The sequence below is a fragment of the Solea senegalensis genome, linkage group LG1, assembly GCF_019176455.1.
Source record: "Solea senegalensis isolate Sse05_10M linkage group LG1, IFAPA_SoseM_1, whole genome shotgun sequence".
In the NCBI taxonomy this organism is placed as follows: Eukaryota; Metazoa; Chordata; class Actinopteri; order Pleuronectiformes; family Soleidae; genus Solea; species Solea senegalensis.
The window spans coordinates 52,164-196,342 of NC_058021.1; the positions used below are offsets into that span (position 1 = coordinate 52,164).

General features: G+C 42.3%; 7 protein-coding genes and 2 long non-coding RNA genes across 14 annotated transcripts in view; 4 read left to right on the forward strand and 5 right to left on the reverse strand.

Moving 5' to 3' along the window:
• The window catches only part of inhbaa (inhibin subunit beta Aa), a 15,644-nt gene extending 8,169 nt beyond the window's left edge, over positions 1 to 7,475 (reverse strand). The window contains exons 1-2 of one of the 2 annotated variants that reach the window (XM_044045067.1): positions 7,349 to 7,475; positions 98 to 846 (exon numbers count right to left, since the gene is read on the reverse strand). In XM_044045067.1, the coding sequence (XP_043901002.1) occupies positions 98 to 653 (556 nt within the window). In that variant the 5' untranslated portion in view covers positions 654 to 846; positions 7,349 to 7,475. Of the gene's footprint in view, positions 1 to 97; positions 1,097 to 7,348 lie in introns of those variants that run through there. The other variant, XM_044045059.1, reaches the window with a different exon arrangement.
• Positions 7,476 to 17,804: 10,329 nt separating this feature from the next.
• eci2 (enoyl-CoA delta isomerase 2) lies at positions 17,805 to 24,497 on the reverse strand. The gene is made up of 11 exons (XM_044036724.1): positions 24,439 to 24,497; positions 23,788 to 23,849; positions 23,592 to 23,695; positions 21,363 to 21,461; positions 21,105 to 21,290; positions 20,493 to 20,562; positions 20,327 to 20,426; positions 20,140 to 20,260; positions 19,957 to 20,046; positions 18,394 to 18,537; positions 17,805 to 18,296 (listed from the first exon to the last, which is right to left on the reverse strand). The coding sequence occupies exons 1-11, from the start codon at positions 24,495 to 24,497 to the stop codon at positions 18,141 to 18,143; spliced, it is 1,191 nt and encodes a 396-aa protein (XP_043892659.1). The 3' UTR covers positions 17,805 to 18,140.
• On the forward strand, positions 23,810 to 25,720 carry LOC122776292. Its single transcript, XR_006361193.1, has 3 exons — positions 23,810 to 23,873; positions 24,141 to 24,768; positions 25,704 to 25,720. It is a non-coding gene; the product is annotated as an uncharacterized LOC122776292 (long non-coding RNA).
• Positions 25,716 to 27,864, forward strand: LOC122776282 (gamma-crystallin N-B). Its single transcript, XM_044036736.1, has 5 exons — positions 25,716 to 25,798; positions 26,406 to 26,497; positions 26,858 to 27,014; positions 27,283 to 27,428; positions 27,609 to 27,864. The coding sequence occupies exons 1-5, from the start codon at positions 25,778 to 25,780 to the stop codon at positions 27,742 to 27,744; spliced, it is 552 nt and encodes a 183-aa protein (XP_043892671.1). The 5' UTR covers positions 25,716 to 25,777; the 3' UTR covers positions 27,745 to 27,864.
• Positions 27,865 to 31,238: 3,374 nt separating this feature from the next.
• LOC122769601 (extracellular calcium-sensing receptor-like) lies at positions 31,239 to 89,650 on the forward strand. The gene is made up of 11 exons (XM_044026263.1): positions 31,239 to 31,513; positions 41,032 to 41,040; positions 67,641 to 67,663; positions 76,288 to 76,320; positions 83,678 to 83,793; positions 83,946 to 84,234; positions 84,316 to 84,402; positions 84,836 to 85,027; positions 86,527 to 87,060; positions 87,468 to 87,687; positions 88,582 to 89,650. Exons 1-11 carry the CDS (start codon positions 31,276 to 31,278, stop codon positions 89,475 to 89,477), a joined length of 2,637 nt encoding a protein of 878 aa, XP_043882198.1. The 5' UTR covers positions 31,239 to 31,275; the 3' UTR covers positions 89,478 to 89,650.
• On the reverse strand, positions 33,363 to 51,150 carry LOC122769592 (melanoma receptor tyrosine-protein kinase-like). 2 transcript variants are annotated; one of them, XM_044026250.1, is made up of 27 exons: positions 50,909 to 51,150; positions 43,886 to 44,037; positions 43,602 to 43,809; positions 42,833 to 42,961; positions 42,690 to 42,758; positions 42,448 to 42,566; positions 42,206 to 42,347; positions 41,950 to 42,063; positions 41,390 to 41,516; positions 41,195 to 41,268; positions 40,936 to 41,026; positions 40,661 to 40,860; positions 40,452 to 40,584; positions 40,146 to 40,236; positions 38,701 to 38,858; positions 37,983 to 38,015; positions 37,752 to 37,896; positions 37,552 to 37,674; positions 37,377 to 37,475; positions 37,117 to 37,302; positions 36,557 to 36,712; positions 36,368 to 36,443; positions 35,653 to 35,799; positions 35,486 to 35,583; positions 35,181 to 35,324; positions 35,021 to 35,099; positions 33,363 to 34,942 (listed from the first exon to the last, which is right to left on the reverse strand). In XM_044026250.1, exons 1-27 carry the CDS (start codon positions 51,024 to 51,026, stop codon positions 34,614 to 34,616), a joined length of 3,540 nt encoding a protein of 1,179 aa, XP_043882185.1. In that variant the 5' UTR covers positions 51,027 to 51,150; the 3' UTR covers positions 33,363 to 34,613. The 2 variants fall into 2 exon arrangements, with proteins under 2 accessions (XP_043882185.1, XP_043882175.1); XM_044026240.1 differs by having other exon boundaries at positions 35,486 to 35,799.
• On the reverse strand, positions 58,924 to 65,691 carry LOC122769615. Its single transcript, XR_006360453.1, has 2 exons — positions 65,478 to 65,691; positions 58,924 to 61,601 (listed from the first exon to the last, which is right to left on the reverse strand). It is a non-coding gene; the product is annotated as an uncharacterized LOC122769615 (long non-coding RNA).
• LOC122769607 (extracellular calcium-sensing receptor-like) lies at positions 78,757 to 80,929 on the forward strand. Of its 2 annotated transcripts, none has more exons than XR_006360452.1 (2): positions 78,757 to 78,814; positions 80,644 to 80,929. XR_006360452.1 is itself a non-coding variant. In XM_044026276.1 (2 exons), exons 1-2 carry the CDS (start codon positions 78,809 to 78,811, stop codon positions 80,920 to 80,922), a joined length of 615 nt encoding a protein of 204 aa, XP_043882211.1. In that variant the 5' UTR covers positions 78,763 to 78,808; the 3' UTR covers positions 80,923 to 80,929. The 2 variants fall into 2 exon arrangements, 1 of the variants encoding a protein (XP_043882211.1); XM_044026276.1 differs by having other exon boundaries at positions 78,763 to 78,814; positions 80,314 to 80,929.
• Positions 89,651 to 99,231: 9,581 nt separating the features above from the next.
• Positions 99,232 to 144,179, reverse strand: part of LOC122774616 (phospholipid phosphatase-related protein type 5-like) — a 58,993-nt gene continuing 14,045 nt past the window's right edge. Inside the window, exons 4-9 of one of the 3 annotated variants that reach the window (XM_044034064.1) lie at positions 143,588 to 143,776; positions 130,630 to 130,762; positions 121,959 to 122,209; positions 112,412 to 112,588; positions 111,145 to 111,279; positions 99,232 to 101,077 (exon numbers count right to left, since the gene is read on the reverse strand). In XM_044034064.1, coding sequence (XP_043889999.1) covers positions 101,048 to 101,077; positions 111,145 to 111,279; positions 112,412 to 112,588; positions 121,959 to 122,209; positions 130,630 to 130,762; positions 143,588 to 143,776 — 915 coding nt within the window. In that variant the 3' untranslated portion in view covers positions 99,232 to 101,047. Of the gene's footprint in view, positions 101,078 to 109,491; positions 109,982 to 111,144; positions 111,280 to 112,411; positions 112,589 to 121,958; positions 122,210 to 130,629; positions 130,763 to 143,587; positions 143,991 to 144,179 lie in introns of those variants that run through there. The other 2 variants (XM_044034073.1, XM_044034083.1) reach the window with 2 other exon arrangements.

Consider the following 144,179-nt stretch of genomic DNA (forward strand, 5'->3'; position numbering starts at 1 on the left):
ATTCTTTTTCCACATCTCAATGTCTGAGACGTGGATGATGATGCTGCGCATACACACACACACACAATCACTCACTCACACACACACACCCACTCACCAGCCTCAGCAAAGGTGATAATCTCTGTTGTCTCCTGAGCGTCGCCATCGTCGTCTCCCGTCCGAGCTGCCGCCAGTGCAGCCGCCGCAGCTCCTCCCCCTCCCGCCCGACCTCCTCGCCCACGAGGCTCCTCCTCCCCCTCGATCTGCACGCTGCCGTCCTCTGCCACTCGCCCCACGTGGAGCTTGCGCAGGGCATTGAGGAGCGCGGCGCGTGGCACGGGTCGGGTGATGTTGGGTCTCGCCCGCAGGTGCAGCATGTTGAGGATGTGTCTCTTCACTGCCTCCACCACGTCCTGCTGCGCCGCTGCCTCCTCCTCGCGCTCCTCCACCGCCGCCACACCTCCCTCATTCCTCCTCATCCTGGCCAGAGCGCAGGATGGACAGTGGGATGAGGACGCGTCGTCCGGCGGCAGCTGCTGGAGGTGAGGATGTGCGGTCAGAGATTTGGACAGGGTGTCTGGGGACGAGCTGCAGCCGTGCAGCAGAACCACAACCAGGACCAGCACCGGGACATGGACCGGGACGGTCCAGCTGAGCAGAGGAGACATGACCATGCTGATCTGAGCTGCTGATGAAGACGAAGAGAGGGAAAAAAAAAGTCCTGGACAGAAGAAGTGGAAGTGTCCTTTTTGTTTTAAAGTCTCCGTCCTCCTCTCTCTCGCTCTCTCTCTCTGTGTCTTTGTCTCTCGCTCTGTGAAGTTTAGAAGTTCAGCTCTCAGTCCACCTGCGAAACGGAGGGAAAAAAATCTGCAAGAGAAGACGAGGAGGACGAAGAGAAAATGAGTAATCCTTATCGTTTATGTCAGGGACAGATGGCTGAGGACTGTGGAGGCGTCGCCACAAAACCAGCAAAGAAAAAACAAGAAGAAAAGTCTGAATGTGATGAATGAACGGAGGAAAAACTCTGTGTGTGTTTGACTAAGTTATCCCAGACGCAGGGAGTTCCTCTCTCTCTCTCTCTCTCTCTCTCTCTCTCTTTCCTTTACCTCTCTCGTGCTCTCTCTCTCTGTGGTGAATGCTCCCTCGCTCACCAGTTGAATGGTTTTAGCCGAGTGGGCTGGACTCTCTTTTCTTTCCCTCCCTCTCTCTCTCTCTCTCTTTCTTGCCCTGGCAGCCTCCTACCATAATTATACCTCCCTCCATCTCTCCCTCTTTCTCTCTCTAGCCTCCTCCCATCTCTCTCTCAGTAAAGCTGGGATCCCCTCGGTGAACGGGGGATGACTTTGTCTTGTCTCTGACTCTGCCGTGTGTGTGTTTAGTCTGCTGTCATCATAACATCATAACTTTGTGACCACACAGTTTAGCCTCGTCACGTTGGCGGGCGGCGGCGATGATGATGGTGAAGCAGGAGGAGGCGTTGCATGTTTCACATGTTTCCAGGAAACTGTGAAGAGTTTAAAGAGTGGTCAGGCTGCAAATATTAGTCTCTCCATGAATCAATGAAATGTTTATCAGAACCCTTTCTGTCGTTCTTTAGTAGTTAAAATGAATCAGCTTCTTCAACGTGAGTATTTCCTGTTTTCTTTGCTCCATGAAAACAAAGAAATCATTCAAACTCAATCAGTTTGTGTTTGTGGACAAAAATCAAGACGTTTGAGAAGGTCATAATTTCCAGGTGCGATAGTTCTCGCTCATCCTGGTCCTGAAAAGATGCAAGCTCAGACACATACATTTCAAACAGAACATCCAGAACTTTATTAAAATGAGCTCTATAAGGTTCTGCTGTTTTATCATGGTCAGGAGTCTGGAGATGTTTGGGTTTTTATTGGTTCAGTGTCACTGGCTGCTGTTTCTCAAGTTTTGGGCTGGTGTTCACTGGTTTTGTCTGTGAAGGTTCTCACTCATTGTGCTGTTTTGTTTCTGGAGTCATGAAACCTCCAGCAACTCCAGTTGCTCATGTCCACACTCTTGAAGATTTACGATGAAAGGTTCTGGTTCAGGACTGAAGACAAGTGGAGTTTGGATGCGACATCTGCATCACGATGCTGACACAGTTAAGCTAACGTGCCAGCTTCATCTGCGACTCAGAGAACGTTTATGTAACCGCGGAACTTCATCTGGAGAAAACCACTCTGGATCACACAAACAACGTACTGCAACTTTAATTCACCTCCGCTCCACAAAGTTCTGATGGTTTGTCATGGTCAGGCGTCTGTAGGTGGTTCCAGGGTTTCATCGGTTCTGTGTCACTCGTTCCTGTGTGTGTGTGTGTGTGTGTGTGTGTGTGTGTGTGTGTGTGTCCGCTGCTGATATGAGCAGAGTCACGTCTGAGTGAGGAGGAAGCAGAGAAGACGCAGAGTTACGCATGGATCAGACGTCTGGGATTCTCCCTCTGCTCTGATGACATCATCAGTGTGTGTGTGTGTGAGCTCAGTGTTGCCTTATAAAGGCGTTGCTGCGTGTTTGTGGAAATGAGCGAGTCTGCACCGGTCGCTTCTTTAAATAACTCCAACCTGTGAGTCATGAACGGGTCCAAACAACCACACCAGCAACAGGAGCACTGGTCCAAAACCAGACCAGACCAGCAACAGGAGCACGGGTCCATGGATCAGAATCATGACCAGAACACAGCTGTTTAGCCTGATTCATCTATATTTATCACAACTAATGTGTGTAAAGAGTTTTCACAAATGTCAGGTTCAAGTTCTCACACCTGTGGTTCCTCACACCAGAACCTCCAAACCGCCAACCACCACAACACCAGAACTTTAGATCACCAGAACACCACAACCTTAGAAAACCAGATCATCAGAACTTCTTCCACAGGAGATGTGTGGAACACGAACACACACACACACACACACACACACGCACACACAGCTTGTGTGTGTGTGTGTGTCCTGTTGTTTACCCACGCACACTCAGCTCAGGTGTTTGTTTTCCTGCTGATGTTTGAAGACCAGGTCACAGAATGCTTGAACTGCTCCATCTAGTGGACGAGAGTGGAAGCACCTGTGTGACCTCAGGATACCTTCTCTTCTCCTTCACTGACCCCTCCTCCTCCCCGTCCTCCTCATCTGTGTGGAGGTGCACACCAATTTACTTCTCTACTGAAACAGGTCACACACATGTACAGACTGAATGTGTGTGTGTTACACCTCAGCCTCTGATTGGCTGCTGCTCATAATATTTCTATATGTCAATCTGTGTTTACATTGAGTCTACATCCACTTGATATATTTATGTCTATGTGTTATATACAGTACATATGTACATATCTATGTATACACATATATACATACACTGCCTGGCCAAAGAAAAAGTTGCCACCTGGATTTAACTAAGCACATAGGTAAGGGGTTGCTGCAGTTGGTCAGGTCTAGGTTCAGCAACATTATGTACCCAAAGAATGAGGTCAGCTGACTACCTGAATATAATGAATGACCAGATTATTCCATCAATGCATTTTTTTCTTCCCTGATGACATGGGCATATTCCAAGATGACAATGCCAGGATTCATCAGCTCAAATTGTGAAAGAGTGCTTCAGGGAGCATGAGACATCATTTTCACACATGGATTGGCCACCACAGAGTCCAGACCTTAACCCCATTGAGAATCTTTGGGATGTGCTGGAGAAGGCTTTGCTCAGTGGCCCGACTCTCCCATCATCAATACAAGATCTTGGTGAAAAATCAATGCAACACTGGACGGAAATAAATCTTATGGAAACAATGCCACAGTGAATGAGTGCAGTAATCAAAGCTAAAGGCGGTCCAACGATGTGACCCTTTTTTTTTTAGGTGGCAACTTTTTTTTGGCCAGGCAGTGTATATGTGTCTTTTTACTGCGCTCACTCGCTCAGCTCCTGTTCCCTCCGCTCCATTCCTCTCCCAGGTCACACTAGTTCTCTGACAATATCAACATGGCAGCGTGCAGAGAAAACAGCGAGAGTGCTGTCACAGGAAGAGACGTCCTACGTAAGGACCGAGCCGAACACTGCCCAACTGTAAATCAGTTAAAAACACTTAGGGACAGCACCGCTGATCGCTGCATAAACTGCTGCTGTATGTGACTGTATCAGACTGAGTCTGTGCTCCGGAGCTGGCGATCAGCGCTGCTGTCCCTAAGCCACTGCTGATCACCAACTCCGGAGCACAGACTCAGTCTGATACAGTCACATACAGCAGCAGTTTAGGCAGCTCGCCACTCGCCGCTGGCGATCAGTGGTGCGTCCCTAGGTCTTGATCCTTGTGTCAGATGTCTCTTCCTCTGACAGCACTCTCTGTGAAAATCAGTTAAAAAGACTTAAGGATGTTTGTTTGTACGTCGGTGAAATACGGTTGCTGACTAAATACATCTGATGTGAAGTGGTGCGAACACGCGCTTGCTGACTTTATCCGGCACATTAGCTTCACATATAAAATCCTCTGAGGCTAGAAGTTTGTGTAAAACACTGTGCTCCACTGTGCAGCCACCAACAGCACACTTGTCCCTCCGCATTGACATCTCTCTAAGTAAACTTACTGGTGGGTGGTAACATTCGCGGTGAAATGCGCATGCTGCCGTCATAAGCGCAGGGAATTCAACATTGTGTGTTTTATCTCCTATACTTACACTAAGGGGGACCACGAAAAAAGGACTGAGTATTCTTTTTCCACACTTTGGCGACTGGTAGGGCCTCCAGAGTCTCAAATATAAGTATTGAAATGGTTAAAAAGTTGATTTTGCATAATATGTCCCCTTTAATCTAAATTTACACTAACTTTAAAGTCGGCTTAAATATGTAGAAGCCTGAGGTCAAAGGTCACAGGATTGTTTTAAAATGAAAGAAAGGGGTGTGTGTGTGTGTGCGAGTGTGTGTTTGTTTGAAGTGATCAGCAGCATAAACAGAGTAAATCATCATCATCGTCATATAAACACAGAGACTGAAACATTGTTCACAGTTTACTTTGTTTCCTGTAAAAACACACACACACACATATACAACCACACAATCAGTAACCAGCTAACATGAGTGAGTCTGTCTTCTTTGTCTGTCTGGCTCTGTGTCTAAGTAACTACACTACACTTAACTCAAACACAGCAGTTATAACACACTTTATACTTAAAGAGTAACTAAAACCCTGAACCACTTTTTTTCAGGTTAAAACTAGTGTATAAGGTTATCTAGTAATATTATTGACAGATCCAGGTCCAACTCTTGGTAGTTTTGTGTAAAGTATTTGAATGACGTATTTTGTTTGTATGTACAGCCTTCTCTGGATAAGCACCTCCCAATACATAAGAATTTTCTTATTAGCTGACTCTTCCCATGTTGTCGTCACTGTCCCGGTTCTCCGCCACTAACCGTCCTCCTCTAGCCACGCCCCCAGCAACACAGCAGTGGGGGGGGGACTCGGAGTGGATACGCAGCACTCGTATTTCTGGCGGATATCGCAGGGAGAGGAAGTAGGAAAATAAAACATCCGGTTTACTTTTCAGAATAAAAGTGATGACACCACATCATACTTTACTACATCACAGAAAGAGTCCTCACGAGCTCAGCATGCTCCTGTTTAAATCAGAAACACTGCTCTGTTTGTTGTGTTTACAACATTTACAGTGAATTTCATTGTGAGAACCCCAAAAAACCCTAGCCTCTGACTCCAGCTGTGCAGCTGTGTGGAAGCAGGCGGGTGTGAGAAGGGCATTGAAGTGTAACTTGCCTGAGCTAAGCGCGTCCATTCTGCCCAGCAACAGTGAATACTATTTTCTGATTGGTTGATAGGTCGCTAATTCAAGACAGCTGTATGAACTACGCAGAGCAATCTGGCTTCACATCATGGATTCATAGATTATTCATTTATTTGCGGTGACTTTTATCACTTATCAGCGTGAGAAATGTCATGTGTGGCTTGTGAGTGTGCAAACGTATTGAAATGTGTGTCTCACGCTAAATGCAGCTCTAAGCTGCCACCGGAAATACCACAGCAAGCTGCCGCTGATTTGCACTTGCAGTCACTTGATCATCACGCCCCCTGCAGTGCTCACTACACCCCACTCCCTGCCCACTTTGTTTGGCATTGGGCGAAGTCAGCTTCAGAACAGGGGTTTAGTTCCTCTTTAACTACACTACACTTAACTCAAACACGGCAGTTATAACACACTTTAACATAGCGACACGCTACTCAAAAGTTAGCTAGTATTATCATCATCATCATCAGTGATGACATGATATCAACAGTGATGTCATCATCAGTGATGACATCAACAGTGATGTCATCATCTGTGATGACATCAACAGTGATGACATCAACATCTGTGATGACATCAACTGTGAAATCATCATCAGTGATGACATCAGCTCTGAAACTTTGAGCTGAACTTTTATCTGCATAATTTTTTTGTATGAACTTTAAACCGTTTCCATGGAGACAAAGATCCTCAGCAGAGTGAACACACGCATGCAGAGCTATGACTCACTGCAGGTAGAATCCACCTGTCTCTCTCTCGCTCTCTCTGATGTATTGATTGCTCATTCTCTATCAGCTCACTCAGGTCTGCATTTTGTCCCCTGTCTCTGACCTCTGTCTTTCTCTCCCCCTTTCTCTCTTCTTTACTTTTCCTTTAAATGTCTTGGTTTTCTTCCTTTGTTTTCACCTTCACAGGTGTGACTTGTGTTCATCACGTAACAGTTCAAAGCTTCAGGTTTGAGTTGATCTGAGGGTGATGACATCACACACACACACACTCAGGTGTTAGTCTTAATGAGTTGGTGATGTGTTTTCCTCACATGAATTACTGCTGTGTAACATCTTCTCATGGTAATGAAGCTTATTCATCATTCATTCACTCATTGTTACTATTAAGATATTTAAAAAGAAACAAAAAGACAACACTTCTCCTTGTATGTGTCTGTCTGTCTGTCTGTCTGTCTATGTGTGTCTGTGTGTGTGTCTGTCTATGTGTGTGTGTTTCTGTCTATGTGTGTGTGTCTGTGTGTTTCAGATTGTAAACTCCAGGGGGCACTGTGACTCAAAGTCACAGTCAGAGATAAGTAAATAAATGATTTATAGTGTGAAGCATGTGACCACACAGTTTATAAATGTTAGCAATGTTTAGTCTAAAGTCAAAATAAAACAAATATTTACATGTTTGTGTTGGACTCACACACACGCACACACACTCTGCTTTTCCTGTAAGTGTGTGTGTGTGTGTGAATAATTCACACACACACACGATATATAGTTTTGATGACTTTCATCTTCACTGTGAAGAACATCAAGAAACTTTGTTACATAAACGCCCACACACATACAAACACTTACCTTAAAATCCTGAAGAAACCCTTTCATCTCATGGGGACATTTTTGTCTGGTCCTCAGAAGTTTAGAGTGTGTGTGTCTTTAATCTGCTCTTTCATGACTGTGTTCACATCAAACAGGCCACACTGTTACACTCACACAACATGGTCACACTTTTACTGATGAAGATGCAGCTGCTCACTCTCTCACCGTGAGTTATTCAGTCATAGATGAACACATGTGTAAAGGTAATGAGGTCACAGAGCTTTAATCAATAATCTGATTGAGTAACAGCCTGTGAAGTTTGTGAACACAGTAACAGTGTTAACAGACACTCATACACACACACACACACTCTTTTAAAGTGTCATCATGACACACACTAACATACATGTGCTCACACACACACACCTGCACTGACATAAGGCTGTGACCACGACCACCGACTCAGCAGAGATCAAACACAGACACATGCAGAGACCAGCTGATGTGATGCTTTGATGACTTGACACACACACACACACACATACACACAACTTAAACTAACGTAGATTTTATTCGCTTTTCCTTGTATAAACTGAAGTTAACCACTCGCTCTCCCACACCAAAGCCCATAGAGAAAATCAGTGATTTTAACAAAATGTCTTGTTTTGTAAATTCGTCATAACTTTTCATTCAGATTGACGTCAGTGACACAAAGTGACCACACGAGGCAGCAGAAGACCAGCAGCTCCTGTGTTCCGCAGCTAAAATCACTCTGGGCTTTGGTATGGGAGAGTGAGTGGTTTATAAACATCTAACAGTGAGATAAAGACATTGTCCGTCTTCTGTCCTCAGTGTCTCTCCTGCTGGACGGCTGACGGCACCACCTGCTGGTGTTCCCTCACCATGTGACGACGTCAGGTGGGGGGCAACGTAAAGGTAGGAGTCCATACCTCAGTGACATCACAGTGAGTAAACACATGAGCTGGTCATCTTCATCATCATCATGCTGTAAACGACCATACATGGAGCTACCACACATTCACGAAGTGTGTGTTTTTTTCCAACACCTGTAAAATCTTCCAGCAATGATAAGTCAGCTGTGTGTGTGTGTGTGTGTGTGTGTGTGTGGGGCAGATTTACAGGACATGACTCAGCAGATACTCCTGTTTGAGGTGGGCTGCATCACCACCACACACTCATTACTAACACAGCAACAGTCACGTCAACGTCACACACACACACACACAGGTCCTCTGAGGACCATGGACATGCACTTTGGTGTGGTCCAGGACTTGGACAAATATCTCTATCCACACGTGTGACGCTTTGACTCCTCACAGATTAAGTTTGTTTCACTTATTAAATATGTAATGTATAATAATTATAATCCTGAGGAAATATTCCCAGACCAGGTTCTGGGTCTACTCCAGCATCTTCTCTCCCAGTGGAACTTTCTCTGAAGACCTCCACAGTAGGGCTAAAAAGTCCCGATCAACTGGTCCATTTCTGAGTCGATACAATCTGGTTTGACTCAACTTCTGATAAATCGACTTTTTGCCATGTTAATTTCATACAATCTGTGGTTAATTTGATTTCATCTGGAGAAATGTACCAAGTGCTAATAGGGGTGTTTTACTCCTGTTCCACAGGTAACAGCGTGTCTTCAGAGAACACCCCCCTTGTTTTCAGTATTTTGGATTAGCCCAACCCACAGGAGACAGAAAGATAAAAGAACGTCCGCTGGTTTTATTTAATGTTGAGCTACAAAAATAGATGGTGATAAAAAAGTTAAATGTAAAGTTTGCCAGCAACAGTTTGCAAATCACAGCTCGACTACAAACATATCATATAGAAACGCTAAGCTAACTTGTCTGTGTTATGTTGCTCCGCCTGTTTTGAGTACATTATTAAATCAGAATTGGCATATTTCAATGTTTTAGTCTAATAATCATTGATGAGTTTTATAAGTGCATGCGCACTCGCCCGCAACAACGGCAGCAATTTGTGCCTCAGCTGCGAAGCTGAGCTCCAATTTTCAGTCTTGCTCTGTGTGAGCTAAATATTCCTCAACAGTTGATATCGCGCTGATATCAACGTAGTATAGTATATAGTATATTTTTATCATGCACTATGGTATTGCGCAGATGCATGTGATGCAAAACGCTTTCAGAGCAGTCAGGTCAGCCTAACCTCACCTGGACCTCATCAAACCTTACCTGATCCTGCTGGACCTCATCGAACCTCACTTGATCCACCTGGTCCTCATTAAACTTTACCTGATCGTGTTGGACCTCATCAAACCTCACCTGGACCTCAATCAAATCTCACTTCGACCTCATCGAACCTGACCTGGACTTCAATCAAACCTCACCTGGTCCTCATCCAACCTCATCCCCATCTTGGTTTATTGAGACACAGATAATGAATTAATCTTTTTCTTCTTCTTTTCCTTTCGGCTGCTCCCTTCAGGGGTCGCCACAGCGAATCAACCTCCTCCATCTCACCCTGTTCTCTGTATCCCCCTCTCTCACACCAACTAACTTCATGTCCTCTTTAAACCTTCTCTTTGGTCTTCCTCTAGACCTCCTGCCTGGCAGTTCCAACCCCAGCATCCTTCTACCAATATACTCACTATCCCTCCTCTGTACATGACCAAACCATCTCATTCTGGCCTCTCTGACCTTATCTCCAAAACATCTAACATGTGCTGTTCCTCTGATTGACTCATTCCTGATTTTCCTCATCTTCGTCACTCCCAAAGAGAACCTCAACATCTTCATCATCTGCTTCCTGTCTTTTCCTCAGTGCCACTGTCTCTAGACCATACAGCATTGCTGGTCTCACCACTGTCTTGTATATCTTTCCTTTCATTCTGGCTGATACTCTTTTATCACACATTACCCCTGACACTTTTCTCCACCCATTCCAACCAGCTTGAACATGTTTCTTCACCTCTTTTCCACAATCTCCACTGCTCTGGACTGTTGACCCTAAATACTTAACATCCTCCACCTTCTTTATCTCCACTCCCTGTAGCCTCATGGTTCCACTTGGGTTCCTCTCATTCACACACATATATTCTGTATTGCTGCGACTAACCTTCATTCCTCTCCTTTCTAGAGCATATCTCCACCTCTCGAGCTTTTCCTCTACCTGGTCTCTGCTCACACCACAGATCACAATGTCATCTGCAAACATCATAGTCCATGGAGATTCCTGTCTAACCTCATTTGTCAGTCTGTCCATCACAACCGCAAACAAGGAGGGACTCAGAGCCGAACCCTGATGTAGTCCCACCTCCACCTTGAACTTCTCTGTCACACTTACAGCACACCTCACCACTGTCTCACAGTTGGCATACATGTCCTGCACCAGTCTAACATACTTCTCTGCCACTCCAGACTTCCTCATGCAGTACCATAGTTCCTCTCTCTGCACCCTGTCATAGGCTTTTTCCAGATCTACAAAGGCACAATGCAGCTCCCTCTGAGAGATAATGAGTTAATACCTGTGGATAATCCAGATAATCTCATAATCTCATGTCACATCATCATAGACTGAAGTTAATCTGCTTCATCTTCATCACACTCTTCTTTTCATCTCGTCTTTGTATGTAGGTCGACTGTGTTTTTAATGTAAATGTGTGTGTGTGTGTGTGTGTGTGTGTGTGTGTGTGTGTGTGTGTGTGTGTGTGTGTCCTGGTGTGACCCCGCCTCCACACTGCCGTCCTCTGGAGTCTGTTGATGTGGAGCAGCATCTTTAATGAAGGAGTGTGGGGGCGGGAAGGTGGGAGAGAGAGACTTATGGATAGGACTGTTTAGTTAGTGCGCCCCCTGTAGTTGTTTTTCATATTTATCATGGTGAAAGGTGAACGAAAGGTCAGGAGGTCACCAGGTGTCATTCTTCTGTGTGTGTGTGTGTAAATGTTTGTTTTCCTTTTAAAAACTTATCAGATTGATTGATGATGCCTGGTTGGTGTTGGGGGCGTGGTGATGGCAGCAGGTTGCACACACACACACACACGGATCCTCCTCACATTTACATTCACAGCAGCAGCATGGCCCAGGACGCTGAATGTAAATTTACCCAGAGTTCAGCTGGGGACGAGGAGGAAGAGGAGGAGGAAGGTGAGCTCTCACACTCGTCCTCACATGACATTTCTAACTGTAACCACCAGAGTTTAATTAGAGATGAGTTCAGACACACACACGCACACTCTTCTTCCTCCTGCTCCTCTTGCTCCTCCTCCTCAGGTGAACCTCCCTCTTTGTTGTTCTCCTCCTGATGTTTCATCCTCTCCTCTCACTGAACTGAACTGATAAACTCGACCTACAAATGCAGTGATCTGATTGGCTGAGGCGTTTGTTATTGACTCGTCTCCTGGGACGCTCCCGTCTTTCTGATCAGAGACAGACAGTGAGCTGAGGACAGACGTCACCTCAACTCACCGCACACAAACCTGCTGAAAACACAGCGCCCCCTCATGGTCACACGGCCACAAACTCTCTTTACATCCTTTACTCTCCCACATGTGCTTTAAAGGAACAGTACACACTGTCACTGTAAGACCCTTGAACTTAGTGATGGAGGCAGCAGTGGATCAACAACTCCTGTGTGTGATGTTAAAATCACTGATTTTCTCTATGAGGTTTGGTGTGGGAGAGAGTGGTTTGCAAAAGTCTGTCTCACAGTGAGATAAAGATGTGATCATGTGACGTAGATATCGGAGACTTAAACTGACTTTGTTTCCTCCTTTAATCTCTCCTTGTCTCTCTCCCTACGTCTCATAATTTTCCTTTCTTTCATTCCTCCTCCTCTCATCTTCGTCCGTCTCTGTTTTCTCCTCTAAATCTTTCCATTCTTTCACAGGAAGAGTGGATGATAAACGACAGAGGAAGAGAAAGAAGTGCAGCTCCCTCGTTCCTGTCCTCACCTGCTCCTCTACCTCTAAATCATCCTGCACCTGCAGAGAGGAGGAGGAATGATTTTCCTCCGCAGCAGAATTCCTGCTTCCCGTTGAGAGTTGAGGTCAAAGGTCAGAGCAGGAAACTCATTCCCCCCCCCCACCCCAGGTCAGCTGAAAACAGATTATTTTGTTTATTTTCACAGGCAGTTGAGTAACGTTGTGATTTATTGTCAGGCGAATGCTGCCCTCTGCTGGAGCATCTCACAAACTACAGTAAGTAACAAACACTGTTTTTTAATTCAGTGTTTCATTAAAATGACCTTTGACCTTTAAACCTTTAGACCTTTGTGCAATAAACAATTTTCATTTAAAATAATGTTTTATCATTTCATGATTTGACTTCTTTAAAATCTGATATTTAAAAATGTGTTCACCGAAGCGCTTGGGTAGCCACGTTTTGTCGGAGCTCCGGCACATTATCCTATTTTAATTATTTCTTTTGGCGCTAAAACTCAAAACTAAGTGGATATTAATCTGGATGATGTCCCTGGATCTCTCAGAGTTTGAAAGAAGTTACCAAACAGGTCGGCGAAGCTGAGCAGAGGATCGTAGTGGTGGAAACCGCTTAGGCTGATACTGAGAAGCGTCTGCTAGCTCTGGAAAAGACGGCTAATGAATTGACGGAGACGTCCAGGTTTCTCCGAGCATAATAGCAAGGTTTCATAACTTCAGCGATCGCCAGCGAGTGATGGATGCAGCCAGACGACTGAAGGACATCCAAGTCGAGAGAATGAGCATACACATTTTCGTGTTTGCTGCTGCAACACAGAAGAAGTGACGCAAGTTCGACCAGGTGAGGAGAAAGAGGTTGAACTTACTCTCTGTTTACTCTTAATGGTATGTTTGCTGAAGGACCTAGTGTTGGTGTTTGTAAATAGTTTTATTTCAAGTTTGGCCACTGTTTTGTTACAAGTTTACAATGTGCTCAGTCTGATTGGCTTATTCTTTTGTATGACAGTGAGTATTTGCAACAACTTGAGTTATGCTACAGTGTATTTAATTTAGTTATGAGTATTTCTAGTATCATTACATTACATGTCATTTAGCAGACGCTTTTATCCAAAGCGACTTACAATTGAATGGAGTACTTGCATCGAACTTGCGACCATTGCGACTATGATGTCTTTCGCACACAGGGTACCGGTCTTAACCACTGAGCCACTCCACCTCCACCCAAACTTTGTATTTGGAATGTATGGGATATTCATCACCCAGTAAAGAGGAAAAAAATTCTTACTTCCCTTAAAAAGGAAGGTGTTGAGATTGCATTGCTGCAGGAAACCCACCTGGAGGATCAGGAACATCTCAAACTGAAACGAGATTGGGTTGGTGAGACTTTTTTTTCATCCTACACGAACTTATAGACCCGTTTCTGGAGATGCTAAATGATTTGTTGGTTAGAGGATAATTACCTAAGTCCCTCACTGAAGCTAATATCAGTCTCATACTTAAAAAGGTGAAACCAGCTGATGAATGCTCCTCGTATCGTCCCATAAGCGTGTTAAATGTTGATTTTAAGATACGTTCTAAAATACTAGCATGGCGCCTTGAGAAGGTGCTTCCTAACATTATTAATGTCGATCAGTCTGGATTTGTTGTTGGCAGGAACTCTTGTAATAATATGAGAAGGCTGTTAAATGTAATTCAACTGTCACATCAGCAGAAACTCCCCAGCATGGTGATAAGTCTAGACGCAGAAAAGGCCTTCCACAGAGTCGAATGGCCATTTCTTTTTTCTGCTCTTGACACCTTTGGGTTGGAAGGAACATTCTGCAGCTGGGTTAGACTCTTATATAACTGACCACTTGCAGCTGTTTGTATTAATGGGCAGACTTCTTCTTACTTTCCCCTGGGCAGGGGCAACAGACAGGGGTGTCCCCTGTCCCCACTGCTGTTCGCCATAGTTATAGAATCTCTCGCGGAAGCTATAAGGAATAGCCCAGATATTACGGGAATCTCTGCTGGTGAAAAAGATCATAAAATAGCCTTATATGCTGATGATATTTTACTTTTTGTAACTAACCCACAGACATCTGTACCAGCTGTTTTGGAAATAGTAAATCAATTTAGTGAGTTCTCAGGGTACAAAATTAATTTTTCTAAATCTGACGTTATGCTTCTAGGTAACCCTCGTTGCTCCACTCCATCTCCATTCAAATGGTCACCCGAAGGTTTCACTTATCTGGGGATTTCAATTACTCCATCACTTGAAGCACTGTACAAGGCCAATTTTGTGCCTCTTCTAAAACACATTAGGGATGATCTAGACAGGTGGATCGCTCTACCATTGTCTCTGTTGGGGAGGATTTCCTTGCTCAAAATGAATATCTTGCAGAGACTTCTGTATCATCTTCAAATGGTCCCTATTTTACTTAATAATAGAACTATTAAGAGGGTGAACAGCTGTTTTAGTACATTTATTTGGAACAGAAAGAAGCCACGATTAAAGATGGCTAAGCTACAGATGTCTGTGGAGAAAGGCGGCTTGGCGGTCCCTAATGTTAGACTTTATCAGCTTGCTGCACAGCTTCGCTACATAGCTGATTGGATTAATGATGACCCAGAATCAGTTTGGTTAGATCTGGAAACACTTAACGCAGGTAACCCTTTGCCAAGTCTGTTATTTGCCCTAGACTTAAAACAAATTAAGTGCTTCAGTTGATAATATTATAGTTAAAACGACTCTGCAAGCCTGGCAAAGAGTAAGGAAGCTGGAGGGCCGTGCAAATACATTGTCTTCTCTAGCTCTATACACCGTAACACTGATTTTGCCCAAGCCGGCACAGGTGGTGGATTTAACATTTGGAGAGATAGAGGGGTCTTAACCCTAGGGCATTTATTTCATAAAGGAGTGATGCTCCCATTTACAGAAATTAAAAAGAAATATAACCTACCCCCACATAATTGCTTCAGATTTTTCCAAGTCCGTAGCTTCATTCAGGAAAAAAGCAGCCATCTCTTTGACCATCAGACAAAATAGAGCGTCTGCTTCTCAACAGGGGAAAGAAATCAGTCCTTGGCCAGGGGTATATGTATATATATATATACTGTACATAGTCTTACCAGTAATATTAATACAGACTACCTGCGACAGGTGTGGAATAATGATCTTAACCTCAGAATGGATGAAACAACATGGGCAGAGATTTGGCAACTGCCAAAAAAGATTTCTATATGTAATAGAACCAGAGAGACCCAGTTTAGGATACTGCATCGCTTACAGATCACCCCCCAGCTGAGACATAGGATGAATCCGAGTTTGACAGAAATGTGCTCTAAGTGTCACGTGGAGATGGGGAGCTACAGGCATGGTGTCTGGTCATGTGTTCAGAGTACTGGCGTAAAATTACTGATAAACTCAATTTGATTTTTGATGTCCATCTTGACCCTGATCCTCATTCTCTGCTCCTTGGCTTACCTAGCCCTCATATCAAAGAAGGCTGTTTAATATTCTTACATTTGCAGCCCGGAAAAATATACTCCTTAAATGGATTGATAATACACCTCCTATGATTATAGGATGGCATAAACTGATATATCTAACAGAATGGAAATGGAATATCTGATATTCTAATGGAATATCTGAATACAGATTCAAATGTAAAACGCCAGTTTTCTTCAAGACCTGGACACCCTTTCTTAAATATGCTGGTAAAAGACTCACAAATATTGTTTTAAAGGGAATGGTCGACTGCAGCACTGATAGTTGGCAAAATGACATCTTTGGGCCGTGAGGCTAGATTTCCACTTACTTGGTGATTTATGGTTATTTATTTATTACTCATATCTTGTCTTGTGACATTTTGTTAAGATTTCAAATCTTTTGATTTAAAATTTGTAAAATTTGTATCCTTTTTCTACTTGTTTCTCTTGAAATGGTTAGTTGTTGCATCACTGTCAATTGTAATGGACTGAGCGCTCCTGTGTGCAAATATCTACTCGGATGCTATGACACCTCCCACAATGCACCTATATAATTGTATGCAATTATTCCCAGGGAGGTCGAGGGCTGGGAATTTCAGGAATCTCTACTACATGTGTGATTTTTGTGGCCTTTGTTTGTTTGTTTGTTTATAATATGTTCACTTTGTATGTTTATGGAAAAACCATAATTGACAAGCAGCTCACACTGTTTTATCTACTATCACCTCTACCTCCTCCTTCACCTCCTCCTCTACATTACATTACATGTCATTTAGCAGACACTTTTATCCAAAGCGACTTACAATAAGTGCATTTCAACATTCGGGTATAAACAAAAGCTAGAATTAAGTAAGTGTTTCAAGTACGTCAATTTAAAGTGCTCATAAGTGCGATGTACAAGTAAGAGTTTTTTTTGGTTTTTTTTGTCACAGTTATTGTCTTAGTCGAGGTAGAGTGGAAAGAGATGTGTTTTTAGTTGGCGGAGGAAGATGTGGAGGCTTTCTGCTGTTCGGATGTTGATGGGGAGCTCGTTCCACCATCGGGAACCTAGGACAGCGAGTGACTTTGCAATCCTCTCAGTGAGGAGGCAGCGAGCCGGTTTGCCAATGCAGAGCGGAGTGGGCGGGCTGGGGTGTAGCCTACATTTGTAGGTCCTGGATGTAGGCTGGACCGGATCCTTTTGTAGCATGGAACGCATGCACTAGAGCCTTGAAGCGGATGCGAGCAGTTACAAGAAGCCAGTGAAGGGAGCGGAGGAGTGGTGTAGTGTGAGAGAATTTTGGTAAGTTGAAGACCAGTCAAGCTGCTGCATTCTGGATGAGTTGCAGAGGTTCCTTGCAGTATGAGAAGGAGAAACCACAGAGTTGTCGTGGGTGATGGTCAGGTCTGTGGTGGGAGAAAAAGAAACTCGATCTTGTCGAGATTGTGTTTCAAGTGATGGTCAGACATCGACTGAGAGATGTTAGTCAGACAAGCAAAGATCCGGCTTCCAGTTTGGGACATGTAGGAACAAGACTTGCAAACGAGAGTCTCCTGAGAATTTGACCGTAACTACCTTAAAACTCCTATATATGAACTTGCGTAGAAGAAATCGTTTCATAAGTTTAATTTTTCATTTACTACCATTTTTTTGTTTGTTTTTTACCATTTGTCTCCCCAAGATTTTTGTTTCTCCTGTCTTTGCAAAATAATTAATCCTCTGGCTTAAGCTTTTCATGTTTCCCATAAGATTTAGGTATTGCTGGCCGATGAAGTGTTGATTTCCAGAAATGCTTTAAGTTCAGCAGAGAAGTTGGAAGTAAATTCCTCATCTTTAAGAATAATGGTATTAAGTCTCCAGTGACGAGACTGATGTAACGCTACTTAAACCGTGCCGTGACGAGACGAGGCGTGGCGAGTAGAGCCGGTGGAAATGCACCATAAGGTTCACTTGGCCGGTCATACAGACTGAAGTCATGTTGTCCCTCATTGAAATCCTATTCATTTATTTGTGTTTTAATTTTATTTAGGTGTACCTGGGTCTATGACACCTAAAACAAAGAGAGGCAGCCCCAGCTCGGTCGAGTGAGCTGCCTTAAAACCAGTGAGTCAGTAAACAAACAAACATCACAAACTGTTTGTTTTTATTTAAACAGAAAAACACTTAAAGGCACAGACGCTTCCTTCACGTGAAAATCTCAGCTCCTCCCTCTCCTCGTGTTGTTAGTATGCTAATGTTAGCACCGTGTCAATGTTAATCTAATCTTGCAACAACTGCTTTGGTAAAAACTGTTTTTCTACATGGGTTTGACAGCGGATGCTGTGATTGGCTGTCTTCTGTGATGTCACTGCCCGGGCATTTAGGCCACTCCCACCTGCAGTCGCAGCAGCTTCTCCTGAGGTGAAAACTTCCTGATGATGATAATGTTAAATGATCCTGTCACATGGCCCGCACCCATCCCCTCACAGCTTGGCCTTGGCCTGAAAGAAGGTCATGATGGCGTTGGCGCACTCGTCTGACGTCCAGCGCTCCATCAGTCGCTCCACCTCTGCGTCGTTGACAGCGTGGAGTCGCTGCTTCTCCTCTGAGCGGATCAGCTGTTTGGACAACGCTAAACTCTGACAGACAAGAGAGGGCGGGGCCAAATTCATTCACTAGGTCTTTCTTAAAAAAAGAAATTATTACAGCTGTGTGTGTGTGTGTGTGTGTGTTTACATTGCGCGGCAGCTTAGCGTATGACCTCAGGCGACCCCACACTTCCGTCTGGAAGCTGCTGTCGGGAAAAACCTCGGTGACGAGGCCGAGTTTGCAGGCTTGGACTGCCGACAGCTTCTTGTTGAACAGCAGCACCTCACTGGCCTGCAGGGGGCGACACAGATTGTTTTTAAACCAATGCACAGACGCAAGTTTAGCTTGTGTTGAGGGAACGAACGTAACAATAACGTTGTTAGATTAAGATAAAGATTCAGTAAAACTGATGAGACAAAATTAAAAAGATGTCATCGATAAGAAACTTCAATCACGTCCATTTAAATCATGACTGGAAAGATGCAGCTCCACCTGGTGGCACTTCAAAGTAAAACACCTGGATGTTTCCCAGACTTTGTACATGAGAGGGACGCAAAAAACAAGATGTATATTCAGTCTGTCAACGAGGGCAGTATAACAGGCAAATATAGAGCAAAATCTGAGCACAATGTTTCATGATTCATTTCCAGCCTGAACTTAATTTTTTTTAGAACTTTTTATTTATTTCACATAAGTAAAACACATGAAGATGTACACAAAAATCACACCAATGAAAATACATATAAACATAATAATAAATAAATAAATAAATAACCAAAAAACAACACACATATAAAATGAATACAAATTGAATACAAAAAGGAGGTATTTAGAGCTCTAGTAATGCTTGCAATATTGGTGTCCATTTTCTCTCAAATTTTTCTAATTTCAGTTGTAATCTAGCTGTAATTTTTTCCATAATAAAAATCTTTTTTATTCTGTCTGTCCACTGCATTATGGTGGGGGATGTGGCTCCAATCAATTAATTGTGATAATTTTCTTTGCTATCAAGAGCAGGACTCTCACTAAGTAGCTACATTGTCTACATCAGATCCTCAGGTAGTATCCCAAGTATGTAAAGGGTTGAGTCAAGATGTAGATCAATACCCAGAATTATTTTTACTTATTTTTTCACCCCTTTCCAAAAATATACGATCTTTGGGCAATCCCAAAATATATGAGTAAAGTTACTCACCATGCCACAGTTCCTCCAGCATAATTTTGACGTTTTACTATATTTTGCAGGGACAGATGGGGTATTAAAGTAGCGCATCTTGACTTTCCAGTCAAACTCCCTCCATGTTGGACTGTTAGTTAATTTATGACCTGCTCTGAATGTTTCCTCCCAATCATCATCCGTTATTATTATATTTGCTTCCAATTCCCATTTTTCTTTAACATCAATATTATTTTCCTTGGATTCATATTGTAGTGCTTTATACATTTTTGAAATCAACCCTTTTTTGACTCTTCCTCTGTAAATGACATGAGCAATTCTTCAACCTTTGTTGGTTCTTTGCTTATTATTTCCCATTCATTATGTTTCTGGAGATAGTGTCTCATCTGCAAATATTTATAAAAATCATTATATAAATTAAATTCCTCTTTGAGTTGTTCAAACGTTTTCAAAATTTGCCCTGTAAAAATGTGTGCAATGTACGCTAACCCTAAACTTTATTTTTTGAGAATAATATTTGTGTGTGTGTGTACCTTGGCAGAGCCCATGATCTTGGGGAAGATGTAGGAGGAGCAGCCTTCAGGACTCTGACCCAGCTGACTGAACGGAGTGTGGAACGTAGCCTGCACGTAAACACACACACATTTTAATTACAGGTTGTACAGAGTGAGTGAGTGAGTGTGAGTGTGTGTGTGCGTGCGTGCGTGCGTACACACCCTCTCAGTAGCGTACACCAGGTCAAACAGTCCCAACAATGTGACTGAGATTCCAACAGCCGGACCGTTCACCACGGCAATCAGAGGCTTTGGGAAGTCGATGTAGGCTTTGACGTACTTCCTGTTCACGGTTAGAAATGACCAGAGCTGAGAGTCATCAATTAATCAATCAATCAATGAAACTGACCTGAGCAACTCTGCTCCATCTCTGGCCATCTCCTCCACACCTTTATCTTTGAGCTGGAAGTTGTTCAGGTCATTTCCACTGCAGTAGAAATCACCTGCTCCTGAGAGAGAGCGCGTGAGTACATGTGTGAGAGTGTGTACATTCTCACACATGTGTGTGTGTGTACCTGTTAGAACAGTGATGACTGAGTCGTCTTTTGCTGCCTGCTCCAGAGCTGCGATGATCTCACTGTACATCTGAAGACAAACATGACACACTTTAAAGGGACAGTTCAAGGTGTCAGTCTGAGCTGACTATACCGTGAGCGCCCCCTGCTGCTGAGAGCCCAGTGTTTGTTAAACCGCTCACTCTTCCACACCAAAGCTCACAGAGAAAATCAGTGATTTTAGCTGGCGGGGACACAGGAGCTGCTGGTCCTCTGCTGCCTCGTGTGGTCACTTTGTGTCACTGAGGTCAATCTGAACAAAGGATTTCAAACACTGAAGTGACAAAATAAGACATTTGAACTTTGTGATGGAGGCAGCAGTGGATCTACAACTCCTGATAAAGACGCGATCATGTGACGCAAATAAAGACGCGATCATGTGAAGTAGATATCATCGACTTAAACTGACTTACATTTTTTGTTAAGTGAATCAAATCTGTTTTTTCCCTGTTTCTGCTGGCAGCCATTTTGTTTCCCTGTGTCTCAGCAGCATGAAAAACCTGAACTGTCTTGGACACTGAGTGGAGCTGGACTCCACATTGCCGTCCTGTAGTCGGACAGTTGCCTCCTCACCTGTGTGGTGATGGCGTTTTTCTTGCCTGGTCGGTTCAGTTTGATGGTGGTGATGTCATCTTCGGTCGTCACCAGCAGGGTGGCGTACGTTGTCCCAGCAGCCTTTGCAGCCGCCGGGGCGGAGCTCGGTCCTTCTGCCGCCACCAGGGAGCCAACTAGGTCGCAGTACTGCTGCCGGGCGTCATCCTGAGAGGATTGACATAATTAAAGGGTGATTCCACACGAACACAGAGCGTGTGAGTCCTGTCATGTTTGGACCTGTGAGACGGAGCCCAGAGAATTCCACGCATCCCACTTGGCCTTGTTGACAAAGTCCAGCATTCCAGGTTTGGGTGTGGTGCACGGACCCTGAGTGGCCTGAAACAAACACACACACACACACAGGTTAGTTTTACTCTCTTTCTCTTTAAAAACAGAAATTCAGCTCCAGAAAACACTTTCTTCTTCATCATTTAAGCAAAGAAACAACAGATGGAACTTTGTGAATGTAAAATAATAATTTAGTGAAAATGTTGTGTAGTGAAAAGATCCATTTGAAAGTGAGTCCAGAATATCTTCACACATTCACACATTTACACAGAAGAATAAATGAAAGCTGCAAATCTTAAGAATTTGGATGTTAACGTCAGCATTGTTATTCTGACGTGCTTTTATTGTGAAGTGTCAGCGTTCTCAGGGCTGAGGGAAAGTTTATCGTAATAATGCTGCAGTTTCAAACCACCAGAGGATCAGGCTCTGTGGATTTAGAGTGACAGTAAAACCTCCTGCCAACATGGCGGCATAAACAAACACGAGTCACATGACGTCCAGGGGGTATTGCACAAAACTAGAATAAAGAAATCCAGGATAATTGAGCAAGCGCGGCTTGAACTAGTCTGCTCGGCGCATCCTGGCTTGATTGGTTGCACGTTTGCCAAACCAGGATGAAAAGGCGCAGCTATGTTAAGCCAGGTGAAGATAGTTGGGATAAGTGAGTGTTCACGGCATACTTAAATAGACCTCGCGATCGCTCACAGAATCACAGATGAGAACATGGACAAAAGTCGCGCGTCATGCTTTTCGGCCACCGAACAACAGCTCCTGATGGAGTTCTATGAAGAGGTGAAAGACTCCATACGAAAAAAAGGCAATACTAATGCCATAATCAAAGAACGTGAGAAAGCCTGGCAGACAATAGCGGACTGGCTTAATGCGTAAGTAGTCCAAAACTGTCCAATTAATAAACAGTGCTCCACTGGAACTGTCATAATTAGGCTACAATTAAAGGACTAAAGGAGTTACTTTTCAAGTTACTCAGGAAATGTAGAGTATGATTAAGTGCAAACAATTATCCACAATGTGTGTCATTTAATCTATTTTTCTCATGTTACGTTTTTATCTATTTTATCTTTCTATCCTTCATAAAGAACAAACTTGTCTGGCCATAAAAGGACCTGGCAGCAAGTTAAAATTAAATATAAGAACATTTTGCAGGCTGGTAAGTGACTTTAAAGTAGATAACAGTGAACAAATGAGGTAAATAGTTTAGGTGTCTGCTGATATGTTGAATGTCTGTATGATTGTAGCAGTAAAAAAAAAAAGCCCATAGAACTGGCACAGGGGGCAGCCCACCAAGACAGGATATGACCCCAGCGGAGGAGCTGGCACCCCATTTAAATAAAGGGAGGCCAGTGATGGAGGGGATCCAGGGAGGGACAGTAACAGACTCTGTCCCAGCCACAGAAACTGTCTAAGAAATGGAGCTGGATCTTGAGATTAAATGCCAGACACTCAGGAAACTGGACCTGGAAATCCAGAAACTAGAAAGAGAAGTGAGTATTTCAGTGCACACAGTAACCATAACTGCAATACAGTGTCCAAAAAAGGGCAAGCCATTATGAAGAGGGAACAGGTGAATGAGAGTTGGACATATAATATATTGCCCTCGTCACAGATTTCATTGAAAACACAACTTCATCAGCTGTGTTTTGTAATCTCAATTACTGCAATAAAACACATATTTATGAAACCTTTGATGGCAATTTGACAAGCAGCCTTCATTAGCATAGCAATATAACACTTGGCCGGAGTAATAATACTACCACTTGAATCAATATAAAAAGACTGTTGCAATTACAAACAGCCAACAGATTTAAATGAAATGAGAAATGACTATATATGTTATATTTTAATACAAGATAATTAAAATGATGCAAAATACCTAGAGAGACCATGGACATGCTGTAAAACACATTAATTCCACACGGGATTGACGGTGGAAATACAAGTGAATCACTAGGATTAATCTTAGCCTGGCTGTTAGCTTGGTCTGGAGCAGGCTAGCTGCAGAGAATAAATCACCATAGTAATTTGGCCAGGTTAAGTTTGAGCTGCTTTCGTGCAACCGACTTGAGGCTGAATTCAGCCAGGATAACCAACATTTCCCGGCTTAATCCCTTATCTTGGTTTTGTGCAATACCCTTCTGGTGTTTCGACATGTTTGTTTACCTGTTTGAAGAGAGCGTAGATCTTCAGTTTCACCTGGTTTCCTGGATCTGTCTGCAGAGACGACAGCTTGTTCTTCGCCTGCTCAAACTGCTGCACACTCACACCTGCAACACACACACGCACACATCACAGTGGCCTCATCAATAAGAGAGTTATCAGTTTATAGTGATCAACAGAACAGATCAATGATTCTCACCCATTGTTGCAGAGGCTGTGGTGTGAAGCTGACGTGTGGACAGAGGACAGACACTGACCAAGCTGGAGACACACGGACATGTTTATGTTTGTTTAACTTTAATTAAAAAACATTACTATTATTAATTAACATTAACTAACTCAAAAAACTCAGAAATGATCTCCTGAAACAAAGTTGTGTATGAATTAAATAAATAATATATAGATTATACATTATATATTTATACACTGTCTTTTAATTATTTACTGTTCCAAATGTTTAAATCATCTAAACCTTATACATTTTATTTTACATCAGACGTTAAACTTTTAATTCTTTATTTAAAGATATTTATTTTGTCTGTTTACTTTCAGATTTGTCCGTTTTCTTAAGGCTCAAACTGAAGAAAAACAAACAAAAAAACACACCCGACAAGGAAAGAACTTAAGACGTAAGGAAAGAGGACGAGGAGGTGAGGACGACACCTCCGTGTGTGTGTGTGTCCTTTATCACTGAGCTAACTTGACTGACAAGTTAGCATGTTAGCCTGTGTCGTTTCTCACTGACACCGGAGCCTGACCTAAGCTAACAGGCTAACATTAGCGTCCTGTCGTTACCGCAGTGACCGCGAGGACATTAGCGGACACGTTAGCATTAACGGACATGGCTCACCTCCTCAGTTTGACTGAACTCCACATAACGGAGCAGCAGCGCAGAGTCACGGCGGTCATTTAAACGTGGAGCGGAAGAGTCCGCGGGAGAGTCCGAGGGTCAGAGAGGGCGGGCTCCGTGGAGGAAACTTAGCTTAGCTTAGCTTTAGTTTAGTTGCAAATTGCAGTAGAGCTGGTTACACCGCTGCCCCGCCTACTCCGACGTCTGCTGCTCTGATTGGCATCAGTTTTGACAGCAGTTTGTTTATTTTACAAACCAATGAAAGCACGCGCTTAAGGACGCAGTCCCGCCTCTGTGCTCTCTGGGCGGAAATCACTGTGCGGGGCATCAGTGAGCGACAATAAAGGCTGTTTTTGATGATAAACGTCTTATATTTTTTATCTGCAGTTTCAGCTGAATTCACGACAAAACCCTGAAGATCAACAAAAACACATCAAATCTTATTTTACTGAATCAATTTACTGACTTATTCTGAAGACAATGCTAAATACACAGAAGTTCCAATGAGGTTTGGTTTCAATGAGCTAAGTGATCAGCTGATCACTTCTCTGTATTTAGATGTAAATAAAATACCATTCTGTTCTACGATAACTTTAAGAACGTGTTCACATCTTTATCTCTAACTGTTAGACAGACTTTTCCAACAGGAAACTGAATAAACCACTCACCTTTCCCACACCAAAGTCCATAGAGAAAATCAGTGATTTTAACATCACAGCACACAGGAGTTGTTGATCTACTGCTGCCTCCATCACTAAGTTTATATGTATTATCTTGTCACTTCGGTGTTTGAAATCCTTTGTTCAGATTGACCTCAGTGACACAAAGTGACCACACAAGGTAGCAGAGGACCAGCAGCTCCTGTGTCCCTGTGAGCTAAAAATCACACATTTTCTCTCTGGGGTTTGGTGTGGGAGAGACTTCTGTTTGAAACACAATCCAAGTTAAACTAATGATACTTTCTACTCCAGTTACTGTGTCTTACTGTCGTACCAAATGAATGACTGTTGTTGTTATTATGTTCTTAACTTGAATGTTTGTGTGTGGATGTTTCCTGCCACCGTTTCCATAGAAACAGGGTATGTCCAATATCACTGACCCTGCAAAGCTATTGAGAACAGCACACACACACACAGAGCAGACTCAGCAGCAGATGAAGAGAAAGTGTGGAGTCGGCACAAACCTCTTCATCCTCCTCTTTTGTTATGGGCCTGGACCTCACCCTCGCTCGCCCCCGGCTAACCCCCCCTCTCATGTATATATAGGGGTGTCCAACTTTTCCTCTCTTACACTGCGTGTGTGGTTGAGTGACAGGTCGAACAACACCTATAGGACAAACATGTCGCAGTACTCTGGAAAGGTGAGTGCAGAACTAAAAACCACTGATGCTTGCCTGAGATTTGTTTTGATGACTGTATCAGCTTACACTTTATTTCTGCTTTTAATTGTCTTTTCTGTAATTTATACATAATTTAAAACGTTTTTATCAGGTTAAAACACTGAATTACACCTTTAGCAAAAGCCTTGTTGAATGAAATCTGCGTCAGTTTAAGTCTATTATGTTTATAGAACATGTTCACGTCTTTATCTCACTGTTAGACAGACTTTTGTAAAACACTCACTCTCCCACACCAAAGTCCATAGAGAAAATCAGTGATTTTAGCTGCAGGGACACTTAGTGTCACTGAGGTCAATCTAAATGAAGGGTTTTTAATGAATGAACAAAATAAGACATTTGAACTTAGTGATGGAGGCAGCAGTGGATCAACAACTCCTGTGTGTGTGATGTTAAAATCACTGATTTTCTCTATGGACTCTGGTGTGGGAGAGTGAGTGGTTTACAAACGTCAGTCACTTTAATGTTAAAATATTAATTCTCCTTTATTTTGCTGCTGTCTGATGTTTTCAGACAAATGTATGTCATTATTATTATTAATAACATATATATTGCTATTTAAACCCTGCAGATCACCTTCTATGAGGGGAAGTGCTTCACCGGCAGGAAGCTGGAGGTCAGAGGTGACTGTGATAACTTTCAGGACCGTGGCTTCATGAACAGGTAAGAAGAAACAAATGTGTTTCTCACTCATGTTGTCACCACTGAAGCTGAGTGAAGTGGGGACAATGCTGGATTTTCAAAATAAAAATGAGTGAATTTAAAAAAAGATAACTGGATAAAAGATTTTGGTTGAGGAATGTGGGTGGAGTTACTGACCAAAACAGATGGGTAGCTCCACCCAGGCTCTGCCCCCTGCCTGACTGGTAATATGCACTTTCACCACTAGATGTCACCAAGTCATTCTCACTGGTCCTTTCAGCAGGTGGAAGAAAAACGACTTCCCCTGTAAAGACCCTTATTGTGAAGGATGTAGCATCATGTTAGCTTAGCATATTTTGGACTTTTTGTTGTTGTTTTCAGGGTGAACTCCATCCGCGTGGAAAGCGGCGCCTGGATCTGCTACGATCATCCCGACTTTAAGGGTCAGCAGTACATCCTGGAGCACGGAGAATACCCAGAATTCCAGAGGTGGAACTCCCACAATGACCACATGGGCTCCTGCAAGCCTATCCGCATGGTGAGCACATGACATGTGACGCACGCCTGCTACGTGACATGTCTTTAACATGTTCTCAATCGTGTATAAATAACTTTAAAGTATGTGATCAATATTACTGAAGCTAAAGTCTTTTACTTTACTTAAGCGTCAAAAGTCATTTTTTGATTCTACTTCAGCTTTAGAAGGAAAAGTATTACGTTAGGATTGAGCCACGGTGGATCAGTGGTGGGGCTAGTTGTGGACACAGCGGTGTGGACAGAGTAGTAACTGTTGTTCTCCACGTTAGCACGGTGAACATTATCGCATCGAGCTGTTTGAGGGCGGTAACTTCTCGGGTCAGTGCGTGGAGATGTGCGACGACTGTCCTTTCCTGCAGAGCCGCGGCTTCTCCAAGAACTGCATCAACTCTGTCAAGGTGTACGGAGACGGAGCGTGAGTGTGACACACACACACACACACACACACACACGTATGTATGAACGTTTAATTTAATTTAATTTAATTTAATTTAATTTAATTTAATTTAATCTAAAACAAATAGTACGAGAAAATAAACTATCATTATAACATGGACAGTTTAACAGTAAATATTATCTGTGTGTGTGTGTGTAGCTGGGTGATGTACGAGGAGCCAAACTTCCGCGGCCGCATGTACGTGGTGGAGCGCGGTCACTACTGCAGCCACAACGAGTGGCAGGCCCAGAACCCCAACATCCAGTCCATCCGCAGAGTCGCCAACTACTTCTGAGGCCCCGCCTCTTAGACTCATCAGACCCCGCCCCCCTCTGCTCTGACCCCTCCCACCACTGTCATCATGTACCTTTAATGAACTCCAGGAGAATAAAAGAAAACAGGTTTTTTTACCAAACACTTTGTTTTTTGTTTTTCTGAATAGAACAACACATGGTCACATGGTCCCAACACAAAGGTGTAGTTTAATAAATAGTATATTATTATTACTATATTATTGTTACTGTAGTTACATAAATAACTGCAGGTTTTAATTCAATAATAAAGCTTTGTTTTTGTTAAGTTATTATAATCTGTAAATTGCAGAAAAGTCTGTGTGGGTGTGTGTGTGTCTGTCTACACAATTATGACTGTAAGGTCCCAAATTTAAACGAGTGATAATGGTCCTGAGTTTAAGGACATTTCAGAATCCCACACACAACAAACAGAATTCTAAAAAGCAACAATTACTAAACACACACACAGATTTTGCACTAGTGAACCTAAAATTCTTCCAATTTATAATGTTTTTTAACAGACTCAAACATTTATGTAGTGAAGTAAAACTTTCAATAATAAAGTGACTTTTCTAATGACGTAACTCATAAAAATGTTATAATAAGTGGAATTAAGCTTTTTTTATAAAAAAGTCACAGCATAGCGAATGTTGGTGCTTTTATTTTGAAGGAGAGGAAGTGGCGATTGGATGATTTGATTTGTTTCCGGCCAATACGGAAATTACTAAATCTTTACGTTAATGTGCGACGTTAACTTGACCGACAGCGGTTTAACGCTTTACTAAGTGCTTTTTTTTCACCGTTATTCCAAATAAGAGTTTTATGTGGTGAAAAGTTTCCAAGACAATAAAGCCTGTTGATGAAACTTTGAGAGTTTTAGTGGCAATTTAGAAACGGAGTAGTTACATCCCAATAGAAATTTTAAGCCACCTAAATTTTTTAAGATATTATATGGTATACAATTCCATAGCGATTCCGGACAATTCAATTCAAACTGATCAAATCTAAGACCCCCAATCCTCCTTCTGCTCTCTCTAAATTGAGAATTTCTTTTTTGAGGCAATGTCTCCTATTTTTCCACACAAATTTAATAAATGAATTATTGATTTCTTTGCAGAACATATCACTAACAAAAAATGACAAAGCAGGATAAACTAATCTTGATACACCTTCATCTTTTGACAATAACACTCTACCAAAAATTGAAAGGTCACATTGAAGCCATAAATTAAAAATTATCTTAGTTTTCTTAATTTTAGGAAGAATATTTAGCTGTTGTCTGAGAGTCATGTCCTTCGAAATATGAACACCAAGATATTTAACACACTGTTTCACAGGAATATCAAACATAAGTTTCTCTTCAGTCTCATATAAACATAACATTTCACTTCTGTTGATATTAAGTTTAAAAAATTCACCAGTTGTACGTAATGCACTTTGTATTTGCCCTTTATCCCTTAGAAACAAGACTGTATCATCGGCTAGCTGTGTCATTTTTATCTCTCTGATAAAGATGGTCAAACTATGAATATCGGGCCTATGTGAGATATTTAACAACAAAACAAAACAGCCACAATCAAAAAGAAAAAACAAGAAATAGGACATCCTTGGCGTACACCTCTTGAAATTGGAAACCTTTTGGAAATGCTGGGATATAAAATGACAGAGCTGTTTATATCTTTATAAAACATTATAATATTATTAATAAAATCATCCCCAAAACCAAAAATGTGCAGGGCCTGTATCATGAAAGAATGTTCAATTGAATCAAATGCCTTATAAAAGTTGAGGAATACAAGCAGTGCATCTGACTTTATGTGGTTCAAATAGTCAATTAAATCTAATACTAACCTGACATTAGAGCTAATGTGACGTTTGGCCATAAAACCATTTTGGTTTTCGTTTATTATCTCTTCTAGATCTTTCTTCAAACGTTTAGCATAAACCTGTGAGATAATTTTATAGTCTATATTTAAAAGAGAAATGGGCCTCCAATTTTCAATTATTAAACCATTTTTTTCTGGTTTAGAAATAAGGGTTATCAGACCTTGTGTTCATGGTTGTCGTCATCTCCTTTCTATCAGTACATTCTTTAAACATGAGCAGTAGATGGTCCTTAATTAAATCCCAAAAGCATAAATAAAATTCTACTGAGAGACCATCACTTCCGGGTGATTTTCTTAAATTCATTGAGTGTATCGCTTCAGTCATTTCTGAGGATCAGAGCTCTCTGTCACAGCTGTCTCAGAAAGTTCCAGAAATCAGATGAGTAAACTTTTTATATGCTCCATAAATGCACTGCCCTTTAAGTGATTCAATTCAGGTGTATATAATTTGCTATAAAAGGAGGTGACATAACTTGCAATATTATTGTGGTCTGTACTAATGATACCATTTACTGTATATTTAGGGATGTAATATTATTTATTTTCCTAATTCGCTTTTCTAAACCAAAACAATAACTAGTATTTCTTTCCCCTCCCTCTAACCACTTAGCCCTGGACCTTATGAAGGCACCTTTGGCCAAATTGATAAACATTCTGTCAAGCTCTTCACTAAGATTCTTAAGAAATTTTAATTCATCCTCAGATAAATCGCGCCTAGATATTAATTTGTGCAACTGGCTCATTAAAAGATCTTCTTTGCTAGTACGTATTTGTTTTATTTGCTTGCTACGCTGTATTGCAACTTCTCTAACTTTAAATTTAAATAATTCCCATTTTTGTATTGGACTCATATCTTTTTCACTAAAAATGTCTTTTGCAAGCAATTCTACACTTTTTAAAAAAAATGTTTGTCTTCCAATATATTATTATTTCATTTCCAGTAGCCTCCTCTCTTCTCAGTGGCAGACTGGGACAATAATTCAGGCCCTTCTCATGCAGACCACCATACCTCTAGTTGTGTATTCTAACCCTATTTGATAGTTAGAAAGTTAGAAATAAATTTGTGTAATTATTTGTCTCAATGGTCACCATAGATACACACACACTTCTCTGTGTATACATATATACAGTGGTATGCAAAAGTTTGGGCACCCCTGTAAAATTTCATGATTTTCCTTTATAAATCATTGGTTGTTTGGATAAGAAATGTCAGTTAAATATATCATATAGGAGACAAACACAGTGATATTTAAGAAGTGAAATGAAGTTTATATGATTTACAGAAAGTGTGCAAGAATTTAAACAAAATTAATGCATAAATCTAGGCACCCTTGTCATTTAATTGATTTCAATATCTTTAGCACTAATTATTGGAACTCAAAATTGGTTTGGTAACCTCAGTGAACCTTGACCTCCATACACAGGTGAATCCAATCATGAGAAAGGGTATTTAAGGAGTCCAATTGTAAGTGTTTCTCCTCTTTGCATCTTCTCTGAAGAGAGTGGCAACATATGAGCCTCAAAACAACTCTCAAATTACCTGAAAACAACAACATGGTTTCCAAGTTGGGTTGCGCAGTGTCCATCATGCTGTGGGGCTGTGTGGCCAGTGCAGGGACTGGGAATCTTGTTAAAGTTGAGGGTCACATGGATTCCCCTCAATATCACCAGATTCTGGAGAACAATGTCCAGGAATCAGTGACAAAGTTGAAGTTGCGCCGGGGCTGGATCTTTCAACAAGACAACGACCCTAAACACTGCTCAAAATCTACAAAGGCATTCATGCAGAGGAACAAATACAACGTTCTGGAATGGCCATCTCAGTCCCCAGACCTGAATATTATTGAAAATTTGTGGTGTGATTTAAAGCGGGCTGTCCATGCTCGTAAACCATCAAACCTGACTGAACTGAAGATGTTTTGTAAAGAAGAATGGTCCAAAATACCTTTCGCCAGAATCCAGACTCTAATTGGAAGCTTTAGGAAGCATTTAGTGGCTGTTATTTCTGCAAAAGGAGGGTGCACAAAATATTGAGTTAATTTTTCTTTTGTGGTGCCTAAATTTATGCACATGCCTAATTTTGTTTAAATAATTCTTGCACACTTTCTGTAAATCATATAAACTTTATTTCACTTCTCAAATATCACTGTTTGTCTCCTATATGATATATTTAACTAAAATTTCTTATCCAAACAACCAATGACTTATAAATGAAAATCATGAAAATTTACAGGGGTGCCCAAACTTTTGCTTTTAGTCCACTCAGTCTGGTGACTGTTCAAGTCAGGCCAGTCCGCCACTGACGGAGCACAAGAATGAGTAACATCTGAAACGAACTGTAGTCCATGTGATGACAGTTACCATACATCAATTCTAGACTGTAAGCTTCTGCTAGAATTGTATTGTAATTGGAGCCAGCTGATTTCACTTGATGGAACCACTTGGAGCTAGATTGGGAAGTGGAGCTTAGTCAAGCTTCAAGCTTACGGCTAAGTCTGGCAATTCATAGCTACGTTGATGGAATACCCCCCTGGTCCAAACCAGAATAAACAACAAGATCTGTTAATAGGACTGGTGTTTTTGTTGAGGTCATGTGACTCTACTTCCTGTTTGTTGTTCACGTTTCCTGCTGTTTGCTCGCGTTTGTGTGAAAGTAAATAAAGACAGATCATTGTCTCCCTGTCATCAATCAATAATCAATAAACAGGTTAGCTCACATTTAATAACATTTATAGTGAAAAAAAACATTCAGTGCGACGACATTTTATTTCAATACTTTCAAATTTATTTTCTCTAATAATTTCATCGCATTTCATTTACCTCACTGTGTTATTTTCATGTTATGTCAAACATTTTCCCTGAGATTTCTGAATTTCGGAGGTTAAGGACTGCGACTCCGACATAGGATTTCCAAGATGGCCGCCCTCGATACATACACTGCGACTTTCACCGATGATTTCACTTCTGTCTTGATTTCAATCTGTTGTACACGTCATACTTTTCCATTTTTATTTGTAGATGTAACCCACCCTTAGTGAGGATTACTGTATTTGTGTTGATGAAGTAGTTAATTAATTCAATTTAAACTGCTATCAGGCACCATTATATTATTTTTCACTGTCTTGTTATGATTTCCAACAATTACAGCAGTTTCGGGCAGTTTACGGTCAAGTCCACCAGGTGGTTTCTGGGATACGCTTGTTATATTTCTTTTTTCTTTCCGATCCGACTGTTGAAGGAGAAGGACGTCATAAGTCAGCTCCTTATGAGTGGAAATATTTCAGTGGACTTTTTATGGTGGTGTCTGACACTCATTGTATATTCACATTAGGAGAAGGACGTCACATAGCGCGGCTGGTGTGTGTGTGTGCGCGTCGAGAGAGAGCGAGCGAGCGAGCGAGGAAAAGCGCCGTACCTGAGCGAAGAGGGACGGAGTCACCCTGCAAGGAGGGGAAGAAGATTGTGGTCAAGCTACAGGCGGGAATCTGGACTTCAGGCCTGGGTTCTGGATGAACGTCGGTTGCTCAGCCAGTAAGATTTTTCCTACACCAAGGATTTCCACGGAGTTCAAAATATTTTTTTTTAACTCAACGTTAACTGCACTAATAAATTAGTGGGCAGAGTATTTTTTTTTATTACTATCATTTCTGTTGGGGAAGTTTTATACAAGTTGCCAACTGTGTTTTTTTTTCTCTTTATTTTTCTTTAATCTATGTATCTATATATATTTTTTACAAATAATAATTTTGATATCAAAAAGACAATACAATTGTGTGAGTTTCTTTGTGTGAAGTCAATCATTCTCCATAGTCAAAGAGATATCAGTTATGTAGTTCACTCAATTCATAACTGTGTCCTCTTTAAGAAAATCTTGAACCAGGACACACATAATTATTCTTTATTTCAAGTGGTGATCCCAGACCCTTAGTTTTTTGTTTTTTTTGTTTTAACATATTTACATGGAAGTATTACGGGTTAAAGTATAACCCGGTTACATAAACATGTTGCTACGATGATCTCGTGAGTGAAATATCACGTTATCGACTGCTATCACTAACAATGGCTCCTTTGATTTTTTTTCTGACTTCTTGACCGGAACGTGTGAACTCAGGATGACGTTGTTGACGTGACGTTGTTCCCATTTCTGACTTCCGATGTAAACTGAACGCAGCATAAATATCGCATTCAGTCGAATTCTTAAAAAAAAAAATAATAATAATTTGCTACAAACATAATAACGAGGTAACAATTTTTGCAACTTTATTTTGCAATTATTGATTTTAAATTGAATATGGAAAAACAAATGATCCTGGATTAATAATCCAAGGTTTGGCTCAAAATCCTGAAAAAACAAACAAATTATTTCAAGTCATGTGACGACAGTTTGTTCATTGCTCTTCCTGAAACTGTCCAGCAGGAGGCGCTGTATGTAAGTACTCCGTACAGTTTCCCAGAACTTGCAGTCAACATTGGAGTGAAACTTCTCCTACACATTGACCCAGGCTCCACCCCACCCCCCCGCTCTGGGTTTTCTGGACGATCTCCTTCTGCAATCTTTGTACATGAACAGAAAAGTCCAGAGAACGTTATCGAATGCAGTTTGTGACTAGCTAGTATCTTAAATTTATATCCCTACAGGAAAAAGCTAGCTTAGAGTCATCATAAACGTTAAATGTTTGTGTAACACTTTGCGTTAAATGTTAATTTTCTTGTTATAGATGCCAAACGGAAAATCAAAGAACTTTTTTATAGGACTGAGAAAGAACTGCAGAAGCTCACACCTCCAGCATGGGGCATCACTGTGCTCATAATACAAGGTTTCTTTGACATAATTATTAAATGCTACATTTACATTTTTAAATACTGTTCATTTCCATTGGTCTTTGGTTTTCGTACAAATACTGACGCGACTTGACAAACGCAGAGATCAAGTTCGTCTGCATCCTGATGCACAGGTGAGCTTCTCTGTCTGAATCTGCTGCCCTCTAGCAGACAGGAGTGTGCAGTGCAGCACCCTGAGCCAGATACTCCAGGTTTTCCGCTGCTGGAAGGAACTTGCCGTTACCAGTAAAGGAAGTGGTTGCCGTGGCGTTGCCCAGAGGCAGGAAGTCCGCCTGGTAGTCCGGGTTGTCCAGGCTGTCGCCGGCCACCATGGGCAGGAAGTTCTGCATGGTGTTCAGGTATTCTGGTCTGGGATCCCGCTGTGACAGAGGGAGCGAGGCAGCGCCCCAACCTGGGCTCAAGTCCTCATAGTTGAGGTTGTGGACCTCAGAAAGTCTGCTGTTGGTCTCACCCATGCTCTGGTTCATGTACTCTAAAGAAAGAAAGACGTGAGCTAATCATTGATTTTCTCTGAGCTTAGTGATGCTTTGTGATTAGTCTGCATTTGTACCGTGATCAGTGATGTCGTCTTTCTCCAGTGAGTTGTGAGTGGGATCGGTGATGTATCTCACAGCGACCACTCCACCGCTCTGATCCAAACACAGAAACACATCCATCATCTGCAAAAACACTCACTCAGCAACTCTTTAAGTGGATCTGTGGCTCTGTACCGTGGAGTCGCAGGGTTGGTCGTCATGGTTACCCATTCCTTTGTAAGGTAGCAGGTACTCTTCTGCGTCGACCATGTCCTCAGTGTCGTCGGCACTCAGCAGTCGAGAGTAAAACCTGCTGTCCGATGGACTGGGCAGGTCGCCCTGGGAAACCAGTCAGGAAGCGTCAGTAACGTGGTCTGAGACTAAAACCCTGACTCATGACTGACCCAGGATCCACGAATAAAAACCCTGACCCAGAACCAACGAGAAAAACCTGACCCAGAACCAACAAGGAAAAAACCCAGAGCCAGTGAGAACTTCACCTGTATGACCAGGTATCTGGACGGGTCTCTGGCCATTTTTGAAAACTCCACTGCCAGCTCTCTGAACCTTGGACGACTGGACGGTTCAATCATCCAACCTGAGAACGACAGAAGGTCAAAGTCTTCATCATCATCTTCATCATCATTGTCATCGTCAGGATACTCACACTTGACCATCATCATGTAGACGTCGATGGTGCAGATCGGTGGTTGAGGAAGTCGTTCTCCTCGTTCCAGCACCGACGAGATCTCACTGGCCGGAATCCCGTCGTACGGCTTTGAGCCAAAGGTCATGACCTCCCACACGGTCACACCTGCCGCAAACCCAGGAACATGGATTTCTTTTTCAGATTAAACCCAGGAACATGAATTTTTTTTCAGATTAAACCCAGGAACATGAATTTTCTTTCAGATTAAACCCAGGAACATGGATTTTTTCAGATTAAACCCAGGCACATGGATTTTTTTCAGATTAAACCCAGGCACATGGATTTTTTTTCAGATTAAACCCAGGAACATGGATTTTTTTCAGATTAAACCCAGGCACATGGATTTCTTTTCAGATTAAACCCTGAACATGGATTTTTCAGATTAAACCCAGGCACATGGATCTTTTTTTCAGATTAAACCCAGGCACATGGATTTTTTCAGATTAAACACATGGATTTTTTTTCAGATTAAACCCAGGCACATGGATTTTTTTTCAGATTAAACCCAGGCACATGGATTTTGTTTTTCTTTTTTCAGATTAAACCCAGGGACATTTATTTTTCCTCAATCAAATTTCATATTCCCACCTTAAATTCTGGACCACAGATTTTTAAATTCAGGATTAAACCTAGAGTAAAAACCTGGATTAATCCAAGGACATGTTTGACTGACCATAGCTCCACACGTCGCTCTGATGTGTGTATGTCCACTGCAGGATGGACTCTAACGCCATCCACTTGATAGGAACCTACAGGAAGCCCAGGGATTAAGAGATTACAGCGCTTGATTGGACGAAATCATGTGTCTTTAAAGTTCTTCTTCTGCTGAGATTTAACTGCTCTCACACACACACACACTCACCTTCCCTCCGTCAGCATGGTACTCCTTCTCGTCAGATGTCAGCAGTTTGGCGAGACCGAAGTCTGTGATCTTGACGTGATTTGGAGTTTTCACCAGGACGTTTCTCGCCGCCAGATCACGATGAACCAGGTGACGATCCTCCAGGTAACTCATCCCCTACACACACACACACACACTGCTGTGGTCAGGATAAGTTTCTATGAGCTGCAGACACAGATTAATCCTCAGGTGGAGACAGGGAGAGGTCATTAAATCATTTAGTTTAGTTTCTGAAGTCAGAGACAGTTGATCCACCGCTGCCTCCATCACCAAGTTCTAATTTTCTTAGTTTGTCACTTCAGTGTTAGAAATCCAACGTTCAGATTGAACTCAGTGACACAAAGTGACCACACGAGGCAACAGAGGACCAGCAGCTCCTGTGTCCCCGCCAGCTAAAATCACTCATTTTCTGTATGAGCTTTGCTGTGGGAGAGTGAGTGGTTTATAAACTTCAGTTTGAGATAAAGACGTGATCATGTGACGAAGATATCGTAGACTTAAACATGTTCACCTGGACTCACCTTGGCAATCTGGACGCACCAGTTGAGCAGCCACTGCGCTCCCACCTGCTCCCTGTGATATCGGACGTAGTCCAACAAGCAGCCGTACGGCATCAGCTGCGTCACCAGCTGCACCGACGACGTCAGGCAGATTCCCAGCAGACGACACACGTGAGGGTGATCTACGCTCGCCATGACTAATGCCTCCTGGACACACACACGGGTGTTAGCGTGGGGAGGAGGAGCTCAGAACTGAAACTGAAAACACCGAAAAGACTCACGTCCAGAATTTCTTGGTTGGCTTTAGGTGACGTGGCCTCTCTGAGAACTTTGATGGCGACTGGGATCTTCACGTTCTCACCTTCAGGAGTCCACAGACCCTGGAGAACAAACATCATCATCATCATCTTCATCATCATTAGCCCTCAGGAAGTGACATCATTTGTGTGTTGTTACCTTAAAAACGGTGCCGAAGGCTCCGGAGCCGAGGACGCGAACCTTCTTAAACTCGGTCTCCTTCAGGATCCTCAGCAGAGCCTGGTTTGGAGCTTCACCGCTGGGAGTCAACGGTTCGACCAGCTGTAACACAGGGTCACTGATGATGTCATCACACGTACAGGAGCGAGGGATGGACAGAAGATAGACGTTTGTCTTACCTCTCTCTCCTGAAGGAGGCGCCGCACCGTCCTCTTCCTCCGGATCCGTTTTCTCCGCAGCAGCAGAAAAACCACCAATGACACAATGACGAGGAGGAGGAGTCCGCCAACCACACCCACCGCCCACGTGGAGTGTGTGACAGCACTGTGATGTCACAGGTAATCGTTAAAGCAAACTGACTCAATCACTTACTGTCATCATGGAAACAGAACCCCGCCCCCAAGTTTTACCCTGTACATCCAGAGAGTCCAGGACCAGAACACCTGCAGACACACACACACACACGTGTTGTTAGCATGTTGTTAATGTGTTGTTGGGGTGTTAGTGTGTTGTTGGCATGCTGTTAATGTGTGGTTAGAGTGTTGTTAGCATGTTATTAATGTGTTGTTGGGGTGGTAGCGGGTTGTTGGCATGTTGTTAATGTGTTGTTGGCATGTTGTTAACGTGTTAATGTATTGTTAACGAGTGTGTTGTTGGCATGTTGTAAAGTAGTTGTTAGCGTGTTTTTGGGGTATTAGCACATTGTTAGCGTGTTGTGGGCGAGTTGTTAGCGTGTTGTTGGCATTTTGTTAACAAGGTGTTAGCGTGTTGTTGGCATGTTGTAAACGATTTGTTGGTGTGTTAGCATGTTGTTAACATGTTGTTGGAGTGTTCACACGTTAACATGTTTTTGGGGAGTTAGCGTGTTGTTGGGATGTTGTTAATATGTTGTTGGGGTGTTAACATGTTGTTGGGGTGTTAAGGTGTTGTTGGGATGTTGTTGGGGTGTTCGCGTGTTGTGGGCATGTTGTTAACGTGTTGTTAGCATGTTGTTGCTGTGTTGTTAACGAGTTGTTAGCGTGTTGTGGGCATGTTATTAACGAGTTGTTAGCGTGTTGTTGCTGTGTTGTTAAGGAGTTGTTAACGTGTTTAGGGCGTGTTGTGTGTTGCAGTGCACGTGTGTCTCACCCCTCAGTGCAGTTCTGATGACACGGCTGACACTGACCCCTGTTGTCTGGATATTTCCAGATCAGTGTGTGTTCATCTCCTGGGACGCCGCGTGGACAGTGAGGGACGCAGTGAGGGCCGTCCATGACGTGAGTGCACTGAGAACAGTGGTCTGGACCCTGAAGGTCAGAGACGGAAATGATTTTCATTATTTATAAATTATTCTTTCTTTTATTCCTTTGTTTATATTTAAAGGGGCCATAGCCCGGAGGTGCCCATTAACACTGAGTTTTTGTGTGTATCTGTGCCATCACCTCATCTATGAAGCCCTAAAAGTCCCTAACAATCAGTTCAGCCACTGCTGAGAGTGCAGGGTTTGATTGTTTTCCTGAGCTCTACGAAGTGGAAATGCACTTCCGTTGACAAATAACGTCACTGGCGAATTTCACCATTCCTCTAAACAGCAGCGCCTCCTAGTCCGGGCACTAGAGTCCAGGCACATCCAGTGACATACTTTTAACCATAGAAGAAGAAGAACTACTCTTGTTGTGGCTGCTGAGTGTATCGGTTATATGGAGCCCCGGACATGACATGGTAAAAAAAAAATTAAAATTGTGCCCCCACAATAGCTATAACATGCACACAAAATACTATTTCGTGGCCACGAAATAAGTATAACGTGCGCACGTTATACTTATTTAACGTGTGCGTGTGGTTGTATTCTGTTGGTGCTATGGACCGCTCACTTGGTGTGTCCTTAATAAAGTTTGAATTAAATTTAATTTAATTTAATTTAATTAATAAAGTTTGAATGGAATTGAATTGAATTGAATTGAATTGAATTGAATTGAATTGAATTGAATTGAATTGAATTGAAATGAACTGAACTGAACTGAACTGAATTGAATTGTTTCGTGGCCATGAAGTAGGTATAATGTGCGCATAAAATACTAATTAATAATATCATCATCCTAGACAGTTTGGTAAGCAAATCGAGCGCACCTCCTCTAAAATCAAAGGTAGAGGAAAAAGAAAAGCCGGTCATTGCTAGGAACCATTAGTACCGAGAGACATTTAAACAGAATATTGAGAGGCAGGTTTCTTTATCGGTGCAGGTACGACAATAACAACACAACACCGATCGATTTGCTTACCCAGGTGTCCAGGAATGATAATATTATTAATCAATATTTCGTGCCTACTTTATATATTATATATTATACACGAAATAAGTATAATGTGTGCACGTTATACTTATTTCGTGGCCACAAAGTAGTATTTTGTGCACACATTATAGCTATTTCATGGGCACAATTTATTTTTTGTAAGTACACCTCCATATCTCACATATAAGTGAGCTAGGACCATGCGATGGCCTCTTTAAATCTACTGTGGAAATGAATCAGAGAGCTGTGACGTTATCATCAGTGTGAGCATTAGCATAAGTAAATAGCGACAGCACTGACTGGACCGTGGCAGGTCGGTTCTCCCGTCTTCAGCAGACACTCTGGGTGACACTCAACACAGCTACGGTTCACCTCCACCTCTCTGGGGGCGCTGTAGAGCAGAGACAAGTTAGATCATATAGTACATATACTTATAAAACAAGTATTTATATGTGTAGTAGTACATATATAGAACAGTCATAAATCTGGTTATACGTCGATCAGCTCCCATGATTCCACACAACTGTTCTGAAGGAGACGCCCCCTGGTGGCAGCATGTTGCCTGTTAAGTATCTGAAAGTGTTTTTTCAGGTGTGCGTCTCTCACCCCTGCAGCAGGTTGCAGGAGGAGACACAGTGCCCCCTGCGGTCAAAGTGTTGACAGGACACACACATGTTTGGACCTGGACCCCAGCAGCCAGCGTGCGTGCACTCGTCGTCGCAGGTTTGATTTTGTTTTTCTGGAAACAGAGACAACTAATTTTCTAACGCGTCCTCTTACACCCGTTTCCATGGCGACAAACATCAGAGACTCACCACAGACGTCAGGAGGCGCATTGTTGCCCATGTTGGTGATTTGGTCAGTGGATCTGAAGAGAGGGGTCCACTGGTCTGCTCTGGTGTAGCAGAGACGGATGTTGTTCCGCAGCATCACTCTTCCAGCACTCACTTCCTTCAGTGAGTGAAGGCCGAGCCAACGCAGGCCGTGAGCTTGAACCACCGCCAGACTGTACTCACTGTAAGAGACCAACGCGACATCAGACAGTGACACCTGGTGGACGTCTAATGTCTGACAACTTCATGAGACTCACCGGCGTGTCGTTCTCCCTCTGATGATCTCCAGGTTCTCGAATACAGAAAGAGACGTCAGGTTCTCCGGCCACGCCTGGATCAGCAGGTAACCTGAGGTCACACAGGTCAGAGGTCAGGTTCGTACACTTGGTACATTTACATGTTTGCATGACGTTAAAAATCTAATTAAATGATAGTCGTGGTTCGTGTTAATTTGCAGAAAATGTTTGATGTTCAGTTAACCTTTGTAGAAGTGAAATATAGAGACCTTCGACCTACCAGTGATCTCCTTCACAGTTCTGAAATACTCCAGTTTAGCAGGGTCCATGGGTGGGATCTTATAGTGCCCGTCCCTGCAACAGCCAATCAGAACAAGCTTCAAAAATATCAGTTTCATTAGATCATTCTGATCACATTAGGTAAAACTGTCATGTGTCATGTTGTGTCATGTTCGTGTTTTGTTGTTATTCTGACCCGGAAAACGATGTTGGGATGATTGAAATGTCTCCGTTGATTTTCGTACAGTTCCTGAAGGACTCGATGTTGGAGGCGTTCACTGCCATGCTGTTAGTCAGAGTGCCGACTCCAATGCCGTCACAGGCTGGAAGAAGAACCACATTCCATCAGGACTCTCTCTCTCCAAATAATGTCCACAGAACTGGCTCAGAGTATGTTCATATATAAGAACACATTAGGAGACACGTTCACAACAGCAAGAGGGATCTTTGGAAAATCCAAGCAAGTGGATGGAACGTCCCTGCTTCTCCTACTGCCTTCTCACTATCTCCTGTCCGTACAATCTCCTGATGATCTCCTGAAAATCGCCTGACGATCTCCTGAAAATCGCCTGACGATCTCCTGACGATCACCTGGCGATCTACAGACAATCACCTGACAATCTCCTGACTATCGCCTGACAATCTCCTGGCAATCTACAGACAATCATCTGACGATCTCCTGACGATCTCTGGACAATGTTAAAGACAATTCTCTGGAGATTGTCCGGAGTTGAGTGCAGTCTGAAAGCCGTCTACCTTTGGGACATGGTCCGTCACACGTCTTACAGCGCTGGACTCCGTTCTCCTCAGCCTCGTACATTCCGGTACCACAGGTTCTTACACAGGAACCGTCCGTCACCACGTAGTTATCTGCACACAAAGAAAACAGGGATCTTCACAGAGAGGTTTAAGGTATGTGGCTGTAATGACCACAGCCTCCAGCAGGTGGAGCTGATGTGATGCTGATGCATTTTTTTTATTAATATGTTTGTAACTCATTTTGGAATCATACGTGGACAGGCAGCAACACAGGTCGCCCCAAACATGAACTTGGCGCTGGGGTTTTTCTCCACCTGGTGAGTTTTGTGGTTGTAGAAGGATGGAGGAGGACACTGGTTTGTACACGTTCCGTCATCATTAAACTCCCTGCAGGCCTGAAGAGGGCAACACCACACACAATTATTTATTTCACTAAAGATAGACCAGAGGATAGACCGCTAAGAACAGACCACTGATTATAATATGAGGAGATACCAGACAGTCGGTGGCTTGTGGTCCCGTGCAGCCGGCAGCACAGTGTTCGTTACAGCAGTCATTCGGTTTCGGACCTTGACACCTTCGGCTGCACTGTTTGGCACACAGTAGTTTAGTGACTGAGAGAGGGAGAGAGAGAGACAGACAGAGAGAGAGACAGGGAGAGAGAAAGTGAGAGAATTTTTAACTCTGTAGAATTCAAAATAAAAATGAGTAAAGAAAGAAAAAATAATGATGTTTACATCTCTGACAGTGTTCTGGACCAGCTGCCCAACATGAACCGTTAACACACCTGGGGTCACACTTCTCACCTACACACACACACACACACGTTTATTAAACATCATATCAATGTAAAGATCACAGTTGTTGTTATTCTTCATACATTTCTGGATGGACGTGTCCTTGAAAACCAGGCGGGGGTTGATGTCGTCCAGAATGTCCCACCATTGGATGGTGTCAGTGTTACACAGCAGGGGATTGTGGGTAATTTTCACACCTCCTTTCAGAATCTCTGCAAGGAGAAGATCAAGTCACATGATTTTGGATAAAAGCATCTGCTAAATGACATGTAATGTAATGATTCAAATAGTCATTAAAAAAAACGATTCTCCGGCAGCGATCATGATGACATTACAGGTCGCAGGTGGAGTTCGTGCACACTGTGATGTGTTCATGACATGTGTTTGGCGTGTTTTCCTTTCTTCTATACGCTGTTTGACCATGGTGTGTATTTGTACTTGTTTTGGAAGTGTGTTTTGGTGTCCGTGTGTTAGCATGTTTTGGTGTCTGTGTGTTAGCGTGTTTTGGTGTCTGTGTGTTGTTAGCGTGTGCTGGTTTCGTGTTTTGGTGTCTGTGTGTTGTTAGCGTGTGCTGGTAGTGTGTTTTGGTGCCTGTGTGTTGTTAACGTGTGCTGGTTGTGTGTTTTGGTGTCTGTGTGTTGTTAGCATGTTTTGGTGTCTGTGTGTTGTTAGTGTGTGCTGGTACCGTGTTTGTGTCTTCTTAGCGTGTTTTGGTGTGCATGTGTTGTTAGCATGTTTTGGTGTGCATGTGTTGTTAGCGTGTTTTGTGTGCGTGTGTTGTTAGCATGTATTGTTGTGCGTAAATTGTTAGTGTGTTTTGGTGTGCATGTGTTGTTAGTGTGTCCGTGGTACCGGTCAGGCTGCTGAGCTGCAGCTGCCTCAGGCCACTGGTGTAGTTGTTGGTGATAGACGAGTGGTTCTTCATGTAGTTGGACATCACCAGCAGAGAGAACTGACCCTCGTACAGGTTCTGACCTCGGATCAGCCTCAGATTGACCAGAGGGATGGTGGCCACCTCGTTCATGGCGATCAGGACGTAACCACTCACTTCCTGGATGGACTGAAGAGAGAAAAACCATCATGAACAGTTTCAATTAAAGACCAGTTCTGCTTGTGACTCCGGTTCAGAGACGGACCTGCAGGAATGTCAGGTCCATGTGCTCCTGCGTGTATGTAATCTCCAGGTTCTCCAGGACCATGGTGCAGTTACCATACACCTTCACCATGTTGCTATAGTGATTTTCACGAGTGCCCAACAGCGTCAGCTGGTTACTCATCCCCTGACACACTGAAACACAAGAGAAGAATAAGAATCTGTCAGGAGAAGTTCTCAGGTACTGAGGAGAACACACCTCCTGACCCTGAGGAGGAGCAGGTTGTCACGGTGACGTGAGGTCAGAAACAAGCAGGGAGGAAGTGGCGGCAACTGTGAAAATGCCTGCAGCTGTTTGTCACCTGTCCTGCAGGTTCTTCTCCTCAGCTGATGACGGCAACTATACTGTGTTTCATTCTTTTGAATTCCATTTTATTTATTGTTTATAGTTGTTTAGTATATACTGTATATATACATATATATATATACACATTATATATACACATATACACAGAGAGAGAGATTGTATCCGTAGATAAACATTGTTGTTTCAGCTGCTCTCTGCTCCGCTCTGATTGGCTGTTGCTTCACTCTGGAGGCAGCTCATTGGTTGGACCCTTGAGGAGACGCATCCACATGTGGACAAACACACACACACACATTTGGACCTGTCTCTCTTTAGTCTCCTCCCACTCACTCCTCCCTGTGGTCTCCTCCTACCTTCCTTCCTTCCTCTGTCCTTTTCTGTCAACACCATCATCATTCTGTTGTTTTCCTTCATTCCACACACACATACACACGCACACACACACACACACTCCTGTTTGTACAGAAACAGGTCTGATCTGTGTTTCTTGGACGTCGTGCTCTGTACGACACAGTGAACATGAAAAGATTTCCTGTGTGTGTGTGAAATCTCGGCGTGAGTGATGACAGTGAAGCGTTGGCTGAGTCGTGACAAAGGACGAGCACAGACACGTTTCTGCTTCAACACAAACTGATCAATAATTATCATTGATCCTACTGAGTCAGCACTTTTTATACCGAGTCATGAACTGAAGCCAGTGAGTGTTTATAAAAACATGTTTGAGTTTGAGACAATGTTTCTGTCTCTTATCTGTGACGACCTTTATTCAAGGTTACACGCACACACAAACACACACTCTCAAATATTGTTTTAACGACTAAGAGTCAAGTTCAAATGTTCAGATATTCAGACGTTTCAGTTGCAGCGCTCCCTGGAGTTCATTCAAAAATTAATATCATGAAATGTAATAAAATAGATGAGCTTGTTAGTTAACTAATTAACCAGTGAATAAAGTGCTGAGTCGCTCACTCATTTTAACTTTGACTGATGATTTTCAAGGTAAATGTAACGTATAGGTGTTAGCTTTTTTGTACCGCTAACTTGTTCTTATATGGTTCTAAAGTAAATATGCCAGCTAGCTAACAGCTAACTGTTTGTGTTTATTTCCTCAGGTTTGTAAATAAACTCATTGACGACACGTCGTACACATGAGGCAAATTCATCTACAACTAAGCTCTGTCCACAAACAAGTGAGCAACCAATCACAGTAAGTATACACTTCTGCCAGCTTGCTATTTACCTAAATGATGCTAATATTTCAAGCAACTTCTTAACATCGTTAGCGCAGGAGGTCATCACCTGACAGTGACTCACACTGGATCATGTGACCTGGTTCTGATGCTGAACAATCTGTTTTATCAACATGGACAAGCTAATGTTTGTTAGCATGTGAGGAAGCTTCGCTAAGTGTTCGTAAATACATGCTAGACCATGCTAATCACGTCAGCTTCATGCTAACAGCATTTACCAGCTACTCTCTCACACATTCACACACGTGCACACATGTGCTCACACACACACATGCACACACGCACCCATTCTCACACACACACACAAAATTTCACTAACTTGTTTTTACATCAACATCACGCAGCTTTTAAACTAAACCATAAACAATCACAAATATTGATTCATAAAAGCTGGAGTTTAAAAGTGTTTTACAATCAATAGTTTTAGAGTTTGACCTTCAGTGACCTTCAGTGACCCTTCCTCAGGCTCCATCACTGAAGCTGAGTTTAAGTGTTTTTATTGATGTTCAGAACAAAACCACTCAACTGACATTTAAACTGTTACAGAGACAAACACAGGACATGTGAACATGTGACGTGTCCATGTACAGGACATGTGGACATGTGACATGTTCATGTACGAGACATGTGGACATGTTCATGTACGAGACATGTGGACATGTGACGTGTTATTTCTATACTAACTTCAGTTATCACTACACTAAGTTCATTTTCAGCTAACTTTTTGTGATTTAGCTAACATTTTGTTTTTGTTTTTAGCTATCTTTAAACTATCCTTTAGCTATTTTTAAGCTTACTTTGAGCTGACTGTAAGCTAACTTGAAACTATATTTTATCTGACCTTTAGCTATTCTTTTATCTATTTTAAGCTAACTTTAGCCAACCTTTAGCTAACTTTAAGTTGTCATTTGACCAACTTTGAGCTATGTTCTTAGTTAACTTTTAGCTAATTTCCAGCTATCTTTTAAGGATCATGAGACATGTCCATGTAGAGGACACGTGTCCTTCACATGGACATGTCTTACATCACATCTAAATGAACTAAGGTGCTGCGTTCACTGACCTTTATATGTGTCGTTCATTTGAACAGTGCTGCGTTCACTATCACTGATGTGCAGATTCATGGTTTCATAGCTGCTCATTTACTTAACCTGACACTGAGCTGTCATAACAGGAAGACAACAGCCTTGATTCTCTGCAACTCACACACACACAGACACACACACGTACACACACACAGTTTCTCAGGAATGTGTTGGGTAGCTGAGAAGTCTCACTCACTCACTCACTCACTTACTCACTCAGCAGGTTTTAGTTTCACTGTGACTTTGATATTCTGGTTTAAATGTTGAGATTTTGTCACAATAAACAACATGAACACAAACATTAACAGTTTATGAACACACACACACACACAAACACACACACATTCATATCTTTAATATCAAAAATAAGATCTGAGATTCTATGAATTTACGACTTTATGCCGGAGGCTCTGCCCACTTCAGTCGTAATTAATGATAAATGAATGCATGAATGATTTGATCAGATGTTTGTTTTCATGTGTTGAGTTCACTGACACTGTTTGTGTGAGTGAGAGAGGTTTTCTATCTGAGACTATAAAGCTGAATGGAACACACCCCCAACAAACACTGTGTGTGTGTGTGGGTCCTGCCTGCAGCAGTGTGTGTGAGTTTGTGAGAGAGAGAGCAGGTCACAGCGAGACTCTGCTTGTCTCTCTCTCTCTGTCTCTGTCTCTGTCTCTGCCTCTGTCTCTCTCTCTCCCTCTCTGTCTCTCTGTCTCTCTCTGTCTCTCTCTCTCTCTCTCTCTCTTCCTAAATTCCAGAATTGCAGCATCTTGAGTCCAGGATTATCGTTAGCTTTAGCTTTAGCAGTGGGTTAAAAAAAGGAGTCACTTCTTCACTTGACTTGAACAGCTGATTTTTACTAATTTTAAATTATCTTTAACCAATCTTTAAGTTATCTTTAACCTAACTTTAAGTTACCTTTAACCTAACTTTAAGTTCTCTTTAACCTAACATTAAGTACTCGTCAGACCAGTGGCGAACCATGAGCGCTACAGCTGGGCCTTCATCTCAGCCATCATTGCAGAGAAAATAAATAATCACGGGAAAAAGGCAACAGTACGACTAATTGAAAGTGTTAAACAACTGCAATTCTTTAATTAACGATGACAACGATGTAAACAAATAGACCATAACATTAATAACATTCCCTGCAACAAGATACATTCTCAACATGAACTTCATAAAACTGGAGACCCTTTAGGCTACATAGTTGAAATTAAAATTTCCAAATCTGGAAATATAAAATGAGGTCACCCTGTGACACTGTTGACAACGAGGCTCATTTCATCACCATGGACAGCTTTATTAAATCACAACAGACCATACAGACATTGACAAATAAATTCATGAGCGTCCTCAAACTACAATACAATTTCAACTATTTTTAAAGATGAAGTTAGGTCTGATTGGATAACATGTTTCAGGACAGTAACCTATTCATTGCTGATGGGAACTTGACAGTAAACTTAACTTTAGTACATAGATGAGAGAAAATGTATATTGTATGTATTGCATTAAATTAAATACAATACATGTACAATAAAATAGAGATTTTTTAAATATATATACAACATATATATTATTTAATACTATTTTTTGGTCCAGAATTAATGTTGGGCCTTCTATGCTTTCAGAGAAGGTTCCCCACTTTAAGCTAACTTTAAGTTATCTTTAACTTAACTTTAAGTTCTTTTTAACCTAACTTTAAGTTCTCTTTAAGCTAACTTTAAGTTCTCTTTAGACTAGTTTTAAGTTCTCTTTAACCTAACTTTAGGTTCTCTTTAGACTAACCTTAAGTTATCTGTAACCTAACTTTAAGTTCTCTTTAACCTAACTTTAAGTTCTCTTTAGACTAACTTTAAGTTCTCTTTAACCTAACTTTAAGATATCTTTAACCTAACTTGAGGTTCTCTTTTGACTAACTTTAAGTTATTTTTAACCTAACTTTAAATTATCTTTAACCAAACTTTAAGTTTTCTTTACCTAACTTTAAGTTATCTTTAACCTAACTTTAAGTTGTCTTTAACCTAACTTTAAGTTATCTTTAACCTAACTTTTAAGTTCTCTTTAACCTAACTTTAAGTTCTCTTTAACCGAACTTTAAGTTCTCTTTAGACTCACTTTAAGTTCTCTTTAACCTAACTTTAAGTTCTCTTTAACCTAACTTGAAGTTCTATTTAACCTAACTTTAAGTTCACACAGGTCAAACACAGGTCAAACTCAAGTCAAACTCAAGTCAAACTCAGGTCACACACAGGTCAAAGGTGTTTCCTTTCGTTTGCATGTTACAGTGGACAGTGTGCAGGTAGTACGAGGTAGAGCGAGGTAGAGCGAGGTAGAGCCTGTATAATCCTGTCAACACTTTCTCAACTTCATTATTGACATTCTTTACATTCCGCCTCTGAAAATTTCCCATACTGCTACTGCTACTGTTACTGCTACTGCTACTGTTACTGCTACTGCTACTGTTACTGTTACTGCTACTGCTACTGTTGCTGCTACTGTTACTGTTACTGTTACTACTACTACTACTGTTACTGTTACTTTTACTGTTACTATTACTGCTACTGTTACTATTACTATTACTGTTACTGTTACTGTTACTGTTACGACTACAATGTTATGTGCGATGTGGACAATGGGCATGATGTCAGTTATATTGCTTTTTAGCTACCAATTAGCTTTCTTTTTGGCTGTTGATTAGCTAACATTTGGCTTTCTCTAGCTAACAATTAGCTACATTTTGATTACCTTTATATTTTTCTTATGTATTTGTTTCCTTATCTTGTCTTTTACTTATCTGTTGACTCCTCTAGATCAGGGATGGGCAATAATTAGTATTGAACTGAAATGCTTCAGTTCAATACCTCCAATGAAACATACACACACTGTTGTGTTTGCAGAGTGAAGGTCAAACCTCTGTGGAGTCACAACACTCACATTTCATCACATACAAAACCTTATCAAGGACCTGTGAAACCCCCTGAAGTTGCTGAAGAACATCTCTACAACCTCACAAAGATCCTCTGTGACATAAAGAGGAAACTGCAGAATCTCCTTGAGGAGCTTTTCAGCCTCTTCAGAGTCCATCAAAACCACATCAAGAGCCTCTTAAACTCAAGTGCACTAAACATTCTGAGCTCCTCAAAGCATCTGCAACGTCCTCCAGGACAAGACCGACACACTGAGGGATGAAGACCAAGTCAAGACCAAGACCAGAGCAGGGCAAACATATATAATGGACTTGGCCTACAATGCTATTGACAATCAGGAACCTTTTCAGAAAACGTTCTCCACTTCATTATAATTCTATCTTCAAGATCTGTAGACCCTCCCACAGCACACTTGGAACCTCCTCAAGAGCCTCCACAGCATCTGATAATATATTGTTAACCTCCACAAGGAGTTTTGGACCTCCTTCAGGACCAACACCACCATTCTGGGGACCCCTACAATAATGAAAAAGCTTTTTCTGGACATTAACACCTCCTGAATCTCCTCCATGACCCTGATGTCCTCCTGTAGGACATTGTGGACACAAAAAACAACAACAACAACAACATAAACAACAACAACACTGTTGTCTGTTCAAACCGAACAACAAAACAGTCACAAGAAATTCTGTCCATAATCAAATTGTTATCAAGACAAAGAGCGAGCGAGAGAGTGAGTAAGAGAGGTCAGCTGTTTTCTGTGATAACACACACAAACACAAACACGTACACACAATGTGTCATTCTTTCAGCAGAAAAACAACCTGAATCACAGGCGTTGTTTTTTTCCCATGATGCTCGGCGTCAACATCAACACTGACGTGAACAAGTAAAGGCAAAAATGCGACTTTGGACGTTTTAATATGAAGAATGAACAATTGTTTCTTTCTTTCTTTACTTTCTTTATATACAGTATATACATATGTGTGTGTTTATGTAACATATACACATATATGTGTATATATACATATATTTATATATACATATGTATTTATATATGTGTATGTATACACATATATAAATATATTTGTATATACATATATTTATTTATGTATACACATATATGTATGTATATACATATATACACTCATATACGAGTGTGTATATATAAACACACACACTCATATATATATATATAATTTCCCAGTCTCCCTCAAGCTGCATAAAGGTTAGTGTATCTAGAGTGTTTTTTATACGTTGTACTATACATGATATACATTTATATATCTCTGATACTGTTTTTGAACACTGTATAGTTTGTTTATTGTCCTTTATGTTTCTACAAATTTATTCTAAAATATATGTACATTTATTTTTACATATTTTTTTACATATAATCTTCCCCCTCTAACTCTGTCACCCTCTCACCTCTTCTGGTTGCTGGTGTAGAGGAGCAGCAGTAGTGGTGGCTGCTCAGCAGCAGCAGCAGCAGCAGCAGCAGCAGAGTGTTGGCTCCGCCTCCTCCTCGTCCAAACTCTGTCCTCATGTCTTCAACTTCTTCTTCACTTCAAATCCTGACTAATGATCCAGGTGTGGACACTTGGCTCCTCCATGAGACAATGAGAGACACTGAGAGTCACTGAGAGTCACTGAGAGACACTGAGAGTCACTGAGAGACACAGAGACGGAGAGAGAGAGAGAGAGACACACAGAGAGAGAGCGGGTGAGTGGAAGAGAACACACCTCTACTGTGTCCACACCTCTCTTTCTCTCTCACACACACACACACACACACTCACTCTCTCTCTCTCTCTCTCTTCCTCTCTCTCTCTCTCTCTCCCTCTCTCTCACACTCTCTCTCTCTCTCACACACACACACACACATGTTGGACATTCATGACTTGAGGGGACATTGCATTGACTTGCATTCATTTCCTGGAGACTTACTCTAACCTTAACCACAATTATACTGGCCTAATCCTAACCCTGACCTTCACCTTAAAATCTAGTTATTTACATTGTGGTGATTTTTGTCCCCACAAGAAAGACAATTCCCCATAATATGACCGTGTAAACAGTTTTAGGTCCCCATAACATTAGTAATACCTGCACATGCACACGTTTTAATTTATCATTATCATTTTAACACTTAAATCCACTTGTCTTTAACAAAGGGAGTGTGTGTATGTGTATGCGTGTGTGCGTGTGTGTGTGACAAAGTGCTGATGTGAGACTCAAACACTAAAGTAAATGTAACATTTAAAACTGAATTATTTACACATTTTTCTGTGTGTGTGTGTGTGAGAGAGAGAGAGATTATGTCATAACAAGAGGACACACACACACACAGACATAGACATTCTCTACATTCTTCATAACTTTATTTAAAACAGTGACCTGATGTTCAAACACAATCAAACATGTTGCTTTGTTCCTAACAGAAACTGACCTCTGACCTCTGCAGCACGACTGCTTCATCTTCATCATCATCATCATCAGGTTGGGTCTTGCAGTGTGTGTGTGTTTATGTAGCTTTGTTGACACACATTTAACACAACAAAAAAACTGATTTAATGAAAAACTTAATAAAATAAAATAAGTCTATGTTTGACCTGCGTCACATGACCGCGTCTTTATCTGCGTCACATGAACGCTTATTTATCTACGTCACATGATCGCGTCATTGTCTGCGTCACATGATCACATGTGTTTATCCTTCCCTTCTTCCTTCCTTCCTTCCTTCTTTTCTTCATTTCTTCCTTCCTTCCTTTCTTCCTTCCTTTCCTTCCTTCCTTTCTTCCTTTCCTTTCATTTTCTTCCCACCTTCCTTCCATCCTTCCATTCCTTCCTTTCCTTTCTTCCTTCCCGTCTTCCTTTCTTCCTTTCTTCCATCCTTCCTTCATTACTTTCTTCCATTTCTTCCTTCCTTTCCTTCCTTTCCTTCCTTCCCACCTTCCTTTCCTTCCCTCCTTCACTTTTTCTCGTGGTTGTTTTTTCACATCAGTGTTTATAGGGTGTGTGTGTGTGCACGGGCATGTATGCATGTGTGCATGTGTGTTTGTGTGAGAGAGAGTGTGTGTGAGTGTGTGAGTGTGTGTGTTTGTGTGTGTGTAAGTAATATATTGTGTGTTGCAGACGAGGCAGAAACAATAGAACTCTTTATTTTCATTTCATTGATTAAACTTTTATTTTTAAAACACTTACAGAGGAGGTGAAGGAAGACCTGGACAAGGACATCATGATGGAAGAACTTTTGCAGTCCATTAAATGTATCAACTCAGGCAAAGCTCCAGGGCCTGATGGCCTACCAATAGAGTTCTATAAAACTTTTCAGAAGCAGCTGTTGACCCCACTTTTAAATATGTTTAATGAATCATTTAATAATGGCATATTACCACCAACTTCAAGACTCGCTACAATAATTCTTATTTTGAAACCTGGGAAAATACCAACTAACTGCTCCTCCTACAAGCCTATTAGTCTTATGTGAGTAGACACACAACTATTGTGTAAAGTCCTTGCTAAAAGGCTAGATCCTTCTTTGGTACATTGTGATCAGAATGGGTTTGTACAGAATCGTCGTGGATTTCATAATATTAGAAGGGTCAGTCAGTCAGTCATCATCTAACCGCTTTATCCTCCACCAGAGGGTCGCGGGGGGTGCTGTGCCAATCTCAGCTACATCGGGCGATAGGCGGGGTACACCCTGGACAGTTCGCCAGTCCATCGCAGGGCCACACACACAACTAGAGACAAACAACCATTCACCCTCACACTCACTCCTACGGTCAATTTAGAGTGTCCAATTTACCTAATCCCCACATTGTATGTTTTTGGACTGTGGGAGGAAGCCGGAGAACCCGGAGAGAACCCACGCACACACGGGGAGAACATGCAAACTCCATGCAGAAAGGCCCTTGTTCAAACCGGGGCTCGAACCCGGGTCTTCTCGCTGCAAGGCGAGAGTGCTAACCACTACACCACCGTGTGACCCAATATTAGAAGGGTCCTCAATATAATTCACTCCAAAACTAATACCAGGGATACAGATTTGTTACCAAGATATGGATTTGGGGGAAAATTTCTGAAATGGATAAAGTTATTGTACACTAATCCTACTGCATGTGTAAGAACGAATAACATTTTATCAGGCCCGTTAAGATTAGAGAGGTCAACCTGTCAGGGCTGTCCCCTCTCCCCATTATTGTTTATTTTGGCCATTGAGCCTTTAGCCATGTCCATTAGAGCTGAAGCCAATCTATCAGGTATTACAATTGGAGGTCATGACCAGAGGATATCGCTGTATGCAGATGACGAGGTACAAGATTCACTTGAAAAATAGACGACAAAGCCAATACCAATGATTGGCCGGATCAACTTAATTAAGATGACTATCTTGGCAAAATTCTTATATTTGTTTCAGTCACTCCCATTACCATTGCCAAAAAAAGACATTAATAGTGCGTTTTGTTGATTTAGCTGGAATGGTAAAAAACCTAGATTAAGACTAAGATTACTATATTTGCCATATGATACGGGTGGATTACAGTTGCCCAATCTACAGTGGTATTATTGGGCTGCTCAGCTGCGCAGTGCTATGTTTTACTTTGTCACACACTCTCCTCCAGCATGGATTTCTATTGAACAAGCATCAGTATCTAAGTTGCCATTAAGCCTATACTTATATTCAGCAGATTTTAAAACTTCAAAGAAAAAAACAACAAATTAGGCTCATAGACATATTGGTGATACACCCCCCATCTCTCAATTTTCACCTATATGGGTTTTCGGGCTTGGGCTGACAGGGGGATGCGAAAAAGTGGAGACTTATATGTTCAGGGCAATTTATTAACATTTAACGACCTTTGTGTGAAATATTCAATCCCAAAAAACACTTTTTTAAATATTACTTCATTTTATCAAGGTGTCACCAGGCTATGCATGAGTCGCCGCTGTCCTGTCTTGAGGGTATTGTGTTAAAACACATGAATGGGAAACGACAAATTTCTACACTCTATACAGCACTTGTCTCGCATGATGAGGAATATAGTCATGATAGAAGGAGAGCATGGAGGAAGATATTGAAGAAGCTGAGTGGGTGAAAGCTTGTTTAAAAGCTCAATCTCAAACCATTAATACTCAAATGAAACTGTTACAACACAAATGGTTAATGAGGACATACATAACCCCTGAGAAACTCAATAAGTGGTCCCCGGGCATTCCAGATACATGTGTGAAATGTTTGACTGAGAAAGGTACTTTAATTCATTGTGTATGGGAATGCCCTAAATTGGTAGCTTTTTGGAAAATGGTTGCCTGTACTTTAAGTTTACTTACAGGTACTCAGGTACCCTGTGTAGCTAAACTTTGTATTTTGGGGATATACCCAGATTGCTTTTCTGTTAACTCTAAGTGTAAGACTTTGATCCTCCAACTTTGGCCTCCTGCAGGCCAGGAGAATGGTTCCATTATCTTGGAGAGAAACTGAAGTATCCTCTACACAATCTTGGACTAGGGAGATGGCAAGGTGTGTTTCATTAGAAAAGTTAACCTATGTAATTAGGGGTAAAGCACAAGAATTTGAAGAGGTGTGGACTTCCTTAATTAACTTTCTCAAGCAACAATAGATCATACTTGTTTGTAAGACTATAGAATGTGACAATTTTATTTAATATTTTAATGTATTTATTATTTACTTATTTTATTTTGGTGTATGTGTATACAGCAAGGTTTGCTTGTGTATTATTGTGTAACTGATTTGGTATGGGGCGATGTGTTTATATGTTCTTATTGAAAATCAATAAAACAGTGTTCAAGATTTTTTTATTTATTTGTTGTTTTTATTCTTTTGATAAAAATGAAGTGAAACGGTGAACCGTTTTTTCATGTCATATTCACAGACAGAAAGTAACTAAATATAAGAGAATGTTTTTATTATAAGAATGAAATATATTTACAAAATAAATGTATTGAATCTCTTCAACACAAGAGATTCAATACAAAATAATAAAATACAAAAACAAAGTCCAGAACTAAATACACTTAAGCATCAGAACAGTTTTACACGAATAACCATTAAAAAATTAAAATACAAAATGTTTCCACTTTGATTTATTTTGAAAAACAGTGTTATTGTGCCCTCTAGTGTCCAACCCCGACACTGGAGAATATTACACTAATAACACGCGTTCATTCAGCGCGCGAGTGTGTGTGTGTGAGAGTGACTGTATGTGGGTTTATCTGGACCGGGTTAGACTAAGTTAAACCCAGGTTAGTCCTGGTTCCGTGTGACTCAGATCCTCCACGCAGCTGAACTCGGGCCATGATTTTAATTGTGGGCGTGGCCTCTGTGGTCACGTGGCGCAGGCCTTTGTTGATGTAGAGACCAGGACAAAAAAAAAAAGCTCCAGGATTTTTGAACGACCGCGTCCGTGTTTCGTCCCCGGCTCACACTCACTGCTCTCCGGCCTGAGCGCTGCTGAAGCCCCCGCTGCTCCGACTCTGACCCGGTTCTCCTCCGTGGCTCTGCGGTTCTTCTCCCCGTGGTGTGAGAGCGAGGCGGCGGCGGTGTGATGGAGGCTGAGGCCGGGCTGCGGCTGTAGGGGGTCGGTGTGTGTGCGTGTGTGTGTGGAGACCCAGGCCCTCCTCCGCTTTGTTGTCCACCGCGCTGATTTCCGTCGTTTTTCCATCTCTTTGAGGACAAATGGACTCGAACCGGACTTGAGCCGTTTGTGTTCACATTTGTGTGTGTGTGTGATTTGAGGAGAAAAATCCCTCTTCACGTGTATCTGTTTCCTTTCATCACCTCCTTCTGCTGCTCCTCCTCCATCATGGTTCCTCCAGGAGGCCGCGGCTCCTCCAGCCTCTGCAGCCTGCTGCTCCTGCTGCTCCTCCCCGCCGCCCGGTGCTCCTTCCCCCGCGGCGGCGCCGCTCTGGATTGCGGCCCCGGGAAAAGCGACTGTCCAGGTGAGACACGCGACAGGTGGAGGTCAGAGGTCACAGACAGCTGCTGTCCTTTAGTCTCCGTTGTCATGACGATGGCACAGATTTTATGATGTGATCAGTTTTTATATCAGAGCGTCACCATGGCAACACGTGTGTGTGTGTGTGTGTGTGTGTGTGTGTGTGTGTGTGTGTGTGTGTGTGTGTGTGTGTATGTGTGTGTGTGTGTGTCAGGAACAGTAGTCATTACATTTAGTCCTCACAGAGACCAAAATCTGGTCCTAATGAGGCAGAACTAAGATTTAAAATTGTAGTTTTTGTTTAACTCTAGGCTAAGTTTAGGGTTAAGACTGCGTGTGTGTGTGTGTGTGTGTGTGTGTGTGTTAATGACAGGCTGCAGGAACAGGGTGAGGTCACATGAGGGCGTAGTCTCTTGTTCTGTGTGTCTCATTCATTCATTCATTCATCAACAGACTTCAGTAGTTACATGAGTCTGTCTTTGCTGTGAGCGCCCCCTGCTGCTGAGAATCACTCAGTGGAAACATGGCAGAAAACACTTAAAAAAAAAAAAGACTGTGAATAAAATCTGTGTCACATGATCATGTCTTTATCTCAAACTGAAGTTTGTAAACCACTCACTCTCCCACAGTGATTTTAGCTGGTGGGGACACAGGAGCTGCTGGTCCTCTGCTGCCTCGTGTGGTCACTTTGTGTCACTGAGTTAAGTCTAAATTAAATATTGCAAAAGTCAAATTCATTAAAATAACTCATTAGAACTTAGTGATGGAGGCAGCAGTGGATCAACAACTCCTGTGTGTCTGATTTTAAAATCACTGATTTTCTCTCTGGGGTTTGGTGTGGGAGAGTGAGTGGTTTACAAACTTCAGTTTGAGATAAAGACGTGATCAAGTTATGCCAATATCATCAATTGAACCCTCATTAAACTCCCAAAATTCCTTTATTACATTTCTTATGTACTCACAACATTCCTCACTATTTAGTAATAGATTATTCAAGCGCCACCTCATCGCAGATTTTGTATTTTCTGTAATAGCTAAAGCTATATCGACTGGGGCATGGTCCGATAAAACCATGTTGCCAATTGTGGCACTAATGGCGCATTTCCACCGGCTCTACTTGCACGGAACGGTACTATTTTTAGTTCCTGGTGCTTAAAAGCAGGTACTATGCGATGATTGGTCAGACTCCCGGCCGCTGAGTCCCGTCACAGGAAGAGACCTCCCACACACAAATCAAGCCAAACAGCGCCGAACTGTAGATCACTTAGAACTACTGAAAAATCCTAACAACGTGGGTTAATCTCCAACAACTACAGAAGTCTAGTGTAAAGTCACTAGTCACTCGTGTGTGTGTGTGTGTGTGTGTGTGTGCAGATAAATCAATTCTGGACTTTTTTTTTTGCAAAATAGCTTAGAACCATGGTTCTCAAACTGTGGTACGTGTACCACCAGTTACGCTAAAATAAAATCCTGGATAGAACCCGGGATTTGTATTATTAGTATTTCATGCCCCCATGTTATGTATTTATATTATTTGCATAAATGTCTGTGTATCGTGACATCACAAAAAAACCTCCACAGGGTAGAACAGTGGGAAAAGATAACTGTCAGTAGTTCCCTTACAATACTACAACACTACATTATGAACATGTTTAGTAAATAAAAGATACCACATGTTAGTCATGTTCACAACATCTATTTATTTCAATCTTTTGTCCATATTAATGCCCTGCCCTCTTACCAAATGACCAATTTAGTGTTGGATGCTATTCATTACACTCGTGTTTAAAGCGACTGAAAAAATATCACATTAATGCCAGTAAACAATATTCCCGTTTGTCAGTAAATACATAATGAATAAATAGACAGTCAGATGTCTTAAACAGCTTTGAATTCACATAAACTCTGACGCCCCCATCTTGTTTTCTTTGCTATTTAAAACTTACATCTTCAAAAGATGTAAGTTTTTTTTGTTTTTTCGAAAAAAGCTTCTTACACGTGAATATTTTCCGGTTTCTTTGCTCCATTTGACAAAAAAAAAAAATCATTAAAACTGAAAAGACATCATGAGCAAATCATGATTTCCAGGTTTGTTAAACACTGATCGACTTTTTTCAACATTTTAACTGCATTTAATTGACAAAAGAATAGTGAGTGAGAGTGGTTACATGGTTCTCCATGTAGGTTACTGTGCTTTATTTACATTTTTGGAAACAACACAATGTGCACATATATCCTCTGGTATGTCATGGTGGGCTGCCGTTTGTTTTAAACACTAAAGTTTAGTTGTGTTCAGCTAAGTAGCACCTTCACACCAGCACAAGAGGTTTAAAAGTAAAACCATAGTAAAATTCTCGTGTGGGTCTAATTTCTTGGGTTCACTATATAGGGTTGTTGTGTTTTTAGAGTGTTGTTGTACTATATTGTTGGTACCGATAAGTGAAAGAATCAGTATGTGAGAATAAAGTGACGACAGCAGCCTTCACAGACCAGAAAAAACTTCTTTATTTGTGTCGTAAACCACTTTTTGAAAATGTGAAATGCATGTTATAGCTCCCAGGACTCAGACCTATTATCATAAATCATTGAGAACTGCCAGATTTTAAAAGAGCATTTATGTTGTAACCTTTACAGCTCTTGAGGTGCAGGAAATACACACCAAGCTCTTTCAATGAAAGGGGCGACGTTCACAAACGCTCAAGGATTTCAAGAAGAGAATCACCTTACACCTCAGTTGTAACATCTATATTTGTCGTTATGTTACAAACTATAAACAACGTGCTCTTTCTGAATCCCATAAATATGAATGCAGGATTTAAAAGTGTTTTCTGGCATTTTCAAAGGAAAAAAAACGCTGTGTAAAAACATGAACTAAATGCGAGTGGTCTGACACAGTTGCCGGTGGAATCTGTAGATGAAAAACATCATAGGGGTTTTCATTTTTGGTAAAGCTAAAGTACAATAACAAGTGAAGTCACTTTTTTAAACCACAGCAGCTCCTCAAGAGAAAATGATTACTTTTAAAAGAAAACAAAAACAAAGGGATGACGGATGCACTTTAAAATTCAAACATCTTTTTTCCATTAAAATCCCATCAGCTCTTCGGAGAAACATTGAAGGAATACTTGATGAACAGCTGCTGTCGATCCTCTTTCTGCTCTTTACGCGCGAACTGAATTAACACGCGGCGGCATTCGCTTCATCCCGGCGACTTATCTTACATGTTTTCAATACACTTTACGTCTGCTCGACACTCTGCCTCTTGGATCATCTCCCAGTCTCGTTTTGATCACGTTGCTGCTTTCTACCGAGTCACAATCCACCTGTCAGACTGAGGTGGATTAGCATTTCAAAAGCACATTAACCATCTCTGCACGTCGTGATGGAGGTGACAGACAGACACCGAGTTACAGCAGCCTGAGCTGCTAAAAGCTTCAGGGACATTCAGGCTCGTTTATGCTAAGCAGGAATAAACCATGTGCAATTTTTTCGCGATCAGTAGCATTTAGTTCCATTTCTGTGATTGCGATAATTGTGAAGGGGGAAAATCATTAAAATTTCATGTGGCCTGAGTGGCTTTTAAGTGTTGCCTCACTCGCTTACATGAGTCCTAGTGATTTATTTTCAAGTTCCACAAAGGGGAGCCTGCATCTTTCTATCTAATATGCGTATTTGAAGAATCAAAGAATCCTTTTCTTCATGATTCAAATCCACCTATAGAAAGCTGGCAGGTTGTTTCCAGCAGTTGCACGCTTCAGGGACAAGAAAAGAAACTGGAGTTTGGAATTGAAAACTGGAGTGGATCTAACAAAGTTAAATGCTCATGGATGTTTTTTTTCCCCCCAATCTGCTTTTCTTGTGCTTTCCTATTACAAGAAAAAGAAAGAAGTGCAGTAAGAGGAGAGAAGAACAATGGAAATAAATTGGAAAAATCAATCAAAGCTATTGAAAAGTCTGGATAATACAATTCATAGTCCGATTACTCCTGCATGGTTACGCTTAGTTGGACTTGGTTCATCCTCACAGAAAAGTGCATCAGCAAAATGACTCCAGTGACGTTTCCGAGCACAATGATCAGGGACATTAGAAGCACGTCATGTCCTCGACGTGTTGTCACTTCCAAGGTACAGTTCCTGGAACAAACTACAAGAGTGTCTGAAACTGAAAAATCTGGTCTGATTGGACATTTTTTAAATATTTTTTAAATGAATTGGAGGCAGAATCAAATGGCTGCAGACGTTTTGCCTAAATGCAGTTTGATTTCATTGAATCATTTCCTGATTGTGAGTTTAAATCACACACCCTGTGTATTTTAAGTATTTTTTTTTATGAATATTTATTTTGTTTGTGTATGTTTGAGTGGTTGTATATGTACTGCTGCCTGTCTTGACCAAGACACTCTTATAAAAGAGATTCAATGAGTTTTTTTATTCCTGGTTAAATAAAGGTTATTATAATAATAAAAGAGACTGTAGGGGGCTCCCGGCAAAAAGGGAACCCGAGGGATCCCTTTAAACCAAAATGAAGCAAGCTCGTGGCATTGGGTGGAGAGAACAGGTGTCCAACCATGACCCTTGTGTCAGGGCTGCAGTAAAATGACTCGCTTTGCCCCCCATGTCACCGGAAACAGGACACAAAGTTGTGCTTGGAATAATGTACAAAACCAAACGAGTTTTCCAGTAAATTTGACAGTGACGTGGACGAGACGCCAGCTGGTTTTTCATATTTACAGTTCATATTTACAAGGACTATCAAGACCTCATGAGTCCAGTTTTGTTGCCTGTTTGTATCAATATATACACAATATACAGAAAAAGACCCATTTTCTTTCTATTTTCTCTCCTATTTTAAAGCTCTCAGTGAAGTATCCAGCGTCTCTCTCAGTGCAGTGTGACGTGGACAAACCCCGTCTGAATCCTCTGCTTCAGGTTCATCAGGTTGCCGGGTCCTCGCCCCCTGCACTTAGATGAAATACTCCTTCTGGTTTTCACAGGACACTCTCTGGGAGTCAGTCTGGTTGTTGAAAGGAAAATCTGGACTGTCCTCCTGTTTGACTCCCTTCACTTCCCGATTCCGATACGTCCCTTTTCGCCGGTACAAGAATCTGGCGGTGATCGCCAGGCCGGTCGCAACCACGAAGATCACCACGGCTATCACACCTGCAAGGAAAAGCATCTATGGGCGAAACCAGCCATTGATTTACACTATGGTCAAAAATGATTGAAAATAACTTAAATAACTAAAAATCTCCAACACTGAAGAAGAAAATGCGACAGTTTCTGAAAGCTGAGAAGTTGCACGTCAAAGCATAAATATGTGGTTATTATAGTCATTTCACTCGCGCTGTTTCTGGAAGCCTGAGAATCAGCGTCTTTGTTGCCAGAGAGGAGCGAGTGGGAAGAACATTATTATTGTAAATATGTTTCAAACTGTTCAAACGCAAAATCTGTTGTTCGTTGTACAACTGCAGTGTTTTTTTCTCCTTCATTTTAAATAGTTAAAACAGTAAACGCTGTAAGGAACTCTGGAAAAATGGGCAAAAGCACAGTCGCAAAAAAAGTCCAGACGGACATTTTGAGGGTTAGGTGTTAAAGGGTTAAACTAAATGACCTAATAGGTGAATGTTTTTAAGTTTGTCAACAGATCAGTGAATGTGTCAGAATGATTTGGCCTCATTGATCAATAATTCCATAATGTGCATCTCCTCTGATCTCTGTTTACAGTCTGTTGCATATGAAACATGGTGAGTGCAGATCATTCTCAAACATTTTCCACTCATTAGTTTTATTTTTGTGAAGAAACGGAGGCTATATTAATAAACTTTTATAAAAATGTCATTAATATTTAGCATTTTAGAGCTGCAGGACGCAGCATTGCTGTAAAAAGTGTTATTTGTTGAGTTTGCATGTGACTAAAATATGAATGTTTCTGGCAAAGTTAGGTGAGAAAAGTCAAACTCTAACCTCTAATGTATAGGAATGATTGACCTTAAGTCTTGTGTGTTTGGACCTCAGATTTAAAATCCTCAGTTTGGGAATGGCCGCTTTAGGCGACAGGAATAGAATCACGCAGAAAACTCTCAAAGCTGCGACAGCGTGCTGTGTCTTCACACCGCCGAGTCGTGACTGGCTTCGTTTGCTCACTGTCACAAAAGACTCGGCTCAGTAAATGGGCCACAGAGGACTCGGCTCCACAGAGTTCTGTGAGACTGGTCCGTGAAGTCGTCTCCCTCCTCCTTCTCGCTGCCATCTGGACATTTAAGTAATTGAAGACACACGTTTCATTATGTAGGGGTGGTGGTGGGGGCAAAAGAGTTTGGTTTAATTGGAATTCCAGACTACGGCTGAAATTAAATTCGCGGGATATTACTCTGGTTTTAAAATGTCCACACGTTTGAAGATAAACATGCGGAAGTCATTTCAGGAGAGGTTTAATTAGTTTGGCTGTGCTTTGTGCACAGAGACACAGAGTCACACGGATTGAATCGACAGTTTTAAATGACTTTTGAGTCACATGTTCCCCCCCGAGTGACACCGTTATACTGTTCAGTCTGATTTCATCGGCCTGGTCAGAAAACTATTCATTTCTTTTTTTTTTCCACATTAAGTGAAATATTCAGTCTCACGTATGTGAAGGGAGATACAAGATGACACAGGTTTTTAATACAGTGAAACGGTTTCAGTACCTCCGATCAGAGCTGAGTCAGTCCTCATGGCATTGACTAAAGGTTGACCTGAACCCACTGAACCAGACTGGTCTACAGCCGAGAGAGAGAGACAGAGAGAGAGACAGAGAGAGAGAGAGAGAGAGAGAGAGAGAGAGGGAGAGAAGGTAGAAGAGAAAAAAGAGGAAGATAGAAGATTAAAATTGGGAAATAGAAGCAATCATAGAACAGCCCAAACAATTATAAGAGGCAGTGATGTGGAGAAACACAGAAATGAATACATGAGGCAGAAAAGTGGGAAAAGGAACGGGTCAGAAACAAGAAGGACTTTCAGAAACAAATTGAAAAAAGGTTTCCAGACCGTCACCCAGAAAAAAATGACAAGAGCAGAGAATCAAAACAATAATCCTAAATTACAGTAAAGGGATAGTTTAGGGGCTTTTTTTTAGGGGCGTTACCTGGGCCAAAGACATTTTTTTACGTCGTGGACATTCTATTCTCGGGGCTGTGTCCACTTGCTGTTGCTCCACTGCTGCTGCAAGACAAACCCATGTCTAATATGGACTTTGGTGAAGGGCAGTGAACAAAGGCTCTTTAACACAAACATAAAGCATTTATAGTTTAGAATCACCTCAGGGATCATGTGGGAAAGAAATTCAAAATGAACCATCTTTTGTAATAGTATATTATGACTAAAACGTTCTTTCTAACTAAATAAATAGGAGTCTAAACACCTAGTTCATGAACCATGAGATGCACATCACACAAGGACAGTAAGGAGTTTGTCATCAGTTAACATTTGTTCCTAAATGACACTGACAACACGGCCTGAAAACCGAACACTTTGTAAAATGCTCGCTCTCTCGTTTGCCGCTTGAGTTTGTGTCACTGAAGTTATTTCACGCGGAGGATTTCGATCTGATTCTGGAGCATAAACAGCACCTTTGATGTGAGTAATGGCGGAGAGTGGTGCACGACCTTAAACGCCCCTGCCTGACCAGTTCAATACCCATCAATATGGATGAGTACGGATCTGGATTCAGATGAAGATTGAATGCTGATGTGCAGGGACGCTAAATCGATGCACACACACAAACACACACACATACACAACACGGTGGCGGTGATAGTTATGATTTCAAATCTCATAATATGTAGAATCATGAGATGTGACGTGTGGGTGGGTGAAATGATGACTGATGTGATGGTTTTTAGACACCTTCACGTTGCCTGTTACATGGCGAAATAATGATTTTGACCCTCACATGATGTGGGTGGTGATAATCAGGATGCAGGAGCCAAAGCAAAGGCTTCCATTAAAGTGATAATTCAGGGTTTTTTTGTGTCACTGACTCATATTCAGCATTGCCAGGACATGGATTTTTGCCCCTCAACCAAAGTCTCACCTAATAAATTCTATTTAACCAACATTATTTTATGAAAATCTTGCAGTTACGCAGCCTTTCATGACTGGAAACAGAAGTTTGTAAGTTGTTTACTCTCTCACACCAATTTCCATGAAAAGTAATCTGAATGTTTAGCTCTAGGGGGACATAGGAGCTTCTTCCCTGTTGGGTATGTTTGTGTCACTGAGCTATATAAATCCAAACAAAGGATTTCAAACACCAAATTCACAAATAGAACACATATGGATGCAGACAGCAGTGGATCAACAACTCCCGATTGTGGTTTACAAAGGGACATAAACTTCAGTTTGCAGCAGGAACAGGCAGAAGTTTTCTTTTTCTCAAGGTGGCAAGAACAAGAACAAAGTTAGCTCTGGCCAGGACATTTCATACTTCATGAGAAATTCAAGTGCAGAACTTGAGAATCCTGGGAATGGCAACACTTCTGCATTAGCCACGCCCACTTCAAATTTCTGGCCAATCTTCTGACCAGGTCTTATTTGTGAGTACTATCCCTTCAATAGGTTCTCTTTATTTAACCAATATGTTTAACATGAGCATGCATGAGTCAAATAACCTTATGGATAAAGCTCTAAAAAAAATGTTTCAGTTCACTCTTTTTTTAAAAAAAAAAAAAAAAAGCCGTTCATCCTGAAACTTTACTGTTATGGCTCCATCTCAGCACTTTGATAGCGCTGTTTTCGGTCCCACCAGGCAGCTGTTAGCAGCAAAGAAGCTCTAAAACCCTCTATACACCACCTGCTCAGCATCAGACGGCAGACAGACACAGTCAGAGAGTGGCTGCGGAACACAGCGGAGCATTTAGCAGCCAAAGAGACACACGACTCCGTCAGGAGCATCTAAGGTTTATCATTGCACTTAGATTGTACACGGATTATTTAAATACATAGTCTAAGTAAGTTCTGGATATAATCAAAAACTACCATTGTCAAACGTTCCCTTACCTGACAGGTGGCGTTTGTTCTCGGCTGCGTATGGATCGGCTGAAGTCGAGGAACCACAGGTGGACTGGACCAAAGGTCCGCTGATGACAACCGGGCTGGTGTCCGGGTGGAGCAGAGCAGCTTTCAGAGGGCTGATGGAGTTGAAACGGACGACTGAGAGACAGCCGGTGAATCCAAGAGATCCCAGCTGTGCCAAATCTGAGTCCAACTCATCATAGTCTGAGGACATAAGAAGAAAAAGAAATTGTTGTAATTGTGTCGTAACGTTTTATTTTAAATTATTTCTTAAAATGAACCAAACCAAAATATAACGTTTAGAGAACGTTCCCTCAGAGTTACCCAGGAGCCTAACGTTCCCTTAAATTTGAGGGAAACAAAAAGTGAAACATTCTCCTGAGGTCGCACCATGGTCGCTGAACTCTGGAGAACGTTGTGTCCAGAGGTTTGAATACTTCGGCCCGGATTGAGTCGCGAACACCATGAATGCATTGCTTTAACATCTAGTATTTACAAAATTTGTCAGAAATACTAAACAGAGACCCAAACACCTTAATATGAAATGGAAAAAACATGCAATATTGGATGTCATTTAAGACGAGGAGAAAAGTTCCTGGGGTCATGACAAAATCAGCTCTAAAGGAAAAGTACAGTAGTTAAGTCTTTACTTTCATCTTTATGTCAGTGACCAAACAGAAATCCAAAAAGACACAAATGTATGTTGCCTCTTTACATCAAAAAAAAATAATAACAGGTACATTATCATATGAGACTGTATATGTTTGTGTATTTGTATTTGTTTAGGTCCTCAGCTTTTTCCCCACAGTTTGCATTAACCCACTTTAAGTCCTGATTGTGGATGACTGTCCAATCCAAAGCCACTCTGTCATCAATAAGATGCAAGACTGAGAATGTGATACTGTAACCTTTATAAAGTGCTTTATCTTTTGCTCTGTCTCATTCTCTTCTCAGCCCAGTGAAAGATTATGACTTCACTTGCTTTATTTTGTTTGCTTTACTTTGCTGTCAGTGTCCTCACTTTAACTGATAGCTTACTTTACAGCATCAGCACTGCAACTGCACCAGCAGCCTCAAAGTGCACTCTTCTAAACAGCTTCCAGCCCGGCTTTGTGATCCAGGGTGACTATGTCATCGGTGGGATTTTCCCCATTCATTTTAATCTGAAAATACCAGACCTTAACGGCACCTACAGACCACCACCAATAAATTGCAATGGGTGAGTTTCATAGATGATAGTGGGAGCATTTGATTTACTTTTTCCTGTGAATTATGTCTAATTTTGCACTCTTAATATAAAATGGACTGAATGTGTTTATAGTCATTAGAGTTTTTAAATGAACAGACAACATTCATCTGTATCAGCCACAGAATTGATCCCAAGGCTTTCCGGTGGGCTCAGACTATGAGACTGGCAGTGGAGGAGATAAACCAGAATCCAGTGCTGTTGCAGAATCACACTCTGGGCTACAAAATCTTTGATTCATGTGGATATCCACTGACAGCACAGAGAGCTGTTTTATTGAATTGAATTGAATTGACTTTATTCCTCCCCCAGGGGGGAAACACACATTCACCACAGCTCAGTTGTGAAAAAAACAAAGTGAATAGAAAAAAATAAGAATAAGAATAAAAAAGAAATAAAAAATATATAATACAATAAGATTAAAAAAGAGCAATACAGTGCAATAGTGAGAAAAATAAAAAGTTACTAGGTAAGGAAATACACTCTAATATAGAGTAGTTATCCGGGTTAAGTACAGCAGTGAATGGACATTTAAGAGGAGTTAAATATCCTAACAGCAGTGGGGATGAAGGACTTCCGGTAGCGCTCCGTCCTACACTGTGGGTGCCGGAGCCTGCCGCTGAAGGAGCTGCCAAGCCCCTCCACAGTCAGGTGCAGTGGATGGAGTGTGTTTTCCATGATGGAGGACAGTCTGGATAACGTCCTCCTCTGTCCCACCACCTCCACCGATTCTAGCGAGCAGCCCAGGACAGAGCCGGCCCTCCTGACCAGCCTGTTCAGTTTCTTTCTGTCCCGGTCCGTGCTGCTCGCTCCCCAGCAAACCACCGCATAGTGCATGGCGCATGGCAGAGGCCACCACAGAGTCGTAGAAAGTCCGGAGTAGAGGTCTGCACACTCCGAAGGACCTCAGTCTCCTCAGGAGGTGGTGGCGACTTTGACCCTTTCTGTAGAGGGCGTCGATGTGAGTGGTCCAGTTTAGTTTATTATTTAGGTGAACACCCAGGTACTTAAAGTTATCCACCAGCTCAATGTCCGAGCCCTGGATGCTCACCGGTGGGTGTGGTGGGGTCTTTTTCCGGAAGTCGATCACCATCTCCCTCGTCTTTCCGGTGTTCAAGCGCAGGAAGTTGCTCTCACACCAGTCCACGAAGTCCATGATGACCGACCTGTACTCCAGCTCGTCCCCCTCAGACACGCAGCCAACAATGGCTGAGTCATCAGAGAACTTCTGGAGGTGACAGCTGCTTGAGTTGTAGGTGTAGTCTGAGGTGTAGAGGGAGAAGAGGAACGGTGAGAGCACCGTCCCCTGAGGAGCCCCGATGCTGCAGATGGCCACCTCAGAATTGCAGTCCTGCAGCCTCACATACTGCGGCCTGTTTGTGAGGTAGTCGGTGGTCCATGCGGCCAGCTGCGTCCCCACTCCTACGTCCTCCATCTTCCTCTGCAGCAGCGCCGGTCGGATAGTGTTGAAAGCGCTGGAGAAGTCAAAGAACATGACTCTCACAGCGCTCCCGGCGACCTCCAGGTGAGTCAGCACCCGGTGCTGCAGGTAGATAACGGCGTCGTCAACCCCGTTCATCGGCCTGTAGGCGAACTGCAGCGGGTCCATCACGGAGCTCACCACCATGCGCAGATGTCTGAGGACCAGCCTCTCCATGGTCTTCATCAGATGAGAGGTCAGGGCGACGGGTCTGAAGTGGCTCGGCTCCTTTGCGTGCGCTGTCTTAGGAACTGGAACCACACAGGAGGTCTTCCACAGGACCGGGACCTTCTCCAGTCTGAGGCTCAGGTTGAAGATGTGCGCGACCACCTCACAGAGTTGGTCAGCACAGTCCCTGAGCAGTCTGGGGCTGATCCCATCTGGTCCCACAGCTTTCCTGATCTTCAGTCGCCTCAGTTCTCTCCTCACCTGCTCAGTTGTCACAGAGAGGGGGGAGTGAGGGGGGGTGGGTAGCTGGGGCTGAGGGGGGTGGGGTGTTGGAATGAGGTGATTTGGAGGTGAGGACGGTTGGTGGGTGTTGGCTGTAGGGCAGGCGTGTGAGGAGGGGGGGTGGGCAGAGGTGGAGAGGGGAGGGGGGCCCTGATCGAATCGGTTGAAGTATTGATTCAGTTCAGTGGCCCATCGCTGGTCCCCCCCTGCTGTGACTCTGGCTCCACTCTGTCCGTGACCTGTGATGTTCTTCAGGCCTCTCCACACATCCCTCGTCCTGCTCTGCCCCATCTGCTCCTCCAGTTTCCTCTTGTAGACGTCCTTAGCCTTTCTGATCGCCTGCTTGAGCTCCCGCTGAACTTCTTTCAGCTCCTCTCTGGTCCCTGAAGCAAACACCCTCTTCTTCTTGTTCAGCAGGACTTGGAGTTGAGGGGCCACCCATGGCTTGGTGTTGGCAAAGCATCGCACCCTGCGGGTTGGTGCAACGTTCTCCTCACAGAATTTTATGTAATCTGTGAAACAGTCATTGAAGCCGTCGATGTTATCTCCATCAGAGAAAGTCTCCCAGATTGTTGTCTCGAAACAGTCTCTCAACCTCTCCTTGGCTTCTTCATTCCACATCATTACAGTTCTTTTCTGTGCGGGCTGCCTCCTCACCATGGGTGTGTATTCAGGTCGCAGACGTATCAGGTTGTGATCAGAGCGGCCGAGTGGGGGGAGGGGGGCGGAGGTGTACGCATCTTTTATATTTGCATATAAGAGGTCCAGCGTCTTGTTTTCCCGGGTGTGGCACTTCACGTACTGTGTGAACGTGGGTAAAAAGGGGGAAAACGAGGCATGGTTGAAATCACCATTTATGAGCAGGAGAGAGTTTGGGTGTTTAGTTTGCAGTGCTGACACTGAGCTGTGCAGCCTCTCACATGCTGCGGCTGCATCGGCTGAGGGAGGGATGTAGACTGTATACACAATCACATGTGAGAACTCCCTCGGGATGTAATACGGGCGGATGCCCACCGCAACAAACTCAATGTCCTTTGTGCAAACTTGTTCTTTGATGGAGACGTGCGCGGGGTCACACCATCTCTCGTTAATAAACACCGCCACTCCTCCGCCTCTCCTCTTCCCAGCCACATTCCGGTCCGCACGTACCGTCTTAAACCCCTCCAGGGAAACGACCGAGTCCGGTGTCATCTCCGTCAGCCAGGTCTCCGTGAAGCACAGCAGGCTGCTCTCCCTGAAGTCTCTCTGGTGCCGGGTCAGCGCCGCGAGCTCGTCCGTTTTGTTCACGAGGGAGCGGACGTTTCCCATGATGATAGATGGGATAAAAGGACGGAACCTACGTTTCCTCTCCTGTTTCCTCCTACCCGCTCTGCAGCCCCTTCTCTTCCTCTTTAAAACCGTTGGAATCATCCATTCCGCGTTGAGAGAGAGAGCGGTGTTGCGCAACACCAACAGCTGATCCCTGGTGTAAACAATGGATCCGCTGAGCGTGTCTGCCGACGGAGTTCCCAAAAGTGCCGAAAAGAGCATTAAACAGAATGCAAAAGTAATAACAGTGGTCTCATTGTGCGCGTGATGGCAGCAGGATTCGACCATTTTAAGAAAAAGGCGTGAAACACGCCAGAAAGAAGGAGAAAAAACGAGAAAAAGTAAGAAAGAAGGGAGAGCCGTTGTAAGCAGCAGCTGCTTGGGCAGCGCCATCTTGAAGATTATCCATGCTGAACGGAGTGAGTGAGGAAAACTCTTCTATGTGTACAAATGCCTCATCACTCCTCGCTGTGATTGGGGCTTTTGGATCTTCTCAGTCTATTGTTTTGTCAAGAATCCTGCAAACATTCAGGATCCCCATGGTAACAGTGATGTACGGTAGACTATAGGGATCTTAGGTGGCAGCAATCACTACAGGGTGTCGGGTCAGGACACTTTTGTACAGTTCTTCTGAGTGCATGAAAAAGAGGCGGAGTCCTTTAATAAGGTTCAAGCTGTTTATCAACTTTTGCGTGAGGGTGTGTGGTTGCTGCAATACAAGCACAACACAATACTGTCTGATTAGAAAATAACAAAACTAACATATAGAAATACACTGAGCTATCCAAAGGTAACAAAGGAAAATACAGCTTCAGATAATTAGTGAATGTAGCGTCAACATTACTCAAATAAACTAAATGAACTGTCATCGATTGGTTTCTATGCAACATAAAAACATAAGATGGATGGACAGACAGTCATTAATCAATCATCAACTCACAAGCAACAGGGACCAGCAATGCAGATGATCAATACCGCAACATAAACTTCTCTGATCACCAGTTAGCAGCTAGCTTCACGTCACTAATTAGGGACTAATTAGTCATTACATCACATAACTGATGGAAAAAACACAACTTTCAGGTCATCAAAAGACACATGAATAAACACAAACACCAACAAAGTGCAATACACAAGCAAAACATTGCAACTCACGGCTTCATAGACGCACACACCACAGATCGTTTAGACGACGATCGCTCTCAGACGAGCAGCACTGACGGTGCGTTCAAAGACATCAGCAGGGTGGGAATTTCCACGCACGGTGATTAACAAAGCATGCTGACATGTATGATCTTTTGTACAGCCGCCCCCAAATTTGGTGTGCAAATTTGACGCTCCTAGAACTCTTCACTACGTCTTGGTAACATCATGGGGTAGAGCAGGTAGCTTGATGAGTCGCACCACTGGGCGAGTATACGTGCGGTCCTTGACTTGGACGACTGCAGTCCTAACCCGCCCGTCAGCCCCAGGTATGACAGTTTTCACTGTTCCTACCTGCCAGAGGGCTCTTGGGGTTTGCTGGTCGACAATGAGAACCACAGTTCCAACGGTCATGTCGTCCTTCTCGGTGCGCCATTTCTGCCATACTTGTAAGGTGGGCAGGAAGTGCTTTATGAAGTGCCTCCAGAAATGGTCGGCTAGAACTTGAGTGTGTCTCCACCTCTTGCGGCTGAGCAGCTCTGATTCTGGGTAGACCACTTGTGGCAGAGAGCGATCTGGCCGCCCCATCAACAAGGAGTTGGGTGTGACAGGATCTGGGTCTGCGATGTCTGTGGAGACGTAACCTAAAGGTCTGGAATTGAGGATACACTCCACCTCAAGCATGACGGTCCTCAACACCTCCTCCGTTACGGTTTGAGCTCCCAGTGTGGTGCGCAGGGCTGCTTTCACAGACCGCACCTCCCTTTCCCAAGACCCACCGAAGTGGGGAGCATTAGGTGGATTGAAGCGGAATCGAATCTGTTCTGCCGCCAGTTGTTCTCGGAGGGCTGGCTCCATAGCTTTGAATGCTTCATGCAGTTCTTTACTTCCACCCTTAAAGTTGGTGCCTTGATCCGAAAGTAGCTCAAAGGGTTTCCCTCGACGAGCTATAAACCGTTGGAGCGACATCAGGAAGGAATCAGCATCCATGTTCACCAACAGATCTAGGTGGACTGCTCGAGTCGTAAGACACTTGAAAAGGATGCCCCATCTCTTCTCATTGCGTCTTCCAACTTTTATGAGCATGGGGCCAAAACAGTCCATCCCGGTTGAGTAGAAGGCAGGCCGGAAGATCCTCAAACTTGAGGGGGGCAAATCTGCCATTCGTGGAACTCCTGGTTGGCCTCTCCACTTCTTACACTCATGGCAGTGGTGTTGATATCTCCTCACTGCTTCTCTACCCCTCAGTATCCAGTACTTCCTGCGGAGCTCTGCAAAAACACGTTCAGCTCCAGGATGATGCAGCTGGGCGTCACAGTGCTGAATGAGGAGCTTCGTAACTGGATGAGAGGCGTCCAGAGGTATTGGATGCAGAACTTCAGGGCCCAGGCTGTCGCACCTGCGGAGTCTACCTCCCACTCTGATCAGGTCACAAGATGCATCATATTCAGGTGCAAGGGTAAGTAGCCTGCTACTGGATGGGATGGCCTTTCCTGCTTTCAGTTGCGCAAACTCTCCTGGAAAGCTCTCCGTCTGGGCATGTCTCAGCAGGGCCAGCTCTGCCCTTTGGAAGTCATCAGCAGCAGTGGGGTCAGTGATGGTAGCCGCCCCATGCAGCGACTGCGTGGTAGCTTTCAGGAGTTCCTGGTAAGTTCTGAACTGTTGGATGTCCGGTATTGCTGAACTGGTGGACCCCGCCAACAGCCCGCAGAATACGGTCTTCCTCAGCTCCTCTACTCCCTCTGTAGGTTCTCCTACTGGTGCCTTTGGCCACTGGTTAGCATGCAGTTGAAGAAACGGTGGCCCTCGGCTCCAGCGATTCTCCCCAGCAAGCTGAGCCAGTGTTTTCCCTCTCGTGAGGTCGTCAGCAGGATTGGTCCCTGAGTCAATATAACGCCAGGATGCTGGGTCCGAGAGGTCTTGTATCTCTGCGATTCTGGTTCCCACGAACACTTTGTACCTGCATGAGTCTGAATGGAGCCAGTTGAGCACTGTAGTCGAGTCTGTCCAGTACACCACCTTCTTGATGTCGAGAGTGAGCTCCTTCTTCAAGACCGAAGCTAACTGTGCTCCTGTTAAAGCACCACACAGTTCCAGTCTGGGAATTGAGAGTTGCTTCTTGGGCGCCACTCTTGATCGTGCAGCCAAGAATGCCACATAAACTTGTCCTTCGCCTCTGTCGGTGCGCAGATATGCCACGGACCCGTATGCACGTTCCGAAGCATCACAAAACACATGAATACTGCGGACGCTGTTGCTGCAATCCAAGCTTGGGTCGGTGTAGCATCTCGGCAGCATTATTTGTGACAGCTGGGACAGTTCACTCTCCCACAGACGCCAGGCTTGGAGCAGATCGTCTGGTAAGTGCGGATCATCCCATCCCCTTTTCTTGTCCCAGAGGTGTTGCACGATGACCTTGGCTCTAGTGGTGTACAGGATGAGGAATCCTAGAGGGTCGTACTGTTGGGCAAGCAGTCGATAAATGTTGCGCATGGTCGGCTCTTGGCTTTCGCTCTGGCGATGCTTGTATCGAAGTGCATCAGACTTGCACTGCCATACGAGTCCTAGAGTGCGCTCTTGAGGATCGTCCGACTCTTGGGAGAACCAGAGTACACTGCTCTCTGACCGGGACTCTATTGGTAGGTGGCCGATTACTACAGGAACATTACTAGTCCATTGCCGCAGTTCAAATCCACCTTCTAGGAGCAGAGACTGCAGGCGGTCCACTAACTTCTTAGCTTGCACTTCCGAAGGTAGACTCTGCAGACAGTTGTCAACGTAGAAATTACGTTCTACGGACAGACGAGCGTCCTCTTCTGGCTTGGTGTGCTTCTGGACATGGGATTGAAGAGCAAAGGTGGCGCAGCACGGGCTGCATGTAGTCCCGAAAGGGAGCACCTGCCATCTGTAGACAGTAGGTTTCTGATCTACCTTCATGTCCCGCCAAAGAAAGCAGAGGAATGGTTTGTCTTCTTCCAACAATCGGACCTGGTGAAACATTCCTTTCACATCGCTGCTAATAGCAACTGGGTGTTCCCTGAACCTAAGGAGAACTCCCAACAGGCTGGCTCCCAGTATGGGCCCTGGCAGGAGATGATCATTCAGGCTCTGGCCCTTGAAGGTGAAGGAGCAATTGAAGACTATCCTATCTTTGCCATTGTGCTGCACCATGTGATGTGGAATGAACCACAAATGGTTGCTCTTTGCAGCCTCTGCAGGTGACATGGGTGTAACATAGCCAGCATCGAGAAGTTTGTGGATCTCCTTTGAGTAAGCCGCCGCCCTTTCTGGTTCCCTGGCTAGTCGCCTCTCTGTCCCACGTAGTTGAGCCAAGACAGCTTCCTGTGTAGCATGGAGTGGCGGAAGATTCTCCTTCCATAGTAACGGGGTGGCGTAACGTCTCACTCCATCCACTGTCACCCTGGTTGTCTTCTCCTCAAGCCTTCGGATGGCCTCAGCGTCTTGTCTGGACCGGGTAATTAGCCGCTCACTCCGATACGGTAAGGTATCCATTTGCCACAGTCTCTCCACGTGGCTGAAGAGCTCGGCTTCTGGTGAGGCACAGGAAGTGAAAAGACACTGCTGTGGCGTTAACCGGTGACACAGAAATTTTGAGGGACCTTGTAGAGTCCATCAGAGTCTGGTGCGGACAGCGGCGGGTCCACCAGGGGGACCCAGGCGTACTGGTTCCACTGGGGTGATGAGATGTGGATTATCCGACCCAATAAGCAGCAGTGGCTGTGCCTCCCTTACGTCTGGCAGTGGGAGGTTCTTGAGATGATTGTACCTCTCCTGTAGGGCTTCTATCGGATAGGTATGGCGAGCTAGGCCAAGTTCCTTGGCAGTGAAGGCTCTGTGGAGCTGGAAGGACTTGCCAGGGTGTGCTGCAGGAGCCACAGAGAATGACACAGTGGCACCATGGATGGTGCAAACTTCTTGCCGGACAGTGCGGAGTTTTAGGTCTTCAGGTTCCCCTTGAAGCCCCAAGCGATCTGCCGCCGCACATAGGAGTATGGTACGCTCTGATCCGTCGTCCAGTATAGCATAGGTCTCGATGGCTTTGGTACCACTCGTAAGGATGACGCGACTCAACTTGAGTAGAACTTGGCTGCTGCTGGTTGGTCGATCTATATAAAGCGTCTCGGAGATGGAACTTACTAAGCAGGTGCTTTCTTCGGTAGTGCTGGACTTATCAGACGCTGGTGCATTTTGGCTGATATTGACTTTGTGAAGAACATCAAGGTGCCGTCGTTCACACTGTTTGCACTTGGCTTTGAGGTTACACTTAGCTGCTTGATGCTCACGACCGCATCTCCAACACCTCCTGTTTGCCTTGATCCACTCTGTCTTCCGTTCTCTTGACAGCAGTTTGAAGTTACTGCACTGATTCAAGTAGTGCTGCACAGTGTCACAGAAGGGACAGTACTTCTTCGGTTTCTCCTGTGTGACAGTAGTCTCTTTCTCTGACCTTCTATTCTGTTCACTTCCATGGAGAATAGTGGTCGTCTTATGAGACTTGTACTCAAAACGCTTTTCCTTCCATGGGGCAGGTTTCTCCTTGTCTGAGTGGTCACAGTACTGGTCTCCAATCACCTGGACACGCATTTCATACTCAAGCCACTCAGCTAGGTCGAGCAACGTTGGTATGGGAGTGTGGATGGGGTTCACAAATCTCTGGAAGTTGGCTCTTAGGTCATATGGCAACTTAGCTAAGAGGCGAGATACATGTGAGCCGCACCTCAACTCCGTCCGACCCTGTTCTCCCAACTGGTGCAACATGCCCACTAGTGCTCTGACTTGGAGTGCGAATGACTTGAAAGCTCTGATGTCACTACACCGAATGTTAGGTCCATCCATCAGTTTTGTGATCCGCTTCAGGGCCAGATGTTGGGGTTGGCCATACATCTCAGTGAGAGCTCCCATGGTGTCACTAAATGGAAATGGACTGTTGCTGTACGAATCAGCGATGAGCAGTGCTTCTTCACACTTCAGGTGATCTGTCAATATCTGGAACTTGAAGTGTTCTGGAGCGTAACACGGGAGTATGTTGTCCAACGCCAACTTTAATCTTGCAAACTCACGTGGGTCCTCATGCACGAGATCAGGGATTGTTGGTTGAGGTCCACGATAAGTCTGTGCTGGTGGGGCTCTGCTGAGAGGGGCTGGAGTCTGAGGCCAGTCATCTGGGTGCAGGCGACCTGGTGGATACCTATAAGTATCAGGGTAGTGGTTATCCCAGTGCCTGTACTGATCAGTAGGACGAGAAGGCTTGTGATCTTGCCTGTAGTAGTCATCATAGGCTCTCCGACTAGGCAGTCTATGAGATCTGGCAGGCTGACTGTAATTGCTGTCCATGCGATCATAAACCTCATCAAACTGGGGAGGGTACCGGCTATCAGGCGGTTTGATCGTAGCACTATTATGAGAGCGATGACTGTCCATAAACTGACCGGAAGCAGCACCAGGTGTAGGGCACAGAGAGCGTTGTTCCTGACAGAGCTGCTGGGACCATCCCCCAGTGGTTGACTGCTGAGTTGGAGAGAGCTTCCCATCCTTCATTGTGGTTGGAGGGAAGTCTTGAGATCGAGGGGATGTCTCACCAGAAGATGATGGTGACTGTGCTGCGCCCTGACTGTGCAACCCAGCTCCCCTTAGACTGTGTGTGAGCTCCTCAATCATGTCGCGCGGACTGTCCTTCAGGTGTGGTGACTTATCACTGACTGGCACCTGTGAGGCACTTTCATGCTGATGTGGGTCTTCCTGACCTCTACATGGCACCAGCTTACTTGCGTGCGCAGTTGGGGGTAACCTCCCTTCTTCGCCCAGTCTGGACCGCGACCTGGTGTTCTGTGGAGTGAGTGCAGGAGAGGTAGAGATGACCTCCGTAAGGCGTTGCACATCTCGTCGCAGTTGGTCATGTTCGTCCCTCATATTACGAATGTATTGGAGGACCTCAGGGGAAGCAGTCTGTCTGACCTGCTCATCATATGGGAGGCGGGGCTTAGCAGGGTAACCCACCTCATAGTCCTGAAGATATGGTGGCCGTTGGCTGTGTCGGCGTGGGCGATCAGACTCTCCGTATAAGCGTCCCTCTTCTATGCTGAACATGTAAGGCTGAAGTGGTTGCTCTGATCCGGCTCGAAGGACCAAAAATTGTACGGTAGACTATAGGGATCTTAGGTGGCAGCAATCACTACAGGGTGTCGGGTCAGGACACTTTTGTACAGTTCTTCTGAGTGCATGAAAAAGAGGCGGAGTCCTTTAATAAGGTTCAAGCTGTTTATCAACTTTTGCGTGAGGGTGTGTGGTTGCTGCAATACAAGCACAACACAATACTGTCTGATTAGAAAATAACAAAACTAACATATAGAAATACACTGAGCTATCCAAAGGTAACAAAGGAAAATACAGCTTCAGATAAGTAGTGAATGTAGCGTCAACATTACTCAAATAAACTAAATGAACTGTCATCGATTGGTTTCTATGCAACATAAAAACATAAGATGGATGGACAGACAGTCATTAATCAATCATCAACTCACAAGCAACAGGGACCAGCAATGCAGATGATCAATACCGCAACATAAACTTCTCTGATCACCAGTTAGCAGCTAGCTTCACGTCACTAATTAGGGACTAATTAGTCATTACATCACATAACTGATGGAAAAAACACAACTTTCAGGTCATCAAAAGACACATGAATAAACACAAACACCAACAAAGTGCAATACACAAGCAAAACATTGCAACTCACGGCTTCATAGACGCACACACCACAGATCGTTTAGACGACGATCGCTCTCAGACGAGCAGCACTGACGGTGCGTTCAAAGACATCAGCAGGGTGGGAATTTCCACGCACGGTGATTAACAAAGCATGCTGACATGTATGATCTTTTGTACAAGTGACTTGTATTTATGTCAATCATCACAAAAATGTTCTTCTTTTATCCGTAACACTGCACTCTGTTTTTACACAGATCAGTTATGCTTCTACATGTGCATGTTTGTCAGACAGACAGAAATATCCAACCTTCTTCAGAGTAGTTCCTAGTGATGACTACCAGGTAAAATGTAAAACATGTGGTCAATTATTGTTTTGAGTCAAAGCTCAACACATTTACTACTCTGTCAGCAGAAATAAGTATTACAACTGCCTTTAAAGCTTTAAACTGTCAAATTAAAACTATTAATAAAAAAGAGGCAAATCTTCACTAAACACTAAGAAATTGATTTGAATATATAGATTTTCCTCTTTCTTATATTATGTTGTGTTCTTTTCAGGTTTGGTCATTATAATAATCACGGTTGATAATAATTTATTGTTATAATCCTTATCATATATTTCTTTGTTGTGCCAAACTTTACAGAATACATACATGTTATAACAGGGCACAACACCAAATAATTTATGAAGATATTGCTTTTCATTTATGAAAGTTTTTTAACGTCTGTGAAATGAAACTGAGTGAGTTGATTGTCTTTTTCTGTTGGGCCCAGGTGAAAGCCTTTGCACAGCTGCTGGTGCACTTTAACTGGACTTGGGTGGGGCTGCTGCGAGGAGACCATAATTATGGCCACTTTGCTGCAAAAGGTCTACTGAGAGAATTACAGGACACCAAAGTATGTGTAGTGTACCAAGAAATTATTCCTCTGCTCTACACTCGCCAGGCGGGACTAAGGATCATGAAGGTATGAAAACACTATGAGTTCTATCTTTAAATGTTAAGTGGTCTGTACTTATATAGAGCTTTTCTAGTGTTGATGACCACTCAAGGCCGCTTTGCACAACATTTTTTGTCATTCAACCATTCACATGAATTCAAACATCTACATATTGCATCTATGTGGAGCACTTTTTTTTTTTTATAACACATCTTTCATACTCATTCACACACTGCTGGCACAGTAATGTGAGGTTCAGTGTCTTGCCCAAAGAAAGATCAGCATGTAGACTCATGGAGCCAGGAATCAACCCCCTCAACCTTTCAGTTGAAAGACAGTACACTCTACCACTGATTACATTACATTACATTACATGTCATTTCGCAGACATTTTTATCCAAAGCGACTTACAAGGGAATTGAGTACAACCTGCCATGGGTGGAGTTTAAATTGTGACCACGATGTCTCTGCAACCCTCCTTTAATGGGTTCTTACCACAGGATAAAATAATAACAGCCTCTCGGGACTGGGTAGAGTGGTGATTTGATGCTATAAAAAATTAACTGAAGTTGTTTTATAGTGTAAATGATTTTCTGGTAAATAAACTTTTTACTGCTAATAAATATTAACACATATTAACACATATTAAGACATAGAGCCATTAAAGCTCCTATTTGTGGACCTACTGTGGTCATTCTACTGTGGTCAACTTACCAAAATTCTCCCACACTACACCCCAGCCCGCCCACTTTGCATCGGCAAACCGGCTCACTGCCCCCTCACTGAGAGGATCGCAGAGGCACTCGCAGAACTCGAGACTGTAATATGGGCCTCATCAGGCCCATATTAGATCCAGAAAGGAGAAGAGAGTCATGACATGAATTGTAACTCTGTAACCATATATATATATATGAAAAAAAAACTTTCCCAAGAACATCATTTAACTAAGTCCACAATAGGTCAGTACTTGTGCTTTCAATCAAAAACGACAAAAGCATCAGACAATGACACAAGACAATGTCCAGAAAATGAAGCACTCATAACAAGAGTCAGATGAATAATGTCACAGGTGGAACTATTGGGGCAGAGAAGAAAATCTCAATGTGTGAAGTCAATAGAGAATGTTAGTACCGACGTACTACAGGAAATGATGAAGTAAACAAAACCTGACTTTGTTAAACATGTACTTTCTTCAAAATTAATACAATAGAATTTATTTGTCTGACACCAACTGGTGACATTTTTTTACACACATACAAGACATTGAAAAAGACCTAAACAAAAATACACAAGGAAAAAGTATACCAAATAAATTAAACATAAAAGAAATAAAAGGACTAGGGGCAGATTAATATGGAGTTGCAGAAATAATTTTGCTGTTGAGGGTTGAAATATCAAATAATACTAAGGTCTATAGAAACTGTTGTTTTTCACTGTGTACATCTGGGTTTTTCTTTATGTCACTCAGTTTTGTTTTTGTCTCCTTGTACAACCCTGTTATCTACATTATCTGACCCTCTTTAAAGGTGATGCATAGCTCTACTGCAAAAGTGGTGTTGGTATTTGCAGATGAGGGGGAGATGGCACCTTTCTTGAGAGACTACATGACTCAGAACATCACTGGAATCCAGTGGGTGGCGATTAATGCCTGGGTCAAAGCATCAGTCTTTTCAGGGAGAGAGTATTACCCTTACTTGGGAGGAACCATTGGGTTTAGCATCAGAATAGGTCATATCTCCAGACTGGGTGACTTCCTGCAGACAGTAAACCCTAAGAGATATCCTGACAATGTGCTGGTTCGTGAGCTGTGGGAGTCTCTGTATGGCTGCAATCCTTTTCCATCCTCTGTCACCCAGATGCCGCCGTGCTCAGGGCAGGAGTCTCTGCTGGAACAGCACTCAGCCTACATGAATACATCCAGCCCTAGATTCTCATATAATGTCTATAAGGCTGTATATGCCATTGCTCATTCCCTGCACAACCTCCTTCTCTGTCAGCCAGGGAGGGGGCCTTTCCAGAACAACTCATGTGCTCAGAGGAACAACATACAACCTTGGCAGGTAATGTATAATCCACTATTTATTTACCATTACACACTGTGGGTCAAAGCCCAACCCTTGGGATTCAGACCATGATCTTCATTTCCCATTTACCAAAGTCATGTAACATACTGTACATATGACAGCCCTATTTCTGTGTTCTAAAAAAAAAATGTAAACAGAGCACTGGACTTGGCAAAAATATCATTAGAACCTTATCACCCTAACAGACCACTTGGGTCACAAAATACAGGTTTACTTGTGGTTCCCAGAGTCTGTAAGAGCAGAATGGGAGGCAGAGCCTTCAGTTACCAGGCTCCTCTCCTGTGGAACCAGCTTCCAATGACAGTTCGGTAGGCGGACACTCTCTCTGTATTTAAAGTTAGACTTCAAACTTTCCTTTTTGATAAAGCTTATGGTTGGAGCTAGTTCTGTGAAACCTGGACCATCTCTTAGTTATGCTGCTATAGACCGAGACTGCTGGGGGATTTTCCTGTGGTGCACGTGATTCACTCAAGAGACAAGGTTTATATGTCATAAACCTTGTCTCTTTCTCTCCCTAGTTTGTGTCTTTCCTTCCTTCCCTCTCTCTCTCTCTGTATTCTCATCTTGCAGGTTGCAGGATCCAGATCCAGTTTTCGAGGCTATCCATATCATACATATAATCACCATTATTATTGTGCTATAATTAAAAAGTCGATATCATTAACTGTAATTAATTGTAACCTGATACATTTGTTGTGTATCTGCTCCTGGTCTCTCTCTCGCTTCTGTTTCTACTTCATCTCCCTCTTGTCCTTTCTCTCCCTCCTTTCTGTCCACTTCACCTCCCCCATTTTCCTTTCACCCCAAATGGTCGAGGCAGATGACTGCACATCTCTGAGCCTGGTTCTGTCAGAGATTTCTTCCTGTTAAGAGGGAGCTTTTTTCTCTCCTCTGATGCCTAGTGTTTGCACATTGTGTGAACTGTTGGGGTTCTCTGCTCTCCTACAGTGCCTTGAGTACTGTAGGAGAAATCATGTTATGATTTGGCATTATACAAATAATATTGAATTGAATTGAATTGAATTGAATTGAATTGAATTGAATTGAATTGAATTGAAATGAATTTAATTATTTTACTGAAGCCTGAAAATAATATGAAACGATGAAACACAAATTAACCCAAAGTTATTAAATTAGTCGCAAGTGGACTTGCAGACATATGGATAACAAACCATTAAAAAAAAAAGTTTGCTAATCAATGTTATTTTGACATAGATATTTCTTTACAGATATGACTCTGCAGTGACAAGTGTGCAAAACTGATACATCATTAAATTGTGGTGGTGTCAGATGTGAATAAATATTTAGCCTAGCCATGAGCTTGGAATTGCACAATGCATTGTGGTGATGGTTTAATATTAGACAAAGCTCTAGTATCGCTTAAATGATTTTGTCAGCTGGCTAAGAATATTTTTCTTTGGGTCAGGTTGCAGGTCCTTCAAAAATGTTGTTATTCAGGATTATAAGAATGACACTAAACAAAATCGAACAAGATATAACAGGATTTTGGAAGATTACATAATTTATAATTCATAAATCTTATGTCACACAATATTGACGGTGTATACAGCTCACCACAAATTCGGATTAGATTTACACAGTCGCATTGGAATTTTAGCATAGACAGCATGCATGTGCAGTTCAAACACAAAGGTTTGGTGCAGATTCAACCATGTGCAGCCATGTTACAGCAAATTCCACTGTCATGGTGGAATGTCATTCACTGCACTAAGCCCACACAATTGCACAAAAAAATAAACTTTTCATCTGTAATGACTGAATATACCAGGAACCAATATATTACGAGAAAAAAATGACCAACTACCTCTTGAGTTTAGGTCATGACACCAAGAGGTTTTTTTTAGTAGATCTTAATATAATATCACATAGGAAATACGAGTTTTGCCTTTCATCGTGATCATGAAAATTCACTGCTGTGCCACAGCCGAACCCTGTAAGGTAGCTTGGAACTTTTCCTAACTTTTCATTTTTAATGTTTAAAGATCAAACAGATGTTATGTACAAGTCTTGAGAAGGAGGTCAACTCAGTAGGTCACTTGGTCTTTGTCTAGTTCTTGGTCTGATCACCCTGCCAAGTTTCATGCATGTACTGTAAAAGAAACCTTTTGCCACTGTGGTGACACTTCAGTTAGTGCGGAGCACCATGGACTCATATTAGCACAACATCTAGTATTTACAAAATTTGTCAGAAATACTAAACAGAGACCCAAACACCTTAATATGAAATGGAAAAAACATGCAATATTGGATGTCATTTAAGACGAGGAGAAAAGTTCCTGGGGTCATGACAAAATCAGCTCTAAAGGAAAAGTACAGTAGTTAAGTCTTTACTTTCATCTTTATGTCAGTGACCAAACAGAAATCCAAAGAGACACAAATGTATGTTGCCTCTTTACATCAAAAAAAAAATAATAACAGGTACATTATCATATGAGACTGTATATGTTTGTGTATTTGTATTTGTTTAGGTCCTCAGCTTTTTCCCCACAGTTTGCATTAACCCACTTTAAGTCCTGATTGTGGATGACTGTCCAATCCAAAGCCACTCTGTCATCAATAAGATGCAAGACTGAGAATGTGATACTGTAACCTTTATAAAGTGCTTTATCTTTTGCTCTGTCTCATTCTCTTCTCAGCCCAGTGAAAGATTATGACTTCACTTGCTTTATTTTGTTTGCTTTACTTTGCTGTCAGTGTCCTCACTTTAACTGATAGCTTACTTTACAGCATCAGCACTGCAGCTGCACCAGCAGCCTCAAAGTGCACTCTTCTAAACAGCTTCCAGCCCGGCTTTGTGGTCCAGGGTGACTATGTCATCGGTGGGATTTTCCCCATTCATTTTAATCTGAAAATACCAGACCTTAACGGCACCTACAGACCACCACCAATAAATTGCAATGGGTGAGTTTCATAGATGATAGTGGGAGCATTTGATTTACTTTTTCCTGTGAATTGTGTCTAATTTTGCACTCTTAATATAAAATGGACTGAATGTGTTTAAAGTCATTAGAGTTTTTAAATGAACAGACAACATTCATCTGTATCAGCCACAGAATTGATCCCAAGGCTTTCCGGTGGGCTCAGACTATGAGACTGGCAGTGGAGGAGATAAACCAGAATCCAGTGCTGTTGCAGAATCACACTCTGGGCTACAAAATCTTTGATTCATGTGGATATCCACTGACAGCACAGAGAGCTGTTTTATCCATGCTGAACGGAGTGAGTGAGGAAAACTCTTCTATGTGTACAAATGCCTCATCACTCCTCGCTGTGATTGGGGCTTTTGGATCTTCTCAGTCTATTGTTTTGTCAAGAATCCTGCAAACATTCAGGATCCCCATGGTAACAGTGACTTGTATTTATGTCAATCATCACAAAAATGTTCTTCTTTTATCCGTAACACTGCACTCTGTTTTTACACAGATCAGTTATGCTTCTACATGTGCATGTTTGTCAGACAGACAGAAATATCCAACCTTCTTCAGAGTAGTTCCTAGTGATGACTACCAGGTAAAATGTAAAACATGTGGTCAATTATTGTTTTGAGTCAAAGCTCAACACATTTACTACTCTGTCAGCAGAAATAAGTATTACAACTGCCTTTAAAGCTTTAAACTGTCAAATTAAAACTATTAATAAAAAAGAGGCAAATCTTCACTAAACACTAAGAAATTGATTTGAATATATAGATTTTCCTCTTTCTTATATTATGTTGTGTTCTTTTCAGGTTTGGTCATTATAATAATCACGGTTGATAATAATTTATTGTTATAATCCTTATCATATATTTCTTTGTTGTGCCAAACTTTACAGAATACATACATGTTATAACAGGGCACAACACCAAATAATTTATGAAGATATTGCTTTTCATTTATGAAAGTTTTTTAACGTCTGTGAAATGAAACTGAGTGAGTTGATTGTCTTTTTCTGTTGGGCCCAGGTGAAAGCCTTTGCACAGCTGCTGGTGCACTTTAACTGGACTTGGGTGGGGCTTCTGCGAGGAGACCATAATTATGGACACTTTGCTGCAAAAGGTCTACTGAGAGAATTACAGGACACCAAAGTATGTGTAGCGTACCAAGAAATTATTCCTCTGCTCTACACTCGCCAGGCGGGACTAAGGATCATGAAGGTATGAAAACACTATGAGTTCTATCTTTAAATGTTAAGTGGTCTGTACTTATATAGAGCTTTTCTAGTGTTGATGACCACTCAAGGCCGCTTTGCACAACATTTTTTGTCATTCAACCATTCACATGAATTCAAACATCTACATATTGCATCTATGTGGAGCACTTTTTTTTTTTTATAACACATCTTTCATACTCATTCACACACTGCTGGCACAGTAATGTGAGGTTCAGTGTCTTGCCCAAAGAAAGATCAGCATGTAGACTCATGGAGCCAGGAATCAACCCCCTCAACCTTTCAGTTGAAAGACAGTACACTCTACCACTGATTACATTACATTACATTACATGTCATTTCGCAGACATTTTTATCCAAAGCGACTTACAAGGGAATTGAGTACAACCTGCCATGGGTGGAGTTTAAATTGTGACCACGATGTCTCTGCAACCCTCCTTTAATGGGTTCTTACCACAGGATAAAATAATAACAGCCTCTCGGGACTGGGTAGAGTGGTGATTTGATGCTATAAAAAATTAACTGAAGTTGTTTTATAGTGTAAATGATTTTCTGGTAAATAAACTTTTTACTGCTAATAAATATTAACACATATTAACACATATTAAGACATAGAGCCATTAAAGCTCCTATTTGTGGACCTACTGTGGTCATTCTACTGTGGTCAACTTACCAAAATTCTCCCACACTACACCCCAGCCCGCCCACTTTGCATCGGCAAACCGGCTCACTGCCCCCTCACTGAGAGGATCGCAGAGGCACTCGCAGAACTCGAGACTGTAATATGGGCCTCATCAGGCCCATATTAGATCCAGAAAGGAGAAGAGAGTCATGACATGAATTGTAACTCTGTAACCATATATATATATATGAAAAAAAAACTTTCCCAAGAACATCATTTAACTAAGTCCACAATAGGTCAGTACTTGTGCTTTCAATCAAAAACGACAAAAGCATCAGACAATGACACAAGACAATGTCCAGAAAATGAAGCACTCATAACAAGAGTCAGATGAATAATGTCACAGGTGGAACTATTGGGGCAGAGAAGAAAATCTCAATGTGTGAAGTCAATAGAGAATGTTAGTACCGACGTACTACAGGAAATGATGAAGTAAACAAAACCTGACTTTGTTAAACAAGTACTTTCTTCAAAATTAATACAATAGAATTTATTTGTCTGACACCAACTGGTGACATTTTTTTACACACATACAAGACATTGAAAAAGACCTAAACAAAAATACACAAGGAAAAAGTATACCAAATAAATTAAACATAAAAGAAATAAAAGGACTAGGGGCAGATTAATATGGAGTTGCAGAAATAATTTTGCTGTTGAGGGTTGAAATATCAAATAATACTAAGGTCTATAGAAACTGTTGTTTTTCACTGTGTACATCTGGTTTTTTCTTTATGTCACTCAGTTTTGTTTTTGTCTCCTTGTACAACCCTGTTATCTACATTATCTGACCCTCTTTAAAGGTGATGCATAGCTCTACTGCAAAAGTGGTGTTGGTATTTGCAGATGAGGGGGAGATGGCACCTTTCTTGAGAGACTACATGACTCAGAACATCACTGGAATCCAGTGGGTGGCGATTAATGCCTGGGTCAAAGCATCAGTCTTTTCAGGGAGAGAGTATTACCCTTACTTGGGAGGAACCATTGGGTTTAGCATCAGAATAGGTCATATCTCCAGACTGGGTGACTTCCTGCAGACAGTAAACCCTAAGAGATATCCTGACAATGTGCTGGTTCGTGAGCTGTGGGAGTCTCTGTATGGCTGCAATCCTTTTCCATCCTCTGTCACCCAGATGCCGCCGTGCTCAGGGCAGGAGTCTCTGCTGGAACAGCACTCAGCCTACATGAATACATCCAGCCCTAGATTCTCATATAATGTCTATAAGGCTGTATATGCCATTGCTCATTCCCTGCACAACCTCCTTCTCTGTCAGCCAGGGAGGGGGCCTTTCCAGAACAACTCATGTGCTCAGAGGAACAACATACAACCTTGGCAGGTAATGTATAATCCACTATTTATTTACCATTACACACTGTGGGTCAAAGCCCAACCCTTGGGATTCAGACCATGATCTTCATTACCCATTTACCAAAGTCATGTAACATACTGTACATATGACAGCCCTATTTCTGTGTTCTAAAAAAAAAATGTAAACAGAGCACTGGACTTGGCAAAAATATCATTAGAATTATTTCTGATCAATATTGACATTGATTGACTTAGCAATGTGGGTCAACATGTTTTAATTTCCATGTGATGTGTTCACTTTACCGTTACTGTTTCTACTGCTGTACAAATTTTGGCTTTGGATTTTCAGGGGCCTTAAACCTCAAAACTCTGAAGACTGAAAAACGTGTTTAGTACAATTCAGTTTTTCATTGTGTGCATTTCCTAAATTTCAAGCTGCAACACTATCTCCAGGAAGTGAACTTTCACATTGCTGGTGAGGAGGTGGCCTTTGATGCCAAGGGCAACTCTGTACCCTATTATGATATCATCAACTGGCAGAGAGGAACAGAAGGAAACATCGAATTTGTCAACGTGGGTTTGTTTGATGGAACCAAGACTATTGGAGAGGAGCTGTTGATCCAGAAGGACAGGATAATGTGGGCAGGACATCAGAGTGAGGCAAGCTGCTCACACTGTGTTTTTACCTTCATCAGATGCCAACTGTTGAAGTTCTGTAGGTTGAGATGGAGGTAAGTCAGGTGGACAGAACAGATTGGATCTGAAACAGGGTCATTTGTTTTCATACACAACAGAGATTCAAAGCCCAGCTATGATGTGACTGGTGACCTACTATCCACTGTTGTTTTCCTCATGGATCTTTCTTTATGGAATGGAAGAGTGAATGATGGTTTGTCTCTGTATGCTGGTCTGGTGACCTGTCCTGGGTCTGACCCCACCTGTTGTTTTCAGCAAGGATTGGCTTTGGCTCCTCACGACCCTCATGTGCAGGATATAGCAGTAGACAATGAATGAATCATTCTTCATGACATTAAATGCTTCTCATAGATCTACAGCTATATATATTTAACTGAACTACAGGTTATGGAATAGCTTTTGGGCAGGAACCCAGTCCTCAGTGTATAGCTTGTTTGATGGCATACCTGTAAACTAGACTGACATCTGCAGACAAAATATATCTAATCAACATAAAACTCAAAACACTGTGTTAAACATACTTGAGAAACTAGAAGTAACAAATAAATATTAACACATGGTTTTGAGGAATTTTCCATCTGTCATTGATATCAGCACATGGTCTTTCCACTCTAGGTGCCAGTGTCTGTGTGCAGTGCCACTTGTCTTCCAGGCTCCCGGAAGGCTGTCCGTCGTGGGGAGCCTATCTGCTGCTTTGACTGTGTACCATGTGACAGCGGCAAAATTAGCAATCAGACAAGTGAGTTTGAGCTGAACAATAAAAAGTCAAAGCAAATCCATTCGTACAAGTATGTATAGTACAGAAGTAAAGCAAACCTGAAAATTGTTCATACTTTCTTCCCTTTAGACTCAGTAGATTGTACAATTTGTCCTGAGGACTTCTGGTCAAACAACGACAGAACAGCCTGCATTGCCAAGAAAGTGGAGTACTTGACCTTCGATTCATTGGGAATAGCCCTGACAGTGATGTCTGTGGTGGGCGCCTGCTTCACTCTGGCTGTCTGTGGAGTCTTCTTCTGTCACAGACACACAGCCATTGTCCGTGTGAATAACTCTGAGCTCAGTTTCTTCATACTGTTTGCACTAACTCTGTGTTTTCTTTGTTCTCTGCTTTTCATTGGAAAGCCAACATATTGGTCCTGCATGCTGCGCCACACTGCCTTTAGCATCATATTTTCACTGTGTATTTCCTGCATCCTGGGGAAGACCCTGGTGGTACTGGCTGCATTCACTGCCACCAGGCCAGGGCACAACATCATGAAGTGGCTGGGGCCTAAGCAGCAGAGGACCATTATCTTTAGTTGTACTCTGGTTCAGGTGGTTATCTGTGCTGCCTGGCTCATTGATGCTCCCCCGTTTCCATCCAGAAATGCACAATATGAACATTCAAAGATTATAGTGGAGTGTAGTGTGGGCTCTAGCCTGGCCTTCTGGTGTGTTCTTGGATATATTGGTCTACAGGCCTGTCTGTGCTTTGTATTGGCTTTTCTGGCTCGAAATTTGCCGGGAAACTTTAACGAGGCCAAGTTCATCACATTCAGCATGCTGATCTTCAGTGCTGTGTGGCTAGCATTCATCCCTGCTTATATCAGCTCCCCTGGAAATTATGCAGATGCAGTTGAGTCATTTGCCATCTTGGCCTCCAGCTTCGGTTTATTGTTCTGCCTGTTTGCTCCAAAGAGTTACATTATTTTACTGAAGCCTGAAAAGAATACAAAACAGCACCTGATGGGGAAAGAAAAGAAATGATGAAACACACATTAACCCAAAGTTATTGCATCAGTAACAAGACTTGGATAACTAAACATTTAAAAAACATGTTTGATAGTCAATGTTGATTTGAAATTGATATATCTTTATAGATATGACTCTGTAGTGACAATCTTACAAAACTGATACATCATTAAACTGTGGTGGTGTGAGATGTGATTATTATTTAGCTTAGCCATTAGCTTGGACTTGCACAATGCATTGAGGTGATGGTTTAATATTAGACAAAGCTCTAGTATCACTTAAATTATTTTGTCAGCTGGCTAAGAATATTTTTCTTTGGGTCAGGTTGCTTCCTTCAAAAGTGTTGTTATTCAGGATTATAAAAATGACACTAAACAAAATCTATTACATATATTGAGGTTCCACTAACAAGACAAACAAAAGATGTACAAATCACTGATCAGAAACATGATAAGAAGATATTGAAAGATTACATCGTTTATGTTACAGAGATATCTTGTGTGACACAATATTGACGGTGTCTACATCGCACCACAAATTCACATCAGATTCAAACAGTTTCATGGGAATGTTTGCTGTATTTCAAACTGAGACTCGCTTTGTCGGGCTTTGCCTCACATTTGGGTGGATGACATTTGAGCCCAAAAATTTTTTCAAAATATTACTTAGTTGTACTGACTGTTATTTTTTTTAAAACATATGTGGTTTACTTGAATCTCGATTTATTAACTAATTTGTTTTACTTGTCCCTAAAATTGTCATAAGGCATGACATGAAAGTTAATGTATAGAAAATTAAAATGGGGTATAACTTTGTTAAGTAATTCACTTTATCATAATCTTATTCAGATCTATTACATTTTGCATTTTTTTTAATCATCGTGCACAGTAAGACATCTGTCCTCAGTCTTTCAACATATTTTAGATTAATTCTGACAAACGCTGTCATAAATCTAACAACATTCCTGTGACACTTGCACTGTTGCGTTGAGAAAATTATAATTTTTAATGTCACACCAAATTATATAGTGTCACACCATAGGATGAACCACACCCCACCACAACTTGTTAGTGAAAAAAAGGAGTACTGTATGAATGCAAGTGTGAGCAGTGACAAAAAGATAAAGACAACTCATCAACTCATCTTAACAGTTTAACAGCCCAAAAATTTGATTAAAGTGATATTATTTGGAATTTGCACTAGGGATATCCCGATCCGATATTGATATCGGATATCGGTCCGATATCAGCCAAAAAAATTGTATCGGATTATATCGGACTGCCTCTAAAATCTCCGATATATCTATCTATATTCTATCCAGCAGTGCCCGTTGTGATCACGTGGGCTCTGCGTGTTGGATGCATGTAGAGCCCACATGATGACAACAACAGTGTGTGTGTGCTCCTGCTATTAGGTGAGGTGAGCTGCTTAAACAACATTATTTCCTAAACCAGGACTACCTGTCGACTTTCAACAGCCTCCGTTTGTTAATAATACCCAAAAACCAGCCATGCCAAGAGCTTTCTGTGTTGTAAATGTGTCCTGAAGCTCCACACACAGAGCTAAGTATGTCTGCAGGGCCGGTCCCCGGGCTCTGGGTTGACCTGCAGGACGAGTCACTTACCCTGTGTGGGTTGGGCTAATCCAAAATAGTGAAAACAAGGGGGGTGTTCTCTGAAGACACGCTGTTACCTGTGTAACACGGGTGTTCTGAAAACACCCCCATTAGCACTTGGTACTTTTCCTCCTGATGAAATTAATCATAAACTGTATGTAAAAAATTGAATATTCTTATGCTGAAGGTTAAAATTTATGTAACCTATTGGTTAATAACAATAATAATAATAATAATAATAATAACAAGGGACAGTGAGGGGTATGTGTGAAATGCCAATGGAGTGAAGTCTGTCTAGGAGGATAGGGTGTGAGATGGTGTCAAAGGCAGCAGAGATCATGTAGGATGAGTATTGATGAAAGTCCGGAGTCAGCTGCAAGGAGGAGGTCGTTGGTGATTTTAACCAGTGCTGTTTCTGTGCTGTGGAGGGGGCAGAAACCAGATTGCAACTGTTCATAGAGGTTATTATGAGAAAGATGGGTGTGGAGCTGAGTAGTGACTATTTTTTCTAGGATTTTTAAGATGAACGGGAGATTCGAAATGGGATTTAGGTTATTGAGGTCATTGGGGTCAGCACCAGGTTTTTTCAGAATAGGAGTGACAGCAGCTGTTTTTAGTGAAGAGGGGACAATACCAGTGGTGAGGAAAGAATGTATTATTTGTATTATGAGGGGGACCAGTGACAGAAGGGTGGTTTTGATTAGAGTGGTAGGGAGGGGGTCCAACTGGCAAGAAGAACATTTTGATTTTTTAATGAGATCATAAATTACAGTAGCAGAGGGTAGTGTAAAGGAGGAGAATGGGTGGGGGAGGGACCCAGAGGGGACCAGGGAAGATGAAGTTTCGGAGATGTTTGGGATGAGTTGTTGATGGTGGTGTTGTGTTTGACAGCTGTGTTAGCCGGACAAACTAGCCGGGCTAACACACTGTGATCAGTGTGCCGGCGGCTAGTGTTTCACAGAGGATGTCGAGAAGTGGACCACAATGACTTTATGGAGTTGTGGGTGGTGTTGTCATCGTGAAAGCAGCAGTGAGATCCCTGGTGAACGTATCTCTGAGGAGGCAGGTGGACGATGGGTGAAGGTGCAATGTTGCTAGCGGCGGCTGGTGAGGACATGAGCGAAGACGGAGGAGGTCAGTGATGGAATATTGTAGAAGTACATTCACCTGTATCAGCCACAGACTTAATCCCAGGGCTTTCCGGTGGGCTCAGACTATGAGACTGGCAGTGGAGGAGATAAACCAAAATCCAGTGACAGGAAACAAATCACTTTCCTGTATGACAATGTATGACAATAATATAAAGTAATTAATTCAATAATACAATACTGTTACAATTTTAAAGCCCACATAGACCGGAAGCTCCAATTAACGCTGTGTTTGTGTGTGTATCTGCGACATTACCTCGTTTATGAAACCCTAAAGTTTCAGAACAAACAGTTAGACACTGCTGAGAAAATAGTGTTGTATTGTTTTCCTGGGCTCTGCGAAGCGGATCGGCACTTCCTTAATTTGATGTCGTCATCAAAAATCCTCACCACTCCTCTCACCACTGTGCTGTCCCCCTTCCTGTTCACCATATACACCTCAGACTTTAAATATGACTCTGTGTCATGCCACTTGCAGAAGTTCTCTGATGACTCTGCGGTGGTGGGGTGTATGAGGGATGGACAGGAGGGGGAGTACAGGACAGTGGTAGCTGACTTTGTGAAGTGGGCCAGTGAGAACCACGTGATTCTGAATGTGACCAAGACCAAGGAGATGGTGGTGGACTTCAGGAGGAAGAGGACAGCTCCACAACCTTTGAGGGTACTGGAGGAGGACATTGAGATGGACATTGCGGAATACAAATTCCTTGGTGTGAGGCAGAACAACAGACTGGACTGGAAGGCTAACGCCAGTGCTGTGTACAGGAAGGGGATGAGCAGGCTCTTCTTTCTGAGGAGGCTGCAATCCTTTGATGTATGCAGCAAGATGTTGGAGTTATTTTACCAGTCTGTTGTTGTGGCCAGCGCACTGTTCTTTGCTGTGGTGTGCTGGGGGAGCAGCATTGGAGCTGGTGAAACTAACAGACTCAACAAACTGATAAAGAAGGTCGGCTCCATCATTGGCTGCAAACAGGACACTGTGGAAACGGTGGTGGAGAGGAGGATGCTGAATAAACTTTTTTCCATCATAGATAACCCCGATCATCCTCTCCACCACATCCTCCAGGCCCAGGAGAGCACATTCTCCAAGAGATTCAGACAGCTCCGCTGTCACAAGGACAGATTCAGGAAGTCATTCCTGCCATCAGCCATCAAAACTTACAATAACTCTCTGTAATAGTACAAAAAAAAAAAACTGCTTATTTACACAATGCACATTTTCTCTCCGTGACATACAGTATGACATTGCACTCCATTATGCCACTCCTTTATTATTGCACTATTTTTTTTCCCACATTTTACATTTTATGTTATAATATTTGTTTGTATTGCTGCTATGTTAAAACAATTTCCCCTTGGGGATGAATAAAGTATTTCTATTCTATTTTATTATAAAAGAAGATCATTACTAACTTTAACTAGTGCTGTTTCTGTGCTATGGTTTAATCTAAAACCTGACTGATAATCTTCAAACAGGCCATTAATCCGCAAATATTCACATAATTGATTAGCAACTGCCTTTTCTAAGATTTTAGAAACAAAGGGAAGATTAGATATAGGTCGGTAATTAGCTAAAATATCTGGGTCAAGGATCGCTTTTTTGAGAAGGGGTTTAATAACTGCTATTTTAAACATTTGGGGCACATATCCATTTAATAAGGATGGATTAATTTGAGTTAATATAGAGCTATTAATTAAAGGAAACACATCTTTAAACAGTTTGGTGGGGATAGGATCTAACTGACAGGTTGATGGCTTGGATGATGAAACTAATGATGTTAACTCAGGGAGATCTATAGGGGAGAAACTGTCTAACTGTGCACCTGGTGCTTCTAAAGCTCTTGTGCTAAAAGATGAGTCAGTCCCAATATGAGGGAGGAGATGATCATTTTTTTCTCTAATTGATGTTATTTTATTCACAAAAAAGTTCATAAAGTCATCACTGCTCAGTGTTAAAGGAACAGATGGTTCAGTGTAGCTGTGGCTCTGTGTCAGCCTGGCTACAGTGCTGAAAAGAAATCTATGATTATTTTTATTTTCTTCAATTAGAGAAGAATAATAGGCAACTCTAGCTTTGTGTAGGGCTTTTTTGTAAGCTACAAAACCATCTTTCCAGGCTATATGAATTTCCTCTAGGTTATTGGAACGCTATTTTCTTTCTAATCTACGTAATGTCTGTTTAAGAGCATTGGAGTTAAACCATGGTGCTCGTCTCATCTGATTCACCACTTTCTTTTTCAGAGGGGCAACACAATCTAATGTAGTATGCAGTGAGGCTGCTGTACAATCAACAAGGTTATTCATGAGGGAGGGAGTAAAATCACAAAAGACGGGTCAAGGGTGGGTTTTTTAAGGAGGAGGGTCACTCTCGCCTCTTTAAGAGAGTCCGGATGATAGAGATGTGTTAATGAGATAGGTGAGGAAAGGAAGAAGATCAGAAGCAATTGACTGAAGAAGATGAGAAGGGATAAGGTCAAGGGTAGGGGGTGGGGCGGTCAGAGGTTATTAGGGAAAGAACTTGATCATGAGATAGAGGTGAGATCAGGAGGTGGGGTTGAGAAAGAAGAGCGAATGTCATCTACTTTTTTTGTGAAGTCGTTGACAAAGTGAATTGGTAGAAGGGAGGAGGGGGAGTGGGGGGGTCAAGGAGGTTAGAGAAGATCAAGAAAAGTTTTTTGGGGTTAGAGAAAGAGGATTGAATTTTAGTCTGATAGAAAGATTGTTTGGCTGCAGAGATAAAGGCAGTGAAGTTGGAGAGAAGAGAATGATAGAAAAGCAGGTCGTCAGGGTGTTTTGATTTCCCCCATTTCCTTTCTGCTGCCCGTATCGTGGCTCTCTCAGCACGCACTGACAACCACGGGGCTGGGGGGGACTTACAAACCCGCCGTGAAGTAAGAGGACAGAGAGAGTCAAGAGAGGAGGACAGCGTGAGGTCAAGGTGGTTGCCAACTTTGTGAGTTGGTGGAGAAGGAGCAAGTGAGAGAGAAAGAGAGGAAAGTAAAATAAGTAAATCGGATGACTTCTCTGACTGGATGTTGAAGTCGCCAAGAAGAACAAGTGGTGGGCCATTTTCTGGGATGTTTGAAAGGAGGGCATCTAGTTCATCCAAGAAGAGTCCCATTGGGCCTGGTAGACGGTAGATCACAACAATGATTAGTTTTACTGGGTGAGTTACAGTTACAGCATGAAATTCAAATGACTGTGAAGAGCAGTGTGGCAGTGGGTAAAGAGTGAAAGTCTAGTTGGGGTTGATGACCAGACCTGTCCCGCCACCTCTGCCAGTGGATCTGGGTGTGTGGGAGAAGGAGTGAGCGGAGGAGAGAGCCGCAGTGGTGGCTGTGTTGGAGGGTGTTATCCAAGTTGTCACTCCGGCAGTTTGCCCCGCCCCCTCCTCTGCCGGCCCTGATTACACACACCTGCTGACAATTAAGCCATGTGAACCTTAAAAACTCTCTGCTTCCTTGTTTCAGTGCCAGTGTGTTTTCTGAGGAGGACTGAGTCCTCTCTGATATCTACGAGAAGAAACATGAACAGGAATGGAAAAAGTGCACATATGTGAAAGGTAGAAAACAACTGCAGACAGGTACTTGGCCTCATTAGACTCTGGTTTAGACTCAGGAAGACTCTTTGTCTTCCTGAGTCTTCGTTTGAATAGTCTGCTGCTGAAGCTGCCACTTCAAAGTGAATGCTGCCTTTTTTATTTTATTTTTTTCAAACACCTGATTAGGAGCTGGTTGGTTATGGGACAAATAAAGGACTATCTTACATCTGTGTTGGCCACTCCCCTGTAGCCAATGAAACTTCATAACTGGTGATGGCTCAATAGAAACTAGGTCAAAGCAGCAACAAAAACAACTTTCTCTTTGACTTAGCAGACAAAATCAACAATAAACTGCCACCTTACCGAAGCAGACAAGTCAAAAGTCAACCCAGCTACATACAATAGCAATTTATGAAAAAGCAACCAAATAAGAATAGAATAGAAATACTTTATTCATCCCCAAGGGGAAATTGTTTCGACATAGCAGCAATACAAGAAAATATTAAAACATAAAATGTAATGCAACCATAAAATGTGCAACAGTGGGAAGAAAATAGTGCAATAATTGAGGAATGGCATAAATTCTACCTCTCTCGGTTTCTCCTTCACGTTGAATCCAGTGATGGTCTTCATTCCGTACCACACCTCCCTCGTGTCATTCTGCTGGAGTTTGGACTCCAGCTTCCTCCTGTAGGTGTCTTTGCTCTGCCTCAGCTTCTCCTTAAGGTCACAGTCTAAAATGCACAAAAAAGTCATACTTTTAAAAGTGTCGGCCCAAAATGCACAAAAAGTCATATTATAGTATGTCATTCAAAATGTGACAAAAAGTCATATTATAGTATGTCGTCCAAAATGTGACAAAAAAGTCATACTATAGTATGTCGTCCAAAATGTGACAAAAAAGTCATATTATAGTATGTCGTCCAAAATGTTAGTATGTCGTCCAAAATGTGACAAAAAAGTCATACTTTAGTATGTCGTCCAAAATGTGACAAAAAAGTCATACTATAGCATGTTGTCCAAAATCATTCAAAAAAGTCATACTATAGCATGTTGTCCAAAATCATTCAAAAAAGTCAGCATGCACAGATACTGTATACATGGATACTGTGATTCTGACAGTAGCTGTCGGGGCCGTGAGGGTTTATCACTCTTGTTGCTCATGAATCTCGTCACTTCTCTTCAGCACTAATCGCTCTCTCCTGGGAACATTTACACACAAAGGACTTTTCCTTCACTCGAAAAACTGCTATAAATCAAATCTTAAGACTTAAAAAAAAACACAGTCTGAGACAAATGTTTGAGTCTTTTCAATCTTTTTTTATTCAAAGGCTGTAAATTCTTTTTTTTCTACAGTGTAAAAGGGCACAGTTTAGAACTCAAGTTGAATAGAAGACAAAAGGGCTTCAAAATAATAATAAGCATAAACAAAAAAAGAATAAACTGGAAACAGAAGAGAAACAACATCCATACAAAATGATCCAGTACAATAATAAACAAATGCATTTGGACAGAGCAAACATGGTAAACGACGTGTCATTGAAGTGCATGTAAAGCATACATATATATATATATATACTGTATATATATATATATCGTGTATATGTGTGCAGCCATGTTTTCAGAACATGAGATGTTGTCAGTCTTTCCTTCAGTTGTAATTTGGTTCTTCGTCACTTTTCTAACATAAATAATGTGAGAAGACGAGAAACTTTGCTTTAGTTGCACTTTGATTTAAATGTAAAAGCCACTACTCGCAGAACACAGTATAAAATGGGTTTCTAACTTTGAACATTAATATGAAATAACATGAAAAAGCACTAACAAAGGACAATGTGAACACTGTGCAGTCATATGAAAATAGACACAAACACACACACACACACACACGTGTGTGTATAAATAGATATAGGTATAGGGAATATATTTATAATTTGAACATATATTTTTTACACTTCTCTGTTTTTTTTTAAATAAATATGTTAGGAGAGCTGTTGCAATGCACATGTGATGCGACTTTTGACTTGTTTTTCATATTCTTTGTGATGTTTATTTATCAAGCAGCAGAGACTTCAGGGGCCATTTCATTAGCAATGAAAGGAGTGAGCGCTTGATTTAAAGTGCTGCTGTTTGCATGTTCCTGCCTGGACTCTTTAAATAAGTGCTTCAGTAATTATTACAAAAATAGAGATTTGAAGGGGCAACAGAATTCGACCTTCGCTGTGATCTCCTCTTTCCTGATGAGAGCTGACATTATTGCTAAGAAGGAAACGTGATCAGAGAAACGTTACAATATCATCAGTGTTTGTAGCAAAAACAAAAAACAAAGAACAGTTCATTAATCACTTTAAATCACAACATTGGCCAAGAAACAAAATAACATCAAAACAATGGAAAAAAAAGAAAGTCTCACGACGAAGTAAGAGTTCATTTCTCTTTCAGCTCTGGTCTGTTTGTTATTCAGCTGCTGAGTGTTCCACTCTTTTCACCTGCAAATCGTTCACGAGCTCTGAGGAGTGAAGGGTCAGCTCGTCTGAGAAATAATCAACCAACACCATTGTGAGATCACATTTAAGCAATAGGCTCAATCCCATTTCTCTTTGTGTCCTTTCCCTTGAATTACACTGAGTTACATGGAGTAATGGTTCAAATGTAGCCTACAAAATGTGACGCGTCCTCGTGTAAACGGATGCTTTTTTTTGCCAGAATGTCATTTTAATTCAGATTTCATATTTAACACACCATGTCTCACATACACACCTGTAACTTCTGATAACCTGCTGCACATGATGAGAGGACAGTTCAGATAAATGGATTTGCAGAGTTTTGGACGTCGGCTTGTTTTCACACACACAAGTAAAGCTTTGCCTTAATAAAGGCTGTAAAACCTCAAATGTATGTAGTCATTTCCTCCACAACAAGACGTCCTTTCACTGAGCTAAGTAGCTACATAAAATGCTAACCAGTGTAACATTAGTCTCCTTGGATTTAAGGAATGTAAGAAATGTAATCAGGACACGTGACACCTTCACATGAGGGTTAAGTGTAGGAGCACACAGTGAAATGGGACTGAGCGTTCACACACACACACACACACACACACAGCAAAGGAAAGCAGACGGTTGAGTCTTTGAGAATTCTAGTCGAGTGGTTTTAGTGTGTTCGCTCCGTGTCGATCATGTAATGGTGGTAACGGGTGAGGGTTACCCGTTACCAGCCATGACGACAGAGACTCTGTGTTCAGTGTGGACACACAGTCACTACGTCTTTGAGCTTCAGTCACAAATGTAATATATGCACATATCTTTAAATATGAAATATATCACGTATATGATAATGTATAACCATATTGTTATATGTTCATGGTTATAATTCATTATTACTATCATTATCATTATTATTATTGTTGTTGTTACCTGTATATGGCAATATCACTCTCAGCATAGGAAAAATGTCACATTACTGTTGGTTCCAAATGTTGCTTTACTGTCCTTCACATTATTCTCAGTGTGTACATGAAAAGAAACAATGCTCCGTCCATGAAAGACTCATTCATTTCTGTAAACATATAACCAGAGTTACTGAACGTGAAAGAAAAAAAGGTTCAACTGAGCTACATCATAAAAAAGTACCCGCAGCTGTGTTGACGGTCAAAGACGTCCATGTCCTGATTGGTTATGAGATGCAGAGACAGTTTTAACCCAGTGTCTCTGTGTGGTTCTTCATAAATAATAAATAAATAAAAATAAATAAAGATAATAAGCACTTCAGTCTGAGAAAACAGAGAGTGGGAGCTCATGATTGTCTGCTTCAGCTAAGAAACACTCCTTGACAGTTTTGCTGTAAAATCATCAGAGTTCAGTGTTTTCATTGGTTGGACTTGACAGCATAGAGTATATACTGTGTGTACACACACACACACACACACATGAACACAAACACAAAGCAGTTGTTTGCTACTTTGATCGGAGCCCATATTTATCAAAGTAGTAACGGTTCTTTTCTTCTTTCGGGAGTTTGCAGATGATAAAAGTGTTGCACTTCAAACACACAATCTCTTTCAGAATCTCACTTAAACAAAATGACAAAGACACAAGAGGCTGGATGGTTTGTGAGCATGAATGATTCAGGCCTGCAGGAAGCACGGGAGACACAAACATGACTCTGCTGTTTCACTCTGGAGGAACAACAGGTGAATCCAACAGGTGGATCCTTCATGGCCGCGTGTTTCCCACCATTCACCGCTCACTGGAGACAAACACCAGCAAAACCCTTGAGAGACACTAATGTGAGGCAAAATGACATCCTCGCTTCAGCCACTCCATTTGAACCCAAGGTTGTGAACCCTCAATGCAACAGGTGAACATCAAATATGTGTCACCTGATTTAAGCTGTTGCTTGTTGGTCAGCTCCAGCATTAGCGTGTGAGCACTCATGAATTATGTTTCCTAACACAACGCAGTAATGAACACAACATTAGTCACGTTCAGCTGCTACGTGACAAGAAAATAAGGATAGGACAAAATCTGCTGATTTTGGTGCAGCGTCCTTCAGAGGAAGTGGGCTACACTGCAAATGAAGGTCCACGCACCACATCAGCCATGCAGAGCATCTCCTTTAAAGGAAGCAAACCCTGCATTGAGTAACAGCCCATGTGTCCAGATGGGAATTTAGATCTCAGGCTGGACTTGACCCTGCGTGGAAGCACGTCTGTAACGTGATCACGTTTGTGAGAAAATGAATTCTTAATCCTTCCTTTAAGTCTTCATTTTCCTGCAGAGTGATATGATACAACAATTACACAAGTTGAAAGGAGGAAATCAATGTTATAAACAGATATATGTTATAAACTACATGTCTTTCTTAAAACTGTAACATTTGACATCTTGACAAAAATCCATCCTTACAGACACCAAAAGAAAATCACAATAAAAAGATGTGACTCTTCACTTTCAGCTTCAAGCTTCTTCTTTTTCCTCCTCCAGTGTCTCACAGTGAGTAACATCTCCAGCCTTTGCCTCCCAGCGAGCTGGACTCTGCCCGTGGTTCAGAGGAAGTGCATAGATGGAGACTTACTGACTCCTTTTCATCTTTTGATTTCCTAAATACAAGAAGCCACAAATGACAACAGGGACGTGGTAAAGACGACACAGAACGACACACACACACACACACACACGCACACACGCACTGAATGGGTTTAGCGCTGCACTTCAGTTAGTTGGATTGGACAGTGAAGAGCGTGGATGTCCAGTGGGTCTGCCACACGGCCGACTCCACGTCATGTGACCTCAGCGAAGGTGATGTGATTCTACAGCGGGGAGAAGACAATGAAAGTCAGAGTTAGTTAGTTAGTTAGTTAGTTAGTTAAGACACGTCTATGCACAAACACAGCACCACTGTTTTAAACTAGTCACTCAAAGTCACCGTAGTTTAGTTTTTACTTTCACAGGCATGATGAGATTTTAACATCACCTGAAAACAACAAGGTGTTCGACTGGACGTGTTTTTGATTTCATCACTGACCAGTCGAACTACGTAGTCTACGAAGCTACGAAGCTGTCAGCCAAAGATACAGATTTTCAGGTCTGCAGAAGTTAGGGATGGAGTGGCTCAGTGGTTAAGACCACTGTGTCGCAAGTTCGACTCCACCCCTGGCTGATTGTACTCAATTCCATTGTAAGTGGCTAAAATGACATGTCATTTAATGTTACCAAGAATATTTAGCCCCAAACGACAGAAGAGCGGAGGCTGTACAGCAGTTCCCTCACAGTGCTGACATGTGACTTTAGGCCATAATAAAACGACTACTAAAAGACAATCAGAAATACAGTTCTACGGTATATACCAGGGTATGTGTAAGTGACACTCAAAAAGGACAGAAAAGCTACTGCCAATGTGAATGGTGTTTTTGTAAGTGAGCGCATCACAAGTTTAGCCATTGAGTTCAGTGTGAAAGAGGATTGAGGAGTGATTTTTGTTCCACTGAGTGCAAATGACTTTCGGCACTAACTCAATTTGCACACTGACTGAATCTGCTGAAGCCAGCGTCAGTCCCCGTCCACGGCTGATGGTCGTGACTCACATCATCGATGCTAGTCAACGCTCTTTGATGTCCTAGTATTTACAACAGGACAATTAGAAGGTTTTGAATAAAGATTCACTGGCTCATGCTTAACTAGAACTCACCACCTGTGATGTAGAGATTTGTACAGTGTGTGTCAACACTTACATGGAGTTAGCTGTAAAATACGATGCTAACATAATATATGTTTTGTTACTTCATGACTTTCCTTAATGTTTGAAACGATTCATGTAAAAATCACGTGGATTTCAAAGCCAAAGTTTCTGCTGAATCTCCACAGTGGAGGTGTCCAATGTCAAGTTAGCACAGTTTATAGAGTAAGAGAGAACAAACATGGAAAATACTCCGGGTTGACAGAAGAAAAAGGAGGACATCCATAAGCCTAAACCTCACCAAAGCGCTCAATTTGTTCCCTGTGAAATCCTCACATGGATCAAAGCATTAACCAAAGAAAGAGGCCTGATTAGCAAACAGCACAGCAAACAAAACAAAAGCCAGTAAGAGTCAGAGGCAGGGGATGGTCAGTCATGCAGAATAAAAGCTTTGATTTTTCTAATCCAAACAGAGTGAAGCAAGAGAGGAGGAGGAAGGGGGGGGGAAGGATGAAGCTACGGAGCGAAAAGAAGAAGGGAGGATGTTCTATTCAGGCGGCATTTAGTCACCTAAAAATAACTGCATTTTAGTCCAATTTTAGTCTGACTAAGACGAAGACAATAATTCAGTTTTCTCAATGTCATGTAAACATGTCAGTCCGACTACAATTAAGTTAGCCTTAGTTGGACTAACATACCTGGATAATGTGACTCATAGTCTGACTACTCATAGTCGGACTGGATTCAGACTTGGCGTTCTAAACATATGCAAAAACTTCAAATCAACAATCCAATCAAAAAGATCACAATCTTAATCATAAAAAATCAGCAGGAACATGTGTAGACAGAGGTTTCTGCCTCCAAGCTCCAGTATTCTCCTTAAAACATCCACTAAGACAAAGCCTTTAAGTTTAAATCTTTCTGCAGCTTTTTATTCCAATTCAGTTGTTCTGACCTTTGGGACGGACAGAGAGAGACAATCCTGGGAACCAAGCTGATGGATCTAGAGCTCCACTCATTGACAGGAGGGGAGACGACCGAGAATAGTGCCAGTGTTTTAGTTATATGAGTGTAACACACTCATATAACAACAGACAGTGACGTGTGAGAGATCGTAAGTTGGTGATAAACCTCAGGGCCCGTGATACACAGTGTCGAGGGCATGTACCGTACAGAACACGTCCCACGTCCAAGACTGACATAAAAGCCTCTTTTTGGACTGAAAAGAGTAAGTTTTAAGTAAGTAAGAGAAAGTTTGCATGTTCTCCCCGTGTGTGCGTGGGTTATCTCCGGGTTCTCCGGCTTCCTCCCACAGTCCAAACACATGCAATGTGGGGATTAGGTAAATTGGACACTCTAAATTGACCGTAGGAGTGAGTGTGAGCGTGAATGGTTGTTTGTCTCTAGCTGTGTGTGGCCCTGCGATGGACTGGCGAACTGTCCAGGGTGTACCCCGCCTATCGCCCGATGAAGCTGAGACTGGCACAGCACCCCCCGCGACCCTCTGGTGGAGGATAAAGCAGTTAGATGATGACTGACTGACTGACAAATAACCTCTGGGTGGTTTTTTGGACTGTTCAAAGAAACCGGAGAACCTGCGGAAAACCTGGTGAGAACATGCCAACCTCTTGTTCTGACCCGGGTCTTTTTGTGCCAGCCACTACTCTGCCGGTAAATTCAATCAAACAAATGATGTAATGATAATTCTCTTTGTTTCTTAGTCAAATGTTGAGTGTCTTACACTTTGATTCTGTCTGTCTGTCTGTCTGTCTATACGCAGTAGGTCTAAAGACATGATGAGTGAGGCTGGAAAAGTGATTTATTTATAGCAGTAATGACTTAACAGCATATGCTAGTCACACGTCACACTGACACTGTCAAGACAGTGAATTCTGTGCAGAGTGAAGTGTGAAGTGTGAGATAAGACTATGAATAGAAGGTCTGTATAAAGGAGTGGGAGGATGGTGTGAATTGGGTAAATGGGATTTTTACTCTGAATCACATTGACAGGTTTTCTACGCTATATTTATATTATTATATTATAATAAGTGTTACATAGCATTGTCGCCGCACAGCATGTTCCCCAGTTCAGACCCTGGTTCGACCCACGGTCTTTCTGTGTGAGTGGGTTCTCTCTGGGTTCTCTGTTTCCCTCTCATAGGTTAAGTGGACACTGTGGATTGACCGTTGTCTGTGTCAGCGTGTTGATGTGACTCCGCCTTTTACGGGTCAAGTGCTCACTGTTGTGCTACTCTATCACAATATATGATTATGGGATTGTGGCGTCTCTGGTGATTCCCACACTGCAGTCGTAACCACTACCGAGTGCTCAGGTAAAGCAATGACAGAGATACGTTAGACTGGATGTAGTAATCATTGTGAGTATGTGTACTCACGACTACTTCTACTTCTCCTGCTTTTTCTTTTGTTCATGTTAACAGAGGAGTGTGGTGTGTTTAGTGACAGCACTGCTGCAGATGAGCAGCATCACAAACACTGCTGCTGCTGCTGCTGCTACTGCTGCTGCTGTGTGTCATGATTCAGTTACACTGAAAACAACTGTTTTACAATCACGTGTCACTCGTTTGTGTGTCAGGTGTAAAACTAAGTCACATATGAGGCGACAATACTACATGTACATGTACAAGTACAAGAGTTGGGCTAACATGTCGTGGAGTGAGTGACTTAAATATGATGAGTAAACTTCCTGTTGAGTTCGTCTTTGACTGACACGTGTTTCGGGAAATCTGGTGCAACGTATTTTGCATTTTGCGTCGATAATTTCAGAAGAAGAAAAAAAAACATTCCAGGAACTCCACCACTGTGTGATAATTAATTTTAAGTCATAAAAATAAAATGTGGTTTTCCATATTACAATGTAGCAGTTTTACTACCATCATGTATTGTATGTATGTAAAGTAGTAATATCTACTGAGTAGATTTTGAAGTAACAATATTGTCTTTTGTGTATTTCGTTAATAAGGAGCTTGTTATGGTCACTGCCTGTGTGTTTGTATTAAACCTTTGTATTAAATGAACTGTCAAACATATGACGCACTCACAGCCATACAGTGCATACAAGTGCATACAGTGTGTATATATACTCCTTCATCTAAGCAGAGATATGTGCATTTATATTAAAGTGCTATAGTTTCCTCCTGTTGTGTTTGTAATAAAGCTATAGTGAGACTCTTCTTATGGTTGCGTCAAAAACAAAAAGGATCCAATCATTAGTTTGATTCACACATTTACCTTTCATATTAAATATGTGACATCGTCTGGAGACATGAAGTGAAAAAGCACGCGTTAAAGAAGGGCACAATTCATCTTTACTTCCTGTGGTTTTGTTCACTGTGGCTTGTTTAGCTCGCAGGCATCTTTACACTGAGCTATATTTAGAGCCTGCCCTCGCGTGAGCTGTCCAGAGTCTTTCAGCAGCAGCCTGTGGACGGATTCATGAGACTGAAGCTGAAACACAGCACGCTGCTAATATCAAGTCTGAAGGTGCAAAAAAGATGCAAAGACAAATCAGGGGAAAAAAGCACTTCAACCACCACACACGCCAAATACTCTGGACAGAATCAGCCTCCTCCTCCTTTAGGCTTCATTAACTTCAAATCAGGTTGATGCATGTGGAGCACGAGGTCTCTAACAGCCCAGCAGATGGACAGGCAGCGGGCCAGTGGACCCGTGTTTAACCAAGATAAATTTAAAACATGGCAACATCTTTGTGTCATTTATTCCGACGTAAAACATAAAGAAACTCTGTTCTGACAGAGCCAGTCATTAAAGAGACGTGTGTCATCTGCATAGAGAGGAAGAATACTGAGCTCAACCATTGTCATGTTTCTGTTCCTCACTCATTTCTAAGTTGTGATCTTGTCGCTCTGTTGAGAGCAGCTCTCACCGTAAACACCGTACAGACCTTCAGGTAAACAGAACTCAAATAATAATAATAATACGTTCATAAATGACAGAAGTCACTGCAGATCACTCAATTCTTTGAACCTCATTTCATTTTCAGTTTTATCTTACAGACAGAGAATTTATGGTAAACGAGGATGAATTTTCATCAAAAAGCTACAACATGAAATACAAGGTTACATTTTCAAGGTCCTATTCTTTTTAATTTATACATGATGCCACTCGGGGACGGCACTGATCTCCATAGTTACGCTGATGATAACAGGACGATGCTAACGTGTCTCCTGATGACACCGTCCAAACCATACAGGAGTGTCTCTCTCACTGACAACACCAGCACCCCGTGGATGATAATCTGCGAGTGTACTGCAATGCTGCTTAAATTTAAAGCTCAAATCACGTATGATCTGTCTCTGCAGTCAGCCCGGTGTTTTATTATGGTCAAATAACTGTTTCTCTGTAAAAGCTGAGGGTGAAAAAGGATGAAAACAGGGGGCAGAGGCGGTGAAGGACGTGTCCAGAAGCAAACTGCACTGATGTCCTTTCATCTTTTTACATTTCTATTCTTACTTTATCATTTATTCATAGTTAGGGTACTTTTAAGTCTCTGGGGGGAGGAGGGGTTTTAACACGGCCTGTTCCAGTCGCCTCATTAATGATTAACTGTCTACTGTTTGTGTTTCTGAACCTGCTGCTCATGCTGTGACTTCCTATACAAACTCATGTGCTTGTATTTTTATTCTTGTCACCGTGGTTAAATGATCTGCTCTGTTCTCGCTCTGTTGTCTGAGTGTGAAATGTTCTGCACACCTGCCAAAGCAGCAATTAGCACGTCCTGTCTGCAGTGTAACCATGGACATGGACTGTGTTAGATACTAAGAAAATGTTATAAACTCTAATGTTAAGCAAGCGACTCAGATTGTTTCTGTGACTTCTTAATAGACGTTGATCATCTTACATCTTACACATTGCAAAGTAAAACCAAACTACTACCAGTACATTTTCTCGGGTGTAAAACCAAACTACTACCAGTACATTTTCTGTGTTTTATGTCTCGGGTATTTATTTTAAATAACTCTGAAATGAATTCAAATCGATCTGATTCCACGTATTTCTGTGAACCATGAGAATGGAACATGTGACGACATCTCAATGCTGGAGAGATACTGAACAAATCCAGCTTGAACCACAGCTTGAACCACAGCCTCCTCTCCAGTTTATGCTAACATGCTAAGCAGGATGTGTGATCCCCTGAACAACAGGAGCTCCAGCTGCTGGAGGCGTGGCCTGACCTCATTCCTGCTTCATGTACAAGTTGGATCCTCATTGGAGACATAATTCATTAAGACTCATTAGGAATAATATTAGCTTTGAGTTGCTGGTGAGGTTGGTATTAAGTATTTGGAACTCTGTTTTCTAGGGTTTTATTTTTAGTATTATTAGTATTGTTATTATTTTAAACTCTTGTCCCTCTTTATTAGTTAAATCATTTGTCTGAAAGCATCTTAATTTGTTTTAAGTGTGGTTGTAACTAACAGATACTTAAACATAGTCAGTGTCTTACATTTAGCTGAAGTCAAGAGAATAGACACGGCTCTCATTACAAAATCTATAAACATTTAAGATTCTTTTATTTATCTCACCAAGAGACTTTTTCTGACTGGAAACTGTAGTTTTTGTTGAGGAAAATCACTGTTGATCTACTGCTGTCTCCATCACTGAGTTGAATGTAGTTATATTTGTGTGTTCCGTGTTACAAATCATTCATTCTGATTTACCTGAGTGACAGAAACAGTGACAGTGGAACAGGACCTGTCGAGTCCCAGCAAGATAAAAAACGCTGATATTATTTATGAACTCTGGTGCAGGAGAATAAGCGTCTTACAAAGTGACACCTGACTACATGTCAGTATACAGCCACACTTAAAACCATCAACTATCCCTTTAAAACAACAGCGACGAAAACAGACACACGTGAGGCCGAGCTGCAGAATTCTTACTCCTGATGTTCACTTATTCATGCTGTTATTTATAAATGTTAAAGACGCTCTCTTCTGTGATGATTTGCTTTTTAAAGCCTGAGCTCATTTCTCACAGAACAAATCTCACATGGAGAACATTTCCTGAATATGGATTAGCTCGTGCTATTTGGTGCCTAATCCTGCACGTCTGTGCTGCCGCATGGTTCTAACACTGTCTGACAGCATCGCTCTAAGTCCTTTAGCATGGCAGCATGTTTTTAATTAAACATAAACAGCTGCTTTGACTCACATGAAAAACATCTGTTCATGTGCAAAAAAAAAATCACAAATTATGATTAATATCCTTTTTGCAACAAAGATATTATAAAGTGAATAGCTTTAAATCCACCAACATGGCTGTTGTCTGAAAGTTTCACATCACTCTGCACTCAGCTAGCGTCTCTCCAATCACAGGTAAACGTCTGTATCTGTATCTACGGGGTTAGGGTCTGTATCTATAACATTTCATAAGAAATCAAGTTAAAAACTTTAAGTGTGTGTCTCTTTTTTCCAGAGTGGGTGGGGTTTGACACACTCGACTGAAGCACTTTACTAGCACAGCGCGCTAATGCACCTCTGTTATAAGCAGAGAGGGAAAGTGAAGTGAAACATTTTTGAGTGCTTTCTAGATCCTGGCCCAGAAACTACAACCACTTTACAGGACAATGAATCAGCAGGAAATAAAACACTGCTGCAACTACACGAGAGGAACCTGATGCTAACATCACTCCCCGTGATAATTCAAGTTTTCAGACAGCAGATATTAGAGCAACATCATTTTTGCCAAAGCTGACGCTCGCAACTAGCTTTTTCAAGATGTTCGTGGTATTTTTCCTTCTACGAGCTTCTCAGGTTGCAAGTTTGGGGGATAGCATTAGCATTAGCCTGCTAGCATGAACATTATCTCCCTCATATTGTATCCCCACACTTTACACGGCACAAATGTGGCTAAACTTTTGAAATGCATCAGTTCAGCACCATGGACAGAGGCAGCTCTGTGCTGATGTTAAACCTCAGGTTTAATTAAACTGAAACTGAACAGGTGTCATGAGGCTGGACTGACTTTGTCTTTAAATAAATAAATAAATAAATAAATAAATAAACCAAACCATATATATAACATGATACCTTTTCATTCAGGTAACCATGAATATGGCTTATTTTATTTTATACAAGACAGTGTGTGGTAATCGCTGAGATATGTACAAATAACAGCTGATTTTTACCCGGTGTTGTAATGAAGTACAAATACTTTGTTATTTATATTTCTACAAGCTTGTACTTTTACTGAAGAAGAAGAAGAGTTGGTGACGGAGTCATTTGCCGCGCGCATGTCAGATATGTCAGATTATTGATCCTATCATGGAGGACGTCGTCTCAAACCGCTGGACACTTGGTCTGTGACGCTGAACTCTTCAGCAGAAACAGGAGAATGTTATTTAATGTTAATTATATTATATTATGCTTCTACTGCAGGGAAGCTACGTTAGTTCATTACTAACATTCAAATTCTTCACAATTTCTTAATAAAATGACTTTAGACTTTTTTACTTAAGTGCAATAAATGTCAAATACTTAAAGACTTTTACTCAAGTATCCCTTTTAGGTTCTTTATGCAAGACAAAATATCTGCTGTGAAATGTTCTGTCAGTTTCACTTTGGATCAGCAAAGACACAAGAAATGTCTGATTGGCTCAAATGACTAAATGAGTATGAAAAGTGATTATTTGCTTTACTGGTCACACAGGAGCAGAAAGGACGATTCACTTGTAAGATTAGCCGAGGACAGTGCTGTAACTCACTGGAACTGAATGAAGATAATAATAAAAGGTCTAATTTGATACAGGACCCTCACGTGTCATGAGCAGAAACCTGTGATGGATTTAGAGATTTAAGAGGAATCACGATGTGTGTGATTTCAGTCATCATCAAACTTCTGTCCAGAGATATTTGGAGTTCAGGTCAAACAACTTCACACTCTGTTGCCTTTTTTTCCGGAAACGCTGGAACCAATGGAGACCCCGCAGCCAGCGCAGGAACGCTGAGAGACGCTCCATGATGTAACTCGACTCTTCATCTTCATCATCGGTCTCCTACAGCAGCATGTGTGTGTGTGTGTGAGTGAGTGAGTGAGTGAGCCAACAATATCCAACATTGGAGTTGAGGTTTTGTGTGATTGCATGAGGACACAACGTCAGCACCGACACAGACTCTCACTAAAACACAACTGACACCAGAGACCACAGCAAAAAGACATTTGAGTGACTTAAGCAAACGAAGACCTGAGGATTCTTTGATGGACGTCATGTCTTAGTCTCTTATTCTTCTTCCAGTTATATATTCTTTTATTGACGTCCATGCTATCATCAGTACACTCACAGTTTGAACTGCAGCTCCTAAAATGTTTGCACCAGTTAGTTTTATTTTATTTTACACTTTCCTGTATCCTATGTTTATAATTTATAACTTTAATTGCTTCTGTAAAGTCGACACCGAACACAAATCATTTCATTACTCCTAACAAAGTTGCATTGTTATTTAATACATGACAATAAAGAAGTTTGGATCTTTAATTAGCCTTAATATCTTATAAGATAATATTGTTCACAGTATCACTCTGAATTATCCGTTACATTTGAATTTTCAGTTTCACTTCAGTAAATTTAAGTTTCCTGGTTATTTATTCGTCTTAAGTGTTGGTTGGGATGATTGACAGGTGGGTGTGGTGATGGGTTGTTCCCAGTGTTTTTATCATGTGAAGCACTTGAGATTAAAGCTACCTGACACTGAGATTAAAGCTGCCTGACACTGAGATTAAAACTGCCTGACACTGAGATTAAAGCTGCCTGACACTGAGATTAAAGCTGCCTGACACTGAGATTAAAGCTACACTGAGATAAAGCTGCCTGACACTGAGATTAAAGCTACCTGACGCTGGAGAAAAGCTGCCTGACACTGAGATTAAAGCTACCTGATGCTGAGATTAAAGCTGCCTGACACTGAGATTAAAGCTACCTGACGCTGAGATTAAAGCTGCCTGACGCTGAGATTAAAGCTACCTGATGCTGAGATTAAAGCTGCCTGACGTGTTTTCAGTCGCAGCTGTTGGTGCTGACGATGTGTGAGCGTCTCATACAACTGCACTTCAGGAAAACTGTCCCATTAAAGTGATGAAAGCCACGACCTGGAGGTGTGATGATGAGGACGAGGATGATGATGATGATGATGATGATGATGATGATGGAGTCGTACTGACCTGTGAGGCGATGTACTTCTCCAGTGGACTCTCCACTCGGCCCATGCTCAGCATGGCTGTGTTGGACCGCGGCTCCGCTGGTGATTCTTCGCTCAGCAGGAGTTTCCCTTTGAAGTTATGGACCACACATACCACCTGCAACACACACACGAGATGAAGAGAACATTTCTCCATTGTTTTCTCTAAATAACAACATCACAGCTGACAGCGTTTATGTCGACACTGCACTGAGAGTTTTCCTTTACCTTGAAATTACAATAGTGACGATGGTTTGTACGTTCACTTCAGACGAGGCTGATCTTTTGCTTCAGTTTGCTTAGAAATGTAAAACTGTAAGAACCTTTTCATCCAAAGTTACTTTGTCCTGTGAGAACTAAACAAAAACTAAACTCATGCCAATTACTTTCAATGGAAAGTAGAGAAAGTCACCAGAACACGTCGTACGCACGTCATCACGTCTCATTTGCATATTTTGATGATTCTTAGTTACATTGTTATTAAACTCATGGAACAGCTGACTCAGCTGCTCTGACTGTCAAACATTCACTCTGCACAAACATCAAAGATGTAGAGCAGAACCAAAAGTCCAGCTGTGCTTTCATTTAAACACAAGAGGAGACGGGAGAACCTGGAGAAAACCCCACACACACACACACACACAAACTCCATGCAGAAAGAGCCTTGTTCCAACTGGTCACAAACTCGTCGTCTTGCTGCAAAGGCGCTAACTTAATGCTAACACAGACTCAAAAATGTCCAAGTCATAGTTTGGATGTTTGGACATGAAGTTGTACGACAGTGTCTGGTTAGAACATCTCTCAGAGCCACAAAACAAACATGCTTTTCTCCATTTTATTATCATTGTTGTTATTATTCTTATCATTATTACTATTATTATTATCCTTGTTGCAAGGCCATTATTATTATTAGAAGCAGAATTTTTCTTCATTATTGTGAAATCATTCAAACTGATATCAGATTCATTTATTCATGCTGCTGCTGCTTGTATATGAATAATATTATGAACATCTTTAGAATTTAATAGTCTGGTTCTGTCAGAGATTCTTCACTCAAGTATGTTCTGATTAAAATATGAGTAGATCTGACGAGTAAAAGGAGATGAAGCAAAACTGCTACAATGGAAATGTTCATAGATCCTAAATATATGTCTCTGATTACATAATGAGGAGGCGTGTCCTCCTCTTCCGTCAGCCCAGGATTGTAAAAGCTCCCCAGCACACATTATATTCATGGATGTGCGTCTCACCAGGAAAGTGGCGATGGACGAGCCGATGATGAAGCCGGCGATGACGTCTGACCAGTGGTTGCGATATTCAGCCACGCGGTTGAGACCGGTGAGGAAAGCCAGACACATGAGCCCCAGAGACAGCACGGGTTTGGCCAGACGAGTGCCCTTCGCCTGCACCACACACGTGACGTACATCTGCAAGAGACGGTTACATGGTTTGAGCTACATTTACATTACCATACATGTATATATACATATGTATATATACATATGTATATGGTCTGCATTGATTTCTAAGCTTCTCCTTCAGACCAGTAAAAGCTTTCAAGACTGCGTGTGTGCATGTTTGTGTGCGTGTGTGTGCGCTTGTTTGTGTTTGTGTAAAAGGCAGGTTTGTGTAAGTAAAAGTGCCTAGTGGCTATGCTCAGGCTTAGGTGCTGGCGCATGCAGGTGTGTTTGTGTATGTGTATGTGTGTGTGTTTGTGTGTTTGTGTGCTGTGTGTGTGTGTGTAAAAGGTGTGCATGTTTGTGTATGTGTGTGTTTGTATGTTTGTGTGTATGTATGTAATGCAGCAAAAGTAAAAAGATGAAAAGGGCAGGTATGTGTAAAGGCGCATGTAGTGTGTGTGTGTGTGTGTGTGTGTGTGCTGTGTGTGTGCGTGTGTGTGTGTGTGAGACAAAGGCAGAAAAGCTTTCAGTGCTTCTTCACTTTAAGAAACAGAGATGAATGAAAGCAAATGTGATACTGAAAATCACCACTGATGTTTTATTAAAGACAGCTGTGCATAAATATGTCTCTCCTCGAGGCTTCGGTCTTTTTCCTCCTCTGTATTTACAGACGCAAAAAAGACAAAAAAATAAAGGAAAGACAGAATAAAGACCCATGAATTGAAGAGAGGAAAAGAGAAAGACAGTGGAGACAGACAGGATTGAGTCCTGAGGGACAGAGACATGAGCATGGAGAGAAGGGTATAAGGAGACAGGAGAGGAGATAGAATTGTATAGTCATTTCTGAAACTTATTTCACTTAATGTGTTTTAATGTGTAAATAATGAAATATGGTTTTATATCTTAAAATCAGAGATGCAGTCAGATATTTTCTCCCTGAGATTTATCACTAATGCAAAGACTCTTCACTGTGTGTGTGTGTGTGTGTGTGTGTGTGTGTGTGTGTGTGTGTGTGTGTGTGTGTGTGTGTGCAGGCCACTCGATCTCTGGTGATGATGATGCCTCTGTGTCAGTCATGGGTAAATACTCTCTGGGTTTTCAGGCTCGGCTGCACAGTAACTGCAAATAGGGCGTTTGTAAATTCTCCACTTGGTATCATTTATCATTTAATGATAAGCCAAGTGCACATCATTTATGCACTTGGCTCGCTGCCCCCTCACTGAGAGGATCGCAGAGACATTCACAGAACTCCAGACTGTTCACTGTCCTCGCTCTCAAATGGTGGAACGAGCTCCCCATCGACATCCGGACAGCGGAAAGTCTCCACATCTTCCTCCGCCGACTAAAAACACATTTCTTCCGACTCTACCTCGACTCTAAGACGACGACAACAAAACAAAAACAAAAAGAATCACTTGTTTATACGTCGCACTTATGACTAGCGCTTCATAGTTTGGCTTACTTGAAGCTCTTGTTTGTACTCAAATGTTTAAATGCACTTGCATTGTGAGTCACTTTGGATAAAAGTGTCTGCTAAATGACATGTAATGACATGTAATGTCATGTAATGTAATGTAATCAAAGGTTTGGTAACTATCAGTATAATGCATGTGAAAACATTGAAGACACAATAACACAACCTGTGTTTCGGCGTAAAACTATCAGACCTGACTGAGGGAGTGTTTGTGTGTATACAGCAGCAGAGCAGGAAGGGGCGGGGTGAAGAAGATCAAAGATGAATTTGTTTTTGTTTTGGGACAATCATGTCTCTTTGAATGCTTCATGTCCCGTCTGTGTGCTGTGATTGGAAATCCTTGCTATACAGTAGCCCACACACACACACACATTGGCAGGAACACCATCGACACCCAGCCACAAAACTCCCAACAATCGGCGCTCCGATGTCAATCACTGCATAGCAACGGCCAAACCCTTGGAAACCATCCCCAGCAGCAACGACGTCCTCATGATCTGTGAGGATGATGATTTCAAGAGTGCTGGTGACGAGTGGGTTATCACGTCTAAAAGAAGACTTCATGTCTGTAAATGCTTAACGAGATAAAGGCTGAGCTGTGCACCAGGTATCCAAGTACTACTAGTTAACTAGTTAATAAAACTTTTGTTATCTCTGACTTTAATATCGTGTGTGAAGGTTGCACACTGCTAAGATACAACGGTACAACAATGACCCAACAAGAACGGACAAAGTTCACCATTCTTTACTCTTAAAATAACCAATTTTCACTTTAAATTTTTTAAAATAAAAATGCTACAAACAAGTGCTGAGAGAGTGAATCACACTGCGTTTGTTCATGTGGACGAATGAAGACGAAAGAAGAGACATTTTCTGTGTCCCTGATGATTCACACCTCTGTCTGTGTGTGTGTGTGTGTGTGTGTGCTTTCTCATTTGGAACTTTTCCGACCTTGTCAGGACCAGTAGTCCTCATGGAGACTGGATCCTAGTCCTAACTGGCATTAACTGGTTATGGCCAAGGTAAGGGATGACATAAGGGGAATCAATGAGAGTCCTGTGTATGTGCGTGTGTGTGTGTGTGTGTGTGTGTGTGTGTGTGTGTGTGTGCGCCTGTGCGTCTATATACACTCGTCCTTCACCGGGTCAGGGTGATTTGTCTCTTTGAAGCTCGTCTGATCTGTCACATACTATTACTTGGATGTACAAAGTAACCAGCTACTGGGACCTTTGCACACACACACACGCACACGCACACGCACACACGCACACACACTAACAGTATATTTTAATGTTTCTCGAGTTGACCTCATTTCACTGGAGACTCACTGCTCACAGCTTCATTTGTGTTAACGGCCTTTGTCAGCGTCACATGATCCACACTCTCACCTATATTTCCCATGTAATGTCAGACATTAGCAGCAGTTGTCAAGCTCACATGCTCACGATGTCACAGGCGTGTCAGCTAAATGGAGAGTGTGACGTGAAAGACTGGATCAGGGATCGGATCTCCTCACGTGTCACTCAGAGTCCTGAGGGAGAGCCGCTCACATACACAACCACTGTGCTGAGGAAAGCTTTAGTTTATAGCATTTCAAAATAAAAGCATCCCACTATGGTGACACTTTACAGACACAGTATGGTCCAGAAACAACACGCTGGTCGTGTAGAATAACTCTGTCATAGGGAGATAATAATATGGTAAAACCATCTTCAAACTAACAATGACTACAGCGTGGTAATAATGTGATAATATCACAGTGACAACATGTCATATGTGACGTAATATCCCGGCAATCACTATCACAATTACTGATATTTGGGAATCTTCTTCTTCCAGTTTCTCCTTTTAGGATCATCGCCACAGCGGATCATCTGTCTCCATCTTGTCCTGAACCTTGTGTCCTCTTCTGTCCTCATGTCCTCCTAAACAACATCCATCAACCTAAAATGTTTGGGAATCTAAATCTACTTTAAAGCCCACATAGACCGGAAGCTCCAATTAACGCTGCGTTTGTGTGTGTGTATCTGCGTCATGACCTCGTTTATGAAACCCTAAAGTTTCACAACAACAGTTCAGCCACTGCTGAGAAAATAGGGTTTTCCTGGTTCTCTGCGAAGCGGATCGGCACTTCCTTAATTTGATGTCGTCATCAAAAATCCTCACCACTCCTCTCACCACCGTAGCGCCTCCTGGTGCGGGCACTAGTCCGGGCACATCCGGTTGCGTACATTGAACCGCAGAAGAAGAACTACTCTGGTTGTAGCTGCTGAGATGCAGAGCATCCACTGTGCCAGAGGGGGAGCTGTGTATCTGAGAGCTGGCCTATCTATTACGTCACTTCCAGGTACCTGGCCAATCACAGGACAGTGGGAAAGCTCTCGTTGGCTGGCCAATCACAACACAGTCCACGTTCTGGGGGTGTGGTTTTGGTCTGAAACAGCGCGGCTGACGAGAGCGTCAATGAGGAGATATTTTGATCGGCTCGTTTGCAGCGATTAGGAGGTTTTTAACCATGAAAACAAGTTAATACATGTAAGTAGACCTCCATAACTAACATATATGTGTGATACAAGCATTCTATGTCACCTATAATTCCCAAACAACTTTGTTTCTTTGCCATAATCAAGGTATTACTTGGTGAATACAATAAGAATGAGATGGTATTACCATAATATTACAAGATTAGTACGACATCATGGCCACTTTAATACTACAGAACTTATTTTAGCAGCAGTAGTCACACAGCCACGTTTCAAAAACCTGAACTAATCTAATCTCTAATCTGCTGCAGCATCATTTGTGTAGATTCAGTCTCTTCTTTCTCTGGAGTGAAGAAGAAAAACCCGTACAGATTGTAACTTACACAGGAACGAGAGTATTGATGTAACAGACCCTGTGGACATGTGCATGTCTGTGAAACACAGACTAACACTAACGCCACATGTAACGGCACATGTAACGCCACAGACTTCAGCCGTTCAAACTGAAGAGGAAAATGGAACAAAGTGATGTGCCTGCACTGAGGAGAAATACCATGGCAACCAACTGAAGCTGAGGGCTACAAAACAGCTGGATGAAAACGCCCACAGACGAACACAGTGCTGTCATACAGACAACACACACGTGTCTCGTTTGGTCTAAAGGAGCCATTTTGGATCATCAATACTTAACAGACAGCTTTAACCTGCACGTCCTCACAGAGGAACAACAGTGTGTTTGGATTTAAGAACATTCAAGACATTTATTCACTGACTTTCTGCTTCAACACTGAGGCTAAAAGACGCTACAAGCACATGGAACATCTGCATAATCCCACTACAACCTCCTCATGCATATTAGCACATTTTATTTGTTAAAAAAATGAATACATTAAAGTTAATAGCCAGCCATTTTGTTCCCAAACAGATAACTGGCTGCACATGGGTCTGTGTGTGTGTGTGTGTGTGTGTGTGTGTGTGTGTGTGTGTGTGTGTGTGTGTGTGTGTGTGTGCGTGTGCGTGTACGTGCGCGTGTGTGTGAGCATCGGAGTGTTTTCTGACCAAGACAAGAACAAGACAAAACCCTGTCTCTGAGGGAACAAGCTCAAAGTCTAGACAGGGTTCCTGTTTTTAGTCATGTTAGCAAAGACTGATAAAGGAAACATGGTTCACCTGTGGCAGGTGTAACGGCTCCACCCACATAAGCCTGATGCAATAAAAACAGCCAAAAAACAAGAAAAATGAGGGAAAGGGATGATTGAACGGATGCAGTTTCAAATGTCACTAATCCATGAACACTGGACCTATCAGTGTTCATGCTAATCTGTGAAGCTAATCTGTGTATACTGTAGTATTGAAATTACAACTTTCTTTTAATTTAGAAATGATGATGACTTTCATGTGAAAGGTGATTGTGTTACTAAATGACATTGTTGAATATTCTCTGAGGTCCAAGGTCAAGTACTGAACGTGCTGTGCCTTATCTGCTCCTAAGGTTTGGTACAATACGGTACAATAGTACCAAAATAACCAGCCCCAATTATTCATCCACTCACGACCGCTGACTGTGTGACAGTAAAACGTCACTTGTGATCGGTAAACGTTCTTCTCTAAATCTTGAAACCACATGTGACGGCGGTTTCTTGTCTGCAGACGTTTCCACAACAGCGAGCGCAACAATGCTTTGGTTAACGGTGAAAAGACGGCGACTTGCGTCCATCGCTGCCATTACGTCACAAAATGAACAAAACGATCCCACGGATCACAGCATGAGACGACAAGGGAAACTCAGCTTCCTCTAAAATGTTCTGTGTTGTATTTACGGTTCAATACTTAACGTGTCACATGTTCAGAATCAGCTGTTTCTGAACATGTGTCAGGGAAGCTCAGTGGACAATGGACGGGGGGCGGACACTGACGCTGGGCATCAGAGGGAAGAAGACAAGTGGTTTTTGAATTCAAACACTTTTCCAGGGTCTCCAACTCTGCCTTTAAACAAACATACATTCATGTGTGTAGTATATTCAAGTTTTGCCAACATACCCCCGTAAATGCCTCTTACCACCTGAGAACTCCTTTACCCTAGCTGCCTCTTACCACCTGAGAACTCCTTTACCCCAGCTGCCTCTTACCACCTGAGAACCCCTTTACCCCAGCTGCCTCTTACCACCTGAGAACTCCTTTACCCTAGCTGCCTCTTACCACCTGAGAACTCCTTTACCCTAGCTGCCTCTACCACCTGAAACTCCTTTACCCTAGCTGCCTCTTACCACCTGAAAACTCCTTTACCCCTAGCTGCCTCTTACCACCTGAGAACTCCTTTACCCTAGCTGCCTCTTACCACCTGAGAACCCCTTTACCCCAGTTGCCTCTTACCTCCTGAGAACCACTTTACCCCGGTTGCCTCTTACCACCTGAGAACCACTTTACCCCAGTTGCCTCTTACCACCTGAGAACCCCTTTACCCCAGTTGCCTCTTACCTCCTGAGAACCACTTTTGCCTCGAGAACCACTGCTGCCTCTTACCACCTGAGAACCACTTAACCCCAGCTGCCTCTTACCACCTGAGAACCACTTTAGCCCAGTTGCCTCTTACCACCTGAGAACCAACAGAAAACAAAGGTCTGATGACAAAGTGAATGTAATAATTTATTAAAATAATAAAATGGAACCAGTAAGTGAGACCACATGCTGCAGCTGAGCAGTGACACAACCTTACAGTGTAGATTTAGACCAAAACATTAGCAGAAGTATCAGAGAGAATCCACATGGAAGTCATATTAACATGTGAATGAGGTGATTACAACCTCATTTTCATAAAGCCCCAGGTTGGAATGGAAACATTAAAGCTGTGTGTGTGTGTGTGTGTGCTGTGTGTGTGTGTGTGTGTGTGTGTGTATTTGTTACCCTATTTAGGGCTTTTTCACTGGGGCATAAACACTGACTTTGTCAGGACCAGTCGTCTTCACGGAGACCAAAACCTGATCCTAATGAGGCAGAACCTAATTTCTGAGGAACTAGTTAAGTTTAGGATCAAGATTTGAAATGTGGTTAGGTTCAGGTTTAGGATAATGTTTTTAGTCCAAATGAATGAAAGTCAATGCAGTGTCGTGTGTGTGTGTGTGAGCTGTGTTCAGGGCAGGCATGCAGCACACACACGCGCGCGCGCGCCGCGCGCGCCGCGCGCCTGCGCACGCACACACACACACACACACACACACACACACACACACACACACACACACACACACACACACACAGTGGCCTTGGCTAAATGACCTAAATAACAGAGGCAATCTGTTCTCTCCATCATGCAGAGAACCACTGATGGTACAAATCTGTGTACTCCATCGCTCATGGGCACTCAGGCAGATGCTGACTCTCTCTGACATTGAAAATCCTCACAGTGTGTAATATTGCTGTTGTCACTGTAAAGATATAAAATCATTCCAGAAAGTAATGGGATCATTTACATAACATGTTTATTTGCAAATCAGGAGATCACTTTGTCTTATTTTCAACTTTTGCAAACCACTATCATTATTATCAGTATTAGCTTGTAAATGACCAGAGCTTCCTTCTGTCTGAGTTGTTTATGATACAGAGTCTTAATGTGAGTTTTTAACCCTAACCCGTCAAACATTTACAATAATTATTATAGAATAATTTTACATTTGGTCAAATCTCTCACCAGTTTTTGTTCCGTATTATTGGGTCAAATCTAAAATGACCCTACATTGGCTGCTGACAGACTATGTTGTTGTTTGAGTGATTTGAAATCTTCAATTGTTTGATTCATAGCTGGTGTTTTTTGTTACGTCTCATGTGTGAACTGGTTGAACTGGGTGTGGTTATAAGTCACTCTTCCTCCATTCAAACCATAAAACATTATTGTAGCCCCGACCTCATGCTCCCTCTACTGGACAGACATGTTGGTGCCATGGATCAAACAAAGCTAGAATATTTTAAGCCCGAAAAACTACTTTGACAGTTTAGAGAAAGTGGGAGGAGGAAGAGTTACATCGTGACAGTTGGTGATGTAATCTCACGTGATGTGGGAGGTAACAAACATTTTAGCGTAGAAATAAACTGTGACAACAGTAGTTGGGAGAATCTTTGACGCTCTGACCTCTGACCTCCAACACAAAGAGACTATTCTTTTCTAAGAAACCTCATTCTTTTAACTTTAGTTTTTATACGTTACTTTCTTTTAACTTTGGTATTGAAATGTAGTTGCTGGTACATAAAACTGATACTTCACCTAGAGTACTAGTTGAAGTCAGTACTTGAGTTGATCGGAGGATTAGGCGATGGTTTCAGCAGAGTTTTTTTATGACGACTGAAAGACTGCGGATCACAGATTGTGTCTGACGAGGGATCACGGACTACATGACCAGATATTCTTATACTGAACATCTGTAGAATGTTCATGCAAACATTCAGGAGCAGTGGCTCGTACTCAGTTTCCTCTCACAGACCAAACAAACGTGCAGATACCCCCAAGAGTAAGGGTACTTGTTCTTTATTACCAGAGGTACTGCAGGTACCAGAGATGATTAATGTTTAGTGTAGATCATGCACTATTAAAACCTCAGTTATGGTTCAGGATCCGAGGACCATATGGTTACTGCAAAGCACAGGATGTTACACCACAATTTTGCTGACTCGAACTATTGGACTACGTGAAAAGTATCAACCGCAGTGAGTAAGTTATCCAGTGTACTGACACTGACATACATCGAGCAGCAATGAAATGTGGTTTAATCACGATGATTTCAAAACTCAGACGTCACACATTAAAAAAAAATGCTGATTCTCTCTATTGATTTCTGATACAGGAGAGTGAGCAGTTCACCACTGTTAAACGAGTTCACACAACATTCCCACGCTGCACACAGAGACTGATGAGGCAAGGCAGTGCAAGACAGATTCAAACAGCAGCACCAAGGCTAAAAACACCAAGAAGCATCCATGATTGCACGTTTGCAGGGAATTCACGAATGCCACGCAGCTCCAATTAAGTTTCCTGAAAACACTGTGGGCGAGTAAAGCTACGTTAGAAAACATATACAACACATAACTCACCAAACTGCCATAGAAACAACATCAAAATGCCTATTTTTTTCTCTCTTTCACACTGTGTGTGTGTGTGTGTGTGTGTAGTTTGACAGTAGCTATGGCTTAAACCAAGGGCTGGATCCTCACGGTTGAGGAGATCTGGAATTATCTGGACTTAATTACACCCAAAACCACAAAGGACATGATGATTGACTGTTGCTACTTCAACTATCTTTGCTGTGATTGAAAAAGTGGAACAATATTTAACCACGCAACACCCTAATGTATAGTTTTCAACAAACCATTGTGAATACAAGTTCTTTTTGTCTAATCCACGGTTTCTATACACAAACTGAGCTGTAAATGAAGTAGTAAGAGAACTCACAGCCAGGTAGAGCGCCCCGTAGACACTGAGTGCAGCCTCCTTGGATGGGAAGGTTTTCCTGGCCCTCAGAATGTCATCCTGGTTTCCTGTGCAGGCCTCCTGGTGGCTGATGTAGCGCAGAGCCTGCTGGCAGCCCAGTGCTGTGTAGTTTGGCTTACAGACGGTCAGGAAGTAGGGGGCGAGGTTCCCTGTCACCACCTGACCTGCGTTGACAAAGATGTCAACGGTAAAGAGGCCAAAAATGTAGACTCCTAGGTAGAAAAGAAAACAAATATGTAAGGCACTCAGCAAACCCAAACAGATTACAGTGGGTTATTATTATTATTATCATGAACTAAAATGATGAGCTGAGTGGGATATGAATCAGCCTCCAGCTCAGGAAAGTCTGTTCCTGAGCTCCACCTTCAAGTGGAAGGAACTATGTTGAGAGAAACTATGGACAAGGACAATAAATCAGAACACATCATTATATCCTGGTATTGTATTCCTAATAGTCTTTCTTAGACAACCAGGAAACGAGTACACTGTGTTTCAGTCAGTCATAGCACTCAGTGAGTTCTCCTGTGTGTGTGTGTGTGTGTGCGCAATACTGACATATTCAGCACTGACTGTGTTCTGCTAACTCCCTGCACCAAGAACCACCGTGATACACAGAAGCTCATATGGCCAGCAGGGACACAAGGAAAAACTGATTGTAATCATTCACTCATTCACATCCATTTACCTATTTACACTTCTCTATAGGTCATTCACACCAGATAAACCAAATATATTTTCCAGATCTTGCAAAATCGATCGATCCGGTACAGACCAGATACAATGAGAGTCGAGAGTTCATTTGATGCACAATCTTAAATTGCATCAATCTGGTTACGCACAGATATTTTGTATGTCTTTGTTCAGATTCACCTCAGTGATACAAGCTTATAAAACAGTGCAGCATCAGACCAGCACCCAGCACTGTCCTGCAGCCCAGGCTTTTGACTAAATGATGAGCTCTTGATGCATTTTTTATCAGTGTATGTGTCCTCCAGTTATGTTATGACATGACGAGAGATACAAGAGATGAACACTTTCAGTTCAGCACATGGACACAGTCAGACGGTGTGCTGCTTTTCTTCTAGTGTCATTATGATGTGTTTTATTTTTCTGATAGTTACAAATATACAGACTGATCAGACAGAAAGTTAAAAGCAGCTCAGTCTCTTCTTATTGTTCTTCCTCACAGGAAAATGAGTGTTGAGGATTAACAGTGAAACCAAAACTCATCCTCACAGACATTATTTTACTGCAGATTAGTTATTGGTCTGCACACAGTCAGCTGCACTGAACACACCAGGGACATTCTTGTAACAGGCTGAAGGCAAACTAGAGACTAAACTAGTTCTCCTATAGCAGGAGAATGAAGAGATGCACGAGCATAGACTGATGATTAACGTAATGAGGGCGGGACATGTACTCAAACTGGTGGGTGTGGAATCATGGCAGGAAGTATACTGTTCTGCAAATGGGGAAGAATGTTAGATTTCAAAATAAAACCGGAAATGGCCCAGAATGAGCAGATGTTAGAGTTTGAAATTCTAGTTTAGTAACAACCCTGTGTGTGCGCACACACACACACACACACACACACACACACACAGGTGCCAACTTTCCATCATCCTACTCTTAACCAAACAAGCCAGGCTTTAAGTCTCATTGATTGAAGGGTTTCAAGAGAAATAATTGCTTCCCTCCTACGAGATCTCGGCTGTCTGTCACAGCAGATTACCGACCATGTGCTCAGTCACACTCTCTCTGTTTACAAAGCCACACACACACAGACACACACACACACTTTCAGGGTGTAGTATTTGCTGGGGCAACAGCAGCTTTTCCAATCACTGTCAAGTATTTGTGCTGCTGCAAACGAGTGTCCAGCCAAGCTTTGAAGCCGGAAGACACTGATGGAGGCAGACAGCGAGGCTGTGAACCCACTGAGGAAGGTGCGTCGTCGTTCTTCTTCTTCTCTCACAGTTCTTAGTTTAAATGTCACTGTCTGAGTTGCTCATCAGTTCCTCGGAAGCAGAGTGAGGCTTTGTATTGTGACAACAACCAAGCATCACGTGACTCACTTGCTGAGTGTGCTTCATCGTTCCGACACTGTTGCTGACACAAACGAGGAAGAGTGGGTGTTTTACATTTCACAGACGACTGCAATTCTCCATCTTGCCTCATCATTAGCTTTGGAAACAGAGAGAGGGGAAACCAAAGAACTGCTTTCCAGCACATGAAGCTCATTCAGTTAAGATGCTTGAAACAGTGAAACCATGTCATTATCTGCTGCTGATTCACTGTTCAACAGATGCACTTACTTTGTGTATGTGATCGTCCTGTTAGTTGTGTGAACATGCATGTGTTCCACTATAACATCTGTCTCACTGTCATTCTGTCTCTCTCTCTCCAGTGCAGACCTCCACAGGTTCTCTTCCACATGTCCCGTCTCTCACTACAGATTACAATATCATCTGCAGTCCACAGAGACTCCGGCCTGACCTCTTCTGTCATCCTGTCATCACCACTGCAAACATGAAGGTACCCAGAGCTGATCCCTGATGTAATACCACAACCTAACCACAATTCAGGATAGAGAGAAGCTATCAGAATTATTTTAGTCTGAATTAAGTGTTGAAGACCAACAACATAATCTAAGCATTTCACCGGACTTTTTGCTTCTTTCTACTTCAATTACGGCCTAACGTAGGGGCGGTAATCTTTAGGTGCCCAATGATTCGATTAAGATTACGATTCACGGATTCCGTTAAAAATAAATAAATAAAATAAAATGTTTATCAAAGCATCTGAAAGCATCTCGATGAACTTTCAATCAGTGTTTTTGTCTCACTGAGTCATCATTCATTCATTCACTGCTCTTGTTTGGAGCACATGTGACATCAGTCCAAGCATCACATGTAACTGCTGTCCTACCCACTTTCACCCGTGATTTCTGTTTTAGTTTCATTGTTGAGTGTCAGGATCGTCGTGTCAGTGAAATAGCTTCTCTGTATCTACATCCTGTCTATTTTATGTTACTCAACATGTAAATAACTTGTGACTCGATTCAGAATCATCTACGTCTGAATCGCGATGCATCTAAGAATCCATGTTTTTACCTCCCTCTACTAATGTGTAGTAGCACATCTATTATCACAAGGTGGTGACATTTTTGAGGTTCCTTGAATGCATCTGGAAGCAACTCCTCTAAGTTCAACATGCTATCGGTCATGCAGAAGTGATGAAGTGATTTACCAGGGTCTTTGAATGCATCTCGTCGATGCTCCCATTAGCTCAACACGCTGTGAACCCTGCATTAGTTTCACTAGCTCTCATGAGCTGGAGTTCAAAACTATTTAACGACATGCCCAAGTAATTTCAGGGCAAATATAGAATATGTTTTATCTTGTTGGCGGTCAGTTTACCCCGACCCTGATCAAACCATTCATCTCAACACACCTTTTACAGTCTATTAGTGTACATGACTTCTGTCCGTGGTGAACGTGTGATTATAATATGATTTCAGTGAAGATTTATGCCACAGACTTCTAAAGGTCAGGAGTTGGTGCACTTTAACACTGTTCTAATAAACAGTGACACGTGCAACCACAGGGCTCACCTCACATCTTTGTCCTCATTTAAATGATATTACATAAACTCTTTTACATCATTTCACTGACAGAGAGAGCTGTGCATGCACTGCCCTAAAGTTCAGCAGACACAGACCTTCAAATACACGAGGGTGTAGCACACAGCTGATGTCGAGTGTGTATCTGTGTTCTAAATGTGATCCTCCTCAAACTGTTCAGCTCTGAGAGGCGTTACGTGACGAGCATGGGTCAGACCTGAGAGAGAATCTGCCACTCTCATGTGATTCTCTGCTCTACAGCAGATGGAAACTCTGGAACACGATCATTGTTATGACCACACACAGTGAGTCTCCTGAGACAAGAGACTGAACGTCTCATGATCCTTCGCCATGAGATGGACACACAGCTGTGTGGATGTCATGTGACTTCCTCTGTGTGAATTTGTCACTCACGTCACTACAGACTCTCACTGCATCTGTGCAACTGCACATTAGCTCTGTGTGAAGGTCATGAACAGCGCTGCACACGCTGCTCCATGCAGACATTGTCTTCAAATGTATCATTGTATAAACTGACAATGGATGAAAGATGGGTCAGAATACAGAATTAAACAACTCTCAGGAGAACAAGAAGATGCAACTCCACACAGACAAGCACCTTCAGCTGTTACAGCAGGTAAGATCAAACCAGGACTTGACGTGGTGTCGTTCTTGCTGCTAGGCAACGATGCTCACCATGATGAACGTGTCTCACACTGTAGTGCCGTCTCTTTCACTGCATTCAAGACCCGTATGCTTCCTGTTGACAAGTGAAATGAATTTGCCGTGTGTTGGAGTATTTTCTTCTGTTGTATTGTAAGTGGCGCTCGACACAAGACACAGCTGAGGTTTACAGGACTGTCGCTTCTCTGCAGATATCACATCATGAAGGTTTTTCATGAGGATGGTGATCAAAACAAACCAATACATTTAATCTTGAATGTTTCTGCCCACTTTCATAAAATATTACACACTGACCACAAAATGTCACTGTGCTGAGAAGTAAAATAATATCTCCACAAGGCACGCAAAGATGAAAAGTCATTTTGCTGTCGCCTCATAATCTGCATCTCCATTCACCTGCCAGACTATCAGTGTAATCTCACTGCACTGATCCACACAGCAGCTAATATCCAATCAAACCAGGACACGAGACACGTCTGCACCAAGTCTACAGAATCAGCATGTGTTCCTGACCTCCCATCGTCTGTCTGTCCTGGCTTCTGTCCGTCCTGGCCTCTGTCTGTCCTGGCCTCTGTCCGTCCTGGCTTTTGTCTGTCCTGGCTTCTGTCCGTCCTGGCCTCTGTCTGTCCTGGCTTTTGTCTGTCCTGGCCTCTGTCGTCCGCCTCTGTCCCTGGCCTCTGTCTGTCCTGGCTTTGTCTGTCCTGGCTTTTGTCTGTCCTGGCTTTGTCTGTCCTGGCCTCTGTCTGTCCTGGCTTCTGTCCGTCCCTGGCCTCTGTCTGTCCTGGCCTCTGTCTGTCCTGGCCTCTGTCTGTCCTGGCATCTGTCTGTCCTGTCGTCTCCAGACGCCTCTCAACAACTGCAGTCTGTCCATCAGCTTCTCCATTGATCGGCCACTTCCAGTATGGATTCCAACAACGACATAGACTTGTAGAGTATGTGACATAATTAGTCACCACTGACTGAACTACTTAGACACTAATGCTGAACTCTTTAGACCTTTAAACTCTGTTTGATTAAACAACAACATTTTAGATGTTTGTGCTGCAGCTCATAAACATAAGTCTCCACTTGTCACTGCTCAGTTATTATATTTGTGGACACAATATTGACACTGATGCACATGGGTGAAATCTTAATGCTCTACTTCCTGTTTCTCTGCGTTTCACCCTGAGTTTCACCCTGTGTTTCACCCTGAGTCAGCTGGGACTGACTCCAGCGGCCCTGGGAGTATAAAGTGGTCGACAGTGACTGAATGAATGAATGAATGTCTCTGTAAGTTTACTGATATTGTGAATACAACACTCAAAAAATCTCACATTCAGCCCTTTCTTTAATTTAGTGCTAAAGAAGAAAATGGTAGATTCACGATTACTTCCTGACGTTAACGACAACAATCTGATAGCATATATCTGAGGACAGCAGGCAACTCTATTGTTCCTTTTCCAGCAGGTGCAGTTGAGGTCCTACAGTACTGCTATTTCTGCACCATTCTCAGTAATGGTCATTCTCTGATCCCACATGCACACAAATCGCTCTACATTCAAGTCAAATCAAGCAGAGAAGTCTGGCTGCAAGGCGAGCGGCCTCAGCTTCACCTGGAGCTTAACAGCACAACGACAAGAAGCCGCTCATCATCACAGCCGAGCACAGTCGCTGCTGCGGCTGCTGCGGCTGCTGCTGCTGGAGTCCTTCCTCTGTTGCTTGGTGGGCGTTATCGATAGCTTTAGATCAAGTGCAGCATAAAACACAGAGGCTCACACACTGGACATAATTGTATTTGCAGATTGTGTATTTTAAATAGTGTTTTGTAATTTGGGATAACTGCTCTTTGTAATGCAGCTGTAAAGTGGCACTGACAGCTCACACACTCATTAGCTGATTGCAGCAAAGACGCAAATGCTTCAGTGAGCAACTAAGACACTTATCTGGATCCAGAACAAGGGAAATCACATCCACACTGAAAGGAACATTCAGACTTGAAGCTTATTTTTGCACTAATGCATCGTTCTCATCAAGTGCCAAACAGAACAACCAGAAAAACCACTGAAGCTGCAGTGGTTCTAGTGATGCTTCATTACAAAGCAAGTGTTAATGTTCTTCAGTTGAACCTTTCCTATTTTACTTTAACACAGAATAAACTGTTCTACAAAGAGGCGTGGACAGGAAAGACACACCCACATTCATTCCAATCCAGACACAGCGCGTACCGCTCACATTCTCGCAATCTCGTAGTCTCTCGGCGCGTAGCGCTCACATTCTCGCGATTTTGTAGTCTCGCGGCGCGTACCGTTCACATTCTCACGCTCTTGTAGTCTCGCGACACGTACCGCTCACATTCTCGCGCTCTCGTAGTCTCGCGGCGCATACCGCTCACATTCTCGCGATCTCGTAGTCTCTCGGCGCGTACCGCAAACACATTCTCGCGCTCCCATAGTCTCTCGGCGCGTAGCGCTCACATTCGCGCGCTCTCGTAGTCTCGTAGTCACAGTAGATTTGATTTTGTGAGCCTTTTCTTAGTCTGTTTTCAGCCATTCTCGTGCTGGTTCCTGGCACACCTCGCTCAGTGCTGACTCTGCATTAGTGCCTTACATAACATCACTTTAATCTCTTGGTTAATTAGAAACATCCTTTTTATTTATAAAGGCTAATTAGCACATTGCTCTCTTCTTTAGTGAACTTTTCCTCTTGAATTTAACGAAGGATTCCTGCGATGGTTCTCGATCACGGTTTAAGAATCAAAGACACAACAGCTGCATGACCTCCTTTCTCTGCTGTGCAACTGACATCAATTAACGCCAAGATATCAGCCTCACTCGGATATAACACTGCACCAGTGTATTAGACGTGACAGTCAACTCCAGTCTCTCATGGATTAAGGAGCTTTAGCCTGGAAGGAGAAACCTGTCTACAATAACAAGCATCACTGTTCATGTGTTCACTGTTCATTATGTGTAAATGCACAAGTAAAGCCAGGTCACGAGCGCCTAATCATCCTCTCACCACTGCTTTATCTCCTGCACTCACTTAAGGATCAGGGAGGACAAGCACAGGCCAATGCTGTGTGTGTGTGTGTGTGTGTGTGTGTGTGTGTGCGTGTGTGCGTTACACCTCCTCACACTCCCATTCAAATGGATTTCTATCTGTCCTGTGAGACATGTGAGACATCGGACCGATCAATGTCTCAATGTATAATGAGGCAGGTTTGATTCTATCACTGACAGATCTGCATCACTGAAGCGTCTTCATTAACATGACAACTGCTGCTGCTGCTGTTACTGCTGCTGCTGCTGTTACTGCTGTCACTGCTGCTGCTGCACTGCTGCTGCCGCTGTTACTGCCACTGCTGCTGCAGTTACTGTCACTGCTGCTGTTACTGCTGCTACTGCTGCTACTGCTGCTACTGTTACTGCTGCTGCTACTGTTGCTGCTGCTGCTGCTGTCACTGCTGCTGCTGCTACTGTTACTGTCACTGCTGCTGCTGCTGTTACTGCTGCTGCTGCTGTTACTGCTGTCACTGCTGCTGCTGCTACTGTTACTGTCACTGCTGCTGCTGTCACTGCTGCCGCTACTGCTACTGCTGTATTTCCTGGAAAAGGTGCACACTCATTATCAAATGCAGATCTGCATTTGACAGAACCAAACATATACAATAACAGCCCTAAAATGACTCTAATTGCTGTAGTACAAATCCCAGGCCTGTTGGTGGCGCTGCAGCAAAAATACACCACAACCAGAGAAGATGTCTGGTTTATATGATCTTCAGCATGAAGAAATCCATGTAAATAAAAGTTATTATAACGCAAACACAAGAGGAAGACAACAACGATGAAGATCGGTGACAGAATTCACTGTTTGGATACGTGAGGAAATGTCATCATTTATCAAAATCTGATAATCATGGGTGTATCCACATGTCAAGTCTTCTACGTGTCGACTAGAGCCTGCGAGTTATGTGTGATTATTAACTAACTAATTATTAATGAATTAATAATTCTCTGAAATGTAACTGTTATATTTATAAACTGATTTAATTGTGATGACTGTGTATCGTTTACCTGTCTCTAAGTGTCCTCATGCTGCTCCAACACACACACACTTGGATTAATAAAGTCATCCATCCATCCTTATCTAGTTTACATGTAAACCAGTCTATCATTACAATGGCATAAAATGTGAAGAAGAGGAGAAAATAAACTTAAATAAATGAGAACTAAGGCCAATTGTGTTGTCCTTAGTTCAATGAAAATAGTATAATATAAATAAATAAATAAATAAACAAAGTTGAAATGAAAGCTTCCAGTGTGAGGACTTTGGGATGGAACTTACCGAGGAAGCGGAAAGTCCTGCGCACCAGTGGGTTGAGGTAGCAGCAGTCCCCGATAGCCACCGTCTTCTCTGAGCGGTCAAACTCTTTGGATGTGTACTGGACCAGGAACAGCACGGTCTCTGTTATTGTAATCTGCGAGAAACACAAAGAGTAACAAGCTGAGTGCTGTGTCTCACCTGCTGATGACATGCACCTGTGTATCACCGTTACTGAGTATTCCACCCACACACCACAGTGCTGCTCAACCACGACTAGTTTCTGTAAAATAAAAGGGTCTGAAATGTGTTGTTTTTCTCTCGTGTTCCACCTGAGCGAGCTGCTGCTTCTCAGCATGTTTGTATCATGTGTGTATGGTTGTGTCATTTAACCACAACCATACACGCATGATACAACAACCACAGACTCACAGAATATCTGTCCTGTGGGATTAGAATCCATATTCTAATCCCACATTATTTGTAACCAAACATTAGTGATTTCACGTACGCTTCATAATCCCAGTGACACTTGATGAATTAAGATGAAGCATCTATGTATAAACATAAACATCTACAGGATGTCGTGCTCATGCTTCTAAGAATAAAAGGTTATAAAACAGCGTCACTGTAAAGTTAGATCAGAAAAGTGATCATCTCTAAACAATATCTGTGTAATTTGCCTTAAAGAAATTCTGCTGCTCCAATATTTGAACACTTTCCCAAGTCTGAACTAAATGACATTTACAATTAAATTACAAAAGGTCAAACAACATCAATCTATGGACATTTTTCAATGTGTTTAAAGATGATCGCTGTATTTTATATCTTCATATAGTTCTATTCTAAAGTTAGTATTTGTGAGGCAGATATTTATTTATTTTTACTTCCAACTTTTACTGCATAATAAAAGAGTGTTTATGTGTCAGGTCACCACATACAGCCATGCCTTCAAGCTACAGCATGTGGCAAGAGCACATCTACTCTCTCTCTCTCTATATATATATACACAGTATATATATATTCATATATTCATATTTATATATAAGCTGCACCTCCTAACCCAAAGTATTTCAAAGTGATGAGGAGGAACGAACACACACACACTTTAGTTTTGTGTTTTATTAAAGAATAAATCACACGTTCAGAACAAGAGCGTTTCTGCATGGAGTTAGCATGTTCTCCCCTTGTGTGCAGATTCATTCTCATATCCTGGCATCAGACGGGTCCAGAGGACCTGGTCTTATATAAAGTCTATGGTTTTGAGCCTGGTACGGCTGGACATCGATACCAGAGGCCAGTGAAGCTCTGCTTCCTCCAAAATGTCACAAAATAGTCAAATATGGACTATTTTATTCACACTTCATCACTAAAGCGTGCTACAACACGATCAACAATTACGTCTAGTTTGTTCAGAATCAGCTGTTTAGATCTAGATCTAGATGAGATTTTCTGAGCGCATTAAAACCAGTGGAGTCTCAGCAGTAAGAAATGAATCAAGTATTATCTGAAATAAAAAAGTACTGACTGTAGTTTAAGCATGTAACACAGTGATAAACTGTAGAAATGTGTATTTCCAGTATAGTTTCACTCTCCTCTGAGAAACACAAAGACCTTTCATGAGTGCAGAGAAACAACCTGTGAGCAGCTTTATATCCTGAGAGTGGGGATGTGAACACTAAGAACAGAGTGCTGTGTCTCACTAAGAACAGGCGGAAGCCGCGCGAACGCTGGTGCATCTTCACCATTTAAACATCTGGATTCATGTTTATTTATTGTCACTGTAATTTGCTTTATAGATATTTGGATGGCCGATTTAAACTGTATCATGCCCATAATACTAACGTGATGTCATTTCAAAATCACTAACTGAGTGCCATGATTAGAGTGTAACTGTCTGACCTCCTGACCTCGCCCAGGCTTCAGCTGTTCACCTGGCTGAACACCCACATGTCAGAGGAGATAGATCAGAATGCCCAAGTACCCGTGTGACTGTGCTGTCACATGCACTTGTCACTGTGTGTGTGTGTGTGTGTGCAGTTGAAATGGCCAGTGAGGCCTGGAGCTGCAAACCCACAGCGTTGTCACACATTCAGTCAGTGCCACATTGATTTATTCATGTTTCTGGTGAATAAATCAACAGAAGTGGTCGACATGTCAGGAGAGGATGTGCTCTCAGAAGAGATGGAGTTAGTAAAGCAGCTCATGGGTTCCTGTCTGTACATCTTTGAGAAGTCAAAGATAAAAACACAAACTTGACCTTTACAAATGACTAATGTGTCGTGTGTGTGTGTGTGTGTGTCATCATTAATGTGTTCTCTGCACGTCTGAGCATCAGTGCGCCAGAGGTCATTCCTTCATGTTATTGTCATTACTTGCAACCAAATTCATTCATTCATTCACTATACATAGTATAATGCATATATTATAGTGACATCATTCTCTGAAGTGTCCCATTATCCCTGCGTGGTCAGTGGATGATCATGTAAAAGTCTATTAGGTCCACTTCTGTGGATTTCCTGATTAGCTCAACCAGTACCGTAAAGTCTAGAAAAGCTGCGCCGGTCAAAATAGAAGCACGCCGTCAACATTTAAAATACTTCAATAATTGATTCACTGTAGGTCCAGGTCCGTATAGGACGGCGCCTGGGTCCGCCTGTTAGTGACCTCCGGTGTACAGCGTTAGAACCATGAGCAGAGAACGTGATCAGTGGCTGTCAAAGGTTTCTTTGGTCATGTGATCACAATGTTTAAGAGGCTTATCAGTGTTAAACCCTGTGACGTCCACTTTAAAGCACTTTAAATGCTAACTGTGGTCCCAGGAGAGACAGGACGAGAGGACTTGTCCTCCTCACAAGCAACTATGAGAACAGCGGGAGATGTCCCGATACCACTTTTTCACTTCCGATATGATACCGATATTGCAGCCTTGAGTCTTGGCCGATACCGATATTGATCCGATACGATATCAGCATGAATCATTGATACTTTAATGACTTATTTTGTAGTGTGGAATGTTAGCATAGACTTGATCAGGTGATTTGACTTAAACAGAGACAAACTGATGGTTGCATCAATTTTAACCTTCAACATAAGAATATTGGAATGTTTGCCATGTTCATTTCATACAGTCTATGGTTCATTTCATCAGGAGGAAAGTACCAAGTGTTAATGGGGGTGTTTTCAGAGCACACAGGTAACAGCGTGTCTTCAGAGAACACCGCCCTTGTTCTTACTATTTTGGATTAGCCCTTTAGCTGCTCGCCTCAGGATGAGCTAGGGTGGTGCTAACAGCTAGCTCACGCTGGCTGTGCGGCTTTGTAGCCTCTGAGTTCAGAGGTTAAAGACCCTAACCCTAACCCACATGTTTAACTGTGAAATAGCAGTAGCACACACACACACACACACACACACACCCACTGTTGTTGTGATCATGTGATCTACATGCATCCAACACACAGAGGCCACGAGACCACAACAGTCTGCTGGATAGAAGAGCTGGAGCGGAATGGACTGTTGTATCAGAGATTTTAGAGGCAGTCCCATATAATCCCATACTGGTTTTTTGACTGATATCTGATATTAATATCAGATCGTGACATCTCTACAAGAGACATCTCTTAAATACATGCAGATGTTGGGCATCTGTACTTTCAACATTCAGTTGATTCAACCGAGCACAGCGTGAACACAACATCAGGTTTTCTTTAAGTGAGGACAGAGAAATGTTTGTCCTTTAAGAAACAACAGTGAACTGAGACTGGACACCAGAGATGAAAATGCTTCATGTTCCTCTGAGCAGAGAGCATCTTATAAAAGCCTTTACTTCTATTTTTATGTCTGTAGGCGGTTGAAAACACAACAAGAGGAAAAGGGAAAATGTCAAATGTCACGACAGGTCAAAGCTTCTTGTCTTTGTCCTTTGAAAAAACTGACAGCGCTGCACTCTGTGACACTGTTCACATGTCTTCATGTTCTCACCTCTCTTGCCCGTCAGTGTTAACTTTTAGTTACCTGGCAACACATGTGAGAGGAACAGCAGCTAAAAATACTTGTTAGGTACATTTCCATAAAAAGAAAACCATTAAACGCTGCATTATAAATAGAACACAGATGTACACGTGGTACACCTTAATCTGAGTACACTATGTATTTGCATGAGCGTTTAGTGCCGACAATAATCAGCTAACTTAACGTGACTATTATTTCATTAATTATTGTGCAAGAATAAGGCTGCAGGAGGAAAGAAAAGAAAGGGGAACCAAAGGGTGGGTATCGGTTTAGCACGGACCTCAAGGTGAGGCGCACCTCCCTCCTCTCCTCAGACCGAGATTCAGAGGAAAAGATGGTGGTTCGCGCTCTCATTGAACAACTCCGTACTTGTGTTTTCTTTATGAATAAATATCTTTTGTTACATCAGTTTCACTAATTTGAAACGTGTAACATATACAGCAGTGATGTAGTATAACATCGTACTAATACTATGCATTTGTACTTTATTTCAGTTTCTACTACTTTTATATACTCTGTAAATGGAGCTGACTTCTCTGAGTCTCAACGTACGTCATGTGATACGCGTGTACGTCATGTGATACGCATGTACGTCATGTGATACGCGTGCAATGTGCTGCTGGGCTGTGATTGGCTGCGAGACACGAGTCACACACTGCTCTTCATGGGCGGAGACTCACGTTACGTTAAAGTGTATCGCGATGTCGCTCGCCAAACTAAACCACGCAAAGTTGTCACAGAGAAATATTTCTTTACTTTAGCAGCGAGTACAAAACCAGTTAGTGTGTAATCACGACTGCATTTCTGTCATAAAACGGTGCACAACTCAAACCATGGCTCGTTCTCTGCTAGATTTCCTAAAGGCGGGGAGGAGCGGGGAGGAGGAACATCCAGGCAAGGGCGTAGATCTCCCTCTCTCTCTGAGTTGGTTAGTAATTGTGTTTATATGCTGCCAAATTTACACACGCATGCACGCACGCACACACACACACACACACACGCGCACCAGCTTCCTTTAGTGACCTGATGAAACAGAGCTGTTGCTGTTCAGGCCCAGACAACTGAAGCTGTTCCACTTCATTAACCTTGATCAAGTTGTCAGATTTATCTCAAATCTGGGATTAACTCCTCTGAGAACCCGGCTGCTGTGCTCTCCATCACCTCATCCTCAGGTAATCACCTCATCCATCAGCTTCCAGTCGCGCTCTTCATCGTTCCCTTTAACGAGGCCCTGAATGCTTGTGTCCTTGACAAGTTTATCCAAGTAACGTGTAGAGACAGTGTCAGTGCTGATGCTGACTGTCACGACCTCAGCAAACTAAACTCAGTGAGCAAATCCTCTCTGTTACTCTATATCTGTGTGGATGAATTGATTGATTGAATGACTTTATTCCTCAAAACACACATTCACAACAGCCCAGTTAAGAGATGAGAATAGAATAAAAAATAAAAAAGATAAAATTACACTCTAATATAGAGTAAGTATCAGGGGTAAGTAGGAAAGGGAGTGGACATTTACGACAAGGAGTTAAATAACCGAACAGCAGTGGGAATGAAGGACTTTTGGGAATGCTGATGAAAGTCTACACACTGAGTTTGTTTACTTTGTGTGTGTGTGTGTGTGTGTGTGTGTGCTGAGCTGACAGCCAAGTAATGGCAGTTAACGAATGACTAATGCAGCTGAATAACTACTAACTTCATGTTAATACGCTTCCTGTCATGTGACGCCGAGTACTAATGAGGCGCTGATTCAACTCATAATGTTTCTCATGTTCAGATGAACCAGGAAAAATCAGCAGTGATGTGCACGTTGCCATGGCTACCAATGATCCTACTTTGATATGGAGGTCATTTATGAAAGCGTAAAGGATTGATAAAAGAATGTTCCTTTTTCACACTGATCACATGATAATGGGACAAAAACAGTCGGTTAAGAATAGTTCTAGTTCTTACGGGTCACGTCCTCCATCCTTCACGAGGGCTCAAAATACACAACAAACACTGAAGAAAACAAGAATTGTTTGGCCCTAGGGCCACGCGGGTGGTGTAGTGGTTAGCACTCTTGCCTTTGCAGCAAGAAGACCCTGATTCGAGGCCCGGCTGCATCGAGGTTACATTTGCACGTTTTTCGGCCTGAACCCGCGGGTCGGTCGTAGACAAGTGAAGTCCATGATATTTTTCGGATCACATCAATAACATGTCATCACTTTTATTTCAGAAAACAAAGTATTTCTAAACTTTAGTCCTAATCAGTTTTTATCAGAAATATGAGACGTGAAAACTCGATTTTTGGCTTTTCCTGCACGTGAGCAGTCACAACACATTACCTTTGAAGTGGCTGAAGGGCGGCGACAGCAGCACGGTGACAGCCGCAGGCCATTTGTCCCACTTCCTGTTGACAGGGTCACAGGGACACTGTTAACTACCCTCCTGCCCTGTCTCTAACTCGCGTCTGTCGCTGTGGAGCTGCTAACCCACCGGCTAAGATAACCACAGTTTATTCAACTGTATCTCTGGTCGAGGTTGCAGCGCCTTCATTCCTCCTCCTCCTCCTCCTCCTTCATCTCTCTCCCTCCCTCACACTCTCAGTGTTGCCACACTAATCTGTCTTCATCAGCGCAGCCGACCGGAAAAGACGCTGACACTGAACCAATATTTGGGCAAGGACCTGCCGGTCAGACAATAAACTCCAGTCATTGAATACGTCTTCATCTACAAGCTGAGAGTGAGACAGTGAGAGAAGCCTCTGAGCCACAGTGATGCAGAGACTCTCACTTTATTTATAACATGACACACACACACACACACACAGGGAAAAAAGGAAAAGTGACATTTAAACGTCAGGTGTAACGTCGACTAACCTGCTGATTTATTGATTTTACTCGTGATGAATGAGTGAGTCACTGGTTATTTCTGTCACAGTCTGTGATTCCAGTGGATGCAGCTCCTGCACATCACATCATACAGTATGTTAATACATCTATGAATACAGATTGTTTAATGAGTCATGATCAGTGTGATAATAATGCAGAGGTCACCGAGAGGTCATCACTGTTTAAAGGGCGCGGTCTGAAATGTTAATTACAGGGTTGATTGAGATGGAGACCAAACGCAGACGAGGTCACACAGTAACTGCGAAGGCAGGGTCAGGGGTCACCTGTGGGCTGATGGGACACGATAACCAGAATATTACTAATGTTACAAGGATCTATTTTCAAATGTCACATGAGTCTGACCTCAGCTTTTCTGCTCTGTTCATGTATGAACGCTACATGTTCATACTCATCATTGGTTTTTACCTCTTTCAAGGAATTAAAGCACTGCTCAGGTTAATGAGGCACACATGTGACATCCATCCATCCATCCATCCATCATCTACTGCTTCATCCTCCACATGAGGGTCACTGAAGCCAGTCACACACTGTGGACTCTCACAGCCTTCACTCAATCAAACCATAGGATCACAAATCTATTCGCTTAACTCTCATACAGTAACAGTTCCATATTATCAGAGTAGAACTACTTCACTACTGTACTTCAGTACTAAAATGAGTTTGATATTTTTACTCTGATTCATTTTTCATGTGCTGCATCGTTACAATTAGAAAAACTGTTACAAATCATTCCAAAGCCACATGATCACAGAGCTGTCGATGACTCTGTGACATCAGTGAGCGGATCACGCGGTCTATGAGAAGACAGCGCGTCTTAGTTTGTTTCCAGATGGAAGAAGAACCACAAACACCACCTTCCACTTCCTCAACACCACTGGTGTTGAGGAAGTGGAAGGACACCGCCCCACGGCCTCAGAATTCCCTCTTTATACTTTGACTTGCCTGCATAAGTTAGTGTTTGATATCAGAAGCTCTAGTCAACTGTGTTTCTGGATAAGCGTGTTTTCCTTCCGAGTTTCTGTCACACACTCTTACAGACGGCTTGAACTCTGTATAATCGTTAAACCTTCTTTAAAAGAATAAAAACTCCAAAAAAGTCTTTACTTCACATCTCATTAACAAACTCGGTGTCAGACGTGGGATTTCTTGAGCGATTCATGTGGAGCCTGATTCATCATTTGCAGCCTCAGACATCGAGAGATGAAAGCACCGTCACCACTGGGATCTCAACAGACTCCATTCTACCACACAATCCTAAATACTGACATTAATCTGGAAAACAACTACAATTTGAATTCCTATCCTGTCAGAACATTTAGTCAGAACAGGCTGATGTTTGATGGCTTCAGAAACAACCTGTGCTCACAGACACGTTAATGAGAGACGCAGGGGGCGTTGGTGCCAAACCCTGGCTGGCTGTCCATCACAAGACCACATACAGACAAACAACTGTCCACTCTTACACCTAGGGTCAATTTAAAGTGTCCAATCAGACTTACCCTCAAAGCTGCATGTTTTTGGACTGTTGAACATGCAGACTCCATGCAGACAAGTCCTTGTTCTGACCGAGTCACAAACCCGGGTCAGATAAATAAGTGATATTTGTGGATTATAGGGAACAGAAAGACATGAAATCCAGCTGAAATCTTATTTTACTGTCCCAAATATGTCATGAAAACTAAAGATGCTAACAAGGGAGTTGAACCCCTGAGTGTTTGGGTGAATGATTTTGGTTTTCCCAGAGGGAGAATCTTCAGTATGAGACAAAAAGAAAGTAGAAGAATGAAGCACAGTGTAGGAAGAAAGGAAGAAACGAGATAAACAAATGCACTTGTATCTGTGTCTGAGGGTGGACCCACTACCAGCACCACCGTCTCCACCGTCTCCACACAACTGCCAGACAAACACCTCAATCACCTGAAGTGGCTCTGAGTCCATTTGTGCCAACAGGACCAGAGCTGACAGTTCTGCACCAGGACCTGAACCCAACCCTCCCTGAACTGAAACTTCTCTTCATTCTGTAATTAGGTGCAGACTTGGCAAAGATGACAGCCAAGTTCCCACAAGGTGAGCAAAGTCACTGACTGGAATGATGACAACAGTGAAGCACACAGAAGTGCTGTGACTGCACTGAAAAACTCATCACATCAACCTCCACACTGGCCTCCAACAACCACAAGAACTTGGCAACACTGTCTGGTTAAAGGAAGACAATTTCATGAAAGGTCCATTGTCCTGATGATCAGGAAGCCATCAGACTCAGTTGTGTTGGAATGGACCACAGGATGAAGCGTGACGCCATGCTGCTCATGCTGAGAACATCATGAAAGTCCAACAAGAGCCTGAAGTCTGAAAGGACTGAGAAAGAAGCGCTCATGTCAGCTCTGTCCAGGTATCAGGACGTTCAGAACAACGTCTTCAGAACGTCTTTGTAAGTAAATGGTCAAATATTCATGTGTTACATGACGAGCTTTCCTCTCAGTGACTGAGGCGTGCACACGCACATTCATCTTTATGGCACTTTTATTCTTGGAAAGAAAAGCGAACTGAACAATGAAAACCTTCTGTCTTCTACACATATGAACAACTTCAACAGATACTGATAACCAGGTCTTCACAGTTCCAGCAAACAGTCATTGCTATTATTATTATTGTTATTCATTTATTTGTTAATGAATGGAACATCAACATAGGAGAGTGCAATGGTTATGAATCATATCACCATTAAAATAAACATGAACCTTTTTAAAAGTTAAAGCCTACGACCACTTTGGCCGCAGGAGAAACAAGGAAACACTGTCGCTTCCTCTTCAAGTTCACAAAGCCCACTCAGTGACAGCATGTGTGTGTGTGTGTGTGTGTGAGAGATGAACTGCTGTGACTCTTCTGTTTCTCTGCAGTGACTTATGAAGATCTGCATAAATTAACTGGATTATGTAACCGCTCCCTCCGGCCATCTGCTAACTCAACAAATCACATTGTTATTAAAGTGACGTCTTTAGTGTGAATGACTGAGCAACAAGTGTGTTCACAGTCTGCACAGATGCATCCATCAGCGACCAGGAGCTTAACTCTCACCTGACTGCAGACGTCCAGACTCAGGACCACACACACACGTGTTTAACCACATGCAGAACCTGCAGAATGTACACTTCCAAAAAGCTGAACCATACTTTTGAATAAACGTCCTCGGTCGTCAGGTTTCTCTGAAACCTTCAGCACACTGAAAATGTCAGAGGTGAAAATCACAAGAGAAGCAAATAGGAAATGTTTGTATCCAAAAACAAAACTCGGATTCAACACGGTGACCTTTCCATTCCAAACAAAGGTTACTGCTCATGTCCCAGAATGTCCCAGAATGCTCTGCTTCATCACCCCCACACACACACACACAATGACTGTTCCTTGTACCTTCAACTTCTATAACATCAAGATCTTTTTCTAAGGATGATTCACACGTCACTGTGTGCTGCTGCTTTTTAATAGCTCGAGATTTAGGAGACATTTATAAGTTCACTGCACAATAGAGCTAATGAAAAGCAAGTGAAACCAGCGCCAAGCATCAGTCACTGAGGAAACACGCAGGCACTTATTACAGCTATGATGAGGGAGGGAGAGAGGGAGAGAGGGAGGGAGGGAGGGAGGGAGGTCACTGCAGTGTCCACTTCAGACTCTGTTATGTTTTAGCAAAGATCAGATATCAGTAATGTAATGTAAAGTAAGGATTGATTTTCCATTTCGATACTAAAAGATATTTCTCTTCTTTTCCATAACTGTGGGGCAGAGTGTACTTCTGCAACTGCTTTGTGTTTTATGGGATGTAAATGTCCAGTTAATTCATAGGAAACACAAGAGCTGGACAGAGCATGATATAATTATTATTCTCTACACTAACACTTACTGTGCTGTAGATTGAAATCATTCAATCACAACATCACACCTGCGTAACATTAATAAATAAAATGTTCTACATCCACTGAGTGACGTTACAGAGCAAAGCTTCTCAAGTTTACACACACACACACACAGTGAAAGGCATCACTCACACTGACGTGGCAGCAGCAGCATCAGCAGCAAACAGAGAGACAGACACACAGAGAGACAGACACACAGAGAGACAGACACACAGAGAGACAGACACACAGAGAGACAGACAGGGGTTGGGCCTCCTCTCTGACATGATATCTTGATGTGCTCCCACATTAAAGACACACACAGTGTGTGATTGATGTCATTCACACGTCAGACATGAAGCAGAGCGACTGAACATCATCTCAACATCGTAAAGGTAAGTACAAACAAGTTAGCATTAGCTCGTCTTAGCAGTCCCACAAACATCAGGACTGATATACAATCTCCAAGTGTCACTGCACAGATTTCACAAATCCAGACCTTGTGATTCACAGGGTCCTTATGGTCATACTATGGAATGTTCAATTCAATTCATTAAGAGATCTTTTAGTCTCCATTCCAATTTCACTGGCTTATAAAAGAGATTTTCACAGAACTAATTATGCAAATCATCTAAAACCTCATGCATGACGCATTCAAAACAGAGAGAGAAATAAACCAAGTAAATCCTCATCTGAGCAACACAGCTTTTTATATATACACTTCTTTTCCTTATGTATTTCACTGATTCATTCACTATGATGATGAGCTTTTAAAGCAGGAAACGTCATCACAGACACTTGATGATCCCACCGTGTTCTGACGCGTGTGACGTGACACTTTTCTGAGCTCAGAGGAGGAAGCAGCAGCAGCAGCAGCAGCAGCAGCAGCAGCAGCAGCAGCAGCAGCAGCAGCAGCAAACAGACACCATCTTCATCATCGAAAACGTCCACTGCTGCTCCCAAACCTTCAAATGATGATGTCATTAAATATGTCTACTTATTTATTTATTTGTTTGTTTGTTTGTCATGTGGGGCAAAGAAAGCAGAACATATTTCATAATAAAAAAACACCCACTATCTGTTCCTGTTTGATAACGATCATCACAGCTGATCACTGACACGTGACGCTGATTATTTAACCTTTAGCTGGTAAAATATTACTATTAAAATAACAAAATAACATCTTTCAATGGATTAAGGAATGATACACAAAACTGCTTAGCAAATAAAGAAGTAAATGAACAGCACGTATGGTTTGTGTCTGCACTGCATTTACATACACGTTAAATAACAATCTATAGAAAATGCATATTAAACCCATGAAACAGATCATTATAATCAAATTATAATATAATATTATATATATATATATACATAAAATAAATAATCATTATAATATAATAACGCTATAGTGAATGAGCAGAATGTATGAATGTAAACTTGCATAAATAAGCATATTTCATTAAAGTATGCAAATTAGTAAAACAGTTAACAGTCCAGCGAAGAACAGAGAAGAAAACTGAAGTGTGTGTGTGTGTGTGTGTGTGTGTGTGGTCACTGATCACCAGTGTACTGGTGATCAGTGTTGGTTCTGGTGTTAGTGTTGGTTCTGGTGTTAGTGTTGGTTCTGGTGTTAGTGTTAGTGTTGATACTGGCGTTGGTTCTGGTGTTAGTGTTGGTTCTGGTGTTAGTGTTAGTGTTGATACTGGCGTTGGTTCTGGTGTTAGTGTTGGTTCTGGTGTTAGTGTTAGTGTTGATACTGGCGTTGGTTCTGGTGTTAGTGTTGGTTTGGTGTTAGTGTTAGTGTTGATACTGGCGCTGGTTCTGGTGTTGGTGTTGGTTCTGGTGTTAGTGTTAGTGTTGATACTGGCTGGTTCTGTGTTGGTTCTGGTGGTAGTGTTGTGTTGATACTGGTTGGTGTCTGGTGTTAGTGTTAGTGTTGATACTAGGCGTGGTTCTGGTTGGTGTTGGTTAGGTGTTTGGTTCTGGTGTTGTTAGTGTTGATACTGGTTCTGGGTGTCTAGTGTTGCTGTGTGTTAGTGTTGAGTACTCTTGGTGTTAGTGTTGTGTTAGTGTTGATACTGGCGTTGGTTCTGGTGTTGGTGTTGGTTCTGGTGTTAGTGTTGATACTGGCGTTGGTGTTGGTGTTGGTGTTGGTGCCGGTGCCGGTGCCGGCGTACTCACCAGCAGCGTGGGCAGACCGGCCACCACAGCGTATAGCAGCACGGGCGGGACGGCGCTGCTGTCCTCGGGTCCCAGGTAAGGTTTGGTGAACGCCGTGTCGTAGCAGAAGAATCCTTGCACGTGCACGCTGAACGTGTCCGTGTACTCGAAGTAGTACGCCAGCATGACGGTCCCGGCCATGATCACCAGCTGGAAGTACAGCATGATGCAGACATTTAATAAGAACCGAGCCTTGTCTTCCCCCCTCTGCCCGTCTGCCCGTCTGCCTGCCTGCCTGTCTGTCTGTCTGTCTGTCTTTAACCAGCCTCCTCCTCCTCCTCTCCGGCGGTACCGACTGCCGCTGACCGGCTCATGACCGCGCGGCTGCACAGACAGAAGCCGCTCTCTGCTCACTGCAGTGGAGGCTCCGCTCTCTCCTCTGCTGACTCCGCCTCCGCCTCTGCTGACTCCGCCTCTGACTCTGCTGACTCCGCCTCCGACTCTGAGACTACACTGTTACTCATGTTGTGGCAGAAGAACATTAAAATACACAGTATTTTAAACTAATAATGTACCAAAATAAACGAGTGTATTTTTGTAGCAACCTTTTCTC

Coding starts and splice junctions, on each gene's coding strand:
- LOC122769601 (XM_044026263.1), top strand. CDS start 31,276: ATGGATTCCCCTCAATATCACCAGATTCTGGAGAACAATGTCCAGGAA. Junction 87,061..87,467: donor ACAACATACAACCTTGGCAG/GTAATGTATAAT, acceptor CTAAATTTCAAG/CTGCAACACTATCTCCAGGA. Junction 87,688..88,581: donor AATGTGGGCAGGACATCAGA/GTGAGGCAAGCT, acceptor CTTTAGACTCAG/TAGATTGTACAATTTGTCCT.
- LOC122776282 (XM_044036736.1), top strand. CDS start 25,778: ATGTCGCAGTACTCTGGAAAG. Junction 27,015..27,282: donor CCTGCAAGCCTATCCGCATG/GTGAGCACATGA, acceptor TCTCCACGTTAG/CACGGTGAACATTATCGCAT. Junction 27,429..27,608: donor AAGGTGTACGGAGACGGAGC/GTGAGTGTGACA, acceptor GTGTGTGTGTAG/CTGGGTGATGTACGAGGAGC.
- LOC122769592 (XM_044026240.1), bottom strand. CDS start 51,026: ATGAGGACAGAGTTTGGACGAGGAGGAGGCGGAGCCAACACTCTGCTG. Junction 40,585..40,660: donor TGCGCCTCCTGACGTCTGTG/GTGAGTCTCTGA, acceptor CTCTGTTTCCAG/AAAAACAAAATCAAACCTGC. Junction 37,897..37,982: donor GGACTCTCTGGATGTACAGG/GTAAAACTTGGG, acceptor GTGACATCACAG/TGCTGTCACACACTCCACGT.
- eci2 (XM_044036724.1), bottom strand. CDS start 24,497: ATGACCGCCGTGACTCTGCGCTGCTGCTCCGTTATGTGGAGTTCAGTC. Junction 23,850..24,438: donor AGTTCAGTCAAACTGAGGAG/GTGAGCCATGTC, acceptor GTGTGTCTCCAG/CTTGGTCAGTGTCTGTCCTC. Junction 21,462..23,591: donor TCTACGCTCTCTTCAAACAG/GTAAACAAACAT, acceptor TGTTTGTTTCAG/GCCACTCAGGGTCCGTGCAC.